Here is a 140853-nt window from a genome sequence, read left to right as displayed (position 1 = left end):
ACAATTCAATCAGGTCCGATGATCCGAAGACCTCACAAGAAGTCGCGCAATGGATGTCTTGGTTGCAAAAAGAGGCGAATCAAGGTATGTTTATATATTCTTTAACCACCTATTCTCCCCTTTTTTTATTATTTACCTCTGAAATTTGAACACAAACTCAAGCATGTCGATTTTATCCACTCTACGTCAATCGCTAACATTATTTTGCTTCTCCTCGAAGTGTGACGAGGAAAAGCCCCGCTGCCAGAGATGTGTCTCACGTGATATCACATGTCATTACCCACGAGTGCAATCTCTTGTCTGGGTTGATGACCCATCTACGTCAGAAACAAACAGTAAAGCATCAAACGACAGTGGCCCTTCACCTCCAGCTTACAGCTCGACTCCTCAAAGTGAGGAAGCTCTGGCTTCGGACACGAAAACTCCGTCCCTCAATCTCGAAAACATAGATCTGATTATCCACTGGTTCACGAAAACCGTGTACACAGTAAATCCAACAAATAATCTTGATGCCTTAAAAAAATCACAAACTCTCATCTTGAATCAAGCAATGGAACATCATTTTCTTCTCCATGGACTCCTTGCCCTATCAGCTCTTCACTACGCAGAATCCCATTCAGACCCTCAGAAATATATCGAGATCGCCACGGCACATCACACCCGAGGGCTTACTCTTTACCACTCCATCCTCTCAAATATGAACAAAGGGAATGATGTTGCCAGTATTGCTTTCTCGAGTATTACTGCTATGTTTGCTTTTGGTCTCGCCAGGCCCGACGCAAAGAAAGAGGCTTCAGTGGGATTGATTGACGACATGGTTCAAGCTATTTCTTTATCTAAAGGTTGGCAAGCCGTTATGCATGTGAGACGGGGACTAGAGTCCCCCTCCCTCCAAAGAGATCAGGTCACTCTGTCACCGAATGCAGAAGCTACTTTTGATCGACTATATGCTTTGAGCCAAGGGCAAAACGAAACACTCTATACAACAGCAATCACTTCTCTAAAATCCGTTTTCAAGAAGACAGAAGAAGGACAAAATGACAATCCGCATCTATCCTGCGAATGGGGATGCGGGTTGCAAGAAGAATTCTTGAAATTGATCAGGGCTAGAGATGCTCTTGCTCTGGTGATTGTGGCATTTTCTTGTGTGATTATCGGAAAGGTGCCACAGGTATGGTGGCTTAAGGGTTGGAGTAAGGGGCTTTTTGGGGTTATTTGGAGGGAAGTTGGACACGATTATCACGAGATTTTGGAATGGCCGAGGAGGATTGTTGGGTTTGAAATATAATGCAAATGTATTAGAATCGCGGATCATGGCGTTGGGAACTATTGATAAATTGGATTTAATATTCAGTGATAGCAAAGAATTCTAACGGTCGCAAGAATTCGCAACCGGACATTGTAAAACATAATCAAATCTTCTAGTGTAAATAGAAAACACCTTTAATTTATATGACCAGAGATATTACAACGGTGTCAATTTCATGTTTGTTTGCAAAAACTCCCAACAGTTTTTTGGCTCTAGTCGGGGCTCAAACAGTCAGATGTGGAGAACCCTTCTCCGCTCTGTGATCTTGTTAGGTCTGCCGGCCTGTTCCAAGAATAGTTTCTTACGAAATCGCCATAAGTGCATCGGAGAACAGCAAGGAATTTGAAAGGGGGTGTATTCAAAGTATGCCCTTGTATTTCTAAATCCGTTCCACCACTTACAGTGAAGACGCTAAGCTGGTAGAGCGCGGGCTCTAAATACTGTCATCAACAGCAAATAATTAAGCTTTTGAGGTACTAACCCGAATTAGAGTTCGCGTGTGAGGTGCGGGAAGGATCGGTCAGATGAAGATTAGATGGTGAAGAAAAAGCAACGACTTTCATCCATTAATAATAGTAATCGATTTTCTGTATTGTAAGGCTCGAAGAATAGTATTGAATCATCTCTTTCGCTAGTGATTATAAATATATGCTCATAGCCAAATACAAATGCATGTAGCTTTCAGCGAGATAAAGTTCGGCATAAATTCACGTCGTGATATTCATACAGATAGCTTACTGACGGACTGTAAAATCTGCGGAGTCAAAACAATGTGGTTCATGATGTCTGTATCATCTGATCTTGCCATGAGACGACAATGATAATGTCAGTAAGATTTCTGGAAAAATAACCAAACCCGGACAACGATAACAAAAATTTACGCCCCGAAACATCGATGGAATCTCAGCTGACACCTCCCAGCAGTAAAATTAATTACCAACTTCTACACCCTCGATGCTATCACATGTTGCACAAGGAAGGAAGCAAAAACTTCCTGGAATCTCATCTTCAGATTGTATAATAGAACATCATTGATATCATTCGTTTGAGATATTTATATATATAACTAGCTTACAATAACCTCCTAGATCACCTAGAAGTGAATCATCCAAACCCCAGAACTTGAACCTGCTTTCCTTCTCCAGGCCCCCCACCCTTTCCCAAAGAGAAAAGCTGCAGATAAACACATAAAAACTCCATCACACAATCAATTTATTCGTGATCGACTATCCGCATCAGCGAGATATAGAACAGGTGGAATAATGTGGAAAAATTCTGTGACAAAACAAAGAATCAACAGCGGGAAGAGCGTGAGAAATTGCGGTATCATTTGCACATAGCATGTACCAAGTGATTATCTCTAATTGAGAGGATTATGTATGTATGTGGTGAGTTTTATAATGACAGCACAGACTGCTAGCGGGGAATAAAGCAATAGCCGAGCGTAACATCGATTAAGCGAAGGACAGCAATACTAAGATACCTACCAGCTTCGACCCTATCAGGCTTTCATGATTTGTAACTTGATCTCTCACAGGGAAGATCTTACTGCTGACCGGAAGCCACTCTCAACAACAGCAATGATTCCAAGATGTATTGACACACCCCTCAATCTCGATTTTCAGCTCAATTCTCTTGCTACTTTTCATAACGTATGGCCCAAAATAGAAAACTTTTGACAATCTCCCGGAGGTCCCACCATTGACGTCCTCGTCGTCGTCACCCACCTCCCTCTATACCAAAACAAAAAGCAAAAAAACATACAACAGTGGGGATTCGCTGGTGGTCACCCACCCAACTACTAATCCACCGATCTGAAGCTTGTGTATGGCAGAGCGGACGGGATGCCCAATTCTCTTCAGTCTATGGTCGTATGTGATAGGTGTTCTCACAAACAAAATCATATACCTAGAAATTATATGACAGCCCAGACATATGATGTCTGAAAAAAATCAGACGACATAAAACTACGTCAGACATTCTCATATCAATAGGACAGATACTCGAGTATAATTCAACATCCAAATATTCTCGAACAATGGCATCCAAACACTTCTCACCTGTTTTGTCAAGCTAGGAACTAAAGTAAACGTAACCTTTTTAATCTCTGTCATCTTTTGGACCTTTTTGGCCACTAAATGCTAGTCTCTAGTCTCCAGCCAATGAAATTACGTCATTATTTATGTATCATATCGCTACTAAAGATACAGTATTATGTCTAAATTTCATCTTTTCACTCACTTTAGTAAAAATACATGACCTCATCGCCATTTTCTTATCCTAGGGGCCGGAATGTCCCGACCCGCCAGTGCGTGACGAAGATGGAACAGCAGCATTATCAACTTGAGCAGCTGGTTTCTTAGTTCCTCTACTTGATTTCTTCGCTGGCGTTCTTGCTTCTATTGTCTTGCTTTTACTCTCTTGTCGTTGTTGTCCAGGACTCTCAGTTCTTTTTAGTGAACTTCCATGATCACGACTATTTCGAATCGGTAGGCTTTGATTCTGGTCTTCTCGATACTTATCTCGGCTTTTCTCTCTTTTCTCTCCTTTTCCTTTCTCTGTTCCCGTCTTCCCTAGTGAAGCTTTTGACGAGGATCTGGATCTGCTGCTTCTAGTCATCATAGTGGGCACGTATCCAAAACCATAGTGTCTGACTGCGCGTGTGGCCACTTCGGTACTGATCTCTTTGGAGTCATTGGCCAAATTGCAATGATCTCTGAAGTTCTTCCCCACCAGCATCTTATTTGAATGTAGAATGCTGCCAACTGAATTTCCAGGGCTCCAAAACCTCCCGTACTTCAACCACCAGCCCGCATGAGAGAACTCGCGAAAATCGCTCGCGTCAGCCTTTAGCATCGCTTTACGCTGAGCGTCAAAATCATCAAGAATGATTCTCCGCTCTTTCGCCAGCTTTTCTTTGGGCAAAAGTCCCTCGTAATTGGTGTAGCCGTCGTCAACGCTACCGTAGTACTCCAGAACACTACGAGTCAAATTTACAGTCGCCTTGCGAAATTTCTCGTCGCGCGCCCACAGTTTGTCGAAGTGTCCCTCGGCCCGCGCCAGCACATCGGCTTGCCCTTGCTCTAGGAATGCGAGGTTGACTAGTCCTGGGTAGAAGATCACAAACTGCAGTCGTGAATATGCACAGAACCTCTGACTTTTATACGCTGTGCTTTCTCGGTCCCATAGGCGTCTGTCGGGAGGGCATATGTTGACAGTATTCCAGGCGCGATATGTCAACCCAGTGTCACTATCTTTCCAAGTCATTTTATCAACGCAGTGCATGAGCCCGCGGCGAAATATATCGATTGCTCCACGCACTGTGGGCCATCGCGCCCCAAACTTATATTTATCTAAAAGCTGTCTTTCAGCAAATGTGAAAGAATTTTCTTCGTCAGGGTCGTATGGCCAATCAGAGGGTTCTACATCGGTACGCATCTGGGACGTAAGATAGCGTTGAGTTCGCAATCCTCGTTTTACAAAAAAGTGGACAGTATCTAACGTGATTTGGACCTCCTTGGGATTTTGATTAACTGTCTCGTTTAGGAATTTGATAATGTCGGTTTGCCCGAGCGAGATGAAAAGTCGCAAGACCCTGAGAACTTCGGGATCGGTGATAAGCTTCTCGACATCTGGTAGTAATGAGTTTGAGTCAACCATGCTGCTTTGGCACTTGATGGCTTGTATTGAAAATATTGCTCAACGAAATCGACGGTCTGTATCTAACGCGCTCACACGTCTCAACTGTATTGGAAGATAATCTGGATTAATTCTTTGTATATCCTGATAACGTTGGAAGCTGTTAAATGGAGACTAAGTAATTTGATGGAACTGTTATCATACCAAGTGCACTAATTATATCTATGCCATCTATCAACTATCATCTAGAGGTCCGGCAGAATCACAACAATATTCACTTCTGGCTATACAATCCGAGAAGAATTTTACAGGCCATTGTACCGGTATGAACCTCCTCACGACCGACCTTCATCCACAATTTCTATATTTGCACGATCTCTCTTAGTGTGCTCAGATTGTTCCAAGACTTGATAAATCTTATAATAGATATTATCAGTGCGAAAACAGTTTGTCAGGCCGTTTTAGATACCACAACGCATTCTGATCACTAGACCGGCAAAGTTCCGACCGGCCGGCCGCGAATGCTGCATAAGTTAGTCGCAATATTTCATTCATTCAGAGATTCTATTTTTAGACATTCTTCTCTCCCAAACACAGATGATTTGAAGACTCAATCAATGTCTCCATAGGCATTATCAATTTGATGACCGGTTATCTGACCCTCTCTAAATACAGAGCTATTTTTAATCCGGCAGTGATAAACTAGGCCGAATAATCGCAGGTCCGCGTCCATCAAAACATAAAATTTGATACGGGTAATTATCAGCATAGCTCGATCTCTCCAGTCTCTAACCGCATGTTATAGGCGACACTTGACTAGTGAATATCAAAGTTAAGGGAGACAAGCTTGGAGCAATTTCAGGTTGAAAAACTCTTTTCTATCTTTCGGGATATCAATCATGTGATCTAAAAGAGGGCACTGTATTGCACTAGCGTATACACTAGCGCTAGCACTTCTACTATATTAAATACTAGCTTCCCATAGTTAATAATGATCAAGAACGAATACAACCATAATAGACTAAAGTACTTTACACTTATCAACCAAGTTGATACCAACACTATCTGTACGCCAACCAGCAATAGGCCAGCCTTACCCCCAAGTGTTGCCCTACTAGAGCGAACAAGATAGTTCGATTACGGGATTCCCGTTACCTGTGATCATCTGCGGGAGAATAGCTTACTTGAGAATATACTCGAGATGAAATGAAATGCAATGTGGGCCCCCACCATCTCAAATGCTTCCCAAATAACCTCATTCGTTCTCATTTCTAATTCAACAGGCGAATCACAGAGTACGCTAACCAAAGAATGGTACAATACAATGGATTCAACAAAACAAATAATGTCAATAACAAATCTCCCAAAAACAACGAAACCAACATTACTAACCAGTACATCAACCTAAACATCCAACGGGTTTTGGAGAAGCCCTAGCATGCCAGGTAGGGGTATGATTCCAACGGGCCGGGCAAGTTTAGCGCCTCGTCTAAAACCACGCTAAACCCGGTCGCAATCCCGGTCCTTGGGACTGATGTGGGATTCCACCCGATTGAATATTGGTAGACAACTATAATGACCTATATTAAAGAGTATTATATCTATTTACTCTAAGTCCAAAGTCTAATTAATATCTGAAAATGATTTATAAGTAATTAAAATCGATAATAAAGCTTTAATATAGATAATACAAATTCCGTATTCCTTGAAAATAAACAACTTATCATTCCCCAAGAGTATGGAATAGGTTTAGGTTGAGCTCCTGTATAGATATTTACAAAAATCTATAGTTTGAGTCTTCAAAGAGACGAGGAAATTTCAGAGTGGAAATTGCTTATAGTGGAGGCTGCATCTTCCGGGACAATCGAGATAACAACGATGTTACCTTTCTGGTGTAACTATTCGAGAGTTTATGTATAACCTCTCCGGGACTTAATTAAGTGACTTCCGGAAACTCTCTTTATATAGAATAGGCTCTTATAGACTTTTCTAAGCTTTACACAATTGATAGTAAGATGTACTAGACTCAGTTGCTACAACAGTATTATGCTCTTAACTATTATTACTTTTATCCTTCAGATCCATCAATTCGTTGAAGTCAGTAGTGTCTGCTTTCTTGACTCTCTACATCAACTTGTTGACATCCGGGCACATGATACTTGTAATGTTTTCGTAGCTTATAACTAATATATAAGAGAATTTGATAGATCAGAAAGAGACTTAATCTTCGAGACAGTCAGAACACATACTTCAAAATTATAGGCATTACAATATAGAGCTCTAGATATCATCTATCAGTATATTTCCTCTCATCGCCCTACATTCATATAGAAACGAATCATTATATAGAATGGTAATACTAATACACTATAGGAAACTTAAGATGCGATCTAGTCGTAGTGCGTGTACCAATCGACCCGGAAAGAAACACGAGATATCCGCACGTTTGACGTAAAACGAGACATAATCAACGAAAGTTACATAATCATTTTGCACTCGCAAACCTGGGTATAAACATTTCATCATTATTATTAGGTTGTTATATATAATCAGAGGTAAGCTATCCCCAATAAAAAGTGTATACAGCAAGGTATCTTAAATTCTAAAACGCCAGAATCCGCAATAAAGTCCCAAGCACTGGACCAAAACCCAAGGTATCAATACTGTCCCAAACGCCATGCCTTACTAGTCGCAACCCATTCTTCATATCTTTTCCCCACAGGCTACACCTTTTCTACTCTTCTTTTCCCTTCCATCTTCTCTTTCCTCATCTCCTCCAGCTCCCTCTCTAAGGTCTTTTGTAACCTTTCCAGTACCCATTCACTCTCTTCTTTATTCCCCATTAATGGACTTCTATGTCCCACCCAACTCCACTTCTCCTCTTTATCATCGGATCTGCCCTTTGAGCCACCTAAATTCTTCCCGCCTTTAGGTTTTACAATCGCCTTTCTATGGTTTTCAGCCTCGCTCTCGTCATCTCCTGTCAATTTAAGATACCATGCCCATTCGTCGAATGTGTATTTCCTTGGTGGAGAACTGTTAAGGTGTTTCATCACTTCTCCAATCTCCTTGATAAGGATACAATGATAATGATGTCGATTTATGGGTAACGTATCATTCTCATCTGTGTGATCTTCGCCGCGTCGAGTCCGGATGTGTTCCCGTTCATTTTGCGCGGTGCCAAGACCAGTAGTCTTGCCACAATCGCGTGGATCTGCAGTATCTTTAGCATCGGGAGGTAGTTTCGATATCTTGAATAATTTCCCAAATGTCATCTTGTTTGTTGTTTCTTTGATCGAATGCTTTACTCCTTTCTCGCCAGGTAAGATAGTAGAATTTCCGATCCAAAGAGTGATATCACGAATTCCCTTCACGATTGTGTCTCCCATGTTACTGATAAGGATTGTAAGGGAGGGAACGGCAAGCAGAGACCAGAAAACGAAAAATGGTTTGCCTGAATTGGATTGTGGGTAATAATCCCCATATCCAATAGTTAAGAGCGAGGTGTAGGAAAAGTAAAGAGACTCAAAGTAACTCCAGCTTTGTGTATACTCTGTGACACGAAATATTGCTGCCCCAACAAACCAAAGTAAGAGCCATGTACTTCCAGAGATTATCAAAGAAGTCCAACGACGTTTAGTAGCCGCCTCTTCTTGAATACGTCTCATTAAATCGAACTCTTGTTGACGTCTTTCTCTTTCCGTTAAACCTTCATCACTGACAAGTGTATTTTTTGATTCCGGAGATGAATCTCCTGTTGCTATAGGCTTCAGTACTTCAACATTCTTCTTTTGAGTTTTCCTCAAGATACGCCTTCGTTCTTTTTCGACCATTCTAGCCCCTAGCTTGACTTTCCCACGTTCCAAGACCAACGACCGGATCGAACCGATAACGAGACCCAGAATAATGATTCCGCCAATGGCGAATGGAAACAATAAACTCCTTCCCAAATGTGTCATTGGTGCATAGTCTCCGATACCAACTGTCAAAAGTGTAAAATCACACCAATAAAGAGCATCAAGATATTGCCATGACTCAACATGAGAAAACACTGCCGCACCAGCAAGTAGATATACCAGGAAACTGATCGTTTGTAACATTAGAGTTCTTTGACTCATAGTCAGCTTGAACTCTTTTGGGTAATGCCCTTTATATGCTCCGTATACCGTCACCACCATCAAACTGGCCACCAGGAAATATAGACCAGCAGAAAATAGAGCATAGTAGAATGCTTGCGTATAAGCATGGTCCGGCGGGGATGGAATTTTCAAAGGCCCAGATGCGCAAGCCGTTAATCCAATTAATGCTAAAGAAGACAGATACCAGCCAATAATCGTGATAGGTTGCGCGATTGAGAATTGAACTCTTTCTGCCATATTCAATAATAGGAACAGATTCGAGATGAGGGCTATTGCCAATTGTGCAGCATTTATACCGATCAACCTATTCCAATGTGTCAACATAGCGTTCTTCCAATAGTTCTCAAAGCGCATACCATTTCGGATCGTCGATGTATATTCCATGCTCCTCCACTCCACCCGGTGGTATCGAGACCCTCCAACGTACAACTAATGCGCAGATACTAAAGGCCGATGCCACCGGTCCAAAGGTGCCGGCGACGAGAGGAAATGCAGTACTAGCAAACCACCAGCGACTGAAGAAATCGTTTGTTAGCAGAGTCTTCAATTTGAAGGACGGGATATCAGCAGGATCTCCCCTCTTGCGTACCTTGGCTCTAGGAAAGCTTCCACATCTTCCTTGGTTTCATCCTTCTCATCTCGTTGTTGATTCTCTATATCATCAGCGTCGTTGGAGATAGGTTCATCAAGACCTGGATCGTTCATTGTGAAGGAGATAAGACAAGGTTAAATATTTGGCAGAGATGAAATGACATATGAAATTTTCGAATCAGAACATATCGAAGAAATAATCCTTGGCTGAGATTCGATAAATGTATTTATTTATTTATTGTATCAAAAAGTTCTATCATGCGACCAACAATTATATTAATTTTTACCAAACAGAAAATCTGGTGTCAATCTCCCGTTGTCTTGCAGATGGCCAGGCCCGCCTACAGTATGACGTCGGTCAAAACATGGGTTGCAAGGACGGAAAGAATCAAACCCTGCTTGAGAAATCAAGAACCTGATTGTTGAACAAAGAAAAGCGATTGAGGACATGCCTGGTGGGTAATGCTTGACCAAAACCATGAGAATACATCTGAAACCTCGAAGTTGAAGTTGAAGAAGAAGAAGAAGAATGTTGAGTCTGCTTGGATTGATGTGGAGAAGGACGCTCGAGGGACGCTATTGTAACCTTAGTTCCCTCCGCATTTTGGCTCTTGGCTCTTGGCTTTTGAGATCAATGAAAGGATTTGGCAGGGTATAGTATAGATACGGCTCACTGGTACTATATACTATGTATTCGGAAGTATATCTTCAGCTCGCCGGTGATGGGATTCCAAAGTGTAAAATCGGTTGGAAAAAGATCACCGGGATTGAATTGTACTTGGTAAGATTCATGTCAACGAGGGCAAGAAAATTGACGCGTCGCATGTTTTGTGACTAACTAAATCGAGCTAGCGCGTGCTTTTTTTTCATGCCTGAGGAACCTTGCACCCTGCGGTATCATATGTTTTCTTTTCTACAATCAAAAAAGCAAATGCGCATAGGAACTTGTGCTTGTCCCTTAAAATATCGCACCTATCAAAACGATGACGGTTTGTTGCAAGTCTCATGTGGGGAAGAATCGCAGCGCTTTTGTTGCATATCTGATTTGGGAATTACCCCCAGATGTGCGGGAAATCTCCTTTGAATGTCTGTCTGGACATCTCTGACTCAGACTGGTAGTTGATCCTCCTTTTGAATCTGATATCACTCCAGTATCTATCACTCGCATCTTAGTTTCTTGCGCCATGGGTTTTTGTTTCCACGAACAGTATAAAACTCTAACATATTATATGCAGGCCCTGACAGTGGGTTCACATGCAAAGTGCCAAATCAGCGCTTAATTCAGCGGGAATGATAGGATGGAGGGCTGCCAAGAAAATTATTCCCCATCTCATTTGTCACTTCAGTTTGATCATTCCTTTTGTATGTCAATTGAAAATACAATCCTGGCTATATTCTGGGTCATTGGTTTTCTATTCGTTATGCTGTTGCGAAGGATTGCTGCGCCGTGTACATGCAACTGCATGGCCACCACAACACTTTTTCTTACCACTCCTCAGCCTGTATTCAAAACTAAGATAGGTACAATATAATATTTACTTGCGCTGTCAAATTGGCTTTTCATCTTCGCAAATGAAATCGTTCAACACATAAATCAGTATGTCGTCAGGTGATCAGTATGTCGTCAGGTGATAAGCAAGCCGATGAATGGAATTGTACCTCCTACCCGGCCTTGGTAGCAAACCCTGATATTGGAGGTATCGGAGTATGATCAAATGAATTTCTTTGGTCGTCACTTTAGTCTATAATTTAATCCACTAACAAATATTGCAGACAATATTGACATTTGTTATTTCAGTATACCTTACTCTGATATGCTGTGTGGCCAAGGCTAGAATCGACCATATTCGTTCTCCAGATAAAGATACACCCAAATTGGATCTTTGGTCATTTGCCCTCGGAAATGTGATTCTAAATTTCTGCGATCAACAGGTCGTTTTAGGAATCGCGGTTCTCATAGCAGGAGTATCTCAATTATCTTCGGGGCTTGATTCTTATCACTGGCAGACGGTATTAAACCTTGCTTGGTTTTCAAGCTTTACACATATATTGACTCTTACAGGTAAGACTAATATGAGTCTTCGGGTCTCAATGTGTAAGGACTAACGTTAATAGCCTTAAGAGCAGAAAACCGCTCTAATAATAAAATCAAAGTCATTCGTGTAGTTGCTATGGGAGTTCTAGCTGTTATACTAATGTGCATGGTGTATACTGCTGGATGGGTCAGTGGGAAGGTGGTGAAGGTATCTTCAGAGGATTCCAAAAATAGTCCTCCAATGAGTTTCCCAGCATGGTGTCTTTTTCGGCCAGAAATTCCATGGATGTGGCAAAATCATTTACTAGACATCCAGTATAACTGGACTTATGTTGTACTCGCTTTTCTCATCCTAGTTTTCAGTTACTCGACAAGGGCATTGTTGTTATACTTTGAAAGTATTGGCCAAGTGATGACATTGGTGGCCAAATTTCTATGGTTTGATAAGTTAGCCGGCCTCTTCGGGATCACAAATATGAAATCAATAGGATCAAGATTAAATGGGATGGGAAGACGAAAGTGGAGCTATAGACTTCTACGATCTCTATATGCAATATCTCTTGCCTGTAGGCAGACTTTTGACTCAACGATATGGGAGGTACGAAACAATCAATACTCCTTGACGGCACTTTACTAAAATCGTTAGCTGGGATGGCTCTCTTTTGCTCTTGTTTGGGGCACAGTTCGTATATTTACAGTTCGAGAACTTCCCAATTCTCAAGACAATCTGGATTCGTCCGAATCAATGTCTGCTATACTTTCGGAAGAGAATGATTGGGGATTCGGACAAGTACTTGGCTTATCACTCATGATCTTACCGCTATTGAGTTTCTATGGCAAGTACAAAATCATGCCCATAAACAAATACGAACTAATATCCCGAAAGAAGCATACTCGTCCCCTCCGGATGCGATGTCTCTACGAAAGAAGTCTTCCACCGATGCACATACATCTCCTGATACCTCTAGTGATTACGACGTATTACCATCATCCATTGATCTGTCCCAGACTTACACTTCAACCTCAATCAATATACAGAAAAGTCAAGTCAGGATCGAGATCGAAAATGAAGTTTGGTTCAAAAAATTAATTTGCATCATTTATCTCCTCTCAGTCATCACCGGAGGAATAACCATCTTTGTAGGGCTATTCGAACCACCATCCTTTCTAGGCTTAGGAATCATCATAGTATATGTCGAGTGGATATTTGTCGATCTTTTCGTATTGTGGTTGGTGACATTAATATTCGTAGATCATGATATTCAAAGATTTTGGACGAAGAGCTGGATGGGGAAAGTAACGAACAAGATGCGGTGGTTTTGGTGGTGCCTTTTTGTGCTTTTCTTGATTACATTTTGTTTTGTAGCTTGGCTTGGGAGTATTTTTGTGCTTGTAAAAGGATTGGAGATAATCACACATAAGGGGTAGGAGCCCCATTGGAGGAAATTGAGGGGGTTTAAATGACTAGTAGAGGATGTATATGCAAGATACTCATCTGGAAGATTACATCAACAAACATGGGTTTACTGGAATGGCCGTTATAAGATGGCTTCGATTTGCGTACTATATTTCGATGTAAATTCCGCTCTGATAGGATTCAGTATATAAGACATGTACATATATATTGTCACTATACATATAGCGGCAGGCGGGAAAGACAACTCTGAATTTGACTTATATGCTAGTAGCGGAGAACGAAGTCTGAGAAAGGTGAATCAAGAAACTACTAGTGCGTATATTGTATTCGAGATGTACTTTCTACTCTAGTAAATCAAGAAAGAAACAACAATTCATTAATATCATCTCACGAATCATGATCAAGATACAATCAATTTTCAAAATGGTTTACCACATACTCAGTTGCTCCGTATCTCACTACCTTCTCAATTTCCGAATTAATAATTTCTATTAGCGCAGAGAGTATCCTATCAACCTATTCGATTTATAACCGAAACCCCTAATCATCAATACTGCACTGCCTAGTAGATAAATCCAAGAATCATTCCTTGGTGCTGCCAATTGATATACTTGAAAATCATTACCTCCTTCATCAAACAATCATAACAAGCAGCTTTGGCCGAGCGGTCTAAGGCGATGGTCTTAAGTCTCTTAAGTACACCATTATCGAAAGATGCGTGGGTTCGAACCCCACAGGCTGCAATTTGTCTTTTGTTTCTTTTGGGGAAGGAATTATTTTTATGGTGGGATTGTGTGAGGGGAAACATTGGGGGGATGAAATTTTGGGGTGCGGATTTCTGGATGGTGTGTTCCAAGTTTTAATGGTTTATTTACCCCACGTAGAGGGATCCGCTGAGGTGGAGTATTGGTTCGGTTATGTGGGGAGTTGTGGCTTGTGGTTATGACACCCCTGGAATTTTGGCGAATGTGGATTGATTGGTTTTGACGGGAGTATGTGTAAAATTGAGTGATGGTGGGAAAGTTGTGGTTATTGAGGGAATAATATCTACGAAAGCAAATGTCAGGGTTTCTGTTTTGTGGTGAAATATCTTGTTTGATTTTAGCTTGGTATCTGTGATTGTAATTGCAAATTCTTATTGTCTTTTTGCTCGGTCTGAAGACTTTTCCAAACGATGCTTTAGTCTAGTTGATTATTATCATTACAAAATCGGATGATATAGCAATATTCATCTCGTCGGATATTTCCCAAAAAAATGCTAACAAAATTCATTTGCGAATTATCGAAGAATATAGACGATGAAAGTATGCGAATGACAGCGATAACTCAAAACTTAACCTGATACATATATTTCTGTGATAGGTTTCTACTCTAGTTGATCAAGCAATGCGCTACCACCTTCTTACATGTTAATTACAAACACTCGATAGAGATCAATCTTGCTGCACTCCCCTTGTGTTGAACCTCTTTAATTTTCCCTCTCTTTGGTTTCGTAGAATCTCTATCTGTTGGCTTTTAAATATGGGCAAATGCTGACTTACCTAGCACAAAACGTGATTCACCTCGACTGTCCTGGTCTGAAAATGAGGGGTAGAGTAGATGTTTGAGGAGTGAATGAAGACTCGCATGGATACCCACAGAAATATCAAGATTTAAAACTAGTGTACTAGTACCGACTCTACCTCACACCGCGTTTAGATAGACTCACATGCATTATATAAAAAGTCATGTTTATACATCTTGATTCTCTCAATTATCCATTCCAAGCCAAGAATACTGGCGAAAATCGTGTGTCTACTTCTAGGAATCCATCATTCAGATCTGATTTATAACTCATAGCAGAATGGCAAATGGTGCTCATCTGTCTGTTCTTTTCCGTAGACATCTAAATGTGAAAATACAAATGACAGCGAATATTAGAAAATTGACAATCACTGGCTGTTCACGTAGAATGAGATAGTTTAGATGGAAACTGAACTTGACTCTTCAGTTGTGCATGCTAGTATGATAGCCCAGGCACTATATCATCGTCTGACTTATTGAAAAGTGGCATTGTCAATACTCCTAACGCAGTCGACTCTTCTTCTAATGGCTTCAATCATGAAGATCGGTTAGCTATACTACGTACTACTTTTATACGCCCAAAGTTCAACAACCCCGTAGAGAACAAGAAGTGAATCCACACATTTTCTCTATATTATCACCCATGTGAAGAGGATAATTCATATTCCTACTACCCTGGTCTAACTCGCTCTTGAACCGAATATCTAATAAGTCCCGTAGTATATAATATCATAATATGTAGAAGTTGTCTTGATTTATCTCTATGTGAGCAAGTTGAACTAGCAGAAGCGGTCATTGCTGTTTCCTCTTTGACGTATTGCGATCTTTTTCGCGCAGCTGACGTGGGCCAATTTTTTGAGGCGCAGTTTTGAGAGGATAGATCGAAATGACAGTACTAGAAGAAAGTGACAATAGACAGAGAACTTCAGATGATAGTGATTATTAACTATGGTGGTATCGAGAGAAGACAGCTAAGATCAAAGTGGGATTTAGAAAGGGACCTGGTGTAACCGGAGACCTGGTAGGTAACACCCGTTGTCAAAATTGATACTAGCGATTACTTTTCAAATGACTGCTTGTTTCTAGTATTAAGAGGTCTACATGTAATCACTTATCGTGTGATTTCTGGATAAGTTCCAGATTCAAAAGATGAATAGATTTGACGGTAATGGGATAGTAAAATAGAGAGAATATGGGTTATTCGGCGGCAACGAGTAATCAAGAAAAACAACAAGCGTCAGACTCAGGTTGACGAGATCAGAGGAAGGTAATATTATCTGAAAGAGATTTAAAAATAAATAGACGGAAGTCTCCATCGATCGGAGAGGTACTCAGCTTCAAGCTTTCGTGAGAAGAGCTCCTTTATCATATGCATTTGTGCTTCATTTATCTCATCGCATGACCTTCCAAGATCCAATTACTGAGATCTTTATATAGGCAATCAAATACGAGGACTTCAAATCTTCGTTTATTTTTGAGATGAGAGGAAGTTGAGCGGGGTAAGACATTCATAGCGATATAGCCCAATAGAACATGTCTCGTAGGCTGGATTTAATAGAAACTTGGAAGAGCTCTGAATCATTGAGGAGATGTGGTCATTCAATACTGAATAGTAAATACGTACCATCCTCTCCTGTCATGACTTTCTAGAATAGTCAAGGCTGATACATATAATGTCTCTCTCTATTAAGCTCTCTTTTCTAGTACCTATGTATTGTCACATTGCTGATATGCAAGATGGGTTTTTACTCCGATATATGAGAATTTATCAAGAACTGTATTGACACTCAGTCAGGAAAGATCACTACCCAATGTTTTGAACAATTCTGATTTCTCGTAAATCTGGCTACCCAGGTATTCTTCGCTCAATCTAACTAAATTAGAGCTCATCTGATCCAAATGACATGCTGGGAGAAGATAACAATAAAAAAATGTTGCAGCGTAGCCCAAAGAACGACAGTGAAATGGAAGTTGACCAAGATAAGATTTTCATCTCCGTTCAAAATGCATTTCATAGAAGCCTACCATGGCACTTTGGGAAAGTAAACATTTTCTCCATACTAATTCTGATTCTCTTCTTCTCCGTTCTAGCTTTTCTCTAGGCCACATAGCACTAACTAACTAGGTACTCAAGAAGAGCAAAGTGGAAAGGTTACAGGGTATGCGATCAAAGTACTAATTTTCAAGATCTCAAAGCCCCCCACGTTTATGAAAATGAATGCATCTATCATAGTATCGCTACGCTGGAGTATTAGCCTCGAGGGGATGTGCATTCACCCGAGAACATAGCAGCATATGATGCTAGCTCCTGCGCTAGTCAAGCTCTTCTCCTTATTTATACAACACTCCCCTCATAAGCTTCCTCCTCTATCGATATCCGGAGAACGCATCGAAAGAACATGTCGTGGCTCGCCAGGAATTTGCAAAAAGCGCCTGAAGACCACTCAATATATTCTGTGAAGGCTAGATATGGCACGAAACATACATCTTCGTATACTTGCGACGATACAATGATTGTTGATAACAAAAAGCCTCTAATTCTTAAAGAAGTTTAGCCATCGGCGATAATCAAAGCCCAAAAAAACGAACAGTTCCGATTCGCTTGGTAGAGCCAGTCAATATGCGGGCAACTTGCGTCATAGATTCATATTCATGATACATACCTCGACGCTAATACTCCGCTCCTGTATCAAGCGCTCTTGATTCCTGACGGTTGAGAAAAATCGAGCTTAAATAGTGCTGTTTTCTTGTAAAGAATACAGCAGATCCAGCTGCATTTAAAACGATTGATCATTATAACTTTATACTGTGTAAGATAATAGTCGAAAGTGAATTATTGCCCAAAGATTTTAGCAAATTTGATGGAGGATTTAATTGCCAGATTCGGTTTCATATGATCAAAAAGGTGATAATATCTGACAGCAATTGATAGGAAATGGTTGAACGACGGAACAAGCAATGAGTGGGTTACGTGGCAATGAGTGTTGAAAGGGTAGAAAATGTTTATGGACCCGAGTTTGTAAAGATACATGACCTCAGAGTGTAAACCAGAGATTTGACACTTCCTGAGCACAGCGAACTTCCTAGCTGATTTGATTCAACCATTTTTTGAAGGCTCGCATGGCGCCTTACATTTCGGTACTATGTTTTGGATCGGCACAGCACTCTATGGAGAAGTGTGAAAAGACCAGCTTCGAGTGAGGATTCTTCAGTACGAGTGCACCAAGTCTCTGTAATCTGTGTGCACTACAGGCCAATGTGTCCTTGCCTCGGGGGATCACTGGGAGGAGTTGCCCCCTCCGCCGGGCTTGCAAACTCATAGCACACGACCTCTCACGGGCTTTTAGTGCTGCGATTGCTGGGGGAAGAAAAAAGAATATTACTATGTCAATCGCATGAGTTTCTGCATACAATTGCAACGAACAAGTAGCGAATCACTACACCGTTTACAATGTTTATTCCTTTAAGCCTATTCACTACCACCACAATACGTTCATTTGTCCGATTGATGTTCTTTGGAGACTGATAAAATTATACATCCGTTCCCAGAGGCTGTATGAATAATGGTGCTATCATCACCATTGTACGATACGCCTAGCAATGAAGTAAGTACTGCTTTGCATTACCTTATCGGGTCTCACCTTCCTGCCAAGACCAACCGTGTATCGCAGATTTTACCAGGCTTATACTCATTTATGCGCCATGTATCCGACTTTTCCAGTCCACGAGCCAAAGCACGGTTGTCTAGACTCATCCACTTCATTGCAAAATTCACATTCGTTCAACGGAATTAATCATGAGCATGTCAAATGCAGAAGGAGAAGTCGAAGAATTATGCCGGTCGACCTTGAATCTATCCAACAAAACTCATCCCTTTCTAATATCTTCGGATATCTCCAAAGCAGCTCTCTTCTGCCATCGCTTCCTGTTGATCTCAATAAGATCACAGCTTCATAGATAGCCCTTGTGTTTTGCTCCTATAACCCCTTTATAAGCTTCGCTCGGCGCAAACCATTTGCATTGCTGAGCATTGAAAAACCTTAGACGTCAGGGCTTCCAAAGTGCTATTTTAATTTCTGAGGGCGTAAGCTTCACGCTCAGTCTCTGCTCTCCAGTGAGGAGTTGTGAAGGTCAGCTCGTTATGAATTCTTCTATTAATCGTTGACATTCAGGCCATTTTAATCTCTTCGTTCATAATTCCCTGTCCTGCGCGCGTTTGCAGATACAAGATTCCTGCCCAGCACCAAGAGCTGGTGGTTCGTAGAAGGTCTGGCGTACAGAAGCTTATCCTTCGCTTTCCTTGTACAAGGTACTTACTCAGCTTTCTCAATCCACATTTATTGATCTTTTCTCGCCCTTTCGTTCTTTGGTCGATTACCGTTCAAAACTAAGGCTACCGGGGCCGTCTTCCAAGGTTATTTGCAAAAGCCTGGTGAGCCACAGGGGTCAGCCAAAAAGTCAGCCACCCCGTCTGAATACCTAGATATGGATCCCACAGCGCGTTCCACTGCCAACATTCCATTTGTTGCATAATTCCCTGGGCACAGATTGTTTAATACCATGCCGCAGAAGAAATTCTTGCCACAAGAATGATATTGGTTCTTTCATACATGCTTCTGTCGGTTTATGCCGACTTACCCTTCTCCCCACTCTTTTCAATTGTTATCCTCTCAATGTTAGCGACTAGTCCAGCGTTCGGATCTGAAAATACAGATGGTCTGAAGTTACTACCCCTTTCTACCTTGTCCTCCTCGGTACTACATATACATTCGCCAAAATCCAAGAAACATATCCACAAAGTTTTATCCCGAATTAAGTGCTGTGAGCCTGCCTCCATCAGAAGCCCCGGGGCTGCGTCGTTTACCCAGGTCGAATGAGTTTTGCGCGTGTCTGGCTGTTGGCCTACGGCAACGTATCTTACCGCTACACAAAATCGAAGTGTCTACAACTATTGTTTCGGAAACCTTTAAAACAACACTCAAGCAAACCTTTGTCAATTCTATGACATTGGAAGATGGCCAACTTTGCGCGTATAGGTTTCCTATTTACGGCAGGGTCAGTGTTGTTGGGTTTAAGTGTAGAATTGGCTCAGATTGTCTCTACGGTTTCATGAAGGAGAGGAAACAAGCAGAAATCATTTATGATGCTATGGTCGCTAAGGGCGATACCGCCGACATCATCGTACAAGTTCCCGAGGGGCCCAATTTTTTTATCACAAGAATTGGTCATGTTCCGTTCAGAGAACGTGTTCATGTCGAGATCACTTATGTTGGAGAGTTGAAACAAAATATCGGTTGCATGCGCTTCAGAATTTCAGCTTGGATCACTCACTGCTATGGCCTTAATAGCTCCGCCAAGCATCCATCTACCGTCGAGCCAGTCACAAGTTCCATCGATTATATTACTGGCGAGATCAATATCACTGTGGATATAATATTACCAGAAAGAAAACTGATCAAAAGGGTTCAGTCTCTATCGCATATGGTTACGGTGTCCACAGGATCTATTTCAACTGCCACTCAGGAAGTTTCATTGATAAATATGACGAGCATGACGCTGTCAAACATGCCCACTGATTTAGAGAAAGATTTCGCTTTAATCATACAGGCCAACGATGTTGAAGCACCTTACGTCTGATTGGAAGCTCACCCCATCATCCCAAGTCATCGGGCCTTATTAGTATCACTTGTCCCCCCTTGTCCTCCTCCAAATTCGCCACCCCTTTCAACATCAGAGATCGTTTTTGTTGCGAATCTTAGTATCAATATGAAAATAGATATTCCAATGCTCGTCTCGGCTTTGAAAGTGTTTCTTAAGTCACTCCCAACTAATTTTAAGTTCAACATTCTCTCTCTCGGAACAAAAATGACTTCTTATGGTCCCAGAGCAAGGACTACAACAACGAATCTCTCCAAGAAGCTATGCAATATCTAAAGACATTGGATGCAGGATCTGGACCAAGGGAGCCGTTCGAGGCAATTCAAGCTACTATCGAAAAGCGAATAGCTGAGATACCACTGGAAATCGTTCTCCTTGCTGGTGCAATCTCATTTGCTGGTAAAAAGGTCCGACATCTAGAGCCTCTTTTACATTATTTTGATGAGCAGGTAGAGAAATCCCAAGGAAATATTCGAATGTTTTGTCTTGGAATTGGCATTGGCAATCCTGCTGCACATGGACTGATTGAAAAAATCGCTAGAGCAGGGAGTGGACTTTTTCGGTGTGTACAGAGTGGTGAATGATTAGACGCAAGTGTCGTCAACATGCTTCGCGGAGCACTTAGCCCACAGACATGGAATGCTGTCCTTGATTTTAGGTACGACGAAGATGATGACTTCAAGTTGATTGATAAGGTCACAGAGAAATCGGAAGTTCTGCGGTCCGAGCACGAAAGATCAAACACTTCTTCCTCATCAGTACCTGGTCCCAACAATAAAAATACCGATACATCAGAGACTTTCTATCCGCAAATCATTCAGGCGCCACATATAATGCCTGGCCTATTTGCAGAAATTAGAACAACTGTATGTCTACTTATATGTCCGAGAATCACACAGAGAAACCTAGTGTCTATCATTTTACGTCATTCGCCATCTGACAGACTACCAATTCTCGAAATTCCAGTCCACAGAAAAAGTCCCTACGATCCATCAACTTGCGGCTCGAAAGGCAATTCAAGAAATTGAACAGTCCCGAGGATGGATGCATAGCCAGACCACCTCCGAAACTCAAACCTTAGTCGAGAAAGAAATCGTTCGACTCGGCGAGAGATTTCAAATCATGAATAAGTTGTACTCATTCGTAGCAGTTAGATCAAGTGACGAGGAAATTCTCAACAAGAAACTTTTCAAGCATAAAAGCTAGAAAATAAATAAAATAAATGAAAAGTATTAGCCGAAAATCCAAAGAAAGATCTATTCACCTCACTTTCGATTTTTTCTTTAATCAAAAACCTTACTACTATACTATTATACCATATAATACAGAATATATTAAATAAACAATAATATAATCTAATTCTAATACAAATAGATTTTTTTACATAAAAATAATTACCTTAAACTAAATCTTTCAACTTTCGAAATACAGAAAACTTACGAAGACCTTATTGATTGAAATAAGCTTTATTAAATACAAAATTCAGATTAACTCGATTAATATATTAAAAACGATTTTTACAATACAATATTGATTATGAAGGTTTTTATTATATTTAATAAAATAATTACTTCACCAATTACAGATTCTGCCACTATAGGGTTACTAGGTACCTATATATACTCTTTTTTAAAGCACCAACGTAAACAAATTCCCCCTCCCCCCCCCCAAAAAACTTGATTCTAATACTTATCATCGACTATTCATAACATAATCAACTACCTATCCGTAGGTGTATCAAGGTCGCTGCCGGTCAGAATTAGTACTACCGACCACGACCATCTAGGGTGGTGAGCAGGCAAATACTCGCATTCTTGTCGTAAATCCAACCACTCCAATCATCATTACCACGTAGCGAAAATCTCTCAACCGGATCCGTACCGTACCAAACCAGGAATACTCTCAACATTATTATCACAGAATTTCGTCACATGACACACTCCCTACTTTGATATTGAATCCTGACAGATGACAACTAAGGGCTCGTTCGGATCGATCGGTTTTTGGACATTAGACCAATATATTAGCCTAATATAGTGTTTACCGAATACAATATTAAGCCTAATACATACTAGCTCAAATAAATGTGTTTATCGAATATAATAATAGATCTAATAAAATATTGAATTAAATAATCTTAAAGTAATAAATGAAACAAATTTTCTCAACTTTTCTTATACAATAACCAACAACAGTTTTTGAGGTTTAATTGGATTAATATATTTGAAAAAAAGTATTATCTTTTTTATTTTCAATTCAATATCTTCATTTTCAATTCAATCTCGTATATTCCAATATTACCCCAAATATATTAGCTTTATTCAAATACCAATATTTCAAATCCCTTGCCATTTTATTATTATTAAAGATTTCACTAATAAAATAAAAAATCGATTCGAACGGGCCCTAACTATTGCTTTTCATATCCATACTATTACTTACTAATAAGTACTCCCCTATAAGTTTATATTTATATTATCATCAATAGTACCCACCATACACCAACAAATTCCCTAGAAAAACAATTAGTAATATAATTACAGAAAGGAGTTCAATTACATTGGCATTACGATACTCTAGGTCTGATTTCCGGTCCCCTAGATCTACCTAACCCATTTGTTGGACTTCAGCCTCGAGATACCTGTTAATCAACCATTGCCACCTATAATGGAGTCCACGTGACTACAGTCCGTATCTTATATATAGAGCATACGTTGTCACCTTATTGAACTCAATCAAATCACCATCACATTCTTCATTATCGTCATACCACACTCAAAGATCAACTACCAGCTCTTCTCTCACACATTTAAATTCAAGCCGATAAGAAATAAAGGAAGATAATTTCCTATACTCTTTTCATATATACATCTCTATCAATCCAAGAAACCCGTTCAAACTTATTCGCATTTCTATACATCATGAATAGTAACGCATCCAGAGGATCCCAAGCGGACAAGAGCGCAGGAAAGAAAGGCCAAGGTCGAAGCAACTCCCATAAGCCAAAAGCACCACAAGCAAAAAAGTCACGCGATGAAGAGCAGGGAACAGTCTCTGTCTCAGAGAACCGTGCTACTCGCAACAAAATAAACAAACTGCAAACGGACTTGGACAGTATCAGAAAAAATCGGCCAAAAGCTACAAAAGAGATAGAAGAGCTAGAGGCAGAGTTGAGATATCAGAAAAGCATATGACCGCGATGAGAAGGCCGAAAGATGATGGGATTCTACTTGAAACAAATCAGACCAGAAGTTACATTACAAAGTTTTCCATTTGAGCAAGCGAAGGGTTATACTCTAACTAAAAGAATGATTATATCAAACTAGATAGAATATAACAAGATGAGAATTACAGCCAAATCGCACATGAAAATCCAGGTATGATGTCTTTGAAAACCTTACATGTGATGATTATTTGAACGTAAACATCACTCACTACCTATCGAGAGTAGATATCAGGATCGTATATCTGATACAGCACTATTACATCAAGCTATGATGAGTAGCTTTGCACAAAATGTGGTCTGGTATTAACGGACTACCCTAATTTTATAGATTCTTAGTGGATAGTCATATCAAGAAAACTTCGATATATTTCCCTGATGTAGTAATATCAGGAGTAGTGCTGAGTAGGCAGATAGGTATGCAAAAACACCCGACTCTTTTTAATTGTGTAAGGATGAGATGAGACGAGACGAAAAAGAGTTTATCTTGAAGATGAGATGAGAATTGAAATCGAATGCGCTTAAACAAATGAATAATTATTAAATCTCACTGGAGATATCTATCAACAGTAAAAAGGAGTACTTCGTAGTTCCTGAATATTACATTTGAGATTATACTATAATCGAATATATAACTCCAAAGATCCAACCCATTTGGATCCGAATACCTACCTACCCATTCCAAACACCATATTCAACCCAATCCAGCCCAGCCCAGCCCAGCCCAGCCCAGCCCAGCCCAACCTCATCCGATTCATACATCATTTGTTCAGTCGTTCTCTTCTACCCCTTCACCCTTAAGGTATACTCTCCAGAACATCACTCTCCTCTGGTCTTTGTAGAAAATCCGGTGGTCCACCCGCAGGTAATTGTCTTTCCTCTGCCCATTGTCTTATGGCATCGAAGTTTTTGCATTGGTGTTCGGTGTTAAAGTCTACGAATGCTTGCGGCTTGGATTTATCCCACCATACTTGGCCGAGGACGCCGGTATCGACTTGGCACATGAGTTGTTGGCGGATAATATCTAGACAATGGGCTAGAGGGTGTTAGTATATGTTTTGTGAAGGTATTTATGAGATGTATTGGATTAGTTTGTAACGAAAGAGTAAATTTGAGATGAACTTACAGACGTGGTATTGAACGATATTATCATCATTCACAAATGCTCCTTTTCCTTGATCGCGATAATAATCGTAATTGTAGTATAGAGATTGTCTCACAAGGTTAAGACAATGCAAATGATGTAGTCCTTCCAGATTTACCGGGAATCCTCCTCCGTATTTTTCGTTGATTTGAACATGAGCAGATGTCAATCCGGATTTCTCTGCCTCACTCGCTGGTAATGCGAAACTTCGGTCTATGGATAATTAGCTTTGGTCGAGTCAATTGATCCATATATACAATAGTACTTACAATGTACTCCCAAGCTTCCCCATGCTGCGTCCACTTCCGGGCCTGCTTTTAATCGGAACGCATTTTCTTTCATGAATGATCCATTGAACATCACTGGCTGATATGATGTATCGATATCATTCAGAATAGGAGCTATTTTCACATTAGAACAAGAGATGGCAGAATCGAATGCTGGGTCATACAGTAATGTTGCACGTAACTAGGACACAACTTCGCGGGATCCGCTACAAATCGAGAACCAATCCATATACCCAATCCAACTGACAACAACGATACTACCGGCAGTGTTAATATGTACCAAATGGTGCCATTTCGTCTGGATGTTGGCTTATACGTTGGCTCGGGATTCGAAAGTAAACCTTCACCATCTTCTGATTGAGGTACTTGATTGTACTTGTCTGAAAATGGAGAATAAGACATATCGACAAATGGATATGGTGGGGTACAATTTGAAGTTCAAGATGCAGGAAATCTTGGACAACAATCAATCATTCAACAGTATACAATATCAATATCCGAAAATATCAGATGAAAATACAAATTAACTTTGATAGAAAAGAGGAGATGAATGAAGTGAGGTTAGGGAAAGGTTTTGTTCGTTTGACTCGATCAGCGACTTCGCCATCGAAGTATCTATCTAGGTCGTTCAAATACTTTTAGTACCAATTCTCTAGTCATACTCAATTGAACCCTAAACTATCGAATGGAAGTAATGATCCGATTTGATAAGAAGAAAACATGCCACCAGATTGGAGAGACTCATGACGCATGTTCCAAGACTTATTCAAGGGCTTAACTTGTGTTGTGCTGTACGAGGTTGGCTTGGTGGTTGAAGTGGGACTAATGCACGAATGTGGGAAAAACCGATGGAGGCTTAGAAATACCGGTATGGTGAGATATGGTGAGATGTCAAAGGTAAGAGATACTCGTAGAAGGAAGCAAACACGTTGAGAAGTTGAGAAGTTGAGAAGTTGAGAACTCGAGAACTTGAGGTGACTCTCCAACCCCCCGGTGAACTGATCGACAAATCACTATTTAGTGGAGAGACCTGCGGGCTGCGGGTATCTTTCAGGGATCATATTTATACCTATTACCCAGACTTGCCCAGGTAGGGTACACATCGCTTATGGATTTAGTGTCGGATAAGCTGGGAACGAAGGGAAAAAAGGGAAAATAGGGTCCGACAGCTAACCCTCTTTACATTGTGTTGTCAATTTTACTTGGCGGTGTTGTTTCTTGTTTCTAAATATACTTCTTCAATTCACTTCACCACTCCGTAACTTCACTTCCAAGGTTTATGACTAGAGAAGCTAAGGTTAACAAGTCAAACGAGCTTTGCACCCGTTCTCACGACTTTTCACGTCAACATAAGGTTTTTTGACAACACCACCCTTTTTCGTATTCTTCTCACTAGAACTACCCTAACCTAGATATCCTCGATACCCTTGATACCCTCCATATCCCACATATCCTCCATACCCTCAACATCCTCGATACCATGAAAAGTCAAAATAATAAGCATTTCACTATATCTGATCTTATTTTTTCCTTCTCCACAATCGAAAAGATGTCCAATTATCCGGTCGTTCCAGAATGCCAAGATCAGAAAGAATGGATCTTCGTGCGTTCTCGTATCAATCACCTGAACGTAGATCATCAAAAGATACGAGCCACCCAACACGAGTTTAAACTGTTAGACCCCGCAATTTCCATGCAACCTGAGTCTATTACACCATATTCCAACCTCACATAAGCCTTTCACTGATGACATGTTATGAATATTCGCTGCGGCGACATTATTTTCCGCAACACCCAAATGTACGATTAGCCAAGTGGCTATGCAGATACGAATTAAGCGATGCCGCGATAGTAATACGTAGGTATTCAGAAGCTTAGTTGGTGAGCCGATGTTCCCCATACGTACAATGTGCGGGATGGGATGTATCTACTTGGTCTCGTACTCCTTACTTCCGAGTTCCATCATGTCTTTAGATGGCTATATCGCTGAATAGCTCCCAATATCAATATCGGTGTGTTAGCCCGAGTGGGAATTTCACAAGTATCATGACGTGGGAGTAATATCGTGCCCATTAAGAAATTTACAACTTGACCGATTGAATGACATGTTGCCAAGAATAGATACATTTGATGCTTTTCTTACGTGGGTGAAAGCATCGCCTGTTTCGGTAAGATGTATCCAAATGGATATTTTTGACAATACATCGAGGCGGGTGTCTAGACTCTAGGCGGATGGTAGTATCCTGAAGTTATTTAAGATCTATCACCCCACGATACTTATTCATTATTCTCATCAATCATCATCTCTCTACTTCTATTACTCATATCTCTCTCTATCATTCCCAATCAATTTACTACAATCAAATTACATTCAATATGCTTTTCTCAAGAGACTTCATCATGCTTTTGGCATTCGCCGCCGCTGGCGCTGTCGCTGCACCTGTTGCAGAGCCTCAACCAGAAGCCAAAGCTGATGCTTCCCCAGCGGACTATGGTGACTGTAAGACTGCCTCCACGATGGCCTTGGAGTAGAGTGCTAATGCATATTTCTAGATGGTGATTACGGAAACTATGGAACATACGAGAAATACCCATCCTCTTCCTCCGTTACACCTACACCAACACCAACACCAACTGGATATGGTAGCTATGCCAGCTGTAAGCAGACACATCAATTATATCTTTTGAGTCCAGTCTAATGATTTCGTAGACGGTACCTACAAGAACAAGAAAGTCAGAGAAGCCGCACCAGAGCCTGCCCCAGTAGCAAAGCGTGCTGACTATGGAAACTATGGAGACTGTAAGTCAATTAAATTTAATACATTTCATAGGCTTCATGTTCAGATCAATTTATTCTTTGGAAACTTGGATTTATGACTATGAAATGCTGACCCAACCTCCTATAGATGGTGACTACGGAAACTGTTCGTACATCAGGAGCTATTTTGATACAGTACTAACATCATGATTCTAGACGGTAACTACGAAAACTATCCTTCCGCCACCTCTTCCACCACCTCTTCCGCCACCCCTTCAAGCTCCTCATCAAGCTCCTCATCAGCTACACCTACTCCAACTCCAACCGGTTATGGCTCATACGCAAACTGTAAGTCACACGCATCATACATATTGCCATCGACTAATCATTTTTCTCAGACGGAGCATACAAGAACAAGAAAGCACGTGCTCCAGAAGCCAATCCAGAAGATTATGGAAACTATGGTGACTACGGTGACTGTAAGTCCACTCTCGATCTCTCTTTCCTTAATCTCCATACTCGCACTCTCATATGTCCTCAATTGTCTCACGGGTTCTCCTGAGCAATGCTGACTTTGCGCTCTGTTCATTCAGATGGTGACTACGGCAACTGTCCGTGAACTTCCTCGCTACATCACTATCCCATCCCTCCCTCCCACTGCATCTTATCCACCCAGTCCCATTTCCACACGCATAACTAACCATTCCTGCTTCTAAAACAGACGGTAACTACGAAAACTACCCCTCCGCCTCCACCTCCTCCACCTCCTCCACCTCTTCCACCACCGTCACCCCAACCCCAACTCCCACCCCAACCGGCTACACAAACTACGGTTCCTACGGTACCTACAACAACTACAAGCGCGAAGCCGATAACGCCTTAGCTTAAGCCGATGAATCTTTTGACGAATTTTATTTTGTAATTACAACGTGAGTTGCATTCCCCTTTTCCAACACACATTGATCAAAATCACATACTAACAGCGGAAATAGACTCCTTTATGACTGAATGATATACGCCCCTTTAAATAATTAATGATTATTATAATGATACGATACGAGATGGTATGAAACTGCTCCTACAGCAAGCATGGATTTGGGAACGAAGAATGAAGAATAAGAGTAGATGGAAGGAAGGAAGGAGAGAAGGATTGAATAGTTTAGCTTGAGCAATCGAAAGAAACTTTGATCTTTAACCTTTACTTTGCTTTGCATTATGAATCACCGGATCGCGATGACTACTATGAACACTTCATTTACATACACCTCGTTGACAATATTTTCTATTGCGAGGAAAAACTACCTAATATTCCACTCCACTCCATCCAAGGGGGCGTGCCCTGAGTAATTTACCAATACACACCCCAGCCTCACCACCCTCCACCATCCATTACACACTAACCCCAAACCCTTCTAGCGCACTTTCCAATTTTTCCACCATATATTTATTTCTTCCAAGCTCAAGCTTCTTTTCCGCGCAATCTTTTTTCTTCGCCATCCATATGTACATACCCCATTATGGCGACGAAGCAGTTTGCGCTTCATCGCTTCGATCGATCAATCAATCAATGATTAATGATCAATGATCAATGGTTGACCAGTTGAGAGCTCAATCAAAAGCACAATCAAGTCATGCACACACGCATCTACATTCATTCATTCATTCATTCATCCAATCAATCACCAACCACCGCATGTTCAGCGCGCGATCCTCCAACAACTAACCACAGCTTCATCTCCAAACAGCAGCATCCCAAACAAACCACAGCCGTATGTTCCCACCTCTCCTCTTCTGTTTCCCACCAATCCATCCCATCCACACATTTCCCTCCCCCCCCAACTCTCAAAAAATAAAATGATGATCAACACATACGTTATACCCAGCTCACTCAGAGACACAAGTTGTCATTGCTGAGAACGCGTTCAGCTTCTGATTTATTTTTTACCCTTTTTTTTCTTTGCGATCTTTTCATGAATGATTTAGAAGGGAATTGAGACTAATTGGATTTCTTTATAGGATATGAAGTTTTATATGAGGTTGTTGGTTTGATGTTGAATAGAATCGGCATGGAGATGAGGGATTGTGAGAGGCTTACAGTGTGCGGGAGTGAGCGATATATATGGTGTTTGTCTTGAGTTTATTGGAGCTGCTGGCAGGTTCTCTGGCTCATAAAATATCATACGTCCGCGAGCTTCCTAGTCGCTTCTAGCAGGTAGGTCCAACAAGCTAGTTGAATCAATGTGTTCTATAATTCTTCATCGATCTATCTGCCTGTCTATCACGCCACTCTGTTTCGGTCTATTATCTATCACACGCGCAATTGATGGATCTCAGACATACCTAGACATGAATCATCCATCCATCATACCTTTCAACTCCATTCCAAATGCTATGCGTTATCTCAATACCAAAATGCTCGATGTAACTAACGCCTGATGCCCTTACACCAATACCACATTCTACCTTGACCTTCCTGTATGTTTTTCTCTCACACATATCACAAAGTCATAGACACGAAAGATTACCTTCCTTCCCTCAAACTCGAATTATTTTCCGAAACCGAGTCCAGCCCGTTGCGACGACTCCTTTGCTCCCATTCCCAGCACATTCTCTCTCTCCCTGTCTCTCCACCTCAATCTCACTCATACTCCTCTCCCCATTCCCCTCCCCATTCCACATTCCATCCACCCCCCTCCCCTCCTCTACATCCCTCTTCTCCCTCTCCCTCATCAAAATCCCCTGTCGTCTATACAAACCCACAAAATTCCACGTCCCCCACAACTGCGCCGCCATAAACACCACATGCAACAAGGGCGTTGAGATTTTAAACGCCAATGTCCATCGATTCCACAAACTCCCAAAGAGAAACATCGTGACGATTGTTTCGGCGATTGTACCAGTGAAGGTGGTAATAGCTGCCATGCGGAATATTTTGCGGAGGAAAGCGTGGGAGGTGGGGTTGCAGCGGTAGAGAATGATGGTGAGGTGGGGGAGGAATTCAGAGAGGATGTCAAAGGCTCCTTTATGGGGGGAGGTTGTGTTAGTTGGTTGAGGAAAAGAGGGAGGGGGGTTGCAAGGAGATGGGGAGATGGGGATTCAAGTGAAGATGTGTAAGGGGAAAAAACATACCCCAGACTGTACACAAAATAAACTCAATCGTGGCATCCCTCTCCTTTACCAAATCCAAACTTATCGCAATGGCACTCTGACCAATCAAAATAGTCCCAATATGATGTCCCACACTCACTGGACTGATCTTTGGTCGATACAGTAATTCGAATATGTACATTGCGATTAACATTTGCGCGGCGATGATGAGTACATCTCCCATTGTGGTCTCGCTTCCTGGCGCGAATGGGGAATGCAGAGAACTAGTGAGGAAAGTGACTGAGATGAAGGGATAAGCTGCGAGGATCAAGATGAGGATCTTTGTGAGGCCGGCAATGTGGTGGTTGATGAAGCCGGAGCGGAGGGCGGAGCCCGAGGGCATGGTTGTGAAGGTGGAGCCGTAGAGGTAGGGGAGGAGAAGGGGTTCGAAGAGGTAGTAGCGGATGAGGAAGTAGATGATGAGGATTATGGAGAGGATGAGACCGGAGAAGGGAGAGAGTTTGGAGATGGTTTCGAGGGGGATTTTGGTGATATGTGGGGAGGCGGTGTCTGGGGCGGTCATTTTTGGGATAGGGAGGGGGGGCGATGACTGGTTGTTGAGAGGTAGAATGAGTAAGATGTGGTTGTTGACTGCAGTGGTTTGAGTTGAGATGTGACTCGAACTGTGTTATTCGATCAAAAAGAGAGGAGGTAGATCAAAGAGGTTGTAGTCGAGTAGGTTGACTGAGTGTTTATAGGTGCCTGTGTTGATCTAGCAGTAACCTCGAAGAAAGCATAGAAATAGAGTGGTAAAAGAAGAGAGCAAATAGACAGGCCGAGCCCCGAACGAAATTAGATGGAGAGAATTTTGGAATAGAAAAACATCGAGTGAATATGAGAAGTAGGAAAGCAAAGTAGGTACCTAGGTAAGTAAAGGTAGGTAGTTAACAGCGCCTATGTAACACAGAAAAGAAACCTCAATCAGAACAGATTCCAGACAAAAATATAATACAGACCATCCTCAGCATTATATATGAATGGGAGACGACCCAATTCATTCAAGTAAGAATCTGAGGAAGTATACTTTTTCAGCCCTAGCTCAGAGAGCTCGTACAGAAGTATCTAGCATTGTAGTTGAGAGATTTTGCTTCTCGTAAAATGAAACGGAGCTTATGGTGGTACCTCTCTAGGGAGGTACCCAAAAGGACCCTTACTTTTTGAAATTGAGATCTTACGTGAATATCTAGCTAGGTATGTCTGTCAAAGACAATGATTGGATGTCGATTGAGGCTAGAGAGGAGAGGAGGAAGGTACGATGCATTTCAGGGTTTGAATGAGGCTCGAGCAATTTCGTTTGGCGGCCGAGTTGCGGGGTGGTGCATGATGTGATTAGCTGAATGTATATTGGTTAGCCAGACTGATGGTTTGGACAATTGAATTTGGTATGTTGTGTGGTGAGTAAGTAGGTAGGTGGTAGTCAACATTGGCGTTTGAAGATATAACACTTGTGGCGAAGGACTATGAGCGACTGGAATGCTTAATAGTGGATTGTTGATGCTGGTACTGATGTTGAATTGAGATGCTCCTTCGTTGGTATCACTTATCTAGTAGGGATGCTGGCTTTGTGTAAGCACCTACCTATACATATAACTATATCGTAAGTCGTTCTACCTACCTAACTACCTACCTAGTACCTACCGACCACAAAAGACGGAAGACTCGCAGTAGTCGTAAATCTCTTGAATATAAATATATATCATGTTACAACAAGATCCAAATTATAGAAGTACTTGCTACTCATTTGTTTACGTTTGCATTCTGAGAAATACATCAAGACCCTGCTTCTAGAATCGATCGGTAGTAGACCCCTATCTCATACTCCGACCTTAGCATCCCTGAGAAATCCAATCATTCATCAATCTTCATGTGTCAAGGTACTGTAACTCCCGGCTTGGCGATAAAGCTTGGTACTGAAGCTTAAATCATACTTTATTTTCTAACTATCGTTTGATGTTTCTATCAGAAGATCAACGGTTCGTATGTATTTCACACTTTTGACGTTTCTTGGTAATGGTCTTACGGTACGTGAAACCGCGCTCGAGAGGCAGGTTTTTAATGCGTATTTGTTGGTTGGCATGATTGGAGATTTAGAGCTGCTCGTATATATAAATTTCAAGGATCAAAATGCCGCATTTGAGTCAACTTCTATGGAGTTTAGAAGGAGCCATCTTCATTAGGCTCTGAATGTTTTAGCCTTCTCCGTTGTATGAGAACCATCCAAGCTCTCTCAAATTATCCGAGTTCCATTTCTACCTACCTAGAGAAGTACAAGAACAGAAATAGGAACAGTCGTGGAACGATACAGACTTCAACCAGTCTCCGGTATGGTTCATTATACGATGAGACCTCAGTAGAAAACGACATTTGTTCTTCGGAAAATTCTTGAGAGGACAAACCGACATTCAGCATTCAAGGCTCTGTGCCATCCCTCAGTTTATGAGTTTCCAAAGATTTTGGGGGCTTCGGAAAGTGTTTCCCTGATGTATTCAAATGATCTAGTTACCTTTTTATGTCGGATTTGATGTCTAGATATTTCTACCTGCAGACGGAAAGGGGAGGATTCTGGAATGGCTCAGCATGAAGGGCAAATGGATCAACACGTGCTCTCAGAAGCAACCAGTACACTGGTGTACCAACGACGCTATTGGCAACAACTTAACTTGAGGGCTATCTACTTTCATGACTTATCGATGAACAAATTTCGAACTCACCACCGAGACCACCTCTAAATGCTTCAAAGTTGTCACCTGGATCACGTGTGAAAGATGCCAAGTCGGAGAGTTCGTTGCTCCATTTTAGCGCTTTTCATTGGACAATCCAGAGGTACATGTGGATCTTGCTAGGCTGTGTTTATTCTGCGCCAGCGCAACGGTTTTCATTACTATCCATATTTACGTGAAAACCAATTGGTCTCATCCTTCACCCATTTATCATCCTTGGTGACGAATTCCTCACATGTCGGAAATGCGTTGGATCATGCACAAGCCGCTGGGGTTTTCAGTGAAGCTGTCCTGTCAATTGGATCGTTTAATATGATGGAAGTACGTACTGTCTCACCGATTCTTCATTACATGGCGGCTCTCATATAGCCAGAGCTTCATGGCGGAGTTAAAATTGAGTTTGTCCTAAAAATACTCTATGAGATTGTCCTTTGGATCTTGTGTCAAAATGGCAACTATATATAAGGCTTACAGCCATGTTCAGTCCCGTTATCGTCCGTATCTATATCCAGTCTCGATTGCAATACACCACTTGCTTTCAGGTTATGCATATCCCTAAAAGTCATGTCTTCCACGACGACCATAACCAGCAGTGCCTCGACAATTGCATCTGCAACAGAATCATGTATCAACGTCAGGCCAGATAAAAATGGTCATGTACCCGAATGGGCTTGCAGTATGTACTTGCCTTCTCACCGGAAATCGACGGCTAATCATAGTAGATGCCAACTATAATTTTTATCCATCGTTTGCCGCCGCAGTTGTCTTCACGTTACTATTCTTCGTCGTTACAATAGCGCATATCTTCCAAGCTTTTTATCACAAGAAACTAAGACTATGTTGGGTATTGATTATGGGGTGTACGTGGGAATTTATGAGTTTTGCGATACGCTCAGCTGGTACGAAAATGCAACAGAATGTTGCTCTGGCCACTGTTTCTCAGATTCTGATTTTACTTGCCCCTATGTGGGTCAATGCCTTTGTTTATATGGTTCTAGGACGGATGATTTACTTCTTCGTTCCAGATCAGAAGGTTTGGGGCATCAAAGGTATCCAGATAGCCAAGATCTTCGTATGGCTTGACGTGCTATCCTTCACAACACAACGTAAGACACTTCAGTTCATCAACGAAGCTCTTTTCTAACTTTTTGCATAGTTGTGGGCGGTATACTAACATCTCCCGGCGCCAATTCAAATATCTTAATGACCGGTATCCATATCTACATGAGCGGTGTTGGATTCCAAGAATTTTGCATCCTGCTTTTCACAGCCATTGCCATCAAATTTATGTTCATCATGCAGCAACGAGAAAGATCTATAGGAGTTAGTGCCAATCAAATACTAGATCAAAGACATCGCGGTTGGAGACCCCTCTTATATATCATGTTTACATCTCTCGCCCTAATCACTACACGAATTATTTACCGCTTGGTAGAATTTTCAGCTGGTCTTGATCCAAGCAAGAATCCAATACCATATCATGAATGGTATTTCATGGTTCTTGATGCTTTGCCTATGTTGATTGCAATTGCATTGATGAATGTTATTCATCCTGGTAAAATATTAGTCGGCGAAGGAAGTGAGTTTCCTCGATTGTCGAGAAGAGAGAAAAGGGAAATGAAGAGATTGCAGAAGTTAGAGAGGGAAGCTGCAAAAAACGAAAAGAAAGCAATTAAGATGGGAAAGAAAGATGCTGTTATCTATATCAGTTTAGATGACCCGACAAGTACCCCTCCTGGTTATTCAGAAAATACCAGCTATCCGGGTTACAATCACAGGTATAAAAAGTGAGTATTTTGGAAGATAAAGTTCTGTATATATGAAAATGATTAGTTGTCGCACATTGGAGTAGTCTCGTCCTCCCGTGAAAAGCTGAAAGTGTCGGTGGTCTTGTGTTTGGGGACAACACGTGTATACATTCTCATCGGCAAAGTTCCGATGATTCCACCGCATGAACCGTGAATCTATCTTTTGAGGCTTCAATAACTGTCAAATTGGCAATTGATTCTGCAAAACAAATTAAAATTCGATTGCTTGATCTGATTTTCTTTAAATCGTTATTTTTTTGCGATCAGTGGCTTGCATATGATTCTATTTAAAAACTTCTTCGTCCCTTACTTCACGCGCAATTCTCGGGGACTTGGTAACACAATGGCTTTGTCAAACGCAAGTATCCGAATGCAATGTTCCACAACGTAATTTCGCACTTTCTTTTGCTAGATTTAGTCAGTATCTTGTAGAGACAAACAATACAGATTCACGTTGCTCCCTGTTGTTAATTGAATTTCTAGACCTATAGAACTTTTTCCGGTGCTACTTACATTCCTTGTTCCCACACGAGTATCTTGCTTCTTCGGTTCAACACATCTCATTTTGCATGCCGTGGGATTTTTCTATTACTCTTGTTCAACATCAAGCCATTGCACTCGTAATGCAAGCCAGGGCTTGGTTCAAACACATCGAATTCGCTGAATTGAGCCATCATGTCTTTCCTCGAACGAACATTAGACCAGGCGTTCCACAATAAATCGACCCGGAAGATAACAAAATATGGAAATCGGATAACAACTCGACATACCCAGACATGAATAATAATATGACATATTGAAAAGTCTCCAATATACATCGTCTTTCACGAAATTACCTCTCACTCGCCATTGTTATGTATTGAGATTGAGATTTGAAGTTGAAGATGGGAGTTCTCATGGAGCGAATGGCGAAGGCATCGGCAAATGAACCCAGAGCTGGAACAGTTTTCTCAATTATTTTATCTATGATATCAATGGCAGTTTTGGCAATTTGTATGAGTAAGTCTATCCACCCGATAGAAAAAGCTGCACGATTCGCGAGATACTAAGGCTCTTATACAGCTCGTCGCGTTCAAAATGTACAGGATTGGTCTCGATACCCTCTCGTTTGTTGGTGTAAGTTTGGAGGGATTATCTACAAAGCTTTTGTTGCTAAGAATTTGGCACTAATAGACAAATTGAGCAGTGGTTCTTTTGATATATTTTGATTCCCTAGTATTTGTTCTTGGGTCCGCAGTTGTTTCGGCGGGGTTTGGTGTCAACTATTCACAGTATATGTGCTCCAATGCTATTATACTATGCTTGTCTTGTTATATGACGACCAAAGTGAGTATTGAAATCAAGGAATCAGATTTGTTGTTTTCTGGTTCGACTTGGGCCCTCAATTTCCAATGATATATCCAGCCAGCTGTACTTACACGATATTCTAGGTAGTAGGTTTTCTTCACCGCAAGCGACCGCAACATTCACTAAAGCTAGTAGCTCATCTACTATTTCCTCGTTGAAAGGGTTGTAAGTTTGCTCTTCCCTTTTTTACTCTTATACTTACTAAGATAACAGTATATTATCCGTCGATCATCAAAACCGCGCATCAAAGATCCGCTTTATCTCTTCAACTCGATTGGAATGCTGAGTTAGTCACCTGATTTGTATGCGATGGTTCAAACATTAATCCTTTTAGTTCCTTACTGCATAGTCATCGCGTTGAATTTTATATTGTGAGTGTGGCTCTGAGTTTTTGTTGGAAAGGAGCTCTTGTTGATTCAGATTCCAAAGCCGATTCGCCAATTATGAGAATGGTGAATGTCGGATTGGGATGAAACAAGTCGCGATGATACCTCTTATTGTAGGTATTTTGGCGCCTATTATTCTAATCTTTCGGTTTCCGCTCGAGGATTAGGTTTATTAACATTCGGTAGGCCTTCGATATATTAGTCAACGTAAGCCCATAGTGTTCGCTGTATTCAAATATCAGCTTAACATGTATATATAGGTCTACCTAACGTCCTTGTTTCTCGTTCCACTACAAGGTGATTTTGCATCGACAATTCTTATCACTCTTCAACTAATCCATATAGGCTTGTACTCCTACAAAAACAACCCAAACTCACAAACACGTACCGTCGCAATCCGCACTTTTATTGGAAGTTGTTGTGCGCTTACCTCTAGTGTCGTGTAAGTTACTTCTCCTGATCATTTAGAATAATAGCTGATGTTTTCCCAAGTAATTTGACTTTATTATTGGTGCTGAAAGGCGAACCAGGCTGGATATGTCTCATGTGTTGTAATCTCGACAGTAAGCCTCTATCTCATCTTCTCTTTACCAGAAATCCTTCAAAAGACTCACAGATATACCTAGTACTCTTCAGCGTTCTAGTCCTCCACTGGATAACTTCCAAAGACAATGCTTCCACCTTCCTCCCGCGTCGTTCTCACTCACACACTCATTCACATACCTGTTCCTACCCTACGATCCGTACCAGCGCTCTCCCTTCTCCTATTTCTCCCCATCCACTTATTCTCAGTCCTCGTTCTATTCCCGAGAATATGGGATTTTCAAATCGAGATCATTTGTTTACGAGCACGAACGGTATGAATGGTGCGACACTAGATGGTTATAGTTATGCGAGGGATGCTATTGATTTACCGACGGTTACGACGACTGTTACTGCAGGTGTAGGTGTGGGAGATATATTGGATGAAGAACAGGAAAAGAAAAATAGAGGGCTCGGGAATGGAAATGGAAATGGAGAGACGCGGATCAGGAAACCGAAAATGGCGATTACGGTTGAGAGGGATCATGTGAGGGAGGTGGTGGAGACGGGAATTAGAATTGTGAATGATCGTGATCATGAGAGGTTGATTTTGACGCTACCCAGGAGTATTAGTGGAGGTGGGGGGAGTATGGGGATTGAGATTGGAAGTGGAGAGAAAGAGAGGGGGGTTGGAAGGGTAGGGGAGGAGGATGATACGGATATTTCTTTTTGAGACGAGAGGTGTAGTGTTGATGAATACATGTATGAGGAAGCGTTTTCAGACAATGATGACTTGACAATTCATGATCAAGGAATATTTTCACACATTCATCTCAAACACTCGAGTTTATTGAAGAGGGGGGTCGCCCATCATGTACGGTACCAGAGATGGATTGCCCAGGTAAATCCTATCAGTGTATCGATTTTCATATTGAAAGCGTACCTGAAAGCCATGGCCGAGAATACCGACGTGCTCTACCTAGGTACTTGCAAGTCGCAAGTGAATCATCCACTACCATAACCCCTCATTCCGCTCCACCGTTAAACCCTCTCGGCTTTGTATGTATAATTCAATCAATCCTCCTATTAGATTCAACGCCATTCAAAGATCCCGAAACCTTCATCATATAAGGGTTTCGACTCTCCGTATCTAATGACCAAGCAAGCGAGACCCTGGGCTTGACCGACAAATGTGGTGTTCGCTGGCTCAGTGCAGCTCCCTACGTGTGGCTTTTTTGTCTTTTATTCTTAGAGATTCCATTAACCTGATGTTTTGAAAGCGGATTGAAATGGGATGGGATGAGATGATACTTGTCGATTGCTTTTTTTGTTGTCTTTTGACATTTTGCAGTGTTGATTTGTAACTTTGCCATCGTCTGACTGGATATGGTTATTTTGATTCAGATGGTATCCCTATCATATATGATAGAAGTTTCTCCGCTCACTCGTGGTTCAGGGTAAATTTCATTCTTCCTTTTGAGGGAGTGAGTTTTCTAGTTCTGGTGGGTAGACGACGGACAGTTTCTCAGAAGTTTTCTTGCTTTTGGATTCGTAACTTACTGAGTCGGTGCACCTGCTCTGCTGTAGATTTATATAGCTTTCAAATGCGAACTGCATCTGGAAATTTTCTTCTATCCACTGTTCGGTAAAATTCCACTGTTCCTCGCATGACCAGGTAGGTATGTGAGGTAGGTATGTGAGGTATTGATTCATCTTGTACAATTATTCACTCATTAAGAGGGGTAAGTTTTGGGCTTGAGCTGAATCTTGTGTCTTTCCCAGGTTGAGTTTGGTAATCTGAGAAAGCGTTTCGTAACTATAAGCAAGCACGAATGGGAGGAAGATAACGTACTATCAAATATCCAATATCCCATGACACAATAGATCATAGGATTTCTGCCCAGATGGGTGAGACCTGAGGTATAAGATAAAAATGGAATATGGATATTTGAGATCCAGCAAGCTTTAAGGTTGTAGATTGATGGTAGAATTTCGATAGATCCGCTTCGTTTACGATATTTCTTTCGTCCTCTTCACCTCCCATGCAATTTTGCTGTCAGATGCTAAGATTTCCAAAAGTAATATCTCACCGTCGCTTCTTCTCATTACCGTCAATCCAATTATTCCACCTATCTGATCAAAAAATGATTGCCATTCCATCCTCTCCGATTCTTACATGTGAGTAACAATCTTGTGATCCCTTTACCAAGTTAAGGACAATAACATCTCCGGCTACAGTCCTATGAGCGGGCTTTTGTAGGGTCAGTTGAGCCCCAACTTCAAAACGGTCTTTACTGCAATACCGAGAAGTTTACATCGATACTTCTCTATAAATATAGATATGAATTTACTTTCAGTGTTTCGTCAGCAAGAGAGCAGGTGACACATAGTATATGTGATTCACCCACTATCCCTTCAAGGACAGCGAGGGTGAAAGCCATACCCCGCATTCTGATTTTCAGATTCAAGAGTAGGTCTCTAACCTTATTAAAGTGGTCCACAATCACAAACCCAACCACAAACCCAAGCAGAAATCGACCTAGCCCAGGACGACGACTTACTGGATTGATTTTTGACCTCACACTCTGTACTTTCTCAGATCTTTAGAAACAGTGCTCAGTAACTGTAGGGTTCTGGGCTCAGTTTCGACTTATTTATCTGGTCCAAAATAGATAAGATTATCATCAGCGACAACAAATATCAAGTTTCTCACGATGACAGAGAAAAGAGCCTTGACAATATGAGACATGATGAAAGAGCATTACTTAAACCAAGAATTGGCGTGTAGATTACTACCTATCTACTTAAAACAAGTGAGCGGGCCTATTTTAATTATGATACCCCAGGAAGAAGACCTGAATTTGACAAGTATTTATTGGTGCTAGTTGTGTTGCCCTTTTACTTCAGGAATACAGCCATTATTAAATAATACTCAGGTTAAAAATCCCCTCGATTTCCCCCAAACCCTGCCATGGAGATGTCGATCGCAGATTCATTTTCTTTTTGACACCGGAATAAAGCAAGGTAAATACCTAGATATGATTCACCATCTTTCACATCAATATCAAGGAAATATCAAAGCCATACCCCGCATTTGCCCATCAAGATCGCGGAGTGGTGGTTGTACAAGCCAAGCAGGCGACTGAGGTGTCTCCTCAGACTGTTAAGCGGGCCACATTCCATAGTTTCCAAGGTTATAAAAGATACCTGGAAGACAGTATATTCGGGTCCATAATATCTGAGGCTAAATTTATGATTGTTGGTAATGGTCTCGAGCTCTGGTATTTCTGCGGTCTGTAGAAGGCGCGGATTGTGGGACAAGCGATGTAAATATTGCTAGAAAGTCTGACTAGATGACTAGCGGTGATAAGTTCAATTAGTGACGAGAATCATAGATTCTCGAATGACAACAATATTTTTAGTTCAATCACGCAAGCCTATTTCTAAGTTCGACTTCCATTCAAGAATCATGAATTTCGCTAATACCGTTCCCATTCCTGGACACGGCAGTCTGCAGTGGTTGCGAACTTTTGTCTTGAGTATCCTGAGACAAAATGAGACTGTAGTATACGATGATAGATGTAGATTTAAGTTGTATTTTCTTACATATAATGTTTATATTTATGTGAGATAAATATGATACAATATGACCTGACATATGGTTCTTTTTGTATACATTATATAGAAGATTATTAGATTAACTAAAATCTTTAATACCTAGTCTATATAAACTTTCAAACTTTCGTAGATTGAAGATATGGAACAGTCTCGATGTATCTGGGTACATCCCGCTTCTAAATACAAATTTTGAAACCCGAAATTGCTATTATTCTTGTACAGTCAGTCATGGTCCGTAGTACTTCCAGGAATCCCATTGAGCTTTGTGACTGTCAGTTCATTCTCTACTTCTCAATCCAAAAGTCCTACAGCATTCACTCAAATAGAACTCAAGTCGAAATAGACTAACTCTCTAATTTACTACCCAGCAAGTCCTCCATTTCCCTCTTTGCTGAATGTATTTCCTACTTATCCCGTGATAGAACTTATGCCACTACCTACGTAATCCTGACTCCTCCCTCTACTACTCTCACCTCTATATAAGCGTTCCAAACATGACCAAAATAGAGCAGCTAGATCATTGATAGATGGTGGAGATCGCTGCGCTACTGATACCACATTATGATGAGGAAATTATGAAACTCTTGATAAATTCTGAAGCGCAGTTTTTTCTTTTCATCTGCTAGAAATCCAATTTCCACTGTCGTTATATAGAATACAGTGGATTCTCGCTACCTTGATTGCTAGGTGCTTCAGATGACTATCAATCCCCTGATCGCCCAAACGTTAGTACAGCAGCCCTCAGCAATGGCTTGGAACCACACGCAAGAAAGACACACCTTCGATTGGCCTCGTTCTCTTTCAACTTTAATTGTCCTAACATTAGCATCTGACAGTTCTTATATAGACAATGAATGAGATACCATGCAGCCTAAAGAACCCCGCTAGTATCGCTAGCCAGCGAGCAACGAGTGAATGATTTACTTTTTACTCCAACACCTGATTCAACAATCCAGCGACCCCTCTTTACACTGTTTACAATTCACCACTGATATTCCACTATTCCTACCTCAAAACTTACCCAGTCCATAAAAGGCACGATGCTGGCGAACAAGAACTTCAAACTCCTGGACCTCAGGTGTAGAGATAGCATCCATGAGCATGTAAAAGTACCTTTTTCTTTCCAGAATGTGGCAAAGAACAGACAGATAGAGAGAATAAGCTTAGACTCGGCAAGAAGACGTAAAGAAGTGAGATTGGATTTGAAAGGAAAAATGGGAGCATGAGTTAATTCCAAACGACAACAACTGGAAGCAAATGAAAAAAAGAAGTTGGACCGACAACAGTAAAGTATCAAACTTAAGTCCAAATGATAGTTATTCCCGACACTAGAATTGCCGTCCGCATTCGTACTTCACGCTTCACACTCGAAAGTAACAGTTTTCTTCCTCTCCATAGGTACTTGCAGGTTGTGGAACACCTAAATCGGGTTCGATCACCCATCTCAATTGACTGAAATCGAAGAGGAAAGTAGTTCCTCTTATAAGTGAGGTAAGATGCGAGATGTGGGCTGGAGAATCTAATAGACCTACAGTGTCCGAAACAATTGAGGATGAGGGTAGCGATGCATACATCATACACTCATACAACATATTATTCACCTACATGCCCCACTTATCCAGCTTGACGAACTCAACATTTTCTCTATATAAACTTTCTTACATTCCAAAGAAGAAACATTAAGCGTAACTAAAATCACCACAATCACTTCTACATGAGTTTGTAGAAGCCACTTCTCTGTTTTTTTTCTTTCTTGGATCAATGATGCTAAAAATTCTCTAGAATTTGGCTTTCTCGAGATGTGAATAGATCCAAGATAGAAGGAAGATATTGATGACACATGTCAAGCAACATGGCAGCGGTATCTGGAGAATACGACAATGACTAGTGGATATCGACGAAACATGACAGACAACAGTAAAAACAAAGAAATCAGCTAATACCTACACTATACCCGATTGTACATCTCCGTCTGCACAGTTTCCCCTGAGAACAAACGATATTCAAGCCGAAACACCAGACGTCAAAGCACCTTACTTTTTCTTTCTCACGTTTTCTATACACCATCTACAAAAGACTTCAAGATATCATCACCACTTTATATATTATCGTAACAACAAGAGCGATTCCCAGGACGCAGCTTCCTTACCAAATTACACATCAATTCACTCTAACCTCCAACTCCTCAGTATCATTACTCATAGCCCATCCCGGCCCAACTCATCTCCTCGGAACTCTCATAAACCACTACTATATAGCCTTCATCTCTCACCCTCTGTCCCGGATTCTCAAGCCCTTAACATATGGTTCAAAGGTTGGTTTCAGGGCCAGACAAAGCTAATATTCTTTCCAACCCTTTAGCACATCGACTATCACCTGTAAAATAAAACAAAAGATACATGCTACAACTATATAACTTCTCGACTCTCAAAGCAGGAAGAGAAGAGAAGAGAAGACAAGTAAACGTCAGTTTTGGTTTAATATAACGGCGGACGAAATTGACAATGATTAGAACTAACGACGGTGAGTATTGTGTGGCGATGAAATGGAACGAGACGGTAAAGGTTGGCTCTCAAGATCCGGTCCGAAATTCGGATCATAGAGAGGAATATTTTGATTGACTCAAGTCTCTTCCTCTAAAGGCTCTTCCTTGATTGTAATTTCTTAATCATCGATGGAAATAGTATCTAGGTTTATGATATGATTACCTATGTGCAGGGATATCCATAAACAACTCTAACAAGCGAAAGCATAGGAAGGCCAGAAAAATTGGTTCGAGAATCTGCATCCAGGACTACCTGATATTTATCTATAGAGCAAAAGTATGATGAAGTCAAGCTATATACTTTCTTTCTTCCCTAACAATTGATCAGAATTCAATCACGTCATTTTTAGAATAAGGTGCTGCATTATATCGTATATTTGTATCAACACGCCTCTAGATGAAAGGGTATTCTAAATTTCCAATGATCCTAGTACTCTAGTAATCGACCCAATATGTATTCCCGATCCCTCACGCCAAAACTCCCAAGTATATACAATCCAATTCATGACCATCTCTTTATCCACAGCCACCCCTTCTCAAATCCCCCCCCTCTATCTCTGTTTATGTCTATACATCCCCCTCAGCCCCGCAAACGCAATAACCCTATACGCCGCACCCAATGCAAGCAGCATAAGCATATCCTGAGTAAAGTGATCCAAATCATATCCGACCGCGTCCTTCGCCGTCTCAATATCATACAGATAATTCATCGGAGTAATGTTCTGCGTGAAATAACCCTCCGCTAACCACGTGCCCGGAGTTGATCTCCAGAGCCATATCAAATGCCAGCTTCGTACTTTTTTAAGAGAAGGCGACATACCATTAAGTACACCAACGATCAGAGATGCCATAACTGAAAGAAGAGGTCCGTCTTCACGACGGGTAACCATAGAGACACAAGATGCGAGACCGTATATACACCAGAAATAAAGGAGATTAGCAGCGAACATATCCATCCAGCCAATGACCGGCGTAGTCATGAACGCAAAAAATACTGTGAAGTGAAAATTTGCAAGAATCATTCTTGGCATGGTCGAGATAACTTTTCCTACGTAATACGCGAAGCGATTATGTCCCGCTGCAGCTTCTCTCCAATAAACCAATTTTTCCTCGCCGAAGACTTTTACCCCGGGTGCTGAAGCAGTGAGACCAATAGCTAGACCGACGAGAAGTGCCATTTGAGGAACAGAGTTGTAATCGATTGATGAAGAAAGCATTTCATATGGTTCGTTGAAAATACCACGGAAATTTGCACCTTTTTGATTCAGTTCCGCGAGACCGATTAAGAAACCTGAGGCGGCACCGACGCCTAACTCAAAGTAAAACGACTCTTTCAGACGATATTGCTGAACGAGAGAACGCTGGAAACAAAACCAAATTTGTCGATACCAGTATGTACCACGAGTTTTGATGGTCGAAGCAAGAGCGTTTGATTCGCCTATTGAAACACCAGGACCTTTTACATCTTCAAATGCGCTATTTGGATTATTTTGCCAATGTTCGATGAGAGGTTGGATACTAGCATCTCCAGTACGTTTGTAGAGACGACCTTCGCCGGCAATGATGTCACCCATAACATCGGAAGGATTACCATGGTCGGGGAATTTGAAGCCAAGACGTTCGAAATGAGGTTTCACACCCACTTGAGGTCCTAGGTAAATCATTCGTCCTGCACCGAGGAGTACGAGACTATCGAGAGATTCGAAAATTTCTTGTCGCGGTTGATGAATAATAGTTACGATTGTCATGCCAAGACGAGAGAGAGCTTTGAGAGTTTTCATTATAGAATTTGCGGCTGTTGCATCTAGCCCAGAAGTAGGTTCATCGAGGAAAAGAGCCCTGGCATTAATGTGAGTTAAGAAATGAGAAAGTTTGGACTGAAAACTTACATGGGCGCAGCCGCTAATTCCATACCAATACTAACTCTTTTTCTTTGGCCACCTGAAATGACTGGAGCAGCAGTACTACCTACTAATGAATCCTTGACGTGAGAAAGTTGAAGACAAGCAAGTAAAACATCAACATGATGTTGGATCTCGCCCTCCTTCCATGTGCATGGTAACCTGATTCTAGCAGAATGGAGAATATTTTCCCGAACAGTAAGTTCTGGTAGAACAATATCGTCTTGGGGTACATATCCAATGATTTTTTTATACCTGTAATTGTTAGTTGTTATAGTATACCATCGGCAGAAGAACTTACTTCGAGATATCACCAGCAACGCCATTCACTTTAGTAACTCCACCAGTGTTTTTCGTTTTACCCATGAGAACATTTACAAAAGTAGCTATTGCTCGTTAGCTTCGAGTTGAGGTAAAAGAGCATTGATGAAAATTACATTTTCCAGCTCCTGAAGCACCCATTACTCCCCATAAACTTCCTGAGTCAATCAAACCTGAAACTTGTGAAAGAACAGGCTTCGGTGCCTTCGGCGGGTGGAATTTCAAATCCTCGAATTCGAAGGATAATCCGAATTTACTTCCTCCGAAGCATCTCGACAAAGATTGAACAAATAGTTGTAGATCAGTATTCATAACTTGCTCCTCCCCCACGTTCTGACCGTCGTATAAGAATTCCTCATCCAGATTACCCAATTCCTCAAATCCGGTAGGTCTTCGCTGAAGGTTCATAATTCTCTCCTCCAAAGCAATATCGCTTTGCTCTCGGGCTGCCTGTAGTTGCTCATCATGGATTTGAGAATACTCTCTTCCTCGAAACATTCCTGGCTTTGTGTACGTCTTCCTATTCGACCGCTTCTCCTTCGAATGATTCCGGACCCTATTGCTGAATTTTCGTTTCAAAGTTATACCCAGTGCTCCAATTAACATTACCACATCCACAACAATTAAAATAGCCACTGGAATAAGATTCATATCTCTAACACTTTTTTCCGGGCATCTCGAGCTAATTGCACACTTCGTTGGTAAAGCTGATCCTGCGCGACAATAAGACCCCGCTGGACATGGATTCTGGAGCTTTCCTGGCTCTGGACAAAAATATCCGGCTGGACAAAGCGAGGGTTCGTAAGTTCCCATGGTTGGTATACATGCTCCTCCTGAGAACCTCAGTATTTGACAAAGAGGAGTTGGAGGACAGTATTCTGGTAGATTTGTAAGAGTATTATTTGGACCTGCGAAAGAGTATGATATTAGTTTCTTCAGATACCAATTGAACACCTAGACTTGTTCTTTAACTCACAGTAAAAGCCCTTTGGACATCCGGTAGCATTCCACGAAGCTGCATCTTGAATAATTACTGGTTGTCCACCGGATATACAGGTGGAATTCATCGTCGCCGTTGACCCCTCGATTATTACTATATTACAAAACCTTTGCAAGTTTAACGAAAGCAATGCAAAAAGAAATCAACAATATACTGAAGAAAAGTTTACATTTTATGGATGCAACAGAAGATTATACTTATTGTCTGCGCCGCTCCCCTGCTCACTTCAAAATATCTTTACGTGAACAGGTGAGATTGAAGGCTGTGGATATTAGGCAAGGCACCGGATTGGCTTGTTGGGCCCTATAAGCCTTGTTTGGATATATTTCTGCGCCGCATATCCACAGTTAGATCCATATCTTTCAGGGTATCTATTCCATGATATCTTCCTATCCAGGTCGGCTGAATGAATAAAGTTGAGGAAGATTACCATCATATTGACAACAGTGCTAAAGTAACCGAATATAGATCTGTACACGATCATATTGTAAGACCTAGGTATGTCCAAGCGATTGTTGAATAATTGGGCTGTGAGCTCTTCCATACGAATGGACGTATGAGAATGATTTTCCTAGGTAAGCTCCTATTACTGCTAGAGTTATCTGCACCTTGAAATTGGAGCCAACGGCCAACCAACATTTGAACAAACAAACAAACTTCCACCAATCTCACCACGGAAATAAAGCGTTGGTGGTTGGTTTCTGACATACGATCTCTCCACTAAACAACGCCTGGCGCATGGTGGTCCTTGAGGTTCATTGAGCTTGTTTGCCAGCCTGCTTATGTTGCTTGCTGTTAGATAGCAGATAGAATTACAGATTACCTAGTATCAAGGGACCTAGCGGTAAAAGTTTAAATGACGGAACACGTGATTCACTCAATTTGTATGGAGCCGCTTCTCTCTCCACCACAATCCCATCTTTGCTTCTAACAACCCCATTTTCTCATAGAATTTACAATTCACGCAAAGAGTTTTACAGAGCCAATTTAAAGCTTAAGATACCAATGTATCAAGTAACCCTCACCCTCTTCCTACGTTTTAATATCATGACTGTGTTTTCCTCCTGAATTCGAGCTGGCTGGCTCATTCTTCCTACGTTCATAGATTTTGCACAGAGAGGTCCATCTAATGCAATCAAATACCCCCTTGCTAGCGATGCTTATCCTGTAAGGCAATCCACGTTGTCCTAGCCCAGCCCCATAAGGCTTAACTTTTTTAAGCAATTTTAGAATCCTTCAACTAGTGTACAACAACAACACAGCCTTCTTGGAATTCGAGATCTCTCGACGAAATGCAAGGTTCAATAAAGAGAATACAGTAAGCAAAAAAAGCTATGGTTTTATGACCAAGTGCTATCCTGATGTCTTACCCGAGACGATGATCCTCGAATCCTTCGAAGATCGTACAGTACCCCAAATTTAACCTCATATCAAAACTCCGTTTCTCGAAACTTTACTGATCCCACTCTCCAGCTCCAAATTAGCCTTGAGAATTCTGCCTAGTCTCTGGGTACGCTCTGTTGCTACTCCACTAGCTGTATGTCAAAAACATAGTTGTTCCCGCAGGACCGTTTTAAATCTGGGATATTGCTAGTGAAAGAAGTTTAAATGGATCTCTTGTTGAGTTTTACATATACACCGCTAGTGTATGCATCTTGGCAGCGCAAGAATACGCAATTGTTTGTTCGTGAGGTCAGTGACCTGCAACATCGACATTGGACAACATTGTTCATGGTCATCTAATGCTTCGACTCAGTATCCTTCGAGTCTCGATCGAACTTTCTGTAGGCAATTCAAAAGGGGCTCTTCGAGAGTCGCTGTTATAGCGATTGTTTGTTACACTCGTTCAAGGGACCTTCGTGTAGCAACGTTGTATAGCAGCAGCATAGATATGATCTGCCAAGCAGTATAGCTTCCCATTGAAAATATTTATAGTGGGATTGTTAAAAGCCAGACATTATCCATCTTTTCCTCCGATCATCCCACTCCTATTTCAATTTCGTCATTGTATTTCTTCCCATTGCAGGCAGCAGCAAAATCCGCGACAATCAAATCTCTGCCGAGAGAAATTAGATACCCGGTGTAAATAATTTGACACCTTGAGGCTAAAGATAGTTTCTAGAATAGTATTGGCACCAGTGTACTGAGGCCGATAACGCGCATTTGGCATAAACCCCAAAAATAGATTTCTGCCTAAGCTAAAATCTAATTTAGAATTTAGTGGTGTGTATTTAAGAATAAGAATATTTTAATTCAGTACACAACCCTAAAAAAAATTGATAAAATGAAAAGGAAAGAGATATTATTATTAATTAGAATTCAAGGAATCGATTGATATAATTACTTTTAAATTATCTCAAAAATTGAAATTTAAATTTAATATGAAAATATTCCTAATAAAATTGAAAAAGATCTAATTTTGATATTCAGTCTTTTGTTCTTTAAGTATTATTAAATTAAATATAAATTTTATTTTTTGAGATAATTTAAAAGTAATTATATCAATCAATTCCTTGAATTCTAATTAATAATAATATCTCTTTCCTTTCCATTTTATCAATTTCTTTAGGGTTGTATACTGAATTAAAATATTCTGTTTAATATTGATAATATTATTCAAGGTTTGATTAGTCATTGAGCCTAATAATTAAGATATCAAAATAAAACAGATTCCTAAGTATAATAAAAATAGTTAGAATTGAATATAAATTTTAATTTTTGAGATAATTCAAAAAGAAATACACCAATCGATTTCTTTAATTCTAATTAATAATCAAATCTCTTTTTCTTTTATTTTATTAATTTCTTTAAAGTTGTGTATTGAATTAAATTCTTTTATTTAATATTATAGAATCTAACTAAAGCTATATTAGTTATACAAATTAAATAAGCTTGAGATAAGATAAGCTGAGATAAGCTCGATAAGGAATTCTTATTAAGCTTGAGATAAGGAATTCTTATTAAATTTGTTTATTTATTTCGTTTATTCTAAAGTAGTTTATGTATTATAAGGAAAACTATTTGAAGATAGATTTTAAATATTAATACATTTTTTATAGAAAATTTCGAAATGAATTTTAAAAATAGATTAATAGAATTAACTCTAAAGACTATTCAATAATATAATTTATTTCACAAAAAATCTTTAATAAGATTGAATTCTATTTTTCTTTATTAGATTTCTATAAACACACTATACAGATTCTAAAATTTCTTTTTTCATTAGGCAGAAATCTATTTTTAGGGTTTATGCCGAATGCGCGTTATCGGCCTCAGTAAGTGTCTGACCCACTTAAGCGATCCGATCTTTACCCCCGCATTATCGCCTGTGTAATTTCTTAGGTACAGATACTTATCAAGCCTAGAGAGTATAAATGAGGTTACGGGTATTGATTCGCGATATGCGGGTTTGATCCCCAGATTATCAGCCGCTTGGAATTCCGCAAGTTGGGTACTGCTCCATCAGCGTCTAAAACGGCTGAAAGATAACAATACTAGGCTAGGGAAGAGATGAGAAGAAAACCGGTGCGAGCGAGGTTGAAAGAATGTAGTACTGTTACACTTTTAATATTATTCACACCTCAAGACTCAAATTGTTGCTACTGAGAGACAGTTTGCACGTAACTCAGTATATTTTTGACAAGATCAACCAAGCCCAGTTATTATCCAAATCGAGTGGCGACTGCGCGTCTCCCATCAGGCCTCCGTCTCAACTCATGATGGTATTATCGGTTTTTATGGGCGATAAGTTTTAAGACACGGGGCAATTACCATACATAACATTTGCTCTTCATGTTGAACCTTCAGAGAAACACATTTATCACTCAGGAACCTGATAATTTGGAAGTTGTGATTAGGGGAACTAGAATCTTTCGAAATCTACCATGTCACTCCTTTCATTCAGACTTTTTCATTCACAGATTCCAATTTTAATTCCTGGATAGAAGATATAATGATACCGTTATCGCATATGTTAGGATATCTTGAAGTCAATGTAGAAGCACATGCGCAAATCAAGTAATTGGCTCACTTTATAATTCAAAGCACCATTGTCTATCCTATGTATTAGCGGCATCGAATTGGAGCGGCAATCTCTTGGTCCGTCTACTCGAGATCCATGAGCCGTGTATATCTCAAGCAATTGATCTTGACATGTTACCTATTGATTCCACGACGCTGGAAATATTCTTCCTTCCCACCACACCATGAAATAAATTTATTCAGACAACTGAAAGCGAACCGAAATAGCACTCACTCTATAGCTTTCAGAGTCCAAAGCCAGTTGTCAAAAATGGCATACTTTCTACAATCCCTTCCCAAGTCCTTCTCCATCTTCACATCTCACTCCTCAGGTCTCTCATTCACTCTAGAGTCCCATGCCTCAGCATCTCCTTAATCCTATCCGTCAATCTCCCACCCTACGGTATCCCTTTACTTACCCATCACTAATCCACAAATAACTTAGAATAACTCATCATCTCAATCTCCTAAAGAAGCCCTCATTCACACTTCCACTTCTACTCGGCGCAATCTACTCCCCTCCAACCCTTCCCTCCAACCCTTCCCTCCTAATCATCCAAAAAAAATCAAAGAAATCCGGCCACGTCTCCAACAGTTTCATACCAATCGAGTACTTAAAACTACTTCCACGGCACCCACAAGAAGAACCCGTAGACGAGATAAAAGCTTTGAAAAAAACCTTGAAACAACAGGACTCCGATTCGCAATTCGATAGAAATATTTCCTTGCCGGTTTCCAGATTTCTCATGGAGGAGAGGAGAAAAAGATGAAGATTTCGACAAGAACACAAATCAATACATACTGGAATAACGAAACCGATGGCGCTGCGATCATTACAATACACTAATCGACCTGAACGACAAGGAAGATGAGACTAAAATTTTCATTGCTGATTGCGCAAAGAGGTCATCGGGATCTATCCATAGGAAAGGAATGATGTTTCGACCCAATGTTTCGACCCAATGTTTCGACCCAATGTTTCATACATTTTTGAAGCGAGGAGAAGGGCGAAAACAAGCATTTCGGAACGACACTCAAGAACCAAGAAATTAAAACCCCCAAAAGATGTAAATCTTACCTATCCTCATAAATTCCTCTGCCTACCTACCTACCTACCTACCTATTTCAACACTATAGAATACATCCCCACCCCCCAAAAAGCACATACAAACGATATGACAACCGCGTTTTCCTTGTTTTCGATTCCTCGCAAGTAATTGCGAGATGGATATCTACCTATCCTACCTATCCTATCTTGAAGAAATTAGTTAGGATTTCCCGCACTTTTTTGTACTCTTTTCATTTCCCTTTTCTATTTCCTTTTCCATGGAAAGAAGATTGTATTTGCGGTGCTCGTTTTCTTCCCAAGAATTTTCTCCTTTCTTCTCTTCCTTCTTCTCCTCCTCCTCCTCATATTTCTCATCTCCCACATCTACCTCTTACACCTCTTCCATCCAAACTTTAATCCCAACTCCATCCCCAACTCCATCCCCAAAACACACAATCTCCATATCCATCTCTCATCTCTCATCTCCATCCACCCATCCACCCCTCCACCCATCCACATCCCTAAAAATCTCCCTCTTCAAACAAGAAAACTAGAATGTATAAAATTTCCTCAAGTACCCCTCCCCCCCAATCCCCAAAAAAGTTGCAAAGTACAGAGTACAGAGTACAGAGTAAGCATACAAAGAGCCCGATACATTTACACAAGAAAATTCTATATTCCATATACCGCGCATTTCACATTTCATGTTTCATATTTCACGGTGACGGTGACTAACTATATCATAATCAAGATCCATCGATTCATTCATTCATCATATCATAAATTAAGATCGATTAATCTAATGGAGATAGAGTACATACTACCTACCCAAGCAGATAAGTATTTCCCCTGACACGACCTTCAAGCAGACTTGGTCATTCCGCCTGAAAGTCCTCACTCTATCATTTTCTGCCAATGACTGATCCATTCCACTTCCCCCCCCTCCTCCCTCTCCCCAAACCACCTTCCTCATTCCAATTTCACCCCGCTCATCAATTCATCCATCCAACACCCCCCTCCCCCACCTTCCTAAGATTACAAAAATCCAAAAAACTCCTATTATCAAAAATTTCCACACTCAATTATTAGTACGCCTTCCATTCATCCAGATATCTTTCGCATCGAATCAAAACCAGAAATCAAAATCACAAAAAACATAAATCCTACCAGCCATCCCAATCCCATCCATGCAATGCAGTGTCATTTGCTCATCAATCGTTGCTCATCCATACTCCAAATGCGCTTTCCCATTTATCCATCCACCCGTCCATCCATCCTTTCACGTACTTCACCACAAACTCAAAGTTTCGTGCCTCCCTCCCTAATATGATCGCTTAAACGTCTTCCGATACTAGCACCACCGGAACTTGGTCCTGCCCCACCATTATTATCATCAGGACTACTGGCACCACCTCCACTACTACTACCAGCACCATTACCGAAGCTGCGTCGTTGACCTTCTCCTCTGCGAACATTCAAAAGCCAACGAACATACATATTGAGTGTGCTTATTGTATTGCGAAGTTCGACGATTTGATCTTTCAATGGAATAGTTTCGTTCAAAAGCATAACGCTTTGACGAGCTTCCATTTCGGCGATACTAGCAGTAAGAGCGTTAATTCTGCTTTGTTGAGACTCAACGACTGAGAGAAGATAAGTATTAGGTGTTTCGTAGGAATCGTCCGTCATTGATAATCCTGCAAGAGAAGGTGCCGTCGCATCGGCTCGATCGAAATTTCCATTGTCACTAATACAATTCTCGAGGTGCTTAATCTTACGCTCAAATCGATCAATCTTTTCACTCTTGACTTTATTGTCGGCTTGCATTTTTGCTGCCCATGGACCCAATCTCCTAAGCTCACACTTGTTTTTGTGATCATCAATATCCTTTCTCTTACACTCATGATCGCAACCAAACTCTGACCATTGACATTGTACAGTGCCTTCTGGACATTGATCAATATGTTCTGACTCCTTGATGCGTAAGATTTCTCCTCCACATTGACCGCAATTGACATGACGGAATGTGCATTTAGACTCGCAATGTTCCTCCATATCCTTCGCCTGCAAAGTCTCATCACAGTAAGGACAGAAAGAATCATAATGAAGACAACCCTTTGGTTGGTGGAGTCTCTTGATAAGTTGCTTGCAATCAGGATCCAAACACGCGATTTCAACTTCCTTGCAATGAATAGCGAGATGATTGCGAAGTTTCGATCGTTGGAGATGAGTTTCGCAACTTGGACAAACAATCATCAAATCGTTGACTTGTTGAACAATAATTCTATTAGATTGACGAAGTGGATCATTGCGTGAAATTGGATAACGGTCCATGGGACATTTTTCCGTAACAGCCAGAGCTTGAGTAATACAATCTCTACAGAAAGTATGATCGCAATGAATGGTGACTGGATCAACCAAAGGAACGCGACAAATTGGACACATGAGGTTTTGGTCGGGAGTATTTACATAGTCAACCGCACGATAATCGATAGTATCTTCATCGCGTCGATCTCGTTCTTCTTCTCCAATGACTTCCATGATTCCTCGATCTAGTAAAGTTGCACGACGAGATCGTGAATAGTAGGAGTTTTCGGGCGAGGAATGAATACTGGAAGCCGGAGTATTATTTGGAACGTGAAGGACCGGTTGTGTAACTTCCGATTGAGGTGGATAGTAAGCAAAGCCAATGTGAGTTGTAGCAGGATCGTAACCTTCAAAAATGAAGATATTGTTGGGCGGAGTGTTTGGTCGAGAAATGTGTGAGACAGGTGTAGCAGCTCCATTTGTTGGAGTATTCGGTGGAGGCATGTTGACTCAGCTATGGAGACGACCAAATGGATTAATTGATCAATCGAGAATTAATCAAACAAAATGCAACGCAAATCTCTATTAAACTTTAAAGTATTGTGGATGAATTTGAAGCCAGGAAGGTTCTTTTGGAATTGAAAGCATTTAAAAAGTTATCTTTGATCTTTTGTTGACGATGACAGCAATATTGGACCACGTGAGTTGTTGGAATTGGGGATTGTCGCAGATATTGGATGGAATTTATTGATTGATTGACCTTACAGAGAGAGTACTGTACTTTTGAAATAAGGCTTGGATTAAAGAAAGGAAAGAGAAGAAAAGAGAAGAGAAGAAGTCTTGCGCCGGCAAAGATGTTTATGATAAATCCAAATGCCACTTTTTGAATAGACGTACGTGAAAGTGTCTGGTGAGAACCTCTTGTCACAGTTCGTTATTGTTATTGTTGTGGTTTATGGTTATGGTTATGGTTATGCCTATGCTGGTGGTGGTTGAGATGTCTTTGGCTTCAGAAGATGCGACTTTGCGTCTCTGGTCTCAACATTACCCCTACACATCTCTCACGTGCCCAATATGGTAACCTTTCGGTAACCTCTCGGATCGGATATACCATCATGGGAAGGAAACCTTGGGCTGCCACTGGTTGTTGCTGATAATGTTTGATGAGACCATAAGAAGACTGGCCAAGTAATCCAATTCCATGAAAACGTCGACTTACAACTTACCCAGAGCATTAAAGTATTGCAAACCAGACACACGTCAATCATACCAATAAATATAATAACAATCGAATGATTCAACCCAAACCTTCTTTTCAATTCAATATCTGATATCTTCACTACCATTGCTTCCTCTTGATCTCATCCTCCACTCCTACACTCTGCGGCTTTCCGGAGCTCGTATATCTTGATACTATCTAGGCCGCGATCATGTCTACCAATCCCAATCAATACTTTCTACTTGCGGATCACATAAAATTATCATTACTGGAAAGACAACGTGCTATTTCCCTGAATTTGGAACCTACATCCCAAGATGGTCATATTTCACGGTCGTTGGAATCTTTACGCGAAGGTTTGGAGAATATAACGAACGAAAGGATACGATTAGAAGAAGCAGGAGAGACATCGTATGTTAGATCTATCTCTTGAACGGCGTATCAGATTATTCCGGCAATTTCCTTTCATCTAATAAGTCAATCTTGGGGCTACATTTGCGCATCACATATCTCTTGCGCAGCGCATGATATATTTCAATTTCGCACAACTAACAGTCTGCTAGTCAATCCCTTACCCTCCAAGAAACCGAACACACCCTCCGAACACAATATGACGACCTAGCCTCTCAATTTCTCGGTCATCCCACCGCCAGTACTTCATCCACCCTCTCACACCCCAATGACCCCTCCCTCTCCAACGATTTTGCCCGAGCAACCGAACGTCCGCGCGTGGGATCCTCATCCTCCTTCCTCAAAAAATCTTTACGCAATTCTGCCGTTGCTCCATCCCCCAAATCCGTTCGCTTCAGCGACTCTCCTTCCATCCAAGAAGCATCCGATCCCGCCCGCGCCGCACTCTTTCCTTACCGTGATGACCCCTCCGGTCCCCCAGATCAAAGCCATCTCGACAACCAACAAATACACGCCTATCATTCTCAAGTGCTTGCTGAACAAGACGAGGCGCTTGATAGACTTGGAGAAAGTATTGGTCGACAGAGAGAACTGAGTATCCAAATCGGTGATGAGTTAGATGAACATGTACAGATGTTAGATGAAGTGGATAGACATGTGGATCGTCATCAGACTAGACTGGATAAAGCGCGAAAGAATTTGGGGACCGTGGCAAGGAAAGCGAAGGATAATATGCAGATGACTATTATTCTGATTTTGATCATTATATTAGTCTTATTAATCATTATTTTAAAGTAGATTCCGAATATGGATGACGGTAGGGCGGAGGAAAGACGTTCTCGGTCTCGGCATTGAACAAACTTCAAACCTTGACAGACAGACCATGGGAGGCAACGTGACGATTACAGAGGCGCAGGAATCGGAGTAAGGAGTACAAGGGAAAGCCTGGGTGAGTGGAATAAGAAGGACAAGTTCTCTGTAGAAACCTTTACTTTGTCCCTCATGAAATCTCATCAACAACTAGCTTAGCTTGGATTGGATTGGATTGGATTGAATAGCTACCCATCTTCCATCCTACCTACCAGCGACATCCATCCACATCTTAAGAAAATCTTCACTTGATATTTGGAGCTGGGGTGTTGATTGATAAACTAGCCTAGCAAGATTGTGTTCAATATATATATTTTCTCTACATTTATGGTCTCAGAATTCTGATTCTCTTAGTTACTTACTTGACTTGAGATGTTCATGTTGATATCTATATACTAGGTATGTTATATGAATATTCATATGGAGACTATATGAGGAATAGTATGCAATATGCAATATAAAATATATGATGTATAATATATAATATATAATATCTCTGTGATAGCTACGCACCTAGGTATGGTGGTAGGTAGCTCGCCTCGAGTTTGTATGTATTGTAAAACCCGCTTATGTGTTTTTTACCCCTTTCTTGTCTCGATTTTGTTTTGTTTTCTTCTTCTTCTTCTTCTTCTTCATCATCTTCATTTACTCTAACTTTATAATTCTATAATTGCAATCTCAAGCTCTATCTTTCCTTCCAGATTGTTCATCTTTGAATCTTTGAATCTTTGAATCTTTGAATCTTTGAATCTTTGAATCTTTGAATCTTTGAATCTTTGAATCTAATTTCAAACTCCAATTCAAATCCTAAAACTAAATCATCTCCTTCAACTTCAATTTCAACTTCAACTTCACCCCCCGTCCCCAACTCACTTCTCCTCTATCTACTTCTCCCAATCCGATACTCCCAATACCAATACCAGCACAAACACCAGCCCTGAAACCTAAACCTAAAATCTACCAAATATATGTCATATATCGTATACCCACCCTCTCTACCATCCATCTCCTCTCTATCACTCATCCTCATCCTACCCTCATCCTCATCCTATAAATCTCCTCCAAACCCTCCCAACAAACGCCTACTCTTATCTCCCAAAACTCAATCAATCACTCACTCACTCACTCACTCGTTTACCCCATTCCCCATTCCTCAATCCATACATATACATATACATACCTATACATACATACCCAGACTTCCATCACACACATTCATTAACGACACCACACACATCTCAAGACATTCCCGACTGGTTCACCATCACGTCGAACAACACCACATCAGATCACCTCATTTACACACACAAATTATCATACCATATTATATATACATGGGCAGGTAAGTTTTTTCATTCTCAATATACCCGCAAACAATTACATACATACATATGTAATGTACCGAGTTATGTATGTATCATCACCATGATACAAAACCCAAACGCAATATGCACAAATCTAGGACACCATTCTACTCTTCCCCTGGCTCCTTTCACTCCATCCACTTCCACGCGCATACAGAATCAGTACACCACATCTAGTTTGCAATGTATACCTGCAAATATATCATAAATCCTACCATCCATAGGTATATCTCCATTCCTTAAAACGCCGAGTTGTGGATGACAAAGGAAAAAAATGTAAATTTTAACGCCAGTTTTATGCAGATCTGTTCTCTTAACGCTGATAAAGGAAAGAAAATTTGGTATGGTTCTAAAGATGCTGCCCGGCAACAGTGGTATCAAATGATGGAAGGTGGAAATGCCGTTAGGGTACTGGTGTGTAGGACATAAAAACCGAAACATGAAAACGATTTGCGGATTTTACTTTGTTGTTATTTTGGTACAGACCTGAGCCTGATTCATATAATCGACTATTGATTTCGGTCATTTTTAGATAACAGAATATTGTTACTGTGGAACCGATCCCTTGCTAGAACCCCTTCAACTGAATCCTGCGGGATATAATATGTGAAACTCAGAATGCGACACAGACACGAATTAGTGTGTCAAGTAAGCCGAGTAGGTCGAGCGCTTCTAATTTAAGGCCATAGTCTTTTTGGCTTGTTCGTAGACGACGTATGTGATACTGACAGCAGGTACGACCTTGAATAGATTTGGCGCAAGACCCTTGTACAAACCACGAAATCCTTCATTTTTAAGAGTCTTCTGTGCAACATCCACAATGCCAGTATAAGTTGGAGGGTGTAGGACTGTGCCTTGAGCTTGTAATCGAGTACGGAGGAGATTGATTGGATAGACAATGCTTGCGCCGAATGCTCCCGAGAATGCGCCAATGGCGCCTGTGGCTATCGGTCCTGGCATGGCATCTGCTTCACTATATCCAAAGCGCTTCATATTTCGACGTGCCACGTACCCCTTTAATGTTTCAAACGTAGCAAGATCAATAGCGGAATAGGGGAACATGCCAACCAACCCCATTGTCAAACCTCTATATGCGAATGGAATTCCACCTTGTTTATACATTTGTTTCGCAGTGGCGGCAATAAGGGCATTTCCACGAAGGCCACCAGCAACAGTTTCACATTGCATTCTAGACACGAATGAGTTCAATATTCAGATTACAAGGGGTGGGAAGGGCATCTCACCGGAACTTTAAGGTATCAATCGGATAGACAACCAATCTGCGATCAAGAATTAGTAGTTGTTTCATGTGACTTGAATACAAGTACTTACTGAGACATTATTCCAGCGAAACCACCAGCAACAAACTTTGAATAAGGGTTAATCTTCTTAGAATTACCATGTCCCTCCAATTGAGCCAGGTGTTTTTTCGCAGCTTCAAAGGAGCCAAATTTGATAGCACTTTCAGGCATAACTTTTATGACATTTAAGCCGTTACCTATTTATTTGTCAGTTTGTGGTAAGAATAAACAATGGGATAAACATACCAGCGAATAAGCTACGCATACCGCCTACTTTCCAAAGCTCCTTGATAGCAAGGATTATAGGTTGTCCGGCCATTTTGACAGCTGCAGCCGGGTTTCCCTGTTTCGCAGCTTCGAGAGGTGCACTTTTTGCAGAGACATTGGCGATGAGGTAAACTTTCAATCGATCTATGGGAGCTGTTGCTGTACGAGAGAAAATTCCGGCGATAGCACCCGCCGCGAAGTAGCCTGGATCAGGTAATATCTCCGTCAGTCTTGATCTCTCTGATGACTCTAACTTTTTAGGAACTTCGTGGGTCAGCTCTGGCCGACGTCTCCTCATAACATTGGCCATGGTTTCAGCACGTGGATGAAGTGGGTCGACAATGTGGTCATATACATCATCAACAGAGTCAATAGAACTGATCGCTTGTACATTTGTAATGGCCATGTCTGCGGTTTGGTTGTGAGAAGAAGTGGGTGAAGATGCTTCTTCAATTTGAATTGTAGGAGTTCGGCCACGATGCGATTCTGCGATACTAATGACTGCCCCAAAAAGAAGCTTAAGAAAATTTGTTTTGGTACCTAAGCCTTCGAGTGTGTCTTCTCGAATTGAAGTATCGCCCTCGGCGTTCACAGCTACTGCAGACTGATAATATGACAGTACGGCCTTTAAAGGTTGGGTAGAAGCTGTAGTAGGTAAAAATAGTAAGAAGTTTCTAAAAAAAAACATTAATTAGGACAGATTAACTTTCAGATGAGTTGATGATTTCGAAGTTTAGAAAACATATGGTCATAACATGGCTACCAGTACTAGGTAGTTTCAACGGTTCGCCGGGGTTTTTAGCGGCTACATAGCAACCATACAGAATGAAAGTTTGGTGAGAGATCAACATCATCTGGTATGGTTCATTCACTCGACATAAGAGAAGTGACAGTACTAACCTCCATTCATCGAATGTTATAAATCCCTTGAAGTAAAGTTAGAAAATGGTCAATGGTAGATTTTCAAGACGGTAATTTTGGTACAAACATCATGATTCATATCAACCTCTTCGAAGAATAGGTCTAATTTAGATTTCGAAATAGTAAGTCCAGCTTTCTTGAATGCAACTTGCAATTCATCTTTATCCAATCTATTATCATTATCCCTATCAATGCCTTGGAAGAGGACGAACAACTCTTTTTCGGTTTTCTCGACGAAAGTTCGAAATTCTGGAGGAGGAAAGAATTAGTAAGGATATATGCAAGCTGCAAGCCGACGGAGTGATGTTGGGTATAGATTTTCTCAAAGGTCCATACCATCATATTGAATAACTTCATCTCCATTCTTATCCATAGCCTTTACTGCGTCTCTTAGCATATCACCGGCATTCTTCAATGGGTGATCAATCTTCCGCAGCCCCTTTTGAAGCTCTTGCAAATTAATCTCCCCTTTCTGATTTGTGTCTAATTTTCTCCATAACTGCTCAACCCTCTCGTCGCGAGCATTTTGGGTTTCTGCTACTGCGGCTACTTTTGATAGCTTCATGATATCTTTGTTAAGTTGCGGCCGTGGGGTTATGATTTCGCAATCATATCGTATAGTAATTGATCAATGAACTGATCAAAATTTGAGGATATATGGTTATCATCGATGCGAACGAGCGAGCATATTCTTCTTCGACTTTCATACCATATCAAAGTTTTAATGCGAAGTGAGGCAGCATAGAAGTGAAGTTTCAATAATAATTCAGAGCGCAAACTTCCAAGATTCCGTCAAAAGATTAAGCTTGACCAATGAGAAATGCTTGATTGGTTGTATCACACTACCGTAGTAGGGGCAGGGTTCCCGATGTAGATCCTCAATCAATGACAGTCAGCCTTGTCAGCCTTGGAGCTATCGTAAGTCTCGGCCTCGGGAGAGTTGTATCCTCATCCTCATTCACAATCCTACATCGATCAAGATATACTCTTGAAGGATTATCTTTAAAGAAAGTGAACGAATTGTGATTTCTCTACATTTCATTGAGCTTTGGGATAGGTTAGTGCCTCTTCTTTGACCCTTTTGGAGATATCGAGTCCGAAGCATCAACGGAGAAATCATTTTGCCTTCAAGCTATTTGCGATGGCTGCCAACTACTGGGAAGTGAGTTACATTTGTTGAAAAGTCATCCTTGGGAAAGAAGCTAATCTTTCAATAGTCAAGTCAACGAAAACACTGGCAATTCACACGAGAACAATTGGAGGATTTACGATCCAAACTCGAAGATGAAGATCAAGCTCTTGTACAAGCATATCCTCTGCCACAACTCAGACATCTGAGCATATATTTTAATCAACGTATGAACCATTGCAGATTGTTTGGAGGGATAAATGATTGATGTTTCAATGCAGAAATGACTCGACTTGGAAAACGTCTCGGCGTGCGACAGCAAGCAATGGCCACGGCACAATTATACATTCGTCGATTTTACTCAAAGGTCGAAATTCGGAAAACGAACCCATATTTAGTTCTGGCAACAGCAGTATATTTGGCATGTAAAATGGAAGAATGTCCACATCATATCAGACTTGTGGTTAGTGAAGGTAGAGGATTATGGCCTGGTATGTTTCCTCGTACCTTCAATCGTGGACATTACAATCACCGAACTCGCTAATGACGATACTAGAATATTTCAGTAATGATACTTCGAGGCTTGGGGAATGTGAATTCTTTTTGATCTCCGAAATGAGTTCACAAATGATTGTCCATCATCCTTATAGGAGTTTGACTGCTCTTCAAGGGACTTTCTCCCTAACAGCAGAAGAATCCAATCTCGCTTGGTCTATTGTAAATGATCATTACATGACGGATTTACCTCTATTTTACGCACCACATACTATTGCAATTATGGCTATTCTTCTAGCGCTCGTACTTCGCCCAAATGCAACTGGAATTCAATCTGCTAGTGGTTCCTCGGCTAGCAATATTGCAAGTGCCGCCCAAGCTGCATTAACGACCGCTGGTCAAGCGAAAGGCGGAACTCCTGAGAGGCAAGGAGGGAGAACGAAAGTGCAAAAATTGGCAAGTTGGCTTGCTGAAAGTACTATTGATGTCGAAGCGATTGTTGATTGCACGCAAGAAATGATATCATTTTATGAAGCTCAAGAACACTACAATGAAAAGCTTACAAGGGAACAAATAAACCGATTTATCAAAGCTCGAGGTTTGGATAAATGAATCGAATTTGTGAGATAGGATAAGAAATGGATGCGATTTCTGACTTATTCAGTGCATGCATTGGAAATATCCGATTCTATGAAAGAAAGGGGAGTGGATGTTACATGCAGTCCGAATTTTGAAGCCTCTCTGATATTCGAACTAAAGCAACATAAATCCTCTTCTTGTTGGCAGCATGGACACAGAAGAATGTGGAATTTCATCCCGGCAATTACCCAAGCAATCTTCGAAGTAGTCATGCCCGATATACTCAGAGGCAAGAATCGTGGCCAAAGTAAAACGCTATGGAGACTAGAAAGACCTATCATCAACTCTATGGACAAGCTTGATCTGACTACATTGCATGGCATGGCATATCCATTACAACTACTGTAGCATTGTTTGAATTTCTCTTCAAATTCCACTTGACCAATTTGGTGACTGGATGTTGAGTACTTTACTGGCTACCTTGCGGGATAGATCTCCATATCGTGAGATTTCCATGTCGCACGCATCACATTTGATCTCAATATCGACACGTGTCTCGAAATTTGGGGGAAGAATATATTATACTAGGATTCGATTTGAATGTTTGGGAAAACATTCACAGTGTGTTTTGTATGACGTGGCGGGGATCACAGGTGATTGGTTTGAGGTGTTGAAGACTGCGGAGACTGGAGACAGGAGACAGAGATTATGATGCAATTTTTTACAAAATACTCGAAATAGATTTGCGTCTTGTTTACTTGTTGTTTATGTATAGGTATATATAGCATTGTGAGAATCTCGTCAAGCGAAGATAGATGTAATGATATCGTGTGGTTGATAAATCTTCGTTCTGTACGATAGTATAATAGGTAGTACTCGTTTATACAGAGTACTTACTTGTGACGTGACTTGCAACTCCTTTTCAACCTCGCTTTTTTTCTTCTCGTAATGGGAGGGCTTGGGTTTGGGTTTGTTCTAGACTTACTCGGGTAGGTAGGTAGGTAGGTAGGTAGGTAGGTATCTAAAAATCACTCGTATAGCATTGATTGTATTATACCTATCTAAGTGTATAGAATGAGATGCAAAGATAGAGGATATGAAGATTATGCGTAGATGGGATGGGACAAGTAGGTATATATATATCATCATGCGTATAGCAAGCATACCCTCATACTCATTCGTATCTCGACATGATGTTCGGTTGCATGAATTCCCCCTCTCTTCTCTTCTCTCCTCTCCTCCTCTCCTTCTCTCCTCCGTTTTCTCTGAACCCTTTGATGAAATGAAATAAAATGAAATGGAAATGGAAATGGAAATGGAAATGGAAATGGAAATGGAAATGGAAATGGAAATGGAAATGGAAATGGAAATGGAAATGGAAATGGAAATGGAAATGGAAATGGAAATGGAAATGGAAATGGAAATGGAAATGGAAATGGAAATGGAAATGGAAATGGAAATGGAAATGGAAATGGAAATATACGATATCTATCGATACTATACTATGAATATACTTCGATACTTACTAATCATATATAGATACGTTAGTACTAATACTATACTAAAATAGAGTATTAATAGAGAATTTTATATTGATAGTAGATATAATTATTAGAGTATTTTGTTTATTTATAATATTTAGATCGTATATAGATAATGAGAATATTAATAGTATAAGAGTTTAATATATATCTAGTATATATATATAAATATAAATATATAAATAATCTATTAAATAATTATACAAATATCAAACCGGAGAATCGATCGATCTAGAAGAAAGAGAGAGAGAGAGAGAGAGAGGGAAAAAGAATTCTTTATAAATTACAAATTATAAATTATTAAAAAACCTAACCTTATTCTAGTCAGTGATCACATCCACCCCATCCACCCCATCAGTTCATCAGTTTATTAGTTTGTTAGTTCGTTAGTTTATCAGTTTATTAGTAAATGATTTGATTCGAATCATTCGAATCAATCGAATGATACGAAACAATACGCAACGCAACGATAATCGTGCTCCCAGATCAGATCAGATCAGATCCGTCTGGTGTGGTGTGGATGAAACGTCTTGTATATAATATGATGGAGGAGCACGCACTTCGATACTGGGGATTTCCAAGACTAGATGGAGGTTGATAGAGGGTGTTTATTAGATAGGTACTTACATAGTTACTTATATACGGAGTACTTTATACGGACTACTAGTACTAGTATATCTACTTCGTACGAAATAACTCTATTAATTTATATAATATATATAACTATAATATACCTACCTACCTACCTATCTATCTATCTATCTACCTATCTTTAAATAATAAGATTAAGATTCAGATTATAGATATAACTACTCGTAACTACCTAGATAGTCATCGCTTTTATTAGTAATCTTATTCAATCCATTCATTTATAAATTCGATTTAATTTGATTCGCATTTCGCATTTTATATTTCGTATTTTACATTTCGCATTTCGCATTATTAACGCTGTGGCGCTGAGGGCGGTTAGTTATATATATATGAATACCTATAGGTACTAGGTATACCTAGGTATGTATACATAGATATACGATATATAAACTATAATTCCCAATTCCCAATTCCCAATTCCCAATTCTCAATTTCTTCTAAAAAGAGAAGACGATAGACCTCGGGAATATATGATATCCAATCATATCTACAAGTAGGTACGCCCAATCATTTATACATTTCAAGATTACCTAGGTAGCTGGAGGTAATCTTATGCATAGGAAATAATTATAGATATCGTAGATAGTGGAGCACCAGTGGTGGAGGTATCTCATCTCATCTCATCTCATATCTAGGTACCTACCTAGTCAGGACTCAGTATCGCATTGGGATTGGGATTGGGATTGGTATTAGAATTGCCTAGTGTGGCTCGGTAGTATGGTTTCGTAGTTTCGTAGTGTACCTAGTATTGGGGATTGATTGGTTGGTGTGGTGTATACGGAGATATATCATATATGCCTAGGTATCTACGATAGGAGTCTGGGAGAGAGAATGGGAGAAAGAAGGTGTGTGAGTGTAATAAGTGTGTGTGTGTGTGTGTGTTTGTATATGTAAGTGTAAGTGATATGATATGTTCCTAGAGTGTTCCAGATTTTATGCATTTGTTTGTTTTGTTTCGTTTCTTGATCTTGGCTTGTTTTGTGGTTGTGTGGTTTGGTGGTTTTGTGGTTTGGTGGTTTGGTGGTTTGGTGGTTGTGTAGGGTGAGGGGGGGAGGGGATCGTGTGGTTGGGCTTTGGGTTTGAGGTTTGAGGTTTGCGGATGGGATGGGGATGATTGGGTTGAGCTTGGAGCTTGGTGGGTAGGTAGGTAGGTAGGTAGCAGAAGAGGAGAGAAGAAGAGAGGAAAATAGAGGAAAGAAAAGTCAAGTAAAGTCAAGTAAAGTATCATCCACTCATCTCATCTCATTTCATTTCATCTCAAATAGTCGATGGATATAAGATCTTACAATTCGGAGAACAGAGTACAGAGCACTCCGTACATCGTCCAAGAATACGGAGTATACATGGGCTTGATGAAGAAGCGAGATACAGAGTAGATAGAGTTGTATGGGTGGATAAGGTTAACGGTGCGGTATATCATATATGAAAAGGAATAATTACTTTTTTCTGGTGGTAGGTATCTACCGGTAGATGGTGGGTGGTATTTTCATCTGTATGGAGTTTTTAGATCAAGGACTTTATGGTTGTATGTATGAGTGTTTGTTTATTTATTTATTTACCTAGTATATACTAGGTATCTACTAGTAGTATTGATCTAATAGGTAATGCAAGTATCAACGGAGTATATGAAGTCTACCATCCATCACACTGTTCTGCATTGAGTATTCCGAAGTCATTGATTCATTCCTTCATCTGTCTGTCTGTCCATCTGTCTGTTCATCTGTCGGTCTATTTTTGGATGTCCACATATGTATTAATTAACCTTGCGGAGGACGGGTAATCTGATCTGTAATGAACGCCGTTGATCTGTGCCAGTAATGAATCTAATGAATGATTCCATACTGGACTGGGTAGGGACGGAGATATGGAGATGAAGATGGAGATGGAGATGAGATGGAGGGATGGAGTATTCAATTTCGATTTTTGGAGAATTCAATATTGGATTGGGATTCGATTTCGATTTCGATTTCGATCGAGCGGCTTGGATATTGACCTAGTCGTTGGTATGTATGTATGTGGACGGACTATTATGGATCGGTGGGTTTATATTAAATAAATATGGAATTTTATGGGATTTCATTTCAGGTGGTTTGATCTGGTTTGGTTTGGTTTGGTTTGGTTTGGAAAGAGATGGAGATGGAGATGGAGATGGAGATGGAGATGGATGGATATGGAGATGATGGAGATGATGGAGATGATGATGGAAATGAGGTATGGCTGTGTAGTGTGAAGTGAGTGGGCATTTTCAAGGTTATCTAATGAGATGATTTTGGAGAGGATGATTGTGGTTTATGAGGTACAAGGGATTTAGGTATTGGATGAGGACTATTAGATGAGTGCTGGTATTAGATAAGGACTGGTATTAAATGAGGACCTACCTCGCTGAGATGAAAGATTCTTACTGTTTATTAGATGAATACTCTGGTTTGAGTTATTCTTTATTAGATGAACACTTGGTATGAAATGAGTTTTTGGTATGGAATGATGAGATTTTATTAGAGAATGAGTCTCTATCAATCTCTATCAATTAATGACTCTATCAATTGATGACTATCAAGTTATGACTATCAATTAATGACTCTATCAAATAATAACTCTATCAAATAATAACTCTATCAATTAACAACTCCATCAATTAACATCTCTTTCATAACAACTCTTTCAAATCATACCTCTCAGTGCTCTCACTCATTCCATTCAAATATCCTCCGTACGCTTAACACATCTCCCCAAGTGCCATTTCAATGTCAAACCCAAAAGTCTCACAAAGTCCCATGAACAGATGAGAAAGTCAAACTCCCCTGAAAGTTCATTTCTATTCGTCGACGCTTCTTCGATTCCCTTTTCAAACGCTCCGTTCCGTTTCAATCTATCCGCCTCTGGTAATAATGTGGGAAAGTCAGAACCTGTCGAGACTCAAGAGTCAAGATCCTGAGGGCGTGTTGTGTTGTTGTTGATCTAGTCCGATTGCGATCATCTTCTCTCCTTCTCATGCAAACTTGTCATGCAGGTGCGTGAGGGTGAGGCATGTGAATGGTGGAAGCGAAAAGCTTTGGGAGTCCTGAGTGAGAAATGGTCTTGGATGTGTGTGTGGCCCTGGCGGAGTGGTGACTCTGGTGAGATGCTGTGGCAGAGTGGCAGAGAGAGAGAACCTTGTGCGTGTGGCATGATATGCTCGGAACAAAAGCTTCGTCTCAAACGGGTTAGACCGGGGAGACTATTAGTACGGAGACCATTCCAATTTCTGACGGCTTAAACCGCCCTTCCCACCCATTCCCTCGCGCCACTAGAGCCAAAGGAGTTAATGATGTTCACCTCTCGCTTCTCCCGCCAATCACAGCCACGCACTCTCATCTTACATCAACAATCCTAAACATCTTTGGGTTTAGCTCCCTCACTTTTAGTGTGACTTCCCATTTCAATTTCGCCACTAAGGTACGAAGGTACTGCTTCTTTCCCCTCCCCAGCCATCATGTAAACCTACTTGTTCTCCCACATTTTACATTTTCCATTCTCATTCTCATTTCCATCGGCAATTCATTCACAAATCCTTTCTTCACCTCCTTCCACACACACACGCACACAAACTTCACTCGGAACAAGCAAAAAAAATAAAATATCACTCGATTAAAAGTATTAATATCAATATCAATATCAATCAATATCAATCAATATCAATAAAACCCTGGATCCAAATATATCTTCCACTTCCATTCATCTGTTTTTATCTTTCTTCCCATCATCCATCCTATCATAGACGTCCCCCGCCCATCAAAAATCCGTCAAATTCCTTTGTTGCTCGTCACAAAGCCTTACCGGTCGGGTCACTCTTCCACTCCAAGCATAACACAACACACACAACACGCACAGCACAACAAAATCACAAAACACACACAACCTCTTACCTCCCACTCTTACATTGTCCGCCTCCAACATACATGAGCCGATAATGTCTTCCTACTATCAACACTTCAACGCTCATCAACAGCATACGATTCCTTCCAATGCTCAAAATGGTTCGGTACACAATCGAAGGAACCGAAACGCCCGTCAACCCCCAAATTCCATTCAGCAAACCAAACAACATCAAAAGATGGCGAAACGTGAAGAGGAAGCCGCCCTGTTGATGACTTATCGTCGAACATTCGAGTACGCCCGATCGTTCGATTTAGAAGATGACGCCGAATTCTGTCCCAACCTCTTGACCGAAGAAGACATGGTATCAATCAATGGCGGTTCGGATCGTTCTTCTTTGGCAAGTGGCTCACCGACAAACTCACCTCCATCGACACAAGTCTCGATAAACTTATCTCCTGACACAAACTTTTCCTTAAACTCCAACTCTCATTCATTTGTTCAATCCGGCTTCAACGTTGCAGCACTCAAGATTCATCAACCTTCCGCTACACGCATTGGGAGAAACGCCATTCCCATCGTGAACCCAAATGACGGAGGATTAATGTCGAGCCCACCTACTTCGGTATCACCCGCCAGAATGCAACAACATCAACAATCAACCAGAGTGCCAGTTCGATTTTATTAGACCATTGACTGCTTCTGTTTTCACCCGTTAGCAAATTTGGTTTTCTTAACTTCGCTTCAATCTGTGTTTATGCATTCTTAATCAATCATCTTCCTTCTGGTGGGTTACCCCTCTCTTCGACATCGATCTTCCCGATGGATGACGGCACATGACAAATAACAACCTCAACGAATCCTCTTGTATATTCATCCGACACTTTCCCCTCTTCATATATTCCTTGAGATGGTTTAATGGGCGCTCTTACATCAAGATATCGATACCTTTGTTTAAATAAGGAGATGGTGTTTTCCCACTTTAATGCAGGTTTTTGATTTTGGAGCGTATATGCATATCTTTTGCGACGGTGTTTCTGGGATCAGCATTTTATTTAATGGGTGGGATACATGAAGCGGCGACTTCATATGGTCTACGAAAACAAAAAGATACATCTTTCAAAGTTACATAGAACGATTTCCTTTTTTCTTGTCAATCATGGAGAAAGGCATACCGGTGTTTGAATTTCGGTGGGTAACATGGGTCGGACACAAAGATTTCATCTCAATCTCTTTGATATTATGGATCCATGGTGTTGGTTGGGTGTGTTGAACAAAGTCGAGCGCGCTATCTCTCTGTATGGGTGAGCGTCACTTGTAGCTGGTGTTGGGTATTTTGGGCTTGTGTTTTTGGAGCGATTTTAAAGTACATGATGGATATATGCGGGTTTTTTTGCATATTTTTACATTGCGTTCTTGATGTAATTCGATCCAATGTCATTATCATATACTTTTGGCTGGGGCGAGGCGATTTTTGTGTGTACTTGGGATGATATCAAGAAACTTGGGTATTTCTAGGTCTTTGGATGGGAGATTAGGAGGTACAAATGTCATATTGTTGGCTTGTTCAAGCTTTAGGAAATTTATATTTTATATTTATCTATTATACGATGTTTAGTTTTGTATGTGTTTAGTATTTGTAAGATTGAGTAAGTATATATATTATAGTATAGTGAATATAGATTAGTATGTTATGTTGTATAGTTATAGATAGTATGATGATGAGTTTAGATGTAGATGTAGATGTAGATGTAGATGTAGATGTAGATGTAGATGTAGATGTAGATGTAGATGTAGATGTAGATGTAGATGTAGATGTAAATGTAAATATAAGAGTTTAGGCCCTGATTTATTGTATATTTAAATGAAAATATAGCAAAAACCTCTATCTCTTCAACTTTTGAATTATATAATATTTTCATAAATATAGAAATTAAATTATTAACATTAATATATATCATAATTAATTATCGAAATAATTTTTATCAAAAAAATAAATAGATTATTTTTTTTTTTTTTGAAGGGGGGGGGGGGGGGGGGGGGGGAAAGTATAGAATTTTAAAAGTTGGAATTTTTAAATTTTTTTTTAAAGAAATCGATTTTTTTTATATGGGAAAAGTGTTATCCCCTAGACTATCGATTTAAAACACCTTAAATAATTTGTATACAAATTTAATTATTAATAATTCAATAAATAATATTATAATAAAAAGCTTTTATATTAAATTTGAAATTTGAAATTTATTAAGAAAATAATAATAAATATATCAAATATATATCTATGTTTTTTTATTGAAAAATAATTATAAAAAGATTTTAAAAGATATTATTATAAACAGTTAATAATTATTATAAAAATCTTAGATTTCGATAATGAGAATTCTCAAATTTCTAATATTCTGATTAATTAATAGAGCGAGGTGTCCTCTGTTAGTAGTTTAGGGGATATATAATATAATAACTTTTGAAAACTTTCAATTTTGAAATTTTTTAATTATATATTTCTTTTTAAAAAAAAAATATGTTAGAAATGATTTGTTTATTTATTTTTTAAGATTATATATATAGTAATTTCTTATAGAACAGATTTTTTAATTAATTTTTGAATTATTGAATAGATTATAAGAGAAATAAATTTATAGTAACCGTATATAGCTATTCGTTAGTTTCAAAAATCATATTAAAAATAATCATTTTATTCTATTTATAATGATAAAAAAATAAATTATCAAAATTAGTATTATAATTAATTGAATGAAAATTCAAATATATATTTATTATATAATAAATAATCTTGAAAAAATTTATTTATATTATATTATATATATTCTTTTATTATTATCTCGTTTTATATAAATTATTTAAATGAATATAGAAGAAGAAAAAAGGTTCTTGGTTTTCGCTTGTTTTATTAGTATATTTTATCATTTTTGTTTTGTGTTTATTAATTTTATGTTTAAATTTAAATTATATGATTGATAGGGTTTTGAAAAAATGAACTCTTTAATTTTTGTTAAAGCTTTAGAGAATATAGATAAAATATATAATATGAGTTTCATTTATTATTATTATTAATAAAAGATAAGTAAGAAAATATATAGGTGAATTGTATGAGTTTTGGTGTGATTTTAGTGTTCGACGAATAGCTGTGCCCTAGTACTATATATACGAAAATGACTTTTTTGAAGGGATTTTATTACGAAATCAAATGATGTGCGATAAGCTGGGGTTTAAACTCTTATAATGTTTACGAAAATTAAATCGGGGTTTCAATTTTATTTTATTTAAATGGGAAAATGTAGATGTAGATGTATTTTCCTGTAATTTTTCTATCTAGATACATGTATACATACATATATACATACAGGATCCCACTTCACTTAAGTTCTGACCGCCCGATTAGGAGAGGATGGATGGATGGATGGGAGAAGGGATTATCGGGGTATTTATATATTAGCTATGTAGATTATATCCGCATCTGATTTTTGAGAAGAGGACGGGATGATTAATTTGTGGGAAGTGAGATTGGGAAGGGGTCGATGATTTGTTTTCCTGATTTTGGTTCGATGAATGAACATGGTACCCCTCTAAATGGATGTGCTAGCACATCCATCACACCTCTCAACGGGCCCTCGGTGTCAACTTGCACATCAGCGGGGGCTTTTCCCAGAAGGTGTATGAATTCTGAACGTCCCACGCCTGCGAATCCGGACAGAGCTCGAGGTCGAAGCGCCAGATGATGCGCGCGAGGATGACGCGCATCTCGTTGTAGGCGAGATTGCGGCCGATGCAGTTGCGGGGGCCGACGGAGAAGGGCTGCAGCACGTCACGCTTGTCGTGGAAGAAGGGCGATTCGGGATCGCTTTTCGCGGCCGGGAGCCAGCGCTCGGGAATGTAGCGTGAGGGCAGGTGGAAATTGAGAGGGGAATCGTAGGCGGCGGATTGGTGGACAGCTACCCTGGTCTTGGGGGATTGTTAGTGATTTTTTCGGGATGGATGATGGATGGTGCTTCTGATCTTACGTTGGGGGGGATCTCATAGCCTGAAATGTTGGTGGTCGCAGTGGTGACTCGTTGCAAGCCGGTTGCGACTGGGGGATACCTTCGAAGGGCCTCTTCAAGACAGGCTAACATGTACGGGAGATTTGCCGTCGCGTTTGCAAAAGTGATGTCCTCTTCGGATTGCATGACCGTTCGCACTTCATGCGTCAACTTTTGCATCGTCGCCGGGTTCTTCAGAAGGAGGTAGGTCACACCCGATAACAACGTGGCGGTTGTTTCGCTGCCGGCGATCACAAGAATACTGGAATTTGCGACTAGCTCTTCGTCACTGAGCCCATCTTTCTCCCCGCGATGGCGGAGCATGGAATCCATGAAGTCGACCAGGTCGGAGGGTGCAGGGTTCGCAAGCCTCTTCTGCACCACGGTTTTGCTGTAGTCCTGCTGTCGTTGGCGTGCGCTGGCCAAATCACTGGACATGAAAGGTTTGAGGAATTGGAAGAGCAGAGGATAGAGATCCCCGACTTTGACAAACTGGATGGCGCGCACGGATTCGAAAATGGTCGAGACCCAGAAGTGATACTGTGAGTTTTCCAGCCCGTCGAAAGACTGTCCAAAGGCAAGATCGCCAATCAGATCAAATGTGGTCAGGTTATACCACTTCACCATATCGACAGGCACCCGAGACGTTGCTTCGTGCTCCAATTTCGTCATCAGTTTCTCGACGTATTTGTTCAAAATCGGCTCTTGCGCTTGCAGTCCTTTCGCGGAAAAGGCATGAGACATTGATTTGCGGTATCGAGAGTGGTCTGCATCGTTTGCGTTAATGATATCCAGAGGGTTTGCAGCCGAGTGTTTGAACTTGGGCAGTTGCTTATGGCCGTGGCCGTAAATGTCCCGCCAGGCTTGGGCGGTGATGAAGGAAACCTCATCGGAAGAAAATCGAACAACCTCGCCATATTTGCGGTGGAGAGCTCGAAGCGCGCTATCTTGCTTCCCTCGAAGCAACGCGAGGTGACGAAATATGGGAAAAGCGATCCACAGTGTGGGGCCGGGGATGTGACTGAGAGGATGGTAGTACAGGACCCGGATGGTGGAAATCACAGTGTACAGAAGATAGAGGAATGCTGCGAAAGCAGCCACGGGCAACATTGTGATGCTCGGAAATCGTATGACAATTTAGGTAAACGAGGTAAAGGAAAGTTGACGTTGCAGATGCTTTCGCGGGTCTGGTCTCTGATATCTCGCACGGCTTTTATATATCTTCGACATCCCACTCGGAAGGGTCTTTGCCATGACAATTTTATCCATGGTATAAACTTTAAATTGGATGAATTGTCTCTTGAAGAAAGCTGCATCGACGCATTATGCAGCGACTGCACCTCGTCTACTTTCCGGCTTCCGGGCGTGTCTCCTATTCGTCTGTCCCTCGGCTGGATTCGAGTGGCCCAAAGTTAGATGGAATAATAAATAATAGGTGTGAGAAAAGAGGCTAAATACGTATTGAAGGGGGTGAAAAGCTTGATTGTATTTCCTATGAAAGATTGAAGCTATTTAAGGTGCTAGAAAGCTAAAAACCACGCTAGAGGGGGCTGTAGTATTCACTCTGGTATCTAGTCCATCCCAAAAAAGAACTATACGCCCCCGTATAGAACTATATAGAAAATCAAGTTATCCCCTGAAATTTAAGGCCAACTGCCTCGAAAATGGAACTAGCTTTCAAGCTAAGAACCGTAATACACCATCCACTCTTCAATTTCCTAGCATATTGAAGTCTGAATTGTCTTTCCTGTTGTATTGTATTGTATGCGATATTCCTGTCGAAACTGAAACTATGTGTGACGTACTAATCGAAGAACTTGAAGGGTAGGCGTAGAAAAGGTAACTATTCGAATTCGAAAGGAAACACTAAAATGACCTGGATATTCTATACCACGATAGGGTCCCCAGCTGACATTGAGTCACTACACAGTGCTCTAGAGCCTCTAAATAGCTCTAATAATGTCCTCAAAAACGTAAACTTAAAATGGTATCGTAGAGAGTGATTGTAGGTTGACTTGTAGTATAAATTGAAAGGTCGAATATCGTATTGTTGAAAGGAGGAAGGAGGTTCGAATAAGGATTCGAAAGATGATTCGAATAAGGTCTTCAAAAAGGGTGATTCAAAAGAGGTTCGAGAGATTTCGAAAAGTGATGCTATTCGGAGATTGAGAATGGAGAAATCGAAAAGAAGGGATTTCGAAAGGTATTGCAGCCTACAAACCATCAATAAAGACGTCGCAGAAAACTGTAATATATCGTATTGAAAAGGATGAAGCAATTCGTAGTATTTAAAGGGTATCTTTCATGCCTTATACTTGAAAGGAATCAAGAGGAGATTGGAAACCATATCCATTTTGTCCCTGCGTAGGTCACCAGAAAAGAGGCTAAATACGTATTGAAGGGGGTGAAAAGCTTGATTGTATTTCCTATGAAAGATTGAAGCTATTTAAGGTGCTAGAAAGCTAAAAACCACGCTAGAGGGGGCTGTAGTATTCACTCTGGTATCTGTGTGGTAGTATTTGATTAAGAAATTTGAACAGAGACAGAGATAGAGATAGAGGTAATGAAGAAGGAAAGGAAAGAAATCTTTTATTGATAATATATCGATACTACCTAGGTATTCAAAGTACTTATTATAGTGTACGTATAGTAGATGAGTATATCTAGGTAAGGAATAAAGGAAGAAAGGAAAGAAATCTAATTTCGACGATTTATATTTCATAAGGTATTATTTATAGATTATCTAGATATCTACGAGTACTGTGAGTATGAGTGGGAGTATGGATGAGTAGATTGATATCAGTATCTGTATCTATACGAAATACGAAAGTCGAAAGTCGAAAGTCGAAAGTCGATTGGTACTGTATTGAATGAAGTATGGTATTATTACCTATATTACCAGTACATTACATTCAATTACACATAAAACAATCATAGACAAGTCCGAGAATCGCAGTGTGAATGAATAAATGAAGGTTTGAAATCTCGGGCTTGAGACCTCGGCGTCGAATGTTTGGATGGTGGATGGTGGATAGCGGATGTATGGACTCTGCACTGGGTGGTGCATTATCAACGTGCATCACACACCATTCATACGTGTTGGAGGGACACGGAGTCTGCAGCCCCTGAATTACAAATGGAGGACGAGCATCGTAATTCTCGCCATACTTGTATTGCATGACTCGAGAATTCTTCATCAATATCGATATCGTACTCGACCTTAAAATCCAGACATCAGGAATCTATCGGTTAAGGTACGGATACTTATATATGTACCGAGGATAACCTTAATGAGATAGATGGGTTTGTGTGATTATGATCATGATGCTGATCTGAGTGCATATCGTGCATATCGTGCATACCGGTATTGTATAACTTTATATCTATCCGTACGAACAGAGTACCTAGGAACCTGTAAATCATTGACGTCATCATGTCCCACATCTTCCACTTCCCCACCACCAAGCTTCGAAATGCGAGAATGCACATGAAATGTCATGTCTAGGAGCAGGTTTTCTTCAATCGAGGATTGGATTTTGAGTTGGGATGATGAGAGGATGATGATGAGAGGATGATGATGAGAGGATGATGATGAGAGGATGATGGGAGAGACCAATGGAGGGGGAGAGATTACCTAGGTATGATGGTGAGGTATGAGGTAGAATGGTTTTGGGACTAGTGGATGGGATGGGGAGCTAGAGGGAGGGGGGATTATTATTGTGCTTGCTTCTTCTTTTCTTTCTTGTTGATGTTAATTTTTATATTTATATTTGATATTTTCAATTGAGATTTAGATTTGAGATTTGAGATTTGTTAGGAAGAACGATTAAATTGTAAGTTATTCAGCTGGGTGAGATGAATTGGTGTTTATACGTCTTTTTCGTTGGTTTCTTGATTGTGTAGTACAGGAAAAGAAGAAGAAGAAGAGAAGATCAGGAGAAGAAGAAGATGAAGAATCAATCAACTAATCCCTTTCAATTAGAAATAAAACATTCACATTCATATTCACATTCACCTCAATCAACAACAAACACAAAAATGTCTTTCATCCTCCGTCAATCCATTCGAGCTGCTCGTCCAGTCTCCATCGCTTTCCCCATCAAACGTACATTTGCCATCTCGAGCATGCGAGCTTTAAAAGAGAGCGATAGACGTGAGTTGTTTTCTTCTTTGAAGTATGATTTGGATGGAATCGTTTGGGAAATTGTATGCGGCATTACCTCTGCGATATTTTGGACCTCATATGTCCGGAGGGGTTGGGATGAAGTAATTGAGTACGAAATACGAGATACGAGATACGGGGGCTCTGGTGTATGGATTCTAGGATGGATTTGCTGTTCTTGAGTTCTTTTCACTTCTTGTTGCTCTTTTCTAAGGATAATACTCTTATGCACCTTTTCATCTCCGTCCGAAGTCATTGAATCGATTTAAAAATCAAGAGATACTAATTCGATGCATGAAATTTAGATGCCCCAGAAAAAGCTGCGGATTATGAACGTCATAAGCAAGATCAATTGGCCAAACAAAAGGAGGGAAAGAATCACTGGAAACCAGAATTGGCTAGTGATAGTGAAGAAGCTGTAGGTTATTCTTGGTCTCATACTTTATAAATTTTCCTGCGATTGTACAACTGGTCTTCAATATGTGTAAAGAGAAAGTAGCTCAAGAGAAGTCTCGCATGTATGGAAGCTGCACGGAATTCAATCTTCCCATCTGAAATTTTGGTTCAATCAATTGGTGTTCGGAAGGGTTGAGATAGAAAGACGATCTTGGCTACGAAATCAAGGGGTGTGAAGGATGAGAAAGAGAAAATGGTCTCGGAGGAAAAGATACTTGGGTGGAAATACACCGTATAGATTTTCTCTTTTGTCTAGTGAGTTGGAGACTTTGAGGAAATAGGGCCTGGGAGGAGAATTTGATTACTTTTGTGAGGGTGTGAGAAGGAGGGGTGGAGATAAGTAGGGGGAACCCCTCGAAAAGGGAGGGACTAGCAAGTGGGGATTGGGGGACTGAGTAGTTTCACCTACCTTACTTCCCTTCCTCAATCGTGAGATTTACTTTATCTTATTTATTGGCGTTTTCTTATTTCCTTTTCTTTTTATACTCAACTCTACGTCGTACAAAATAATTATAAGGAAAGACAGTTCACTAATACAATAACACACAGGTAGCAGCAGATCGCCACGAACATGATGATCATTCCGCAGAGGGAATCAAGGAATTACAAAAGGAGACTGCGGGACATGCCGAAGAGAAACATAAGTGAGATGGTCCTTTGTAATGAGCGAGCGAGTTCTTGAAATATTGTTTATGTGAGATGATTTTTTGTATTTTGGGAATGTTGGATTTTTGGTGAGTGGTTTGCTGATTGTTAAATTTTAGGAACGGAACGAGTCAGAATAGTGGGTTGTAGATTTGGGGATTTGGTGATTTGGGGTTGAGTAGGGTGTAAATTGAGGAGATACTGTTGAGATGAGGGGGGTGAAGTGTTCCTGGAGATTGGGAGGGGGGTGGGAAAGAAGAAAGGTAGGCATGGAAAATGGAGAAAATGGATTGAAGGAAAATGTATGATATGGGTTTAATGACAGTGCCTTTAACAATTAACATGGCTATCTACGATTATTATCTCTGAGTTCTTGGTATGAATGAATGGAATGCAATTGAAGAGAAGGTGTGGAGTGAACGATTGAGGATTGAGGATTCGCAATTTAGGGTTTGAGGTTTGAGGTTGGGGATTAGGAATTCAAAGCTGAAGTCCACGATTCTCGTCTCTTTGATATGATGTATAGGTAGATAGATGTATACACATATAGTACCTATATTTATATACCTACCTATCTATCAACTACAAATCGAATCTTACAAGTATAAGTTGAGAGAAAAGTAGCTTTCGATATCTGTATGATAGTGTGGATAGTATGGATATGAGGAGATGGATATCTGAATAGGTGAAAATAGATTGGATCTTTTTTTTTTTTTCAATACAAGGGAGGGAGAATTAAAAGAAGTTGTGATGGAATGGAAGGGGGAATTTTTGATTTTTGTCTTTTGTCTTTTGTTTTCTGAATTCTGGATTCTGGATTTGCGGTTAAGCGAGGGGTTGGGGGAGGGGAGAAGAGGAGTATAAGAGGAGTATAAGAGATAAAGAGAGTTAATTTGTAATATACTATTAACTCTAGCGGTATCCCCTAATAGTTTAGACCTTGCGAGAAATTTCATCATCTGGGGATTTGTGTTCTATAGGAGTGAGGAGTGGGAGTGAAGAGTGAAGAGTGATTTTTCTGTATCGGGTTAGGTATATAGCTTGATTAGGTAGGTCCACGGGTATGCAATAATGTATCATTCTGTACCTATATTCGGTTAATATATATCTAGGTATTGTAAGTAGGTAGGTATATATAGTCACGATTTTTTGATATTGAAATATTCTTGTTGAATTGATGAGAGCAAATGAGTTTTTGGGGGGGGTTATTTTTTGGTTATACTATATGTCTGGGTATGAGGGGTGGGAAGGGGGGGATATTGTGTGTAGTGTGTGTAGTGTGTAGTGTGTAGTGTTTATATGTCCTCGATGTATGGAACGCCGAAAACTCCAATAACTAGGTAGTACTCCAAAATTCTAATGCGTGGATGCGTTGATGTTTTGATACTCCAATCTCCATAGTTCTCAATTATTTTGTTGTTTTCGCTCGCTCTTCTATCGCACTTTGCTTGGGCTTCTGTAACCTTAACCTTATGCATCTTCAATCTACGATTTTGGTCGAGTGCATCTTGACGCAAGAATGGGTTGACTCCACAATCATCCCGCTTCACGTGTATATATCTATCGTTTTTTCGGATGCTCGTCCTGCTTATGCTTTGTAAGGTCCTCCTCTTTGGCAAAAGTTATGAACCTGCAGTGCAATCCTGGGCACATGAGAGGTGTCTTTTTCTTTGGTGGGTCCGTTCTGCCTGCAGATCCGGATCCGCTGGTGGAATTCGAAGAGCTTGCAATGACGTTGGGAGGTTTGGTAGGTTTGGGGGTAGCAGCATTAGTCGTGGGGGTTTTGGAGGATTTTGAAGAGCTGGCAGCGGGTGATTTTTTAGGTTCTGGATAGCTGCCAGGGGAAGGCTTGGGGAGACCCCGAGTACCATATGTAGGATGTATTCTAGAATTTCCAGTAGTAATGAAACGATCGGAAGGTTGCGAAGAGTTAGAAGCGGAAGCATTTGAAGGGCTAGCCTTGGGAGTTCCGGTCTTGGTAGAATCAGTGGCAGGTTTCTTTGATTCTCGGGTTCTAGAGGCACTGCGATCGCGCTTGGAGGAATCTCCGCTGGCCTTTGTGCTGGTATCCTCTCGAGATCTCATACTTATAGCTCTTGCTATATATAAGTTATTGGAAAGTCGATAGACGGATAAAGGTAGACGAGGTGGATATTTATAGATTTGAATCTGGAAATTGTGTTTGTATGAGAATGAGATTCTGTACTCAAAGTCGAGAGAATATGAGATGAGATGATTTATATAATGAAGTAAAGAACGATAGAAAAGGCACTGTTTAAATACATTTCCATCAACCCTTCTGATCAATCTCTTCATTCAAATTGTTCCACTATATTGGCGGTGGTGTGTAAAATTTTCATCGTATTAATCGTCATATTAATCAATCATATCCTCAGATTATCTTTACCTAGTTCAAAGTGGTCATCATCAGGACGTATGTAGTACAAGGGCCCTTTTGAAGACCAGTTCGCACGAGGTTATATGTTGTCTCATCTCAGAACGGTGAGTAGACCTGTAGGCCACGAGGAAATATTGAATTTTTAGGCAGCACAGAAAGAGGTGTTGGTTTTGTTTAAAACTCAGCACAATCTCACAAAAGAGGTGTTGGAGTTACGCACTCGCTTCTTCTCTTCACTCGGAGAGAAGATTAGTTCTTTTTGTAATTTAATATATGACCCTATTATTATCATTTCGTTCAATCACTGTTCTTCCTCGTAATATGCTATTATTGCGTGTAATAATTAATGTTTAATTTTTTGATATAAAAACTCACATTTTGATTGTTTAATATCCAATGAATCATTGTAACAATTTTCAAGATATGTAATTCGATATGTCAAGAGATATTCACAAGTCCATTTTTGTACTGTCCTGTTAGTCCGTATACCCACTAGTAGTATCTTTAGAAAGAAACCCAACGTTTTCGATTGATCTTATTGTTTGCTCGATTTGAGTAATTGAGATAAGATGTTGAGCAGACTTGTGAGGTATATACACAACGCATATAGGGCTAAAACGTATTGTAATTCTGTCTACCGCCTTCGTACGAAGGGGGCTCGAGGGGGGATGCTATTCTATACATTCTTTATCATCCCACATACGCACGGAGTGCATATGCGGGGTACAACGTAATATGTATGACCTCATGACACGTTTTATTCACGTGTTCCAACAGATAGTATAGTAATAATTTAATCCTCACAGTTTTCAGGTGTTGTTGTTTTTGCTAATTATTTATTATGTTCTGCCTGTTTTCTTTGATGCCGGACCGATCTCAAATGTTTGAGGTATGAATCGTGTCGATCGAATGGTTCCTCTCTACATTCATGGCCAAGCTCGCAATAGTATAACTTTGCCCTGCCCGTATGAATAGTGTCGTAATGCGATCGAAATCTGAATCTCTCAGAGTAGCTCTTGGTTTCACAGCCTTTTTCTGGGCATATGTAACGACCTTCCTTGTTCTGTGTGTATGGGTAGTCGGCCCTGGGTTCAGGTTCTGTTCCGCCGGTAGGATTTGAAGAGCTGGCAGTGGGAGGTTTGTCAGAATTCGAAGAGCTGGCAGTGTGAGGTTTGCCAGAATTCGAAGAGCTGGCAGTGGGAGGTTTGCCAGAATTCGAAGAGTTGGCAGTGGGAGGTTTGCCAGAATTCGAAGAGCTGGCAGTGGGAGGTTTGCCAGAATTCGAAGAGCTGGCAGTGGGAGGTTTGCCAGAATTCGAAGAGCTGGCAGTGGGAGGTTTGCCAGAATTCGAAGAGTTGGCAGTGGGAGGTTTGCCAGAATTCGAAGAGCTGGCAGTGGAAGGTTTCTTTGCTGGATCTCTAGTCCTAGAGGCGCTAGCAGACCGATTACGCTTGCCTTTTTCTCTGGCACTACTACGACCCTCCCTTCCTTGTACTCCCGCATTATCTGTTCTTGGTCTACTACCGCTTCCGCTTGAAGGTTGACTCGCGACTAGAGGAACACTTGGCTTGCGCTTTTGTGGTTCTTTCCCCCTCCTCAGATTGTCATAATCCGTTGCATCCTTAGATGCAGTTCCTCTGTCATTAGGAAGTTTTGGAGGACCATCTATTGATAAATTTGCCATTGCCGTTTCGGCCTTTTCATGGGCCTCTTTGCTGGCATCGTTGCGGTCCCTCTTAATTATAGCTCTTGCTACATTTTTGTCCCCATAATTCTCATAATCATATCTTGAAGCATTGGATTTTTTCATCACTTCTTCACTTGACCATTCTTTTCGCCCCTTACGTATATCTCTTGCAGCGTGTCTATCGGCGTAATCTTGTGCATTGTCAGATTCTGTGGCATATGCTTTGCGTTTCAATGTAGCGTCGTCCCACTCGAACCACAGTGAGCTATCAGTTACAGAAACTTTGGACATTGTGAATACTGTGGTATAAGTTGTTGGATAGTCGATAGACGGTTGAAGGTGAATAGTTGTGGATTTTGAATCTGGAAATTGTATTTGTATGAAAATGAGATTCTATGATAGAAATCGAGAGAAAATGAGATGGGTTGAATTATATAGGGAGCAATGAGCAATCGCAAAGATTATGTTTACGTACATTTCTAAAAATAGTATATTTTGACCTGCTCGATAAGTGGTCAAAATCAGGACATACGTAGTACAACGGCCCATTTGGCGTTCATTGCGTACGAAATTATAAACTGTCTATTTATAGAAGAGTGAGTAGACCTACTGATTACGATTTGGAGCCAACAAGTAACTGGAAACCATAAAAAGAGGATTGATTTTGTTCGAAGTCTGGATTTTGAAGGAGACGTTGGAGCAGGATTATGTACTCGCTTAATTGTCAAATTGAAGGATTTCTATAAGTTCAACGTTGAGGAATTTATATCGTTCTAAAGCTAAATGATAAGTATCTTGAGATACCAAATTTCCTTGCAATAATCTAAATTAATGATCAGAATAACTTAAGTATATTCGGAAACCTTAGAGTCTTTCAAGTCGAGAATCTTGAATAATTTCAATCCAATTCAATTCTATAAGTCTCGATAGAAAATTACGTAAATACTTCAATAAAATAGAGCCAATGTGGAGATTAGTAGACTTCAAATATGAGATACTCAATATCATAAAAACTCGATAAACTAAAATCCTACTTAACCGTATTTAGTCTAATATAAATGTTGGTTTGAGAGAGATACAGAAGACGTGGTTCCCACTATAAGTAGACCCCTAAATATCTATTTGTATTCAATCTAAGGAGCTAGCTAATAAGGAAAATAGTAGGCCTTATATAGGCACTACTGAAAGAGCTAGTTTCCTTTATTTTCACTTAAATACCTTTAATACAGTTGTTATTGTATTGAAGTCATTTTCTTGAAGTGAATTCTCTTATCTATACAATAAACACCTCACCCTACAAACTAAATCAATTTGTAAACAAATTTTTTTTATAAAAAACTTCAATAAATTGTTATCAAATAAACAATTAATATTTTACTTTCAAATTGAAAATTTTATTAATAATTAATAATAGAAAAAAATTAAAATCAATTTTTTTTCTAATTTTCAATTTCGAAAAATAATTCACATACTTTAGATATATAAATAATTAAAAAAAATAAAAAAAATATCGGATTTCAATAAGTCCGACTAGAAAGATCAGCAATATGCTAGGCTAAATACGGTTAAGTAGGATCTCAGTTTATCGAGTTTTTACGGTAGGAAGATGTAGAGAAGTCTTTCGTCTTCTAAAAAGAAATTTCATGCCCCTTGACTCGAATGATCGATAACACGAGTTCTTTAGCAACCTTTGATACCGAATTTTCGAAACATAGAAAGTTGTTGAACTATTGAGAAGTACGAGTGTTCTCTAGCTCTCTAATTAATTGAGAGCTGTATGGAATTGAGTGTATAGTAGTATTATTCAGTTATATTCTCAAGAGTTTTGGTTACCACCGTACTTTATTTTTGCACTACAGATAAACTTGATTATACCGAACTGAAATTTTCGATTAATCAAATCCGGTATATCCATGATTTCGGTATAAAAAATGGTAGTTCAAGTTTCATAATCAAAATTTATATCCGATTTCAGTTCCAAACCCTAATATTTTCGAAAAATATTATATGATTATAGTTAATCAAGCTTACTTATCTAAAATTCAGTTTATTCAGTCAAATCTTTTACCAAAATTTATATTGGATTCATGAAAAAAGTGTTCGGTATATTAATTTTGTTCAAAAATCCGGTATTCTTATATAAAAAGTGGTCAAATCAAGAAATTATTCCGGTATATTCAAGATTCCGGTATATCCCAGTCCGGTATAGCCAAGTTTTTCTGTACTCCAACAGAGGATTGATGAGGACATAGTCTATACGTAGGAGAAAAAACGGGCCGGAATTCTCTCTACACGTTGTTTTGGTGAGGGTGCACGTACCATTGCGTAGTGGTCAATTCCGGCCTGTTTTTTCTCCTACGTATAGATAGTACATAAATGGAGGCGCGTAAAAGAATCATGTCGTAGCTGACCCTGCTCCTGTCTACTACCCGCTATCTTAACTAGCGCACGCCAAGTTCGTTTTTGCGTTTCTGACATCATTCGTGGAACGCGGCTTCATTTCTGTCTAACTGTATATGTGCGAGTCGAAGGGACAAAAAATGAGTCACTGAAATGTAAGAGTTCTGGAACCTACTTACCGCACCCCTGTAACAAATGTGACAAAATCCCCGCAAAAAGTGAGTTTTTTTTATATAAACTAATAAATCTAATATTTAATTGAAACCTTTATATTTATCTTTGAAAAAAATAATAAACAATTGTAATTAAAATATAAAAAATTGATTAAAATATTTTTCATCATTTTTGTTGATTAATTATTCAGAATTGAAATCGAAATTTTTCTAAAATTCTAACATATAACATTTTTCCTATATAAAATAAGCGAATTTTCATAAAAATTCAAAGTTTTCAACTTTAATTACTTTAAATCCTATTTAAAAAAAATATTCTATTCGTTTTTCTATTAAATTTGATTAATTAAATAATATTTTCTAAAAAAAATTAATTTTATCTTTTCTTATAATAAATAAACTAGGGTATAAAAAGTTGAATAATCCCATATTTTAGTTGGAAAAGTATTACATGTATAGTAAGTAGATTCCAGAACTCTTATGTTTTATTTCTTCTAAGTCATCACATATAGTTCTTCTTCGCTGTCAAAGTTCTTATTTCTTAATGTCGTAGTTGTTTCGATAGCTTTTTCTTTACTATCCATATAGACGAAATACATTCCATGATGACTTGACGCCTGATCACTCGGCATTGTCATCGATTGATCCATCGAATTACTGATCGTTATACCTAGGGAGTGAAAATTAGATGTACATCAGTTTCCTAAATAGACGGCTGTAACTCCAATGAATGTTGAGTTAAGACGAAGCCATCACCAAAAATGGGGAATTCTTAGCTCGGAAATGCTTAATTGTATTACTAGACTATGTGATTCACTCACTGATAATTACAGCTAAAAGGGATAGGACTTGGGATGAAGTACACAAGCAGATTTTGTCTTTTATAAAGAGCCCTTCTTGTCCTGTCTCCTTTTCTCAATAGTAAAAGGATTGAAGGCCAAGCAAGAGCAGGTGTTTCATAGGGCTATTTCTACAGTGCATACAATTGGAAAACAGTCCAATTTAACTTAGCTTTGACAAATAATGCTATCGATTTTCAGCTGCTGATTCTTTGTAGCAAGTACGACTCTCACCGGAGAGATTTTCTACCATATGCTGCTTTGCGTTGATACAAATTGAATGTCGGTGGAATGTGTTGTTGCTACTTAATCACTGTCCATTCGCTGGTTGTCGTTGCTTGTCATGATTTTATGGTTCTACAGATATTATCTTGAAAATAAGTGTCCCAAAACACATGTTCTTTAACCCTGGATATGACAGTGCTGAACTGGAAGTAAGTTGTGCCATATCATTGTGTTGTTGGCAACTATGTCAATAGCTCTAGTGGTCACAAAGACACGACACAGCGTTAAGAAGGCAGAGCTTCCCGCCGTTCTTTTTACTCTGTTGGCTCCTACGCGACTCCAATAAGCAGCTGCTAGGCCTCTATGATTAGGTATCTTCAGATGTGGACTGCTGCATGTACATCTTGGCGTCTGAGGTGGCAAACCCTATTGTGAGGACCGTATACCTGTTTTCTCAAGCGTTGATTGGTTTATTATGAATGCGACGACCACTTAAATAGAGATCTATGTTCTGTTTAAGTGAGGGGAAGCAGAGATATTCACTCCTGTGAAAAATTGCACATGTGAATGACTGCAACTAGCACCCACTGGATTCGGAAGCAGAGTGAATCAGATCGAAAAGAGAAGAAAGAGGCACCAGAAGTCTGTAAAAAAGCAAACCTTATTCCGAAAAAAATTCTGCATACGTGTCACTGGAAACTGAGCAGGCGCCTTCCATATGGTCTACGATGAGAGATGGAGAAACATCTCTTAGATTCCAGACTGTACATTTGGAATGTCCACCAATCACTCAATACTCATCTGAAGAATAAAATAAATTATGATATTCTCAGCTGATCAGTAAATTGTGATTATTCATCGCCGAATACTTTTCTATATCGCCTGTCACTTATATGTTCGCATTGTCGCTCATCTTGCCACCACTTTCATTGTCGTCAGATGATCTATCGACTTCCATTCTTATACATGCAAATATGCAGATATTGCTTTGGTCAACGTTTAACTATATTCGCCACGCAGAAAGAAGGGCGTTTCACAAACCCTGGATCATCTTAATGCTCTTCAAAGATGCCATAAATATGCTAGACCTTCTTGACAGTGTCTCGAAGCGGGGTTTGGAGTAGTAGCTCATAAAATATTCACTTAGCACCCAGATTGGATACTTAGCCCAATACAATCATCCATACGATTGAAGGACTTGTACTGTGGTCATAAGACGTACAACGAATAGCTGAATAGTGGTGGATATTTTCAAAAGTGGTATGAGGGTAGGGCTCCTTATAAGAGCCGAAGTAGCCCAAGCTAGATTCTGCGTGCTAAATAACGCACCAAGAAGAGTATATTAGTTGTGATCAACTGTTTTCTACACAACGTGTTCTTCCTCCGAAAAATAGCACCAAAGAGTTCGCTTGAGTTGGTGTCAGATGTTTGAGTGCAATTTCGTCAGCGTCTTCATTGGCCGTCTCATCTTGTTTCCACCGTCTTTCAACATCTCTCACTGTCGGATTCTAGTAAATTTTCTATTTCTATGATCTTGAACCCGAATATCAAATATTAATATACAGGATATTTGTACTTCAGTATTTTATCAATACAGTTAACAGCACTGCATATACCAGCCCCTTGCGAGGCTTTATGGGTTGCTTCTGGACTATGATCCCATCTCGATACCCACTACAACGAGCTTTTATAAAGAGGAGTTTGGAAAATCAGAAGAGGTAGCCTGGATTGCTAGTCTACGGAAAGATAAGGATTGAGTTCAATAGTAGTGAATGTATTTACGAGCAGAGCTCTTGAGTGAACAAAAAAGGAGAAGAATAGGAATCCGCTCACTTGAGAAGGCCGAGTGAATCATTTCCATTATTGACAACTTTTGTCCTGGTCACTAATTTGTGATATCTACTGTTTTCCCACGAAAAGGCACCAAAAGCAATGGAAAGAATTGGGCTTGCCCCTACTCTGTAGCACACTACCCAGAGCTATTTCTACAGATTGAAGTTACTTAGAAAGAAAGCCTCATATATTGTACACCTCATTCTAAATCTCCGAATTCCATAATCTCACACTCACTTCACAACCCCTCTACCAAGCACAAACCTCCCCCGTCGCCGCATCCAAGAAACTCCCCGACTGTTCCTTCTTCACCCCATCAAAAAGCCCCACCAACTGCTCAATACAATCCTCAAACGCCGTAGGCGCCTCTCCCATCCCCACTCCCCTCGCCGCCTCATTCCCCATATCCGTCTTGACCCACCCCGGATTGAACACCACACTCGTCACCTCCGGTACTTCAAACGAAAGCTTCCTCACCATATAATTAACCGCCGCTTTACTCATCCCATAAGAAGCAAACGGAACCCGAACCTCCTCACACGCAGCAATCGAACCCAACAACGAAGAAATAGTAAAGAACCGCGGATTCTCAGAAGCGAGAAGAAGCGGATGGAATGCTTGGAATAGTAATACAGGTGCAATAGTATTAACACCGATATGTCTCCTAATCGATTCTGGCGAGGATTCCAAAACCGGGACGATGGCGTCGGATTCCATCATTCCAGCGTTGGAGATGAGGACATCGAGTTTGGTGATTCCGTGTGTGGATTTCAGCTCGGAGACAGCGGTCAGGGGGTCGGTTTCGGAAGTGGAATCGATTTTTATGGGTATGATTTTGCTGTTTTGGCCGAGGGGGATGGAGGAGAAGATGGGGAGGGAGGAGGAGAGAGTGCGCACGGCGGCGATGACGATGGTGTTTGGGCGGGAAGCCAGCGTAGTGAGGAGACCTTTGCCGATTCCGCGGTTGGCACCGGTGATGAGGTAGGTGGTTTCGGACATGCTGAGAAGAATGATGTGATGAAGTGTGGGACTGGGATGATAGAATCGATCGAAGCTTGACTGAAAAGCTCTCTCGCTTGAAAATAAAAATAAAAAACAAAATCATCCATTCCGTCCATCCATCCTCCTTATACCAAAATCTCACGAGATGAACCCAACACTTCCCCACTGTTGTATCCACCCATTTATATCGATCACAAATCCCGATGATTTCACATCACGAAAATATATCCGAAAATCCGAAAATAACATAAGTGACTACGAGGTAGAAAAGCTTCAAACGACGCCCTGTACACGGAGGCAAACGGATATCATATACCGGTAGAACCAGCTCAATTCCTTCACGTGAAAAAATATTCCTGGATTGGGCCATCAGCCTCGAGAATCGCCACTACCTAGGTATGTAAGGTTATTTATTCATGTCAAGTAAATAATTTAAGTAAACTTTCCTCTTTCCCCTCTTACCATTTACTATTCATTAAGCAGCCCTTTCCAATCTCGAGTGTTCAATTGAAAATAACAGAGATACACACTACCCCCACCTCGAGCCCACCTCACAAATCTAGCACGCGAGCACGCTTAACAATACCACATCAGGATACAGCCCCTTTTTATCACATACCTACTCTGTGGTATGACAGGATTCGGCTATAGCATGAATACATGAGTTCGCCCAATTTAATATTTCCATCGGAATCCGCAGCTGTTTGCTTACTTTCTTATCGAAATGCGTGTAGGTTAGATTGTTTTGAGCACATAATTGAACCATCACGACGAAGTCCACAAAAAGTATAACAGACAGTTAGAAGGAAAGAAAACAAACTATGGATTCAATATCATAGTCACTCATATATATACTCACAATACTCTATAAAGAACATCCGATAAAATCCGATGAATTATCTATATTTTAACAGTATAAAGAATGAAGACTAAATAACAATAGCATTTTCGCATACATCAAGTACAAATCTACCTTGGAACAATTCAATTCAATTCATCCTCGTTGTCAAAAAAACCTGTTGTACCATTCATTCATTCATTCATGTAGACAATATTTGCATCTTCCCCATCCAAAGCCTCCAACCGGTCGCATATAAACATTGTTCCTTTCCATTTGCCTTTCCATTTCCCTTTCCCGCATCGAGCTACCCAACTATATAACCAACGCCTGCTCTAAATACATCTCCATTGAGTCGAGCCCCTCCCATGACGCCAAAATTTGTAAACCATGACTCCATTGCTGAAAGTAGCCAATTGTCGTAGGTATCAAGCAGCGCCTTGACGACGGTAAAAGATCATAACAGTTCGATAGCTTTGTGTATCAGCAAAAGTTTTGCCTGGTATCACTCTACTATCATTGAACTCGTGCCAATTATCGGTCCATCTGTTATTCGGATCTATCCTACGGACCAGCGCCCAATAGTGCCCAGATTCCGTCGATCCGCTGTGTTGTACCGCGGCATAACAATCGTATAAGAATGGTGGTTTCTGATGCGGAAGAACTCGATCCGAATATCCGTCTTTCTGTGATAGCCATGTGTACTCTGCCATATCAAGAACCAATGGAAAGTTTACTTGAACATTTAAGCGATTACCCTGTATTTCGCCAGCCATTTGAGCTACCTTGAAAGGAAAGACGAGGTAGTCCGGGAGACTAGAAAAGAGCTGCCTCTGGAGTTTGGTGCGCGAGTGTGTGACACCACATCCATCGCAATCCAATCCCGTTCTCTCTTCAGTCAGGCAATACGTCCGAAGCAGAGAGTGCAAATTTTGATTTAGCCCTCCATTCGGATCAACCCCTAGATATATTATAGGAGATAACATATCGGAGGTGACGCTAGTGTCCTTACAAGTCTCACAAACTATCTCATACATCTTTTGATTACAGACAAGTTTTGCTAGGGGCGAATTCAACGTTTCAAGGGCCCTTTCGTATCCTTCGCGACAGTTTTGAGTTCTTGGCAATTCACTTTTCTCCTTTGAAGAAAAACTTGAGACATCACCTAAAAGTCCAGTCTTGTCGCGATGGATATTTTGTTCGTCCATGATAACATCAAAAAGCCAAGCTAAAAACTCGTTGGCATCATGCTGTCTAGCAGTTCCAAAAGTTGTATCGGGTCTATGATGGTCACCATTGCGAGACTGATCAAGGCCTATGTAACCTTCATGGCCAACAGCAGTTGCATGGACGTATTGCTACAAATTGTTAGCCGATGGAATTCGTAGATTATAAAAAGCTTACTTGAAACATTCTTGGAACAATCTCGTCGTACTTCCCACACCACATATGCTGTAGCAAGCTGCGCAGAGCCCGGGTCATCAACAGCCTCGGGGGGCTATCTTCGCCTGGTTTTTTCGGGACTTCCGGAATACAAGGATATTGGAATTTAATAAACATGTTTCTTATTCCTGGCGAGGAACCAAGAGCCTGGACAATGGCGTTCATGTAACAGAGACCACCCGTGATGTTTCTTAAACCACAGAGACCAGGGTCTATTACGGGTGGAGCGCTGGAATTTCCTCCTGTCATGGCATAATTCTTGTAAGGTGTCTGTTCGAAAATGCCATTAGATCTCTGTCTTGGAAGAGCCGGTGGCGGACGAGTTGGTGGGGCTGAAATTTTTGATCCATCATAGAGAGGCAATGACCTTGGCATTGATGGCGAGGCCATGGATTGCTTGATTGATGGAAGCTCTGGGTATCTCCTCATGAAGTCCTCGGTAGTTCTGGCATAATATGATTCGTCCATGGCAGAATCCTGAGCAGGTGATTCATCGTCGGAATTTTGTTTTAAAGCTTGATCCCATTTTTCTTCCTCTGCTGCTGATAAAGTTCGTAATCTAGGTGTTGTTCTCTTTGCGACTAAACCTCTTCGAGCTATAGAAACTCGACCCAAACCTTGATGGTCATGTTTCTTGTTTCTGACCAGAGATTTATTGCCAGGCATTTCGCTCTTTAATACATTCGGCCCAAAGAGGTCTATCCAAGAGTCTAGACCACCAACAAGTAGCATTGGTCGTCGCTTCAATCGATGATCGTAAGCATGATCGTAGATAATTTTACTAAATTGTTGCAAATGATTAAGAGGTTCGCCTGGAACATGTTCCGTGTTTATTGGCATCGACGATTGATCGTAATAGACTATCAAGTCAAATGTATGCCTCTGATCGTACAACCTTTGTTCCGGTTCAGGAGATAGAACAATTCCCTCCCCAAGATCTTCTGCGGACATGTCTTTTCGTAGAGCTATAGGTTCAATGCAAATGATCGATGAGGCCATGATGTGCCCCTCATTGAATTCTTCTCTGCTTCTAATATCCACGATCAAGACACTCAAGGTTTTGGAGCCCATTTTGAGAAAACCATGAAGCTGCTCGGCAGTAATAGTTGTAGCGTTGGGTATTGATGGCTTGTCAATCCGGGGTTCAGGCTCAGGATGACCATGGTCAAATGTGTAATTATTGACCTCAGAGTTAGAGAAATAATCAGTTGCATCGTCAACTACGATTCGATTGCGAGAGACTTTTGCGACTGAGCTAGAAGGCTCTCTTTTTCCGTTAAAGTAGGAAGACCCTCGAGATAACAGTGGCGGTTGACTGTTAGTCGAAACCACGTCTGTACTACGGGCTGGACTATAGATTGCATCCGGCATTCTCGGCATCACGGGAACACTAGTATCCATGTCAAGGATGGGTTTTTCTGTCTTGAGAGTTGCTGGGCTCATTGGCATTTCTCTTGGGCCGAGAGGCCGCAATATACTCGCATTTTGCTTGTACTGCGATGCCGAATTGATTGGCTTTTGGTCTATTTTGATTTCATCTGGAATAGTAATTTGTTGAGTCCTAATTCTAGGATCTTGAGTAGGGGTTGTAGTATTTTGACTCCTCAAACGTGCGAATCTTGCGGCCAAGTCGCTCTCGGATGAGCTGGGCAGACTGGATGATACGCCATTTGCTGTTTGTATAGAATTGCCATGAAGCCCTTGTGGTTTCGGTTGTATCACTGGCTTTTGACGGGGTTCAATCTTTTTATTGGTTGGGTTGCTATTGACATCGGATATGGTTGGCTTGAATGCAATGTTATTGGCATTTCCAGGAACAGATTGTCCATTGTACGGAAGTAAACTAGATGGGCTGACTCCGGTTCTTGTGTTATCCTCCTTGATTATTTTCTTGACTTCCTCGAATTTATGATGTTGTACATTGAGCCGTTTCTGCAAGCCAGCGTATAATCGAGTATAATCCGACCTACTCCTTAGATCTGGATAATGCGGACTCTGGGGAATATATTCCACGGCTATTGTAAAGGCTATGATGTACTGTTGAAGAGCCAAGTCCAGGCGTTTAAAGTCTAGGTATGTTTCCGCATGTTTCGCGGCTTCTTCGCCAGCTTCCAGCAACTTCCGTAACGAGGACTGTCTATCGACAAGTGGTTTCGCATTCACCAGATCGTCTAGATGCGGTAGTATTCGACTACTGGCATTCAAAGTGCCAGTACCATTAACGCCATCTTTCTTTGTGTTGTTGATTGGCCCAGTTCCATTGATTGAGGTAGTTCGCAGGTGGGGGCCACCGATGGCCGCTGGACTCATGGTTATAGATTTTCAAAATGCCGCTGGAGCATTCTGTTCTATGATGGAGGAGCTGGGCGTCGAATTAAATTAAATCGTACTCTTTTAAGTTTTGGGTGGTTGAAAGGGAGACGGGAAATGACAAGAAATGTTCTGGGACCCGATATACGTGAACGGGGGATGTTCAAAGAAAGTCGAATGAAAGGAGATCAAAGAATAAATCGATGTGAAGACCGAGATGCGATTATCGAGTCGGGAAAAGGTATTGTCGTTACTTGTTGTCTTTATTGTTGCTTTGCGCCACATGCATTCTTCGAAGGCTTGAATTCCTTATGCATCAAGTATGGAGGAGATCCGTGGACTTTCGACCAGAGGATGGTTGTATACCGGTGGGAGAGTATAATCTTTATCGATAGTGGGCGGTGAGTGGGATTTGTTACTAAGTATAGTCCGTTTAGGAATGGATGTGGACAGCCCGAGGTGGTAGTAGGTAGGTAAGTTGAGTTGGAGAATGATGAGTGCCGGTATTTCAACACCTTACGGATTATGGGATTGAAGAGGACTTTCAACCATGAAGCTCTCTTGATATCTTCTTTCATAGACGCATAGAATATGAATAATGAACAATGTCTCTACGCGATGCCAAGACAGAGAGAGTATCCATGGATGTGTATGCAGTCATTAATATAGCACGAATCACCTGTATACCGACCGGTACCTTGAACTGTCGAACGGTGATTTGAATGATGTCTACTACTACTATGTACTAGGTCGGTATTCAATACTAGGTAGGTCCTAGGTTTCCCTAGTATGTGTGTGTGTGTTTGCCGCATGGAAATTAGATCATATTCAACGTAAACCTATCAATCTACACTAAATTCACCCTCATGATGCTCAGCACGTGCCATAAAATGCCCATAGTAATCACTTCTCATACATACAAGAGCATTCTAGCTTCATTAGTCATTTGTTTTAGAGCCACCCCCACCCCCATTGATTCAATCGTCACATTCACCAGCTTCGCATAACATCAACTTTACAATCAACAATCAACCTACCTAGTACCTCAATACTCCGTACAAACATCCTCTTTACTGCAAACCCCTACCTACAAATTAGGTATCGACATACGACATAAAGATCTAATTTAATCTCATTTCGCATCAAATACTGGAGTATTCTATCGGAGAAAGGAACAGGGAAAGAAAAGGCTGAGCCCTCACACAACCATTTACCACTTCGTCATTTTGAAGCAGCCTTTTCTACAAATCACGAATACCTGACTATCAAATCCATAACACCCGTCTCCGCCCGAAACCCAAGATTCGAGCATATTAATAATTTCTTTCGAAATCGCCAAGATGATGGCAGGATGGTTCGCATCCAACTCTGCTTTGGATGAGCAGATTGAAAAAGCTACCAACTCTTCCTTGTTAGTCTTGAATTTCATCGAGAAGAGGGGGAACACTGCTGACATCAATCAGAGAGGATATCGCACTCAACCTCGAGATTTCCGATGTGATCCGTTCCAAAACTGTACGCGCAAATGAAGCTATGCGATCACTGAAAAGGCGCATAGGCAACAAGAATCCCAACTTTCAACTCAGTGCACTAAATGTATAAATGACTAGGCTCCATTTATTGATGACTCTTTACTAATTCTGCTTGCAGCTCACGGATACCTGCGTCAAAAATGGCGGTTCGCACTTCCTTGTCGAAATTGCATCGCGAGAGTTTATGGATAATTTGGTTTCACTTCTCAAGGCATATGGCGGAGCTGCAGTTAATGACGACGTCAAGAACAAAATATTGGAGCTTATTCAGAGCTGGGCTACAGCAACCGAGGGTCGCAGCGAATTGTCTTACATTGGAGAGACCTATAGAGCTCTACAAAGAGAGGGGTTCCGATTTCCTCCCAAGACTGATGTCGCAAGTAGTATGCTGGATAGTAGTGCTGTGAGTAGATCATTGCTCCCTAGTAGGCTTTTATTGACCTGTTACAAGCCACCAGAATGGATAGACTCAGATGTTTGTATGCGATGTCGAACATCATTTAGCTTCACAAATCGAAAGCACCATTGCCGAAATTGTGGCAATGTTTTCGATCAACAATGCTCAAGCAAAACCTTACCCCTTCCTCATCTTGGTATTCTACAACCTGTTAGAGTAGATGATGGTTGTTACATAAAACTCACCGATAAATCTTCCAAGGGTCCTACATTTACCAATGAACGATCCCCTACGCACACATCCCACCACAAACATAAATCACATGCATCCATGCAACCTCGAGACGCCCGGGTGGATGACGGTTTTGATGAAGATCTCAAGCGAGCTTTGGCAATGAGTCTGGAGGAGGTCAATGGTCACTCGGGGGCTGGCTATGTTCCACAATCGAAACTTCAGCCTGTACCAGAATCTCGCGAACCCCCAAGTAAAGGGGTTTTAACAAACGCAGGCAAGTCTGGAGAGGAAGAAGATGACGATTTAAAAGCGGCGATTGCAGCATCACTGGCCGATATGGAAGAACAGAAGAAAAAGCATACAGCTACCATTAAGGAGCAATCCTCCACTATTAATTTGAACAACGCTTCCACAGGCCACATCAGTCTCCCGAAGAACGATTACGAACTCACCCCTGTTGAGGCAGAAAATATCAATCTCTTCTCCACCCTCGTAGATAGACTGCAGACCCAGCCGCCGGGGACAATTCTACGAGAGCCGCAAATCCAAGAGCTTTATGATAGCATTGGTACTCTTCGTCCAAAATTGGCCCGCACCTACGGAGAAACAATGAGCAAGCATGGTTTGTAATTATTCAGTATTCTATATACTCTGGCTAACAATTCATAGATGCTCTACTTGATTTGCACGCCAAGCTTTCCACCGTTGTACGGTATTACGATCGTATGCTCGAGGAACGTTTGTCAAACACGTATAATCAACACAACATTGGGGGTTACAATCCTCCCCCGCAGGCTGCTGGACCTAGCATGTATCCTTCTATTTCTTCCAATGTACCCAATGGAAGTGGAGGGGCAGAAAGCTTTTATACGGGTAATTCTCAACGAGAATCTTACGCACCGCCCCAATCCACATATTCTTACCCTAGTGGTCAACAACAGCACCCTGCATACAACAAAAGGTCTTCTGTTTCCGATATCAATTATCCTACACTAGACCAGCGTAATGAGAACTATTCCCAGCAACAAGGTCATCAAATTCAACGCCAACATACTGGTAACTGGCAAACGAATGAGATTGCTCCTCAATACTCGGCTCCCCCGGCCCCCTTTTCACCCCAACAGCAACACCAGCCCCCCGTCCAAGCTCAAACACCTCAAGGTGTTCCATCTCAACCTCCTGCAAATTTTGCTCCATCGGAGTCAATTAATAAGATATCTACAGATCCTAATGCAGCGGCTTACTATGGGACTCCGGTTTCTCATCAAACCCAGCCAGCACAGGATCAATCAAAACCACAGTATTCAGTCCAGTCACCTTCTCAGTACCCGCATGCACCATCGCCTCAACAATTTAACCGTCAACCACCAAACCCACAAGAGCCATCGTATCCTACTCCTCAACAGCAACCCCCATACTGGCAATCACAGCAACAGGCTCCAGCGCCTCAACAATCATGGCCTGCGCCTCCTGTATCGAGTTTTAACGGATACTCTCAAGAATCGTTCCCCTCTGCTCCACAAAATGTTCCGCAGGCTAAGGTAGTGGAAGAAAGTCTCATAGATCTTTGAGCTCATTCAAAGAAGCGAGGTGTTTTTGTGGTGCGAGTTACGTCTATGCATTTCTCTGTATCTCAGTTGGCAGAGTTCATTTCGAGGCTGGAGTTAAAAGATATCATGGAATCGAATGAATTTACGGACATCATATTCCCGGAGGAAATTGTATACTTATATTGATAGTGTAATGAAACCTGTCTTTACTTTGTGATGACAAACATCGTCCAATTCACCCATAAATATTTGACATGTTCATCACGCTGAAAGAAAGCAACTATGGTCTTCTTAGTACTCCAGTGAAATGGATGACTTTTCTGAGATGTGTCGTCTTTGACTGTATGAAGTTCATTGCTAATAAGCAGATCTCTATGCTTGTCTATTACTACTGTGTGCTGAGCTTTCTTAGTAACCGTCGACCTACTAGGTAGTAAGTATCTAGTTGAGTGTATCGCACGCCACTCTGTGTACTATCTTGAACTTTAAGACAATAAACGCCATCCATACCTACGTTAATGACTCTAGCTTGATTAGTTCTGGCAAGGCTTGAACAGATATCCATATGCCTATGTAGTAGTATCTGCCACCTGCCTTCCAAGGTATGATTTGGATTCGAACGCTTGAAGCTAAAATCTAATTGACATTTGAAACATAATACTAGTATAAATAGATGTGCCCTCCTTACCTATTTCGGATAATGATAGCTCGGAGCCCAAGCTTTCTTTCTTGATCTAAGGGTGACTAATCAAGCCCCTCGTACCACCACCAGCACCAGTACTACTAGCCTAGCTTCATCAATGACGATATTGAACCCCACGGTCATTGGAAACCTTTACTATAATTTAATTTCCATCCCATACATAAAAACTCGATTACCACAAACTTTTCTCACAAATTCTTCTCAACAACTTCATACTTCTCACCGACACGCAAACAATTATATCAGGTTTACAATCTTATAGGTCGAATACACATAATTCTCGATATCCATTACAAAATGTCTCGCCACAAGTTTGTCAAAGCAATGGCTCTCGATTACGATGACGCAGATGACATTTACGAAGAAGATTACGATGAGGAGGAAGCTGGCCAAGGTACGAATGAGATTCTTTTTGCATATTTTCGACTGCCTCTTCGCAGACATTGGCTAATTCGTGGTATAAGAACTGAGCGAAGAAGATCAAGAACAAATGCGAGAAGGAACAATCAAAGTACGCGAAATCTTACCGGCTGATTCGACCAATTTCACGGATAAGCAAATACAAGAAGCCTTGTGGCATTATTATTACGATATAGAAAAGTCAGTCACGTACTTGCTCAATACTTTAACGCCTAAAGTTCCTAAGAAAGCTGCTGGAAAGAAAGGTTCTGGTGAGTTGATTTCATTACGTCTTGATAGTTTTTTTTTCTTTTGTGTTTTCGTCTCTTTTTTGTCGCATAAGAAATACATACATTATTTGGACCGGAGGTGGGTTCCTCGTCTTACCTTTTGTTACCCTTCTTTTCAATGTAACTCTAGCTAATGCTGATGATAGATGTCTACAATGAAGATTATTCTTCCTCAATGCACACTACAACCTCGTCTGCCAAAAACTTCTTTGCCGATACGCCATGGTTCAAAATACCTTCTGAACGTCTTGCAAAATTCACACCTCCACCACAATTCCCAGGCGGGCTTTTGGGAGGTTCTTCTGGAGGTGCTCCAAAGATGTCAAAGTTACAGGCTTTAGCGGCGGCACGGAAAAAGAAGGCACAAGAGCAGCAGAGCTCGTCCTTGGAGGTCGAAAAGCCTATGGCAAATCTTTCTCTAGACCAAACTGGGGGTGGAAACTCAACGGAACCGCACGATGATAAGTCTACAGCAAGTAGCAGCGACTCTTTATCCAAGGATGCGAAACATGGAGGATTTCCATTAAGGAAACGCAAAGATTCCAACCCGCACGAAAAGGTCCTTAAGCCGCAACCAACCTCCAGGGGCTATAAGACAGAGATTGAGCCCGCAATTGAAGAATCTTCTCCTGTCTACCAGGCTAGCCCATCTGCTTTCGCTAGCACCATGTTTCAAACTGCAAGCGCAAGTCCGAGACGCCCTTCGGAGAATAATTTTACCATGCCGTATACTTCAGAAGTCCTGATTATGCCAGCTAACCCCTTTTCAGGACCTAGTCCAGACGACGTTGTTATAGCAGCGCAGTCGAAAGGTTCGGTACTTTCTGCGACATCAAAGAAATGAAACTAATCATATAGTAGCCGCTGGTAAAGGAAAAAAGGGACCGGCAAAGGGTCCAGCAAAAGTAGAGGGGCCAACTGATGTTGAAACACACAAGATAAAGAGCAAAGATTTAGATGTTTTAGCAGAATTCGAGAAAGCCAATAGTAAAAATGCTGCGAACTTTGTAGTTATAGGTATATTAATATTATCAAGTCTTCACTCCACTTTCTAACCTTGACAGGTCACGTTGACGCTGGAAAAAGTACTTTGATGGGTCGTCTGCTTTACGACCTAAAAGTTGTAGATCAAAGAACAGTAGACCGTTATCGTAAGGAGGCAGGAGCAATGGGCAAATCTTCATTCGCTCTTGCCTGGGTTCTGGACCAAGGAACGGAAGAACGTAGCAGGGGAGTAACAATCGATATTGCGATGAACAAGTTCGAAACCGAAAAGACAGCATTCACAATTCTTGATGCTCCTGGTCATCGCGATTTTATTCCGAATATGATTGCTGGAGCAAGTCAAGCAGACTTCGCTGTGTTAGTAATTGACGCCAGTGTTGGATCTTTTGAATCGGGATTAAAGGGACAGACGAAAGAACATGCATTATTGGCTCGAAGTATGGGTGTTCAACGAATCATTATAGCAGTTAACAAATTAGATACTGTCGGCTGGTCACAAGAACGTTTTGATGAAATTTCACAACAAGTTTCTGCTTTCCTTACAGCAGCTGGATTCCAAGAACAGAACATCAAATTTATACCGTGTTCTGGCCTTCATGGTGATAACATCGCCAGAAAATCAACAGAACAAGCAGCGGCATGGTATACAGGACCAACTCTTGTAGAGGAACTCGATCATTCTGAACCAGTAGCCAGAGCTCTGACCAAACCCCTTCGCTTAACCATCGGCGATATCTTCCGCGGCGGTGTGCAAAATCCATTGAGTATATCCGGACGCATCGAAGCCGGCTCTCTTCAAGTGGGCGATCAACTATTAGCACAACCTAGCAACGAAAAATGTTTCATCAAAGGCCTCGAAATGGATAGCGAACCGGTTGATTGGGCAGTCGCGGGCCAAATCATCACAATCCATCTTAGCGATATCGATCAAGCCCATCTCAAAATCGGCGATGTGCTTTGCACGCCCAGTCAACCGATTAGTGTTATCAAAACATTCACAGCCAAGGTTCTAGCGTTTGAGTTCTTGACCCCAATGCAAGTTGATGTTCATAGAGGTCGTATGCATACGGCGGGTAGGATTACGGAGTTGGTGGCGGTGTTGGATAAGGGGACGGGGAAGACGATGGGGAAGAAGAAGCCGAGGATTGTGAAGCCGGCGCAGGTGGCGAGGGTGTTGGTTGAGCTGGAGGTTCCGGTGCCGTTGGAGGCGCCTGGGAGAGTTATCTTGAGGTGTGATGGGGTGACGGTTGCGGCGGGGTTGTTGGAGTAGATGGGTAGATGATGGATGGTGGGTGGGTGGATGGGTGGGTGCGAGGAGGGCCAGTGGAAGAGGGAGGAAATAATAAACATATGTATTGAGAATTAGATTGGCTATTTATGTCTCTTGTGACGTGGGAAGGGGGGATTAATACATATCAATGTTTTCTACGTTTCTATGTAGAATCTTGGGCATATCCACGATAATGAAAGAGAGAATACAAATTGGAATTCTGTGTTCGCTATTGTGCACATGTGTGAAAATACATACATACATCTCTACTGGTCTTACAATATTCGTTTTCATTTTCATATGCGTATAACGAACGTATTTGATAAATAAATATACTTACTCATTACTCATCTATATTCTACATTACAAGTACCTAGGTAGGGTGGATGGGTAAGGTTATTCAGGATTCACCATTTTTGACGACAGTCTAGGTAGTATGTTCATGAATGAATGAGCTTTACACTCCACGTCTCCGAAATTAATTTCACGCATGTATGCATGCGTGCATGCGACAGATTCTATATTCTTGGGATATCGTTATATTGCATCGAATTAAATTAAATTGAATAGAATCGAATTATACCTGGGCATAATGTTCATAATCATGATAACAATCCATCTAACGCGCTCTCTTCCTAAACAGGTAAATCTATTTTCCAACCACCATCACTCATAAGCGAATCCGCGATACTTTTTGCGAGATGCAGAAGCTGTTGATCGCAAAAAGGAGCTGCGATGAACGAGAGACCGATGGGCATTTTGTTGGGACCCACGAACGCGGGGATATTGAGGACGGGCATGTGGATTGACTTTGTGGGGTTGGAGGATGTGAGTGGGGGTTGGGGTTGGTTGGTATATGGGTAGAGGAGGGGGGGGGGGGGGGGGGGGGGGGGACATTTGGAGATGATAGGAGAATTGGAGGGGAGGGAATGGAAGGGAAAATAAGTATACGCACCGACCAGAAAAAATTGAATACCGAACTTCCCATATCGTGCAGACCGGGAGGTGCTTCGTCTGGGACGCTGGGGGTGAGAATTGCGTCGTATTGGGTGAGGATGGGAGAAGTGAAGATTTTTCGGATGCGGGTGAAGTAGTCGAGAGCTTGGGAGTATTGTTGTGAAGTGCAGGATGGGGTTTCGACGAGAGCGCGGATTTCGGGGTGAAGTTTTGATTTATCCATGTTGTATTCTTGGCGGAAGGATGATTGCGCTTCGGTTTCGTAGATGGTGTTGAAGTTTTCGATGAGCATTTTAGGATTGGTGTATTCTGGGGGAAGAGGTACTTGGTCAACTTTGATACCGCGGTTGTGGAGAATGGTGAAGGCGGTATCCATAGCGTTGATGGTGCCGGGGCCGGCTTGATCCCACATTGGAGTTTGCATGAATGCTATTCGGGGTTCTCTTATGGGTATGATCTTGTGAGGATGTGTGTTTTTGAGGGAAAAGACATCAGCAAGTAGTTGGAGATCCTCGATAGAGCGAGCGAAGAACCCGAGTGTATCGAGAGAGATTGAACAGATTTTTTGGCCTTCGAGAGAAATCGCATTGTATGTTGGTTTCATGGCAAAAGTACCGGTGTACGATGCTGGGCGGATAAGACTCCCGCCCGTTTGGGTCCCAATACTGAGAGGAACTTGGAAATCGGCGACTGCTGCTGCTGAGCCTGTAGATGATCCGCCTGGAGTGCGGTTTACATCGTGGGGATTGGTAGTCTGGGGACCGCTGTTGAGCCAGGTGAGTTCTGATGTGGTGGTTTTACCTAGGAATGGAAATTATCTATCATAGAAGTATACAAAGTATAGCATTGTATGTGCAGCTGCACGAACCAAAAATGAGAGCTCCAGCATTCCGGAGAATGGAAACTGCGGATGAATCAAAACTGGGTTGATTTCCTTGGTACAATGAGCAACCGAACTCTGTAGGCATATCTACATGTATGTTAATTAATGGGAGCTTGGCAATGGAAATTTGAACGACCCAACTTTGGTGTTAATGGAATCTTTGATCGCAATCGCGAGACCGTGGAGTGGACCCCGTTGTGTGGGAAAAACTCTGTCTAGTGCTCGCGCTTGTCTGAGTATCTGTTGTGCGTCTGAGGTGGACAGAAATCAATATATTGGGACTATGAATAGTATCTTCCCCTCTTCCGCATCCGCCTTTAACCAGGAGTCAACGATTGTAAGTTTTAAGCAAAGCAAAGCTGACCTAGATATGCCCATGCTTTTACAATATCATTCCTCTGGTCGATACGATGCAGAAGAGAATGCGCATAGTCCTCAACTGTGATAAGATCATCCTTGAGTAGAGAAAGAATTTGGGTAGCACTCAAAAGATGCAACGCTGCTTGTCCTGGCATTGTGTATTGATGTTTGGATATTTGAGATGAAGCTGGTAAGTGAGGAAAACCGAGCATGGCTTGAATGGAATGAGAGTGGGTTATATCACGGACTCTCGATTCAGCCAATTACGATCATTGAAAAAGGGAATTCACGTGAAAGGAGCATGGAAATGTCTTGTTGCATATCTGATTATCAGCAAGCGACATGGATCAAATTGGCAACCAGCATGGATGTTAAATTTTGATGATACGATTGGCTAAGATGGCTAAACTAGCTATAATTCTCCTTGACAGGGCTAGCTTTATTATTAGGCGGCGCAATCATCATACAATCCTTCAAAATATTAATCTTCTCTCCCTCCCCCTTTTGTTACATTCAACTCAAAATATTCGACGGTGCCAATTTTTGGTGCATCTTCTTTGGATAATAAAATGCATTATGGCTGATCATACATTGTCTGAACCTCCTTCACAGAAAGAAAAGAGGTCTCGGTCTAAATTCAAAAAATCTCGAGGTGCATGCCTCACTTGCAAGTATATATCTTCCATTTACCGTCTTGCTCAACACCATACCCTTTTGTCTTCTTACTTGGATTATCATGATGAGCAACATTGGTCCGTGTTACTGAGCGGCCTCAAGAACCGCATCATGGCGACTACCAATTGCACTATGTGTACCTCTGATCTCTATTTCCCCCACTTTCTGTTTTTGCAGCTGCAATCCTCCCAGCAAAATTTCAAGGGGAAGTTAGCTAACTCAAAACTTAAGAATTCGACATATAAAATGTGACGAAGGTAAACCAAAATGCGTAAAATGCAGCAGTACCGGTCGAATCTGCGAATATCACAATCCTCAAGATGAAGCTATTGTGCTTTCGCAAAACCACGCACAGAGTCGCGTCACCATTGTCCCAGGACTCGGTTCGACTCGCAGTAGTAAAGAACATCGATACTTTGATCAATTTCGTCATAGAACAATGTATGGACTGATGGGTGTTAATCAAGATTCCGAATTTTGGCGTCGAATGATCTTGCAACTCAGTGAAGCTTATCCTGCAGTTCTTCATGCCGTGGTCGCCATTTCGGCGTTGCATGAACACATATCTAGACCTTCTGCTGCCACCGAGCGAGTGTATCTTCAGCAATATAATAAATCGATTCGGCATATTCGTTCCCTTGAATCTGATAACAAGATACAAGTAACATTAGCTTGTTGCATAATATTTGTCTGTTTGGAAAATGCACAAGGTAATCACGAAAGAGCACTGGAACATCTGGAGAATGGATTGAGGGTATACAATGTATGGGCACTACAAGATATTCGACCAGCTGTGAAACAAGCTCAAGAAAAGATTTTAGAAATAATTACTCGATTTGACGTTCAAGCGACTTCATTCTGGGATTCTCGCAAACCACTCTTAGTTCCCGATAGCAATTCCAAAGAGCCCGAATGCGGAGACCGATTCCCCAGTCTCCACGCCGCAAGCATCGCACAGCAATTCTACGAACTTCGCATTTTTTATGTTCTCACAGCCGTTTCTCCAAAGACATCTCGTCACGAGCGGCCTGCTACTTTCGAAGCCATGTTTCCACATCGAACTAAACTTCTCCACTCCTTCAATATCGGAATGTTAAATTGGAAACGTGCTTTCGATGGCCTATGCCATGCGGACGCTCATAAGTGGAGCGCTTCTGAAATCCATCGAAGTCTTCTTCTCCAACTCCATTACCAATCCCTCTCTCTCGTCGTCGATCTCCGCGCAAATTCAAGAGTAGAAACAGATCTGTTACCTGCATCCGAAACCCAACGTTTTCAAGCTATTATCGATATTTCCCGCTCTGTGATCATGCATGCAACATCGATGTATAATGATAACTTCCTCACAGCAGATGGAGGAGTTATTGCTCCATTATACTTTATAGCTATGTCGGCTCCAAATCAACATTTATATGAACAGGCGATCGACCTCTTGAAAATGGTGAAGAAAAAAGAAGGATTTTGGCAAGCGTCGGCGGTACTAAAAGTCGCGGAAAAGGTGGCTGAAAGGAGGAGAGAAGGGACAGGGGACCATTTACATGGAGGGGTATTAGAATTAGCGGAGTTGGCGAACGTTAAATTTAGGACCGAGTTGTTTCCGGAGAATGAGGGGCTGGTGGAGGGAGAAGCGGGGTTGGCTTACAGGTTGGAGACGGACGGGGGATTCGAGAATAGCGCGTTGGCGGATTCCGGGCTTGCTCGGGAGATAGAAAAGGAGATTGGATTGCCGACGGTCAGTTGTGGAGAAATTCCATTCAGAGATGATGGACTTGGGGAAGCTCTCTTGTAGATTTTGTTGGTCTTAGGGAGGCAAATATAGACGGACCTTTTGGATGGGACATTTGATGGAAGTGAGTCCGCAATGAGAGAATGTGATCTGGTTTGTTCACTTTAGATAGATAATGTATATTTGATAATAAAATCTCTAGATTTACATACACACACACACACTCTCTCTCTCTTTTTTCTCTCCCTCTATTTCACGACTTAAAGTTCAACTCACCCAAACTTGACTTGAAGTCAACTACTAAAGTGGCACAATACGGTATCAGATTACAACATCAATATCAAGGCCAAGTCAAAATGATGGTACCGGTAAAGAAAAAAATGGTAACACACACACACACACACACACACACACACACACAAAGTCAAAACAATAATATATCTTAAATACTCAATTCCTTTTGTATGAATGACGCCCCCAATGGATTACAATGCATAGCTTTAAAGCTTTCTTTTATTTCGCCTACATGTACCTTGCCTTTTAACTCAGGTCCATCCAACCGAACCAATCAAAGAAAAAATCATCGTAAAGTGCAGTATGTCAATTCCATGTCTAGACTTTTAACTAACTACAACTCATCATGGCCCTCTGGCTCATCATCACCACCTGGTCCACCAGCTCCACTGTACAATTTGCTGGTGATTGGGTAGGCGACGTTGGAGAGTTTCTCCTTTTGTTCTTCAAAGTCCTCGGCGACTGCGGTGGCAGCGTTCTCCTCGAGCCATTCAGTGGCTTCCTTGACGGCATCCAAAATCTAGATTTATCATTAGCATGAAATAAATTGCAAGTGAAATGATGAATAACTTACGGTCTCCTTGTCATCCTCGTCGATCTTGCCACCAAGACCCTCCTCGTCGTTGACTTGGTTCTTCAAGCTGAAAGCGTAGTTCTCAAGACCGTTACGGGCCTCAATGCGCTCCTTGGTAGCTTTGTCCTCATCGGCGTACTTCTCAGCTTCTTGAACCATACGGTCAATTTCTTCTTGAGTAAGACGTCCCTTGTCGTTGGTGATGGTGATGGACTCGGACTTTCCAGTACCCTTGTCACCAGCGGTAACCTTCAAGATTCCGTTGGCATCAAGCTCAAAGGAAACCTCAATTTGTGGGACACCACGTGGAGCTGGTGGGATACCAGTCAACTCGAATTTACCGAGGTTGTTGTTACTAATAATTTTGTTAATATCATGTTTTTCTGAAATCTGTAGATGAGCTAAAACTTACTCCTTGGTCATGGTACGTTCTCCCTCATAGACTTGAATCAAAACAACTGGTTGGTTGTCGGCGGCAGTAGAGAAGATTTGAGATTTACGGGTTGGGATGACAGTGTTTCTTGGGATCAACTTGGTCATGACACCTCCAGTGGTCTCAATACCAAGGGTCAATGGGTTGACGTCCATGAGAACAATCTCCTCAGTACCTTCCTCTCCGGACAAGACACCACCTTGAACAGCGGCACCGAAAGCGACAGCCTCATCAGGGTTAATACCCTTGCTGGCCTTCTTACCTCCGAAGTACTCCTCAATGAGTTCTTGAACCTTTGGAATACGGGTAGAACCTCCGACCAAAACGATGTCATCAACTTCACCCTTCTTGACCTTAGCGTCCTTGAGGACTTGTTCAACAGGCTTAAGGGTCTTCTTGAAAAGATCCATGTTGAGCTCCTCGAACTTAGCTCTGGTGAGAGTCTCGGAGAAGTCGTTGCCATTGTGGAAAGCTTCAATTTCGATACGAGTGGTCTTTTGGGAAGACAAAGTACGCTTAGCCTTCTCAGCCTCACGCTTAAGTTTACCCATGGTCTTGAGGTCCTTGGTAATATCGACACTGTTCTCCTTGTTGTACTTCTTGGCGAAGTAGTTGATGACTCTTTGATCGAAATCTTCTCCTCCCAAGTGAGTGTCACCGGCAGTAGAAAGAACCTCGAAGACACCGTGATCAATGGAGAGAAGGGAAACATCGAAAGTTCCTCCACCAAGATCGTAGACGATAATTTGACGTTCACCTCCAGTCTTGTCCAAACCGTAAGCAATAGCTGCGGCGGTAGGTTCATTGACGATACGGAGGACGTTTAAGCCGGCAATGATACCAGCATCCTTAGTAGCTTGTCTTTGGTTGTCGTTGAAGTAGGCTGGAACAGTAACAACTGCGTGGGTAACAGTCTTTCCAAGATAAGATTCGGCGACTTCCTTCATCTTTCCGAGAATCATGGCGGAAACCTCCTCAGGAGTGAAGGTCTTCTTTGCTCCTTGGTATTCAACTTGTACGGAGGGCTTGCCATCCTTTTGGACAACATCGAATGGGAAGTGCTTCATGTCACCTTGAACATCCTTGTCGTTAAACTTACGACCGATCATACGTCTGAAAAGGACACCTGTCAGTTTTGAAAACTAGTGAATCAGATGCAATTGAGAACTTACTTGACATCGAAAACAGTGTTCTTTGGGTTGGCAGCAGCCTGGTTCTTGGCTGCATCTCCGACTAATCTTTCTTCATCGGTGAAGGCGACATATGAGGGTGTAATTCTGTGTCCCTGATCGTTTACCAAAATCTCAACTTTTCCCTTTTGCATCACACCGACGCAGGAGTAAGTAGTTCCGAGATCGATACCAATGACTAAATGGCAGAATTGTCAGCAAGAGATATTCTTTTGGGGGGGGGGGGGGGGGGGGGCAAAGTATTGCAAAAGTTTACCTGTGCCATAAGATTCTTGCAGAGGGTCCTGATCGGACTGTGCATGTGCTGTTTGGAAGAGAGCGAGGGGAGAGAATAAGAGTACAAGGTAGAAAAGTGCAGACAACCCTACAAATAGGGAAGATCTGTTTCCACTGGCCATGATGATATGTTTACCAAGATGGTTTTTGGGAAAGATTGTGTGTTGTAAAAAAGAAATCTATTCTTGAATGTAGAAAGGAAGGAGAAAAGGGCCACAGGTGGGAAGAAGTCGACTTTATGAAAGCTTTCTTGATGAAATGGAAATCTGTCCCAAATGAACTTTTGAATTTGATGATTGGTTCGGTTAGGTGATAGGCATGGAAAATAGTTAATCCGAGTCACTTATCGCAGATAATGGAAGAAGCTTGTAGAAAAGGACACACTTGCAGCTTCTACTTCTAAAGAACAACTTTAAATAACCTCCGCAGGTAAGAATCATTTATTATTCATCATGCGACTCAATTGAGTGAATGAAATAGATGAATCTGGATTCGGAAGTGTATCAGCTGCGGCAAGGCATTGACATTGTGGAGATCTGTCTACTCCTAATCGTCAAGATCATTTTAGCTACCTAGGTTGTTGGGTGAGAGGAGGAAGAAGACACATATAAGTATGTATATAAATAACGCATGCGCATGTATATGAGGCGAGGACACTTTACATCGGTAGTTGATGATACTTTACAAAGGTAGTTAAGGACACTTCACATACTCATCTCACATTATCTGGCATAATACGACCAACATACAAAGTTAGATTCTCAAAAGCATAAGGTTAGTACATTTATATGGCTACGTGTCATCAAAGGAAGGTTTCTGGGTGATATTTGCTTAGCAGTAGGTATGGTATCACTGGCCTCACTGGCCTTATATCAGTGCATGACATTACTATGACATTACTCAGTAGATTAGATCGAGGCTAAATCGATTGAATTCAGCTTACATCTCCTCTTGCCCAGGTGTATGAGACACCCATTAATCATCTATCATTACCTAGTCAGTTTCAAGGGGCTATGAAGACAAGCAGTGCCATCTGGAATCTAGAAATTTCTACCAATGTCTAGAGTGGAGAGTGGTCAATCATTCTACATCGTTGTGTCGTAGGATACAGATACGGTGGATAACTTTTTATAAGATATATAAGATATCACCCCTCACTATGACGCAAACCCCATATAATAAGGAAGAGCTGACCTACCCGTTCCGGTGATCCTTAAGAATCTAGACTGCGGTGTGCAGAGTAACAGCCTAGGTAACCTTTAGATTTTGAAGAACTCGGCTCTTGTACCTATGATAGCTGCCGGTAAAACCTTACCTGACATGTAATTCGGTCACGTGCTTGAGCGCACGTGTCCAAGCGGTTCGTGTCATAATGATTCGTGACACTCACGTGCTATTCGACTGATTTATGGCCACTGACGAACATCTCAATCTTCCAAGTTCCTTTCTCACTCTGTAACAACCTATGTAGAGAACTCAAGCAACATCGTACATTGCCTACAAAGTGTTATTGCTTTCACTTCTTTCCTCTTATCCCCTCCTCATCGCCAAGATCCAATCTCACAAATGACACCTAGATCCCATCGGAAATCGTTCTATTCATTAATATGATGCATATAAATCTTAGACATGAAGTGTCAGCTCTATACCTACGTGATTGAGGTAAACATTGCGAAGATCTGAGCTATCAAAATTTCGGGTTACAAAATAGAAAATTTATGTAAGATCGGATCACAATTCTATTGCTTTGTTATATTTACTTTTTCACGCTTTCTTCATGTGCGGCGTGTTAGAGGAAAGATGTCAGCAACGGTGTATCTACACCAGTGGTAGTACAACCTTAATCGAAACCCCTGTTTAGACGTACCTGATACTCTAACATGTGTATGTAGCATTTTCATCCGGCTTCTTTTTCATGCTTATTTATTTCTTTAGTTTTGCGACAGCGAGAAAAAGTAACTGATCAAAATCCTCAAGCCTTTCCAGCTCCTCCAGCCCTCCAGCCTTCAAGCCATGTGTCAGGCGTTGATACAACAGATCTACACAATGTGTAATCTGCACATAATATCATCATAATATGGCTTCGGTGGCTTTTTCCACTGCCCGATTTCCCTGTTTGGTTCCAGTCCCCTGCCTCAATCATGCTCTTCAACAGAACTAATTTTCTACAGAGTACCCTGAAATTAGCGAATGAGACAAAGTGGTCTATCCATTGCAGTAACTGTGTGGAGAAAATGGTGCAAGCAGCGAGGCGAAACGGTGTAGTTCCCCGTCAGTTTAGTATCCTTTTTGATGAAGATACGGGCAGGAGCTGGTCCAGACTTCTCACAAGGGTACTGCTTCTCCACTGATTTCCCCCCCTTTCCCCCCCACTGCCCCCCCCGTATTCTTCATCTGAAATGATATTGCTCTCGCCGGTGCACAAACTGCCTAACGCCGATAGAGTTAAAGAAGATTGTTTATGTCAATTGTACCCACTTCCATCGGGATTACCGTATGATTTGTGCAAAACTTATACCCGGCTCTTAGACCTGGTGGACTCTTTCTCTTATCGTATCTATTATTTACGTATGAAGCCGCTTCCGACTTACACCTTACGACTTACGACAAGCCTTTCCTTGTTGGTAGAGAAAAAGTTGTTTACTGATATGTAGAGGTTATATCATATATGAGCTCCACACCGCTAGTCATTTTGGAGTCAAATACGACTACTGCGTTTAGCTGCATTGATCAAAAAGAATCATCGAAAGATATACTCGGTGTCGGCGTCTCTCGTCCGAAAGGTCGGCAAGGTCGGCCTTCATTTAGCAATATTTTAATTAATCAATTAGGAAATTAGATCCTTCCTTGCATAAATGATCACAAAAGCTCTCTGTCAGGGGCTTGGGCTTTCCTTACATGCGCTATGCTCCGCTTGGCGCTCGTGGGTCAAAAATCTTACTTTGAGTAAGGCTGGTTCTATTAGTGCTCTCTGTATATCGAATGATTTATTAGTCTGTGTAACCTGGCCGCGGCTGTTTTGACAGAACCTAAATATTGACAGCAACTCATTAAACTCATATCGCTTCAATCGCTTCAATATGGGCTTGTGTTTCTCATCTCGTTGGATGAATCTCGGTCTTTCTGCCCTGCTCTCTGCCCTCGTTTATTCCGCTTACCCTGGTAAATTCAATAACGTTACACTCACTCGAAACCCCTCAGCGCTTAAACCAAACTCTGGGGAATTTCTAGGATCTCTATCACAAGAACACACTATTTTGCATGAAATAGAGACCAAACCAGTAAGTCTGACAACTAAGAATAAAATGAAATGATGCTAAATACATATCTTTACCTCACTCCGCCCGTTGGCAGTAGACTTCCGCCCTCTCTGCTAAACCCGGCCCCCAGTATGTAAGGATCCTTCTGCCACCTGTGGGCATGCGAATATTGACCCGTAACAGATAAAATGAGCTTCCTAATATGTATAAGTGTGTAGTATCGTATGGTACTGTTCCATTTATGTTGGTGACTGGGGCATAACCAGCATTTTGATTTGGTTCCAAATGCTCGGGTCTGAAAATCATCACATGATAGTCATCTGCGTTGGAGGGTGTTCCCTGCCATCTCTTGTAAGCATCTTAATTCATTTTGGAAAATCCAAGGAAGAAAACGAGGAAGTATTGGAAGAAAGAAAGCAATGGCAAGTGATTATGAGATCAAAGTATACATTACGAATACAAGAGAAAAGAATATACCGATTCGTACGCGCGGCAGAGAAGCGACGGTGCGGCACTCTGTTAAAGGGTTCACAAGAAGGACAGTGTGGCGGCAAATTGTTTCTTCAATGAAGTAGAGGGGCGGTAAGTGCGGTGCGACTGTATGTCTGTGCTCTTGGATATCAATTTGCTAAACAAGTAGTAGAGTGACATGGGGAGAATGTGACCAATCTTTTATCATAATCCTTGGCTGATGCCCCAGTACTTAGCAGGTTTCATTGGCTGTGGCTTTCACTAATTTCTTCAACGTATATATGCAAGCTCCACTTCAACCTTTCAAGTGATGCGGGCTACATTTTCACATCTTGATAAAAGAGGAGCATCGTTCGAGAATGGCTAGTTGCAGTCTAATACTTGCGTAGACAATACTACCTGACCTAGCATGACGACTCATCAGATGCAAGATACAAAGATAAAGCCCACCAATGGAAAAATATGCCTGAAAATCAGTACATATTCGCAAGGTTAAACTCAACGCCATACATAAATCAGTCTCAGGTAGCCAATAGTTCCCCGTATCACTTCTTCAAAAACCCAGAGCCACGGTACCTCGCTGCGATATTGCCAAAAGAAGTTTACCTCCGAATCTCTAAATTGCTTAGAAATAGTTGTCTCGAAACTACAAGAACAAAATGAGGAAAAATCAAACACACGACTGCGGTAGCCAGTCGGTACACATAAATTATGATGCATGTCCTTGTTGGAGAAATTTGCCTCGCCGCTTGATGCCGACATAGCACTGTCTCAGCAAAGCTATCTGGCATTTCTTCTTTTTCCATACTTTAAATCAAGTTGGTGCTGTGTTGGGTTTCTCTCATAGGGCGTATATAAGGTTCTCTGGCCCTTCATAGTTGTGGACATTTATCCAGACCCTGAATTTGTTCGTCGCTATCTTCAAACACTTTATCTTCTTGGACTTGTCCTCCTTCTTCTTCTTATCGACACACAAACATCTTTAGACTATTCAACATTTCCTTGAATACTTACCACAGCTAAAATGACTCTGAAAGTGGAGCCATCATCCCAAAAAACCTCAACTGTTATGGGAATTACATCTGTTGTTAACAACACTGAAGAAGTTGTAACTCAGAAAATGAACATTCTTATGCTTTTGAACCCTTCGGATTCCGAAGTAAAATCAGAAGAACGCTCTGATAACGACATGCCTGATTCGAAAATGGATCTTGACACTCAACACCACCAGCCTTCGACCTATGTACAGCAGGTATTCAACGGGCATTCTTCGGAATCTATATTTCAATATCAAGCTCGGCTCGAAAGAACCGAAGCTCAAAATCATGCTCGTCTCAATGCTACACGAAGTGGAAGAACACAACTTCCTCCGGCCCCTATTCATAGCCGTCCCATGTCCTTCAATCCGATCAACGCCCACCATAGATTCACGAACCCGTATCCTTTACCCCCAATCTATTCCCTTCCCAGTGACAGATATCACTCCCAATCTCCAAGTCATTGTCACCATCATGATCGCCATCAGCTTCCCCATCGTCGTCATTCCCAACCGGTCTCTCGATCTGACAAGAAGAAGCCTCGCAGCAACAAGGCTTACTCGCTTGAAGAGGTCGATTTCATTCGGTACCACAAAGAAGACTTGAACAAGCACTGGCCCGAGGTTCTACTTTGCTTCAGAAAACACTTCAGAGGATATCAAAGAGAGTCAGAGCAATGTCTTTCATCGAGATACTACAGGGATAACAACATCAAGATGTACGATGAGAGCGGCAGAGTAATGCGAGATGAGAATGGAAGAATCAGATATATCTCAGCCAAGGTTAGGAGAAGAGGGACGCCAGCGGGAAGATTAGAAGGGATACCATACACTCTTGTGCAAAAGCATCCAGAGAGAGCCATGAGATATTCTTGGGTTTCGGAACAGCACAGGAATGAAATGAGAAGATTGGCAGAAGAGATGTCTGATCAAGAACGAGGTACGTGCTTTTACCTCCATATTCTATTGATTCCTGTATGTGTATAGCTCGACAGACAACTAATAACTATGACAGAACAATTCAACTCACTGAGAGCACAACAGTTGAGAAAGAATGAGCAAGAACGAGGCGCGGTTGATACCACATCAGAATCTGTAGATGAGTCCATGGATGAATTCAGCGGCTATGAAGACTCGCCGACACCATCCATTGCTCAATCTTCCCCTCGATCTTCCCCTTGAGCTGTTTTCTCGTTCAATCATCTGTTTTATATAAGCCTCTGGGGGATTTAAAAGCTAGTGGTGTGTTCTCGAAAAGGGTTTTTGGTTTTTGGGTTATCTACTTCTTACTATGTTGGCTCTTGTTTTGTCATTCATTCATTACGTTTGGAACTTTGGTATATTGGTATGCTTCACTGCGTGTTTAAAGTTGGAAATGTTGATTGATTCCCGTACACAGTATGGCATAATGCTAGATTTATGCTAGTTGGTACAAATTTATGACAAGAAAATGACTTTAATGATTAGAAACAGAGGCTTTCTTCACACGCTTTCTTCTCCATGATTGTGGTTACTATTCGTTTGCAAAATGATATTGTGTTTTTGGCCACAATAAAATGATGGAATCTGGGCAGTGAGACAGTCGGAGTGGATTCAGTCATGATTCCTGTGTATTGTTTGCCATGGATCCAACAATGCAAAATTTACAGTCCCCAAGCAGTTTTGAATATTCGATAGCAATGTGATTTCATCTTCTGCACAATGTTGCACAAAACACTTCGGCATCTTTATTCCATGGCTATGAAATTGCATGATCCACATCACATCTCATCATGCAGAAATAACGGCTCAAACTTTATCGCCGCCAATAGTAACAAATTCAGTACGCTAATCTCCTACCTGGCAAGTTCGAACTTCATGCTCATAAAGATTGACCACCGTAGACCTTCTAACATTGACCGGAGTTTCTAGTCCACCAATCTGAAAGTCAGCGATGACATGTAAATTGGTTCAAAGTTACAGAAATCTGTTCAATACCCTGCAAGAACCCTGGGCTCATCTCGCGTTGGATCCTGTTTTGTGGACTTGCTAAAAATCTGTCGACTCTTCCCTAAGTCCGTGGACCCGGGAAACTGGTACAAGATTTGGAATTCATTGTAGTAATCAAACCAACAAGCGTATCACCCTAATCTACTTCCGAGACCCCGGTCTTCGAGAAGATCAGGTTTAATCAGAAAAGATTCATCAACTCCTTCCTTATTTTTGTTGTCTTTAGACGATCCGAATTAGTCTAGTTGCACATCAACATGTAACGTTTATCCCCAGATTAAATTCCTTTAGCATCTTTCAGTCCAAGCTTCCGGACCGACGGTTGGACGCTTCCCGGATAAGCACTCAACTTGAAGACAATTTAACATCCTTTTTACCAGGATGGCTGACAGTCAATGTAGCTAGCTTCTTCTCTTCTCAAATTTAAGCTAATTCACCACTTTTACAAAGTCAAGTTACACATGGAAACCACACAAACTAACTTTGATCCAATAAGGAAGGTAGCTGGAACCACCGAATTCATATCAACCTGAAAATTGACGCTTTTACTTTCCATACAGAGACATATACGAGCCTCCTGAATATTCTACCAAGACTTTAACCAACATACTTCCAACTCCATCTGCAAGCTCATTCGCCTTATGAAAACGGCATGAATTCACGCTTGAAAGTAGACCCGCTCTTTTAATAAACGACCATTGAACAAACCCACCTAATCTGTCAGAATTCCCAAATACATCATATCTAGTCACCGAGTTGATTACCTCAATTGTTTACCCTAAACAATCATGATCACTTGTCCCTATTCATTTTAACCAACAATTCCATGTCCATGTCTTAGAAGCGCCGCAATAAGCATTTTTCCTCCAAACTTTGCAAGTCCCGGAAAATCTTCCTGCATGGTCGACACACCCAAGAATGCAAATGCCGTGCCTCAAGCTTCATAGTAGCACTACCATGTAATCCCACCTCAGCCTTCAAACGGTGAGTAAAGAATAGAAAATGCAATTGCGAGGCGGGCTGTGCATCTCGAACAGCAAACACTTGCACAGACCTTTCGTGATCCGTTCCGTCGGGACTTACATCAGCACCATTACCACACTAATAAACTGTGCAATGCAACATTGCACTTTTATCTCATCTCTCTTGGGCACACTCAGGTTAGTATCGGATACCGGGTAAATATATCTGCAAATGCAAGAGTGTCACTTCTTGTTAAAATGCAATGTCCAACAGACAAGCTTTCAATGTCCCGATCAGGATATACATCTGTTCAGTTGGTTATTTGTGATTGGGCATGAATAGGGGCTAGTAGTAGTGCTGATGCAAATTTACCTTGTTCAAATATGCGTCTAAGCGAATGGTAGGGGGTCTCCGTGGCAGCGCAGCTGTTGTTGCTTCTCATGAAGTGTATGAACATGGGTATGGATGGGCCGCGTGAAGCTGATATTGTGATATTGTATTTTTGGCGGGGCTTTGTTTGGGTTTTAGAATTATCATTTGGAGAGAAATGGTGGGAGCTGGGAGAGCAGCAGCGAATTGTGAACGGTCACACGTCTCGAACGTTCTCTCCCTTTGTCCTCGGCCCATCTCGGGGATTCGGGGAAGTGAGATGAATGGTTCCAAGAGCATTGACCCTTGGAATAGAGGATTAGACAAGCCGGTATTGATGCCCGGCTCAATTGATTGTCTTCAAGCGAGTTTCTTCGTTTGGAAATTTGAGTGATTCGATGCATATCATTACCAGGGTTATTTAGTTCCAGAAGAAGTTGGCCGTTGTCGTTTACCCCAAGAAGGTATCTAATACCCCTTTCTTCTACATGCTGCATCTGCCGAATCTTTGAATATAACCGCGCTAAGAAGGATTTTAATGACCTTGTACAACCTAGCAAGCCCAAATCTTCATGTAGAATCTTCTAGACGCCCAGAAGAATACACCCATGCCAGACGGCGACAAGATTTCACAGTCGCCGAATTCGCCGCCGAATACCAACCTGTCGGAATTTGACTGCCAAGCTCGGCTCGGCCACTCCGCTCTCCTCATAGTGACACGAATTCGCGCCAGGTCTCCGACGAAAGCCCATTGTAGGCTAATTTTACATCCACTGGCTGAATCAATTCATGCGGCGCAGAATACTCGACAATATCATGCCAACATTCGCTATCAGCGGCTTTGAGAGCCGGCGCAGTAGGCGCACAAATATTCGAGGGTTGGAGATGCAACAGTTGGAAGTTTTTGGCATGCAGTAGGCACAGTGCGTTATCTTCGATCATATTTTATGCCTGCAGTCTTGGATAGCACTTGTCTCACATAGAAACTTGTACAATCAGGATGTGAAGTTGGTGATCTGGATGCGCAGCCGAGTAATTGCGGCCAAGGCCATTATCCTAGATGGGTTGGGATGTCGAGAAAGATCACATCCGCAGTTGTGAATGGGAAATAAGGAAAATATGATCATTGAGTGGGAACACTAATCCCGAGGGTTTGTGTTTGCCGTGGGGGTGGTGATCAGTGATCACCTGCGGTGAGAAGACGATAATTTCGCTGGCAAGAATTCATGACGATCAACCAAGGTGTTTGTGTCACCTTGACTGTGATTAATGTCTCCGAGGAGTTAGATATCACACCATTGTGATTTTGGTGCATGCCTTGATGGCTCAGTTCATATCGACATGTGTGACCTGAGCGTTCTACCCCTCATATGGTATTTGGTTTTTGGGGGTCCGCAATCCACCACCATCCAGTGCTTTCACGTACTTGTGCAAGAGTTTTCGAGTCTCATTGGATTCGTATATTTCCCTTCATGAAAGTGATAGGATATAGCAATGATGTGTGTCACTGTGAAGCCTGTACTCCCACAGAAATCAAAAGCCACAAAAAATAAAGGAAAAAAACTGTGTTGGATGCCTGTTTTGAAACTGCCGGAGTATCATCTGATCGAGGCGGATCATCACTTGGGAGTGTATTGTCTGTTGGAATCTCAAGAGTTGTTGCTCTTGTTGGATTTCATTTGCCACGAAATTACATTAGTTAGAGTACAATTCAAGTGCGAAGATGTGAATTTGGGCGAGGCCGTGGACGCCATCAAGATGAGTCTGCCTCTGATTATCATCTAGATACCCTACACACTTACATCAATTCCCCTCGATCTCAGCTAACTAAAGTCATACTAATCATTAGAATCATTTTTGTCCTTCATCAAACGCAACAAAAAAGCAGTTAGCTGTTGGATTCGGCTCAGGTCTTTAGATGATTCTTCTGCAGTCTCTCTCCAAACACTTCAACGTTACAAGCCAGTCTCATCCATAGAACCCCTCAAATTCCTCAAAGATCAATTCTGATGGTAAAGACTTTAGATATTATACCTAGATCAAGGTAATTTTTACGCCCTGTTTTGATGGTTCTCCTCACGCATACAATGGCACTCCGTCGTGCGGGAGGAAACATCCCGATTGTTGTCGAGTCGACGCCGCTCCATACAGAACATAAGAGGATTACACATACAAAAAAACTGTGAAATTTAAATCTGGGTCAAGTAATAAGATCTCAAACTGCTAGGGAGACGGAGGCTTCCTCGTCAACTTTAATTAGACGTACCCCGTATCACTTTGACTTTGAATCTTTCACAGCTCTGCGACTTGCTAGAATGAACACAAAACCATCTTTTGACCATGTCGCACAGAGCCTTTAGATATAATGCCATTGATTGTGAATATCACCGAGATTTTTCACCACTGCATGTGGTTCACGGAGAAGTGCCCGTCGTCATTCGGTAGCAGAATTTAAGCTTCATGACACCTAGCCTAAGTAGTTTCAGCGTCTTATCTCGTCAATTTACTGTGAGAAAAGCATTTCTAATCCTCAAATCAACCATCATCGTGCTAAGTTATTCGCCATTCGTTATTCTGGCATCCTCGACTAAAACTGCACAGGTGCAGCACACCAGACTTCAACACGGCTAACTTAACCCACTACTCGCCTTGCACATTGTTAAATCAAAAAATTTCAAGACATCTGAATACAAATTACTATTCAATTAAGGCTTTGTTGGCAGACTTCCAAGGTTCCTCTTGCTCGTTTATTGTGGCAGTGTTCCGAGATGACATGGCTTGACTTTTGTCCTTTACAAACTTCACTTTCTTATGTGGCAAAGCTACTTGGGTGTATTACCCCATTCAAAATCACTTAACACTTCAACTTATCTCATAGTTTTTAAATAATGATGTTAAAATAAGCCTACTAAAACTGACAAAAAAGAACGTAACCTATCACTACACTATCGCAAAGAGCTGCCCAAAAGTAATCCTAAATTGCTCATCCGTTAACCCTTAACCCTTAAACCTTAACCCTTAGTCTCATCAACCTCAACTCTTCCGTAACAGCAGCTGTAATTATAGAAGCCTCCTCCAACCCCGCAATCTTCTTCTTAACCAGTGCTCCAAATCGAGCTCTTGACCACTCACTCGATCCATAAACCATCAAGATATCTAAATTCGCAAGCTTTGCCGCCCGAACCTTCATATCAAAAACATTCGTCGTCGCCTCTCTAATCCAATTTGCTCCCTCCTCTGTCTTAAAGAATTTATGCCAAAGAGGTCTATTATCACCTTCCTCATGAGTCAAAACTCTACCTCGAAGAAGATCCTCGAGAACTGCCTTACATTGCACAACTTTCTCCTCGCATGTACCCATGATTGTTACCTCCATGAGCTTCTCGCCAGAATAATCAGCACGGTATGAGTCTCCCCAATGAAGCTGGCAAGAATTCTGTCTGAAGATTTGATGAAGGTTTCCTTGGTTCTGGCGACCTAGTGAATCGATGATGTATCGAGGTATCATGTATTGCACTGCGATTTGATGGCTAACTGTTACATGAATGCTCATGCTTGCACCAACCGCGGTGATCAAATGTCCATTGATTGCGGCAGCCGCAGCAGCAGCTTCGTGGCGGTGTCGAAATGTGATCTGAAGGGAATGCCACGAACCCATGTTGCGATGAATGGGTTGGTATGGGGAAAGCTCTCCCCAGGTTGATGCGAGATGAATAAGAGTATTGATCATGTCGTTGGCCGGCACATTCCATTCTTGGGGCCATGAAAATAGGATTTCAGTGTGACTATATTCAAAATGATACGTTAGTATAGAGTAGATGAGAGTGTGAATGGGATCCACGTACCTAGCTTGACGATCGTAAATGCCAGGTCCTGACAACTCAAGATTGGAGGGTTCTAATGTGGCCGACCAGTCTACAACTACACGGGACAGGTTGTCCACAGCTGATTGATAGTCTGTGGACACATGCTCCATGACAGAGATTTGTTTTTCCTCCATGAGTGCTACTGTGGTCGTCTGGTTGGATGATTTGTTTGCCGATAAAACTGGATCTGTAGATTGAACCACAGATGCTTGTTCAGAATCGACAGGAGATTCGATCGGTACTGTGTAGGATGAAGCAATCAATGTCTCCGCAGGAATCGTGGGTAGCATGGTATTGTTCATACCATTGATAGGTGCTTCATCAATCGACTGGTCAAATGGAACTGGCTTGACTGGAGTAGGCGAGTCATCTGGAACAGTAGACATTGAGGTGTCGAGCGCATCATCAATGGGTGATGGGCTTTGAGTCGCAGATCGGACTGAATCGGAACTATCGCTCATCGGTGTGATATCGCTTGAAAATACATAGCCAATATCATCTGCACTGCCAATGCTGGTAGAAGCAGGTGTGAGCACCTGGAACGATGGAGTTTCGGGAGTAGAATCAGAACTCTCTGATGGAGTTGTAATTCTACCACCCGGCTGATCGTTGGAGGAATCAGTGTTGGTAGCACCAGTATCACTTGTACCGTTTGAAACGGATGTAAGCTTGGTGGGCGATAGAGAATTTTCATAAGAATCTGGATCAATTGATGGAGCAGGAATCTTGCCAGCAGGCTTTTTATAAGCAGAGTCCATATTGACGGTAGCTGCGGTGCTTGGAACAGCCGGGATGTCCATGGTTGCTTGAGCTTGCATAAGGACTGGAGCAGAATTAGAAATCTTTGATGCAACGGTCGTTGTATTGACAGGCTCCTTCTCGGACAATTCAGCGTTGGTAGCCGTCGTGGTCTTTGAAGCCATTGGCATAGTCGTAGTAGATTCCGCAAGTGGAAGTGTTGGCATTACTCCAAACTCCTTTGGTGATGCCAGCATGGTCATCTCACCAACAGGCTTATCCTTAGATATTTGGACGTCGGTAGAACCTTCATCCTTTGAAACATTTGGTGTAGTGGGGGTGACTTTATACTTCTGTGGACGAACTCGAGCAGAGCGAAAGTTCATCAAAGGAGCAACTGTTGTATTGGCAGGCTTTGCCTTGGGCGACTTGATAGTGTCAATTTTTGTGGTCTGCAAATTCTCCGTTGTAGCCACGGTAGATTGAGAATGTTGAAGAGCTGAAGTAGCACTAGAAGCTACCTTATCTGTCGGAGCGGGATGGTAACTAATACACTGAGATCCGTATCTACATCCACGTCTTGAAAGAAAGTTCTTGCAGGCAGGACGACTAGGCTCAGGGCTCTCTGCAGGAACGGGAGCTGGGTGTCCAAATTGACACTTCAATCCCCACTTGCATTTACCATAGAAGATGAAGTTCTTACAAGGGAAAGGCTGATAAGGACCTATATGCTTTTTCTGGCATTGGTCTCCAGCTATACAGCGGCCGATGGGATAGTGTACACAGATACCCATTTTCTCGTTTTTTTTTGATGGTTTAATAAAGTATTGTTGGATTTTGATTTTGATAGTCGGAAGATGTGGGTTTCTGGGTACTTCTGAAAGCTTGAAAGCTTGATGAAAGTTTAGATTTTTATTTGTATTTTGTTTGAATTTGGACACTTTGTAAAAGTGCTTCAAAATCAACCGTCAAAAGCTTATGTTTTAAGAAAGGTTGTGATTTACTGAGTTGGAAGTTCCTTTTGTAATAACTTTCGAAAGTTCAGACCGTACTAAGGCTGATCGAAAACGATGCTAGCTGTGCACTGCAGATAGCCAGATACATTAACAGATGCATTACAGTAATAATTAAGTACAGTAGCTGATTCAGTAAGGCAAATGATTGAATACAGTGATTTAGTGGATCAGTCACAGTAAGGCAGTCCGAAATGCTATAAACACGTCTCGCTGCAAAGATCTTGCAAGATATGTGGTATTGGTAAGATTGAGAATAGGACATGAATTACCTAGGTGTTTATCACATACGTCTCTGTTTGTCATCTATTATTCACTTTCGATGCTCATTACCGGTAAAAGAGGAGCAAGTATTGTCGCAATCTAACATAGTACAGCTAGAATAGTAGAGATTCAGAGCTGGTATTGGAGGTCTTAAATCCCCCCCTTCAACTATAATCAAGATTATCAATCGTATAGTGGTAGTGCCGGCGGGATATCTGAATTGCAATTCAAGGTCTCATGGGCTTCTGAGTCGAAACATCCCCTGGCACATATCTGCAATGGGTTGAAAGTAGCTGAACAGGGGGAGACAAGATGAACACAACTTCAGACTCCCGAGGTCATCTCGAAAAATTGTATCCGCTTCAGTTGTTGGTTGCAAACTGGTGAATCAGATGTTAAAATTGATACTTCTGAGAATTTGCTATTGCTTCGAAAGTGGAGGTAGAGAGCCAAATCACTGCCAGTTTGTAGGTGATAGTATTCCACTTGATACTGTTGATAGCATGTTGTCCTTTCAGTATCATCTGAGATGCTAATGTCTCTGAAAAAAAGAAAGAGAAAACGAAAGAGAAAAGGGAATCAAAAAGAATTGAGAAGCTCAATCAGAAGAAGATGTCAAACGAAATATTTGAATGGCTGAGAAAACTCACTCTCTGCTATGCGCGATGTTTCTTTTGATTTCTTAATTCGGTCTGAAAACTTCATTGACAACCTAAACTTTGGAGAATGAGACTGGAATAGATAAAAAACAAGACGACGAAGAAAACTTTGATTGCTGTTTTCTTCACATGTTCGCCCAGCTTCAGCCCAACCAATTTTAAATATGGGGGAATCAGGCCCTTCTTCAGGACTGTGATAATTTTGATTAAGCTTGTCACCTGCGATGTCACTCTTAATTGGTCAATGCTGGCTTTGACAGAGATAATGTATGTATCGGAGCTTCTTCGTCTGTATTTTCTGAATACAGGTGAAATTGATGAAAGCTCTGCCTTTCACCTTGATAGTCTTCAAAGTCAGTCCTTTGCTCTCCAAACGCTTCTTGGCACACAAGGGATTGACATGATTAAGTGACCACAGCAGAAACTCAACCGTAGCATCTCAAAAGCCGCGATAACATAGACTTTATATTTTCACAAATGTCGAAGGAGTGATGTTGGGCATCTTGTATTATTAACAGAATAGTTTCAATTATTGCCTGTATTAACTGACCAATCAGATGAATGACAAGGGTGAGCTAGCAATCGCGTAAGCTCTAGCACTTTTAGAGCCTTAGTTTGGTGCAGCTTACATCTTCACATGCCTGTGGCTCCTATGATCGCCAATTTTATACGATGTCTAGATAAGCTTCAATAGGAAGGGAAAAGAGTGTATCTTTCCACCCTAATTAAGTTGGCCATTGGTGATGCCTCCCTGATTAATGCTAACATGGTATTGGCCTGAATTTGAATCCTGGGAACCACATTATATATTGCCAGCATTCGGATAGATAGCATCCTTGAATCAGCAAAACTCAAGCTATAAACGTATTACGAGATTTGGCGCGCTTCGAAAGCTGTTCATAACGACTAATCATGACATCACTTCCAGACAACATTTCCTCGTCAAGAGACACAAGTCTTATAGCGGCTACTCCAGATCCTATCTCTAACTCCTCAATAACTCCTCTCCAAAATTTTGATGAGAATAACGAAAGCAAAAAGAAACATGCCGACTCCAGATCACGAATCCCATCATGAAGTTGCGTCGCGCTCTGTAGATGTCAGCACAACCGATGGAGCTTCTCTCGACACTCCCCCGGAAGTTGTGGCTCATAACTCCAATCACATAACCAACGGACAGAATGAAGATGTGCCTAGTGAATGGCTTACCGGTAATAAATTGATCGCGGTATCAATTGCTTTTGGAATAGCGGATATTATGGTTGCATTAGACAGCAGCATTTTAGTTACCATCCGACTATCCACTCTACACTTTTCACCTACGGAAAACAATCTGACAATCACACTTCTGCTATAGCTACTGCATTACCCACCATATCATCTGAATTCAAGGCAGTCAGTGATATTGGATGGTACGGTAGTGCCTATCTTTTGGCACAGACATCATGCCAACCCGTATTTGGGAAGATCTATACTTGCTTCGAGCCCAAGGCAACCTATCTTACTAGCCTTCTTGTTTTCTGTATTGGCTCGATTCTTTGTGCTGCAGCCCCTGTCTCTTCGTGCTTGATTCTTGGTCGAGCAGTGACTGGGCTTGCTGCAGCTGGAATTCTCACGGAAGTCACTACTCCAGGTTTCTCTCGGATCAAAAATTTGAATCGATGCAAGCACGTCGTGCGGTTCTGTATTGACATTTTCTCAAAACAATGACCAAGGTGTTGACGCCCCAGCTTTAAGCACTGCTGTTTCTGATCTCATTTTTCGCAGAGCCATTTTTGGCCGTGTGGTCCCCCCGAGACTTAGGCCGCAAGAAATGGCAATCATGGTTAGCATTAGTAGCATTGTATCAATGATAGGTAGCACCGTCGGTGGTGTTCTTACAGATTCGATTCTAACATGGAGGTTCTCCTTCTGGTTAAACTTACGTATGCTATGCTGTCCTTTAATACCATCAATCAACTGACTGAAAAATTAGCGCTTGGACTTGCCTGTAGTCTCGTTGTCTTTTACATCCTAGATCGCAAGCCTCACCCTGATCGCCAGTTACCCATTTCCACGAAGCTATTGAAGCTGGATCCTCTTAGCTTTATTTTGCTACTATCAAGTATGACCTGCCTTTTTGTGGCTGTTGAATTCGGTGGCGTATCCGTCTCATGGTCGAATTCAAAAGCTTGGGGATCTGTACTAGGATTTGGACTTCTTGGGATTTCTTTCATCATTCTTCAGCGACACCAAAAAGAAAAGTGAGAATCTTGATACTCTGCTCTACCTTGTAGGACTAGTATATTCAGATGATGCGACAGCGAACAGTCGCTATCTGCTATATGTTCTCATTCGCATACGGACTCGCCATCACTACCCATACTTGGTTATTACCAACCTATTTCCAAGGTGTAAAGTATTTCTCGGCTTCTATATCTGGGGTCCTAGGTTTATCGCTCTCCATACCCATGACAATTTTCAGTTTGGTAACTGGCTTCTCAACAACGCGGTGTGGCCATTACGTGCCATTCATGTGGGCGGGAGCATTAATATATGTAGCTGGAAGTGCGCTTCTATATCTGCTCACAACAGATAGTGGTATGGGGGTTTACATCGGCTATTCAGTAATCGCCGGAATAGGATGCGGAATGGCAATTCAAGTCACTTTTATCGCAGTACAAGTAGTTGTTTCGCCTTCTGAAATGGCGCACGCTTGCAGCATGGAGGTTTTATTTCGTCAGCTTGGAAGTGCTATAGCTATCAGTGTTGCTGAGAACATCTTCCTATCATCAACACAAGGCCGACTTCAACAGCTTCTTCCACAGAGTAACGATTCAATCCTCAAAAGCGACATTCGCGAGTTTGCTATGCTGAGCCAGACATTTCCTCCAGCAGAGCAACAGGAGGCCAAGAGTTTCATTGGTTACGGCGTTAAGCAGGCTTTCATACTACCCTTGACTGCTAGTTGTGTAGCCGCTGTTGCAAGCTGGGGAATGGAACGAATCAAGATTGAAGACGAAAACGAGAGAGCAATAGCCCAAAATATTGAATTGACTTGATGACCCGCGCAAGGTAGGGCTTGTCGACAAGGTATGCCTGATATCCTCATGTCTGTGTCACCACTTGGAATATGAGTAGCACCTGAGAAGGTCGCAAAAGTAGCCAGTACCGATATCTGGATCGACGCTGGTACATTGGTCACTGAACGCAACTGAGTTAGATTCAAAAAAGTAGTAACACGCATATCATCTAAAATCTCCACCTACACCTCAAGATGCACTGTTCTTACCACAACCATGTGTAAAAGCCCGAGCAATGTGATAGAAATGATTTTAGTAAGCGCTCTTACACGAACTATTTCCATCCATGATGTTCTAGACGAATCAAATAAATCCGGCAATATCTAATAAATTCAAAATCAACCAACCCAAATTCAAAGACACAAACAACCATAACCCAACTTGACATAACTAAGATCATCAGATATCGCATTGTATGGCAACCAAAAATAAAAAAAATAAAAGCCCACTAGGACTCTCTCGTACTCCCTACATCATTATCACACGCCCATCTATCGCGCTGTATGAATATGCATTGCACAAGGCCATTCCCCAATTCGATTCGATATTCAACCGACTGATCGTAAATTCTTGGATTAATCATCTTTTCTATTGGACTACGCCCTTTAACTCTCTATTTTCACCCACCCACCCACCTACCCTACCTGTCCCTTATTTCCTCCAGACAATCCACACGCATCAAATTCAACCTCAGCTCAACTCGGTAAACACGCCGCTCGTTAACATATGTAAAGTTAAAGGTATCTGAACATTTGCGCACATCCTGCTGGATATCATAGCATATCAAATCATACAATACAATCTCGCTTCTCCTTTTCCACCATTTAACACATTTTCGTTCCCTTTTCCATTTCCGAAGATTTCGTCAAAAATATTAGTCGCTACCTCTGTACCTCACCACCAATCCACATCCCTTTCAAGCCAAACTCAATCTCTCCAATCTTCCCTTCGTAGCCTCCACCAAAGCCGTCTCGCGATCCAACAACTTCATTATCTGTCCCACCTTCTTCCTCCTCAATTCAGACGGAACCTGTACATCCCTTGCTGAGTCTCCATCTCTCTCCTCTTGTTGCTCCTCATCTCTCTCCCTCTCCGCATCCTTCACCAATTCATTCGCCTGACTCAAAACCTCATCCTTTAGTTCCTTCACCTCTTCATACCTCTGCCAAGGATCCTTCGAGACCTTCACCATACTCTCCGTTGATCCGTCCATATCTTCACCCAGTACCTTTCCACCAAGACTCCTCACCTCTTCTATCCACGCTTTCTCCTTATCACTCAGTTCTCTCTGCGTATTTTTAGGAATCTTCTTCCTAATATTTTCAATTCTCTCATTCAAAATCTTCTGTTTGTCCTTTGCTTCCTTGATTCTTCGTTCCATTTTTTCATTTGGTGGCACTCGAGGTTTATCATCATCTTCATCTACATCCTCGCCAATGACAGATTCCACACGTGTTGCAATTTCGTTAGCTTGTTTGATATGTTTTGAAAGCTCAATCTGAAGTTTGATACATTTTCTGAACAGTTCTGCGGCTGCGGTACCAATGCGATGGGTTTCTTCACTGAGAACTTTATGGGCGTCGGTCATGACCGTAAGTGTAGCTGGTGATAATCGGATCTCCTCTTTCAACAAACGCTTGTATTTGCTATGCTTTATTTTTTCGTGAAGAGAGGGTAATTCGGATGGTTGTTCCAAAGCATAAGATGGTTGGTACACAGGCCGAGCTTCGAATAAGACGAGAGGTTTATCATTATCGGTTTCGGAGTCGTATGATTCTGAGCGACCACGGCTACGGTTAAAATCCAATTGAAATTCAGGTGATTCAAAGTTGATAGATAATGGGCCATGAGCATTTGCGGAAAGAAGGAAATAGCCAAGATCAGGATCTTGAATAATTGTGCTGGCAGCAAGAGGGGCATTCTTGTCAATCATGGGTGGCGTATAGACCCTCTGCCTTTCTGATGGGGTGCTAACAACTACACCAAGTCGAACATTAGACTCTGCGCCTTTGGATAATTCTTCCTCGAGCTTGAATACCCATGTAGAGAGTGACATGTATGTGATGTTCGAATTGTTGGTAATGAAGAACGAATATCTTGATTCGACATCATGACTAAAAACTGGCCAACATCCTTCCCAAACCTCATTGGGTTTGGAAGTATCCAAAACTTCATAAGTCAGCAAGACAGGTGGGTCCGGGTCGTCCAGAAATCGTAACATCCTTGAATTCGATCTCGGTAACCATTGAGCTTCGATTCCAACCAAGTCCAGGCAGATTGAAATACGCCCAGTAGTTGTAAGCAAACAAATCACGCTCATAGAACATCCCTCTTTGTCGATCTCATCTAACTCAAGCTCATCGTCCTCCTCTCCATCCATGAGCTCTTCGGCATTCAGCTTTGGTCCAATGACATAAATGTCACTGAATAGTTCATCGTCCTCGTCATCCTCAACCTCGGGGGCCATCTCAAAATCGAATGGACCTTGTAATCTTGGTACTTTTCCAGGTCTAGAAGGTCTTGTGTAAACCTCAATTGGCGGCTCACCCAAAGATCCCTGAACCTGGCTTGGATCTTGATTGTCGATATCCGTCATCCAATCTAATTGTTGTTGCGCCAGGAGTTTGCTACCTTGAGTTACAGTTGGATCATCTTCAATAGCGGCGATATTGGATACAATCGATATCGAAAGGGAAGGAATCAGCGTGGGTGGTGGCGCCCATTTTTCGGGCAATAATGGACAAAGAGCATATACATCTCCTTCCCTCATTGCAAGCCAAAGAGTCATAGGTGACCAACCTCCAGATCCTCTACCTGCAAAACAAGCCGATGCTACCTCCATCTCAAAAGCATCCGGAGAAAATTTGCTTGGTTGACCAGCCACGGAAGCTCCAAAATCTTGATCAGCCGAAACTCCATCCGCCAATTTTTTCAGATCGACCACAAGAGTTGGTTTGTCGAAAGACCAACGATCGGTTGTAGACAATTCCCATACGCGAACAACGGCATCTTTTGTAATTGTGACCAAACATGTTCCATTAACGCCCAATGGATGCCACAGCGCAGTTGATATTCCAGATCGTGATGTGACATGTGTAGTTGGACCCAAGTGAAAAGTCTTAATCTTCATAGGACCATTGTCGGGGGCTGTAAGATGCGAGGTTTCAGGTAAGATTGCGACATGTACGGTATGAGTTGTCAAGATCGCCATGAAATTCGAATTGGGAGAGATAATCAACTGTCGAATTTCATCTGCCATAGGAATTTTGAGTGTCTGCAGAACATTAGCACCCAAATACAATGACGGAAGCTTCAAAACTTACTCTATACTCCCGAGCAACATTCTCTTCAGCCTCAATTTCCTCTTCGGCTCGTGATTTACCTTTCAAGAAGCTTCTTTGGTTCTCTTGTTTGTTTTCCCATGTTTCCTTCAAGTAAACAAGATCCGCCCATCGAATTTCCTTTCCAACAGCAACGAATATCTCAGTCCCCCTACGCGCAATCGTTCTCTTCGGTCCTGGTTTATTCGTTTTCTTCTCATTCGGATTATAACTAGCTCCAGAAGCTGTTTGGATGCCCGTCGGTTTCGCTGTAAATATCTCATGGCCTGGATTTGGCTTTGAAAGCCATGTAGGTGTGTAACCAAGAACTGGAGGCATTTTTCAAACCCTGCGCTCGATGTTATTATTTTAAATAATCAGCACATTCGTAGAAGCTCGATATTGGAAAGCAACTTGTATGTTACGGCGAAGAGAAGTGAATTGAGTCTGGAACTTTTTTTGAGGTTGGATGGGTTTAACATCAGGCTATGCTAGCGCGTCGCGAAAGCTTGGTGCATGCGGGTAGGTAATTGGAAGCCTTCTGTGTTGTAAATGTTCCCCAGGAAACAAAGAAATCCATCAGCCTTGTAGAAAATTGGATTGTAAAGAAACAACAAATTTCTAAAAATGCCTGGATCAATTAGAAATACTGTCGATAGGCTTGACAAACCAAGTGCCTATTATCAAGGTAGAGTAAGCTATGCAATTATTATTCCACTCGGCGCAGAAGGAGCTCGACTAACAATCTGGTCCAGAATAAGAAGCGCAGATACGAGAGAGATGGAGAGGACGAGAGAAGAGAACGAACTCCAGAGGAACCAGCAGATGATCCTTTAAAAGACGCGACAACACTTTATGTTGGAAACTTGTATGTCAAAGTGCATCCAATGTTTTCATTTGAGCTGTTTTCAATCAATCAATGGGCTGGGGCATGGTTTGAGGCATGAACTAACAATTTGTCTACAGATCCTTCTACACAACTGAAGAACAGATTCACGAACTATTTGCGAAATGTGGTGAAATCAAGAGATTGATTATGGGATTGGATAGATTCAATAAGACACCTTGTGGGTTTTGTTTCGTGGAATATTATACTCACCAAGATGCGCTCGATTGCATGAAGTATATTGGCGGTACAAAGCTCGACGAGAGAATCATTAGAACAGATTTGGATCCAGGATTTCAAGAGGGAAGACAGTACGGACGTGGGAAGTCTGGCGGCCAAGTGCGCGATGAGTACCGTGAGGAATACGATGAGGGGAGAGGAGGTCTAGGTAGAGCTATTCAAGCTGAAAGACAGAAAGAAGAAGAAGAATATGGCAAGGGTAGATAGTTTATTGGAGAGTTGGACGATTGTACGATATTTTGCAGTACTTGGGAAGGCGTATAAGGAACTGCGGTGATTCATTGATATCAGAATGGTGAGCTGCATTTGCATAGTAGGAGAAATTCTTAGGATTCTAGCCATTCCAGAGCACTGAACTCATGCCCTTTCATTCTTTTTCGTATACACATATCCCAAACGCCATCAATGCATATTGTACATCAATTCTTCCGATGAGAACTCTTTCCATTGAGTCCATCCAAATATATCCATATCAATACCCGGGAGGATTGAGTCGTTGTGATAATCTCGTCCACTTAGGAAGCTCTGCAGTAATATCAGTAAACTGACTCCGTCTGTAGAGACACATCTGCCAAACTTACTGTGAATTCCCTTTCTATATTTCTTCTCTTTCCGATCAAAGATTGTGTATTTATCTTTTGGTAACATCTCCTGCTCCGTTGGCATTTCCTCCTTCCACCTCTCCACAGCCTTTGTCGTAATTCCCTTAGCAGCCAAGGCTCTATCCACTGTAGCAACCACCAAATCGACTGCCCTTAAACGTTTGCGCTGTCGTGCCTTTTGGAATTTCGAGAGTCGCCATGGGATCTTCCTAAATCGCACCACCGTTAGCAAATCTCCACGCTCAAAATGATACCAGAGAATGAATCGGATCATACCAAAGAAGACCCCCAGACATAACATTCGTAGGTCTAAAAGCTCCAAACATTGTGTCGTTTGCTTCAATGTTCTTCTAATCGTACCTCCTCACGCCATCAATCAATCCTCTTCAAAATTCAAGAATCGGTCGGCCCCTCCGCTCCGCGCCAAGCCTTAAATTCCGCGAACCAATCAGCATTCGCTTCATGACCTCAACTCTCTAACCTCCATCATTGCTTCAACTGCGAATGCGCATACCAAAATGTCGTATTATTTCGCAATCGTCGGAACGCAAGACAACCCTCTCTTTGAATATGAATTTGGAACTGCGAAACAGGGTGGTGATGGGATCGCCAGGTTTCCCGAACAGGCCAGACATATGAATCAATTTATTGTTCACAGTAGTTTGGATATTGTCGAGGAGGTGCAATGGGGTGGTGGACAGATGTATGTGATTTTATTTTGCACGAGATGCGACTGGATTGGATACTAATAATATTCTTTGTAGGTATCTGAAATGCATCGATCGGTTTTACAATAATTACGTATCGTGCTTCATGACGGGTGGAAGTAAGTTATGCTTTTCTTCTTACAGATATGCATCGTGATGGTGCTAATATATGTAGATGTGAAATTCATGCTCTTACACTCTCCCTCTCAACCTGCAAACCCAACGACTTCGAGAACCTCTACATCGATCGGAGCAAATCCTACTTCGCCTCAGACAGAAGAGGCCATTAAACAATTCTTCACGGAAGTTTATGAGAATTGGGTAAAAACGATTATGAGTCCGTTTTACCAGGTCAATCAACCAGTTACGAGTCCGGTTTTCAGGGGTCGGGTTGCGGCGGCGGGGAAGAAATATTTGTGAGGAGTGTTGAGAGGGTATCAAGGAAGAATCATCATAATCATTGCATCGAGGGGTATGACTCTTAGGTGTATATTCTGGTGCGACGAAGAGTATCAGCGCGAGGAATAAGTTCGGGATTCTTGGTATGGATGAAGACTAAAGTCTCGGGATATATCGTATCACATGGAGGATGATGTTGCGAGCAGTAGTTGGTAGTACATTATGGAAGCCATCTACGCTACCATGTGGCCTCGGAAATCCCCAGAGTTCATCAATTGCATCTCACGACCAGGAATTTAGTGGGAGATCTCACTGCGCGCAAAGGGACCGGAGTATGGTAGCTGAAAGAAATCCCAGGCTTTGAGGGATTCCTTTGCTTGCACTGGCCCTTTGTCATACAACAGATACCTTAGCACGGTTTAGATTCTCATATTGGAGATTCCTCGAATCTTCCTTATCAAAATGGCGGTCGAGACCATACTTTGAGGTGGGAACCGAGGCTCATCACTGTTTGAGCCCATACACGCTGGGAGTGGTTTATGTAGCTGAAGAAATACGCACAATGGGACGCGATGGGAATCGGTGAGATGGCTCACCAACATTTCCCAAACATGAATGCTACAGAAGAATAGTAATAGATATAATATGATATCCCAAAACAAGTATTGTCACCTCTGCGAATTTCCAACAGAAAATTGCGATGTTTTCGAAAGTGTCTGGATAAGTCCTGTAATGTGATTGTGAAGACTGGCGGTAAGAAATCTCTGGTACCTACCTAGCTAGTAGTCTCTTCCCAACTCGTTACTCCCTAGCTACCATAGCATAGCACAATACCCTTTAACACACTTATTGTTACTTCAATGAACCTTGGATGGTAAGATTACTTTCCTGTAAATGAAAGTCATGCATGTTTGAAGTCTCTAGTACTTTTATGAATTTCCTTGTGTCTTTTTGTGTTGTGATGTATTGTGTTATATTGTGAGTATTAGGAGTTCATGTATATAATGGGATGGGATGGGATTGGAAATGAAATGAGATTGTAAAAGTATGGATAGGTACCTATGGATGATTCTGATAATGCGTGTTTTGATGGATGAGAAATGAGGAATGAGAAATGAGTGGTGCTTTGGTGTTTAGATTGTAAGTGGGAATATATACCCTTGATTTGGAAGATGGAAGATGGAAGGTGGAAGATGGAGGATGGAAGGTAGAAGGTTGGGGTTTGGTGATTGCTTGGTTTGACTTTTGACTTGTGGCTTTTGAGTTGTGGCTTTTGAGTTTGGGAGTTACCTACAATGTATAGATCTAGATAGTTTGGAATGGGGTTACTTTTATTATTGATGATATTATATATGGAGTAGGTTGTGTAGAATATAGATGTACATAGGTAGTACCTACAAAGTAGTATATATGTAGTATTGGTTCCGACGCGTAGGAAATGGTAGTTTCGTGAAGATGATGGATACCTACTCATAGTTGTAAGTAATACTTCACCACCTCTTTAAAGATAGGGAAAGGGTTAGATACCTACCTAACTCTTGATGGATACTGATATATCTCAATACATGTATTTTTATTTGAATTTTTATTTGAATTTGAATTTGAATTTGAATTTCTTTTATATATAGATACTAGGTAGTTCATTTCTTAACAATGAATCGATGAGATCAATATCAACATCCCAAGTACTCGCTTATCGATGCACCCCTGGAACTAAGGCGAAGTAACGATCCGCCGCATTTTACGCTTATGATGGATGGATGGATGGATGGATGGATGAGCTTTAATCGGGACTCGGAACATTTCACGTCACGCACGCAACAAATAATACAGCCGTAAGCCATATGTGGTGTTGTGTGTGTGTTCAAATCCAAACCACCATAATAATAAAATCGAAAGAACGACATTGAATTTTTTCTATAATTTTCCTCGGCAATCACCCCCCCAGTCCCTTTCTCCCTTAGATAATAATAAAATATCAATTCCCATTCCCATTTCCATTAATTTCTCAAAAGGTACTAGCGTCAAAACTCCCATTTTCCAGATCACTTGTTTCCTGATCAAAAACCAACAAATTCCCTCCCCCCTTCGGATTTCCATTCTTTTATTTAACAACTTCATATTCCGCCACTACTTACTTCGGAATTATCATCAATACATCCATCCATCGTCTTATTAAAAGACGCGTTTATTATCTCAAATAATCAAATCCACTCCGTAATAACTACTTCATCATGACTGGACGTAAGTTATAATACCTTTTCTTCTCTTGATTCTTATGTTGAAGTTGAGATTGTTGTTGTTGTCGGTCGCGATATTTGAGGATGATGTTTTGGTGTTGGTGTTTTGATCTCACTCCACTCCATCATCTATCAACGCGATAAGGTATCCACATCTCTATGATGTCGATATACCTACCTACCTACAACAATGATTATCTCACTTCAATAATATACCATCACATCAATCATGCTTCAACATACTAATGATATTCTTCAATAGGTGGAAAGGGCGGAAAGGGTCTCGGAAAGGGTGGTGCTAAGCGTCATCGTAAGATTTTGAGAGACAACATCCAAGGTATCACCAAGCCAGCTATCAGACGTCTTGCTCGTCGTGGTGGTGTCAAGCGTATTTCTGCCAGTAAGTTTTATCCAATGCTATCCCGTCGCGTCTTCAGTCTTCATGGCTTGGATGTGTGATAATATTCCACAAAGATTTATTTACTGACGCGTCTTTCCACAGTGATCTACGAAGAAACCCGTGGTGTTTTGAAGACCTTCCTCGAAGGTGTCATTCGTGATGCCGTCACCTATACCGAACACGCCAAGCGCAAGACCGTCACTTCCCTCGATGTCGTCTACGCTTTGAAGAGACAAGGACGTACCCTCTATGGTTTCGGTGGTTAAATATCTTCTCACCTCTACCATCTTTGTCATGACATCATCTCATACTCTTTCACATACGCGTCGATACAATACACTTTCGATTATGGTTCTCGGGGGAGTTAGGATGGGCTTATGTTACTTTTGATAGTCTTTTTTAGACGGTCTAGCATGCTGTTTACGGCAGGGTTTCGCTCTCTCCTGATTCTTTTTGTGAATCATTCATTGCGACTTTCGACTACGTTTTCTATCTCAATCTGGTCTCGACATGGCGATACATTTCCTCGAATTAAAAACTTTTTGATAGTCTATACCTCTGCTTTTGCTTTGGTGTGTAAGACAGTCTAGCATCCTGTTTACGGGAGGAGTTTTCCTGGAACGTTTATTGTTTTGTAGCGACAACCTTGATACCCCGCGGTTTGGGATTTGTGAAGGCAGAATCTCATGATTTAATGGCATGCATGCATACATTACCTTTTTTGTCTTTTTTGAGCAAACCTGTTTAGCTTGATTAGCTGGTTGGCGTTCTATGGTTTTTTTGTTTCACCCTGGTACTAGACGGGCTGTCTAGAGGGTTGAGGGATGGTATGGATTGGGGATGGATGTATGTGGGATCACGATCGAGCAGTTGTGTTTATTACGCATACATAGCATACGAGTGAAATTATATGGTCGTGGACCTGATTGAGATTATTTTTGATGTTTCTTGATTGATTTGGATGTGTGTGATGTGTGATGTGTGATGTGTGATGTGTGATGTGATGTTTTCTGAATTGTGAGATTTGAGATTTTTTGAGAGTTTGTGATGTGATGTGATTGGAGGGTACTTTGGTGGTGGTCGATTTATTGATGATGGATAGAGCTGGAGAGAATAGATAGTTAGCTAGAGGGTAAGTGTTGTCTGTCTGTCTGTCTAATATCTTCTGCACGTATCATATCCTATGTATAATATATAATATATATATAGTATCGCATCTCGATATTTAGTTGTAGTAGAGTGAGAATGTTATTGGAAGGATGGATGATGGGTGGATGGATGGATGGATGGATGATGGGATAGATGAATGGATGATGGGATGGATAGATGATGGGATAGATGGATGATGGGATAGATGGATGAATGATGGGATAGATGGATGAATAATAAAATGAATAATAAAATGAATAATAAAATGAATAATAAAATGAATAATAAAATGAATAATAAATGAATAATAAAATGAATAATAAAATGAATAATAAATGATAATAAAATGAATAATAAAATGAATAATAAATGAATAATAAATAAATAAATAGATAGATAGATAAATAATGAATAAATAATAGAATAAATGGATGAATGAATGGATGGATGAATTAAATGAATGAATAGATGAGTGGATAATAATAGAATAAATAAATAGATGAATGAATAAATAAACAAATAAATAAATAAATAAATAGATGAATAGATGAATAAATAGATGAATGAATAGATAGATGAATGAATAAATAAATGAATAAATAATAGAATAAATAAATAAATAAATAAATGAATAAATGAATAAATGAATAATAAATAAATGAATAAATAAATAAATTATTGAAAGGTATGGTTCACGTGATCATGGAGTAGGGGGAGCTAGCCCTAATTAGTACTAATAAAAGCTTTGTTCTATACAAAGCTCTTTCTTTCGAAAATTATAGAATAAACTTAGTATACTAATTCTCCGAATACTATTACTTTTTACCTTATACTTTCCATTTTATTCCCTATAAAAAGTTATATTTAAAACAGGTTATAAGCTTGGATTCGTATTTGAATTAGAAATTATTAGTAGAAAGGAATGTATAAAGGTATAAGAGAAAAGATAAAGATCTATATAATTAAAAAAGAGATAAAAGCCTATATAATAAAAAGAATAAGTTATAGAGGTATAAGAAAAAGGTAAAAACTTAAATTAAATCGAAAGAGTTGTAATAAAGACTTTTTATTAATAAAAAGTTGTAATAGAGATTTTTTATTAATATAAAATCAAAAAACCCTTAAAAAGATATATTTATTTTATATAAAAACTCAAATTATATTAAAGAAAAAGAAAATTAATATTTCTATTTTATAGTATATCAAAATTAAGATTAATAATAATACCCACAATCATAAAAAAACAATTTTGATAATAGAAAGCTAAAGATTCTAATATTGAATAAAAAGAATTGGTATTATTAATTCAAAATAATAAAGCTATATCTTATAAAAAAAGGATTGGGTTTTATTATTATAAATAATATGGCTGTGTATAGAGCACTTTATACAGATTCTATCAAATTGGTGAATATAGTATATAGAATGAAAAAAGTCTAAATTGATATAAAACTTTTGTTATTCAATATATCAATAATATAGATAACAAATTTATCGAAAATATTGCCAAATTTAGTAATAAATGAATCAAACTAAAAGCAAAGTATAAATATATTATTTTTCAAGAATTACAAAATAAGTTTATATAATTAATAATATAAAAGTTAAAGGAGAATATTATAATCAAAAAAGACTAAAATGAAATATATTCAATTCAAAAAAAGATAGTCGAAGTAGAGATAATATAGAAGGATTTATTGATTGAAAATATTATTCTAGAATTCTTTATTTAAAAATTATTGAAGTATTTCAATATCATTATTAAAACAATCGATATTTAAAATCTTGATTTCATAATCAAATTTGAAAAGATTTGAGCTATAAATAAAATAACTATTTTCAGAAATATTTTTATAATAAATAAGAATAGAAAAATAAGTATAATAATGATTATACAAAATTATTAAGATTATAAATAATATAATAAAAACTATTATTAAAGTTTTAAGAGAAAATCCTATAATTTAAGTAAAGAAAAAAAATACTTTTATTATAACAATCCGAATCATATTATATAAGATTATCTATATAAAAAAGGTATTCAAGTTTATATTAAGAACAATTTAATCAAAAAATTATTATTCTTATCAAAATATTAAACAAACTCAAATTGAAAAAGTTACAAGTTTTTCTCTAGCAATTTAATCTTCCACTTTATATACAATTACAATTATATTATAACTGAAACTTCAAACGAGAAAAAACCTTATTACTATTCAAGTGAATCTGTATATATATCCTTTTACAGCAATATTAGAAAATGAATTACAGATATCAACTACTTGTTGTATATAATTGATCAATTCCACCTTTTATTTAATTTAAAGCTACTTTTTAGGTTAAGATAAATAAAAATTGAAAAGAAAGAATTAATTATAAAAAAGTATAGAATAATAGAAATAAAATAGAATAAAAGAGTATATAAATTAAAGATGTTATATATTTCAGAATTAGGAGTAAGCTTGTTATTTATAAAATCGTTTTATAGGGAATTTAGTGTTAAGAGAATCTTTAATAATAAGAAGATATACTTTTATAAAAATAGAAAAGTTCTATTATCTACAAACAATTTTTATAGAATTTATATAATTACGAATATTGTTATTAATAATTTTGATATTATACTTTTAGTTGTAAAGAAGAATAAAAAAATTCCATTAGAAGTTGAGAATATTATTTATAATAAAAATAAAATAAATAAAGCAAATATCTAATAATGAAATTGCTTGAATCAATATTAATTGTAATATTATTGCTTTAGATATATAAAATATAAAATTCTGAATAAACTATATTTGATTATAATCTTGAAGAAAGATATTAAGTTATCTGTAAATCTAGAATTCTGTAAAATATATATAGTAATAAAAATAAAAAAGTATTATAGTATAATTCTTTTAGAATATAAGAAGTAATTATTAGCTTTTATATTACTAGATATATTAGAATCATTTTTAGTATTATTTCGAAAAAGTAATATTTTGTAAAAATAATTTGTAATTGAATAAAAAAGATTTGAGTAATATATCTAAAAAGAAAAGTGATATTATTAAAAAACTAAAAAAATAGAGAATTAGTGTAAAATGAGAGAATGGATTTTTGATTAGAATAATATATATTGATAATACTTTAGAGATCGAGAAAGTATTATAGAAGTAATAAAACAAGCTAGGTATATAATAATAATCAATATATATATATATTTTAAATCAAAATGATATAATTGAATAAGTAATTCAAATTATTTAATCGAATATTTATATAATACTTAAAGATTTAGTAATATTAATTGAATTCTGGGATTATATAATAAAGATAAATATATATACTAGAAATAGAATATACATAAAACTATAGATAAATGAATTCAAGATTAAACAAAAATATAAAGAAATACTTGTTAGTTAATAATAAAATATAACTATACAAATAAAGAAAAAGCAAGTATTATTATATAAAGCATAAATCGGGATAATATTATTAATAATATATATCAAAATATAAAAATCAAAATGTTATTCTTATATTAATTTAATATTTTATTTTAATAATATTTACTAAAACAAACTAATAAATAAAATAAAAATAAATATATTTATTGGATATAATGATTATATTATAAAGTAATTATAAATATATACTTTGAATAAATATATAATAATAAAAACAAGTAATTATATATTTTTTGAAGATTTATTAAAAGATAAGATAAATTTAAAACTGTATTTTGTTATTTTAGAAGAAGAATTTATAGAAAAATAAAGAGTATAGAATATTTTACTAGAATAATAATTAATAAGAAAATCTTGCAAGATTATAATTGAAATTATAAATATAGTATTTATAGAATCTATAATTATTAAGTTAATTAAGTATAATTTAAAAATGAAATTCTAAATCTTATTGAAATATTTGTATTAAGATTAGCAATTATTCTATAAATTGTTATTTCATATATAATATAATTATTAAATATTAATCTAATAAATATAATTACAAAAATTAAAGAAAATATTAAATTAATAATAAGAAAAAAATCAAGAGAATAAAATAATAAAACCAATTTTCAAAATACCAAATATTTATATATATTTTTTATTATTATTATAGATTTGAAATCAAATTAAAAAAATTTTACAAAATAATAGAATAAAGATTACACATTTATTTCAAAAATGATTATTATAAATATAATAATAAAGAATATATTAATCCCAAAAATATATAAAAAAGCAATAAATAATCCAATCTATAACAATTAATAATAAACAGTTATTAATTAAAAGATTAAGAAATTAAAAAAGAATAAAATATAATAATAAATCTATAATAATAGAATAAATAATTTAATTAATATAAAATAAATATTTATAATAAAATTAAATATAAATAGATTATTAAAATAATTTAAGGTTAGATTAATAGTAAAAGGCTTTATATAAAAGTATAGAATAAACTTTTTTAATATATTTATATCTATAATATAATCAGTAATAATTTATTTATTTCTATTAATTATAGTATTACAAAATCTTAAAGTATATTATTTTGATATAAAGAATATATTTATTGAAATAGAATTAAAAGAAAAGATATTCTTATTTATATTATAAAAAGTTAATATTAAATAAAAGTATATTCTTAAAGTTCTTTATAATTTATATAAATTAAAGTAAGTAGTTTATAATTGAAATGATTTTATAAAAAAACAATTTATTAAATAGAATTTTATATAAAATTCAACTAACCCATACTTATTTATTTATTTTAATAAAAAGATTATAATATTACTATATATCAATAATCTTTTTATTATAATATAGAATTTAGATAATATATTATAATTCAATAAATAATTTATTTCTATCTTCAATACCAAAAATCTAAGAAAAATCGAAAACTCAAAGCTTTTAGATATAAGAATTATTAAAGATAAGAAAAACAGAATTCTATATATTAACCAAG

The 140853-nt window shown here is 40.4% G+C and overlaps 38 protein-coding genes across 38 annotated transcripts; 21 read left to right on the top strand and 17 right to left on the bottom strand.

Annotated features, from left to right (window-relative positions):
* Positions 1–18: 18 nt before the first annotated feature.
* EAE98_010285 (uncharacterized protein) lies at positions 19–1288 on the top strand (the record flags this gene model as incomplete). Its single annotated transcript, XM_038957906.1, has 2 exons — positions 19–84; positions 221–1288. 2 exons carry the CDS (start codon positions 19–21, stop codon positions 1286–1288), a joined length of 1134 nt encoding a protein of 377 aa, XP_038805698.1.
* A 2301-nt stretch (positions 1289–3589) lies between these two features.
* On the bottom strand, positions 3590–4969 carry EAE98_010284 (uncharacterized protein; the record flags this gene model as incomplete). Its single annotated transcript, XM_038957905.1, has 1 exon — positions 3590–4969. The coding sequence occupies one exon, from the start codon at positions 4967–4969 to the stop codon at positions 3590–3592; it is 1380 nt and encodes a 459-aa protein (XP_038805697.1).
* Positions 4970–7671: 2702 nt separating this feature from the next.
* On the bottom strand, positions 7672–9792 carry EAE98_010283 (uncharacterized protein; the record flags this gene model as incomplete). The annotated part of the gene is made up of 3 exons (XM_038957904.1): positions 7672–9391; positions 9444–9602; positions 9677–9792. The coding sequence occupies 3 exons, from the start codon at positions 9790–9792 to the stop codon at positions 7672–7674; spliced, it is 1995 nt and encodes a 664-aa protein (XP_038805696.1).
* A 1504-nt stretch (positions 9793–11296) lies between these two features.
* EAE98_010282 (uncharacterized protein) lies at positions 11297–13377 on the top strand (the record flags this gene model as incomplete). Its single annotated transcript, XM_038957903.1, has 5 exons — positions 11297–11383; positions 11452–11740; positions 11794–12311; positions 12360–12540; positions 12600–13377. The coding sequence occupies 5 exons, from the start codon at positions 11297–11299 to the stop codon at positions 13139–13141; spliced, it is 1617 nt and encodes a 538-aa protein (XP_038805695.1). The 3' UTR covers positions 13142–13377.
* A 5989-nt stretch (positions 13378–19366) lies between these two features.
* EAE98_010281 (uncharacterized protein) lies at positions 19367–20935 on the top strand (the record flags this gene model as incomplete). Its single annotated transcript, XM_038957902.1, has 4 exons — positions 19367–19447; positions 19494–20324; positions 20357–20432; positions 20532–20935. 4 exons carry the CDS (start codon positions 19367–19369, stop codon positions 20933–20935), a joined length of 1392 nt encoding a protein of 463 aa, XP_038805694.1.
* Positions 20936–20956: 21 nt separating this feature from the next.
* EAE98_010280 (uncharacterized protein) lies at positions 20957–21557 on the top strand (the record flags this gene model as incomplete). Its single annotated transcript, XM_038957901.1, has 2 exons — positions 20957–21217; positions 21261–21557. The coding sequence occupies 2 exons, from the start codon at positions 20957–20959 to the stop codon at positions 21555–21557; spliced, it is 558 nt and encodes a 185-aa protein (XP_038805693.1).
* A 1715-nt stretch (positions 21558–23272) lies between these two features.
* EAE98_010279 (uncharacterized protein) lies at positions 23273–23545 on the top strand (the record flags this gene model as incomplete). The annotated part of the gene is made up of 1 exon (XM_038957900.1): positions 23273–23545. The coding sequence occupies one exon, from the start codon at positions 23273–23275 to the stop codon at positions 23543–23545; it is 273 nt and encodes a 90-aa protein (XP_038805692.1).
* Positions 23546–24278: 733 nt separating this feature from the next.
* On the bottom strand, positions 24279–26075 carry EAE98_010278 (uncharacterized protein). The gene is made up of 4 exons (XM_038957899.1): positions 25170–26075; positions 24988–25119; positions 24701–24931; positions 24279–24610 (listed from the first exon to the last, which is right to left on the bottom strand). The coding sequence occupies exons 1-4, from the start codon at positions 25405–25407 to the stop codon at positions 24372–24374; spliced, it is 840 nt and encodes a 279-aa protein (XP_038805691.1). The 5' UTR covers positions 25408–26075; the 3' UTR covers positions 24279–24371.
* Positions 26076–27381: 1306 nt separating this feature from the next.
* Positions 27382–28792, top strand: EAE98_010277 (uncharacterized protein; the record flags this gene model as incomplete). Its single annotated transcript, XM_038957898.1, has 9 exons — positions 27382–27505; positions 27559–27663; positions 27716–27805; positions 27912–27929; positions 27980–28111; positions 28162–28242; positions 28357–28374; positions 28485–28692; positions 28756–28792. The coding sequence occupies 8 exons, from the start codon at positions 27382–27384 to the stop codon at positions 28649–28651; spliced, it is 735 nt and encodes a 244-aa protein (XP_038805690.1). The 3' UTR covers positions 28652–28692; positions 28756–28792.
* Positions 28793–30298: 1506 nt separating this feature from the next.
* EAE98_010276 (uncharacterized protein) lies at positions 30299–31433 on the bottom strand (the record flags this gene model as incomplete). The annotated part of the gene is made up of 2 exons (XM_038957897.1): positions 30299–30783; positions 30893–31433. The coding sequence occupies 2 exons, from the start codon at positions 31431–31433 to the stop codon at positions 30299–30301; spliced, it is 1026 nt and encodes a 341-aa protein (XP_038805689.1).
* Positions 31434–34194: 2761 nt separating this feature from the next.
* Positions 34195–35421, top strand: EAE98_010275 (uncharacterized protein; the record flags this gene model as incomplete). The annotated part of the gene is made up of 3 exons (XM_038957896.1): positions 34195–34306; positions 34353–34736; positions 34787–35421. The coding sequence occupies 3 exons, from the start codon at positions 34195–34197 to the stop codon at positions 35419–35421; spliced, it is 1131 nt and encodes a 376-aa protein (XP_038805688.1).
* Positions 35422–36515: 1094 nt separating this feature from the next.
* On the top strand, positions 36516–38426 carry EAE98_010274 (uncharacterized protein; the record flags this gene model as incomplete). The annotated part of the gene is made up of 9 exons (XM_038957895.1): positions 36516–36554; positions 36921–36950; positions 36999–37071; positions 37120–37156; positions 37215–37284; positions 37358–37378; positions 37432–37468; positions 37517–37613; positions 37664–38426. 9 exons carry the CDS (start codon positions 36516–36518, stop codon positions 38424–38426), a joined length of 1167 nt encoding a protein of 388 aa, XP_038805687.1.
* Positions 38427–44407: 5981 nt separating this feature from the next.
* On the bottom strand, positions 44408–47145 carry EAE98_010273 (uncharacterized protein; the record flags this gene model as incomplete). Its single annotated transcript, XM_038957894.1, has 5 exons — positions 44408–45695; positions 45746–46012; positions 46059–46143; positions 46195–46986; positions 47055–47145. 5 exons carry the CDS (start codon positions 47143–47145, stop codon positions 44408–44410), a joined length of 2523 nt encoding a protein of 840 aa, XP_038805686.1.
* A 6300-nt stretch (positions 47146–53445) lies between these two features.
* Positions 53446–54957, bottom strand: EAE98_010272 (uncharacterized protein; the record flags this gene model as incomplete). Its single annotated transcript, XM_038957893.1, has 1 exon — positions 53446–54957. One exon carries the CDS (start codon positions 54955–54957, stop codon positions 53446–53448), a length of 1512 nt encoding a protein of 503 aa, XP_038805685.1.
* Positions 54958–55883: 926 nt separating this feature from the next.
* Positions 55884–56881, top strand: EAE98_010271 (uncharacterized protein; the record flags this gene model as incomplete). The annotated part of the gene is made up of 2 exons (XM_038957892.1): positions 55884–56083; positions 56236–56881. 2 exons carry the CDS (start codon positions 55884–55886, stop codon positions 56879–56881), a joined length of 846 nt encoding a protein of 281 aa, XP_038805684.1.
* A 1359-nt stretch (positions 56882–58240) lies between these two features.
* EAE98_010270 (uncharacterized protein) lies at positions 58241–61554 on the bottom strand. The gene is made up of 7 exons (XM_038957891.1): positions 61143–61554; positions 60874–61055; positions 60786–60811; positions 59865–60559; positions 59650–59815; positions 59562–59597; positions 58241–59506 (listed from the first exon to the last, which is right to left on the bottom strand). Exons 1-7 carry the CDS (start codon positions 61369–61371, stop codon positions 58990–58992), a joined length of 1851 nt encoding a protein of 616 aa, XP_038805683.1. The 5' UTR covers positions 61372–61554; the 3' UTR covers positions 58241–58989.
* Positions 61555–61947: 393 nt separating this feature from the next.
* Positions 61948–63042, top strand: EAE98_010269 (uncharacterized protein; the record flags this gene model as incomplete). Its single annotated transcript, XM_038957890.1, has 4 exons — positions 61948–61968; positions 62024–62162; positions 62217–62426; positions 62492–63042. The coding sequence occupies 4 exons, from the start codon at positions 61948–61950 to the stop codon at positions 63040–63042; spliced, it is 921 nt and encodes a 306-aa protein (XP_038805682.1).
* Positions 63043–69150: 6108 nt separating this feature from the next.
* Positions 69151–69744, top strand: EAE98_010268 (uncharacterized protein; the record flags this gene model as incomplete). The annotated part of the gene is made up of 1 exon (XM_038957889.1): positions 69151–69744. The coding sequence occupies one exon, from the start codon at positions 69151–69153 to the stop codon at positions 69742–69744; it is 594 nt and encodes a 197-aa protein (XP_038805681.1).
* Positions 69745–72677: 2933 nt separating this feature from the next.
* On the bottom strand, positions 72678–74206 carry EAE98_010267 (uncharacterized protein; the record flags this gene model as incomplete). Its single annotated transcript, XM_038957888.1, has 2 exons — positions 72678–73019; positions 73079–74206. The coding sequence occupies 2 exons, from the start codon at positions 74204–74206 to the stop codon at positions 72678–72680; spliced, it is 1470 nt and encodes a 489-aa protein (XP_038805680.1).
* A 2928-nt stretch (positions 74207–77134) lies between these two features.
* On the top strand, positions 77135–78362 carry EAE98_010266 (uncharacterized protein; the record flags this gene model as incomplete). The annotated part of the gene is made up of 3 exons (XM_038957887.1): positions 77135–77249; positions 77564–77676; positions 78264–78362. 3 exons carry the CDS (start codon positions 77135–77137, stop codon positions 78360–78362), a joined length of 327 nt encoding a protein of 108 aa, XP_038805679.1.
* A 1557-nt stretch (positions 78363–79919) lies between these two features.
* Positions 79920–80444, bottom strand: EAE98_010265 (uncharacterized protein; the record flags this gene model as incomplete). The annotated part of the gene is made up of 1 exon (XM_038957886.1): positions 79920–80444. The coding sequence occupies one exon, from the start codon at positions 80442–80444 to the stop codon at positions 79920–79922; it is 525 nt and encodes a 174-aa protein (XP_038805678.1).
* A 1145-nt stretch (positions 80445–81589) lies between these two features.
* Positions 81590–83004, bottom strand: EAE98_010264 (uncharacterized protein; the record flags this gene model as incomplete). Its single annotated transcript, XM_038957885.1, has 2 exons — positions 81590–82806; positions 82977–83004. 2 exons carry the CDS (start codon positions 83002–83004, stop codon positions 81590–81592), a joined length of 1245 nt encoding a protein of 414 aa, XP_038805677.1.
* Positions 83005–88163: 5159 nt separating this feature from the next.
* Positions 88164–88913, bottom strand: EAE98_010263 (uncharacterized protein; the record flags this gene model as incomplete). Its single annotated transcript, XM_038957884.1, has 1 exon — positions 88164–88913. One exon carries the CDS (start codon positions 88911–88913, stop codon positions 88164–88166), a length of 750 nt encoding a protein of 249 aa, XP_038805676.1.
* A 1269-nt stretch (positions 88914–90182) lies between these two features.
* On the bottom strand, positions 90183–93507 carry EAE98_010262 (uncharacterized protein; the record flags this gene model as incomplete). The annotated part of the gene is made up of 2 exons (XM_038957883.1): positions 90183–91112; positions 91159–93507. 2 exons carry the CDS (start codon positions 93505–93507, stop codon positions 90183–90185), a joined length of 3279 nt encoding a protein of 1092 aa, XP_038805675.1.
* A 1340-nt stretch (positions 93508–94847) lies between these two features.
* EAE98_010261 (uncharacterized protein) lies at positions 94848–97241 on the top strand (the record flags this gene model as incomplete). The annotated part of the gene is made up of 5 exons (XM_038957882.1): positions 94848–94918; positions 94971–95103; positions 95158–95442; positions 95491–96292; positions 96340–97241. 5 exons carry the CDS (start codon positions 94848–94850, stop codon positions 97239–97241), a joined length of 2193 nt encoding a protein of 730 aa, XP_038805674.1.
* Positions 97242–98220: 979 nt separating this feature from the next.
* EAE98_010260 (uncharacterized protein) lies at positions 98221–100887 on the top strand (the record flags this gene model as incomplete). Its single annotated transcript, XM_038957881.1, has 5 exons — positions 98221–98317; positions 98388–98594; positions 98759–99424; positions 99474–99629; positions 99677–100887. 5 exons carry the CDS (start codon positions 98221–98223, stop codon positions 100885–100887), a joined length of 2337 nt encoding a protein of 778 aa, XP_038805673.1.
* Positions 100888–101425: 538 nt separating this feature from the next.
* On the bottom strand, positions 101426–103242 carry EAE98_010259 (uncharacterized protein; the record flags this gene model as incomplete). The annotated part of the gene is made up of 4 exons (XM_038957880.1): positions 101426–101696; positions 101843–102645; positions 102713–102814; positions 103092–103242. 4 exons carry the CDS (start codon positions 103240–103242, stop codon positions 101523–101525), a joined length of 1230 nt encoding a protein of 409 aa, XP_038805672.1. The 3' UTR covers positions 101426–101522.
* Positions 103243–103663: 421 nt separating this feature from the next.
* On the top strand, positions 103664–105700 carry EAE98_010258 (uncharacterized protein; the record flags this gene model as incomplete). Its single annotated transcript, XM_038957879.1, has 2 exons — positions 103664–103758; positions 103994–105700. 2 exons carry the CDS (start codon positions 103664–103666, stop codon positions 105549–105551), a joined length of 1653 nt encoding a protein of 550 aa, XP_038805671.1. The 3' UTR covers positions 105552–105700.
* A 416-nt stretch (positions 105701–106116) lies between these two features.
* EAE98_010257 (uncharacterized protein) lies at positions 106117–108377 on the bottom strand (the record flags this gene model as incomplete). Its single annotated transcript, XM_038957878.1, has 5 exons — positions 106117–106302; positions 106357–106711; positions 106769–107902; positions 107962–108157; positions 108236–108377. The coding sequence occupies 5 exons, from the start codon at positions 108375–108377 to the stop codon at positions 106117–106119; spliced, it is 2013 nt and encodes a 670-aa protein (XP_038805670.1).
* A 2958-nt stretch (positions 108378–111335) lies between these two features.
* EAE98_010256 (uncharacterized protein) lies at positions 111336–111777 on the top strand (the record flags this gene model as incomplete). Its single annotated transcript, XM_038957877.1, has 2 exons — positions 111336–111536; positions 111727–111777. 2 exons carry the CDS (start codon positions 111336–111338, stop codon positions 111775–111777), a joined length of 252 nt encoding a protein of 83 aa, XP_038805669.1.
* A 1233-nt stretch (positions 111778–113010) lies between these two features.
* EAE98_010255 (uncharacterized protein) lies at positions 113011–114204 on the top strand (the record flags this gene model as incomplete). The annotated part of the gene is made up of 2 exons (XM_038957876.1): positions 113011–113962; positions 114038–114204. The coding sequence occupies 2 exons, from the start codon at positions 113011–113013 to the stop codon at positions 114202–114204; spliced, it is 1119 nt and encodes a 372-aa protein (XP_038805668.1).
* A 5143-nt stretch (positions 114205–119347) lies between these two features.
* Positions 119348–121741, bottom strand: EAE98_010254 (uncharacterized protein; the record flags this gene model as incomplete). Its single annotated transcript, XM_038957875.1, has 2 exons — positions 119348–120128; positions 120189–121741. 2 exons carry the CDS (start codon positions 121739–121741, stop codon positions 119348–119350), a joined length of 2334 nt encoding a protein of 777 aa, XP_038805667.1.
* A 2187-nt stretch (positions 121742–123928) lies between these two features.
* On the top strand, positions 123929–125924 carry EAE98_010253 (uncharacterized protein; the record flags this gene model as incomplete). Its single annotated transcript, XM_038957874.1, has 5 exons — positions 123929–124094; positions 124241–124516; positions 124599–124808; positions 124859–125126; positions 125348–125924. The coding sequence occupies 5 exons, from the start codon at positions 123929–123931 to the stop codon at positions 125922–125924; spliced, it is 1497 nt and encodes a 498-aa protein (XP_038805666.1).
* A 937-nt stretch (positions 125925–126861) lies between these two features.
* Positions 126862–129604, bottom strand: EAE98_010252 (uncharacterized protein; the record flags this gene model as incomplete). The annotated part of the gene is made up of 2 exons (XM_038957873.1): positions 126862–129219; positions 129269–129604. 2 exons carry the CDS (start codon positions 129602–129604, stop codon positions 126862–126864), a joined length of 2694 nt encoding a protein of 897 aa, XP_038805665.1.
* Positions 129605–129892: 288 nt separating this feature from the next.
* EAE98_010251 (uncharacterized protein) lies at positions 129893–130598 on the top strand (the record flags this gene model as incomplete). The annotated part of the gene is made up of 3 exons (XM_038957872.1): positions 129893–129958; positions 130021–130133; positions 130232–130598. The coding sequence occupies 3 exons, from the start codon at positions 129893–129895 to the stop codon at positions 130596–130598; spliced, it is 546 nt and encodes a 181-aa protein (XP_038805664.1).
* Positions 130599–130863: 265 nt separating this feature from the next.
* On the bottom strand, positions 130864–131319 carry EAE98_010250 (uncharacterized protein; the record flags this gene model as incomplete). Its single annotated transcript, XM_038957871.1, has 3 exons — positions 130864–130916; positions 130973–131202; positions 131270–131319. The coding sequence occupies 3 exons, from the start codon at positions 131317–131319 to the stop codon at positions 130864–130866; spliced, it is 333 nt and encodes a 110-aa protein (XP_038805663.1).
* A 192-nt stretch (positions 131320–131511) lies between these two features.
* EAE98_010249 (uncharacterized protein) lies at positions 131512–132120 on the top strand (the record flags this gene model as incomplete). Its single annotated transcript, XM_038957870.1, has 3 exons — positions 131512–131696; positions 131758–131819; positions 131876–132120. The coding sequence occupies 3 exons, from the start codon at positions 131512–131514 to the stop codon at positions 132118–132120; spliced, it is 492 nt and encodes a 163-aa protein (XP_038805662.1).
* A 2213-nt stretch (positions 132121–134333) lies between these two features.
* EAE98_010248 (uncharacterized protein) lies at positions 134334–135005 on the top strand (the record flags this gene model as incomplete). The annotated part of the gene is made up of 3 exons (XM_038957869.1): positions 134334–134343; positions 134602–134739; positions 134842–135005. The coding sequence occupies 3 exons, from the start codon at positions 134334–134336 to the stop codon at positions 135003–135005; spliced, it is 312 nt and encodes a 103-aa protein (XP_038805661.1).
* Between the last annotated feature and the right edge of the window lie 5848 nt (positions 135006–140853).

The sequence above is a fragment of the Botrytis deweyae genome (genome assembly GCF_014898535.1).
Source record: "Botrytis deweyae strain B1 chromosome Unknown BDEW_035, whole genome shotgun sequence".
Lineage (NCBI taxonomy): Eukaryota > Fungi > Ascomycota > Leotiomycetes > Helotiales > Sclerotiniaceae > Botrytis > Botrytis deweyae.
The sequence above is the reverse complement of the archived record's forward strand: the minus strand, read 5'-3'. Positions and strand labels throughout refer to the sequence as shown.

Coding starts and splice junctions, on each gene's coding strand:
- EAE98_010270 (XM_038957891.1), bottom strand. CDS start 61,371: ATGAAGCTATCAAAAGTAGCCGCAGTAGCAGAAACCCAAAATGCTCGC. Junction 60,812..60,873: donor AGGTTGATATGAATCATGAT/GTTTGTACCAAA, acceptor CTTTACTTCAAG/GGATTTATAACATTCGATGA. Junction 59,816..59,864: donor TATGCGTAGCTTATTCGCTG/GTATGTTTATCC, acceptor ACAAATAAATAG/GTAACGGCTTAAATGTCATA.
- EAE98_010278 (XM_038957899.1), bottom strand. CDS start 25,407: ATGTCTTATTCTCCATTTTCAGACAAGTACAATCAAGTACCTCAATCA. Junction 25,120..25,169: donor TAGTTACGTGCAACATTACT/GTATGACCCAGC, acceptor ATGTGAAAATAG/CTCCTATTCTGAATGATATC. Junction 24,611..24,700: donor TATCGTTCAATACCACGTCT/GTAAGTTCATCT, acceptor AACACCCTCTAG/CCCATTGTCTAGATATTATC.